General features: G+C 38.0%; 4 protein-coding genes across 21 annotated transcripts; 3 read left to right on the plus strand and 1 right to left on the minus strand.

Annotated features, from left to right (window-relative positions):
* Window positions 1–1,140: 1,140 nt before the first annotated feature.
* sh3glb1a (SH3-domain GRB2-like endophilin B1a) lies at window positions 1,141–9,535 on the minus strand. The gene is made up of 9 exons (XM_079602232.1): window positions 8,963–9,535; window positions 7,743–7,884; window positions 6,561–6,689; window positions 6,177–6,310; window positions 4,941–5,033; window positions 2,806–2,895; window positions 2,583–2,683; window positions 2,275–2,497; window positions 1,141–2,186 (listed from the first exon to the last, which is right to left on the minus strand). Exons 1-9 carry the CDS (start codon window positions 9,023–9,025, stop codon window positions 2,079–2,081), a joined length of 1,083 nt encoding a protein of 360 aa, XP_079458358.1. The 5' UTR covers window positions 9,026–9,535; the 3' UTR covers window positions 1,141–2,078.
* Window positions 9,536–10,691: 1,156 nt separating this feature from the next.
* prkag2a (protein kinase, AMP-activated, gamma 2 non-catalytic subunit a) lies at window positions 10,692–62,169 on the plus strand (the record flags this gene model as incomplete). Of its 16 annotated transcripts, none has more annotated exons than XM_079602385.1 (16): window positions 10,692–11,032; window positions 16,946–17,017; window positions 19,918–20,191; window positions 40,639–40,835; window positions 43,759–43,810; window positions 47,450–47,559; window positions 49,291–49,372; window positions 52,404–52,462; window positions 55,214–55,259; window positions 55,344–55,398; window positions 55,764–55,890; window positions 56,356–56,521; window positions 57,049–57,086; window positions 57,185–57,331; window positions 58,364–58,457; window positions 60,531–62,169. In XM_079602385.1, the coding sequence occupies 16 exons, from the start codon at window positions 10,952–10,954 to the stop codon at window positions 60,566–60,568; spliced, it is 1,638 nt and encodes a 545-aa protein (XP_079458511.1). In that variant the 3' UTR covers window positions 60,569–62,169. The 16 variants fall into 16 exon arrangements, 14 of the variants coding, with proteins under 14 accessions (XP_079458511.1, XP_079458503.1, XP_079458504.1 ...); XM_079602389.1 differs by lacking the exon at window positions 10,692–11,032 and adding an exon at window positions 15,752–16,130; XR_013796380.1 differs by having other exon boundaries at window positions 10,712–11,032; window positions 55,214–55,398; window positions 58,364–58,534; window positions 60,531–62,163.
* A 900-nt stretch (window positions 62,170–63,069) lies between these two features.
* On the plus strand, window positions 63,070–70,251 carry cox4i1l (cytochrome c oxidase subunit 4I1, like). Of its 3 annotated transcripts, none has more exons than XM_079601888.1 (6): window positions 63,129–63,183; window positions 63,855–63,953; window positions 64,981–65,074; window positions 65,260–65,421; window positions 66,985–67,116; window positions 69,966–70,236. In XM_079601888.1, exons 3-6 carry the CDS (start codon window positions 64,981–64,983, stop codon window positions 70,097–70,099), a joined length of 522 nt encoding a protein of 173 aa, XP_079458014.1. In that variant the 5' UTR covers window positions 63,129–63,183; window positions 63,855–63,953; the 3' UTR covers window positions 70,100–70,236. The 3 variants fall into 3 exon arrangements, with proteins under 3 accessions (XP_079458015.1, XP_079458014.1, XP_079458016.1); XM_079601890.1 differs by having other exon boundaries at window positions 63,134–63,183; window positions 63,855–63,945; XM_079601889.1 differs by lacking the exon at window positions 63,855–63,953 and having other exon boundaries at window positions 63,070–63,183; window positions 69,966–70,251.
* Window positions 70,252–71,182: 931 nt separating this feature from the next.
* bcl2a (BCL2 apoptosis regulator a) lies at window positions 71,183–121,298 on the plus strand. Its single transcript, XM_079602533.1, has 2 exons — window positions 71,183–72,435; window positions 116,061–121,298. Exons 1-2 carry the CDS (start codon window positions 71,902–71,904, stop codon window positions 116,190–116,192), a joined length of 666 nt encoding a protein of 221 aa, XP_079458659.1. The 5' UTR covers window positions 71,183–71,901; the 3' UTR covers window positions 116,193–121,298.
* Window positions 121,299–144,179: the final 22,881 nt, after the last annotated feature.

Below are 144,179 nucleotides of genomic sequence, written 5' to 3' on the forward strand. Positions count from 1 at the left end.
ATACAGAAAAATCCTATTGGATTTTTGTGCACTCCATTGATTGGATTGTTGGATTATTGTGGTTTGCTATTGGTCGATCAAATGTGAGTGACAGGTTGTTCCGCCCTCACGCCCACAAACACGTCAACAGAGAAGTTGCTGCAAGAGGGTGGGGGACGTTATTTTATTTAATAAGATATGATTGCGATAGCACATTCATTTAAAATAAGAAGCACAGAAAAATCATGTAGGTATCTAGCCTAACAAATACTGCAATATTCCATTAAAAAAGAAAAGAAAAAAGAAGTGTCGATTTTAATTGTATGGCTTGAGTTGTTTTATGCAGAAGCAGAAAGGAGCACTTCACAGGTCAGCTCTCACATTGCTGTTTTCGAGAAGGAACTGAACATGCTCTCTCGGCATGCGAGGCTGAGTAACGGACAGAAAAGTGTAAACGCCTGCTGAGCCACAACAGCACAGGAAGTCAACAGCCTGTTTAGCACAACTTCCTCTTAACCCTCCCCTCGCTGACCATCCACGCAGTGTTTACACAAGACAAGAGCAGCACTAACACATGAGCTGCTCTGTCATCCTCACCATACAGCAAGTCATAAACAACAGCATGTTATGTATAACGACACATGCTTTTATTGAACAACGAGGATCGAGTTACTTTTTGATTATTTTTTACTCTGTTCAATGAAGAAGTATTCAAAAAATAGGCTACCTATACAGGCAAACAGGTAACTTAACTGTTACATTTAAGAATATTTCTGTATAAATGAATGCATATAATAACTATATGTGTAACTTTAAGGCACTTTCCGATTCAAAAAGGTTCATTTAGAAACCTAAAACGATTACCGAGTGAAAAGCCTGACCTCTACTGACATTTGAGAGAACAGTCATTCATATTTCAACAATGTCAGAAAGTGGCGTCCAGTTGAAATCTTTGAAATAAAAACTGCTATTTTGCGCATTAAATCCATTTTTTGTTCCTTTCTTTATTGAATGTCTTAACAGTCTTATACGAAAATTAGCATGTCACCTATTATACTGTATACTGCAGAAATAGTTAAAATTAGTGTCCTATTCCAAACATGAAATGAACAGCAATAGCAAACATGAAACCGTGTGCACGAAATGAGACAATTCAGAATCAAAAGTCTACACAATTTTATTATGTAATGAAAACATTGTTTATAAATCTATTATAGTAATCAGAATTTAAGCAGTTAGATAACCTGTGCTTTTGTAGTTATAAATGTAAACAAAAGATGTGCTTTTATTAGACAGAGGATGGCATAAATGTGTAAAATTAGCACTCATTTTTTTTTTTGCTTTAAACAGTTTAAAAACATCAACCTCAAGACGATTGTAAGGCACATGGGTATAAAAAAAGTAGTTATCAGTAAAGAGATTTTGTTTGCATCATGAAATTAATAACTGGATCATAATTGGATGTATCCTTAACATGCGCTTTTTGAAAACTGCATGAATATAAAAAGGACAATTTCATAATTCATAACAGGAAAGGCTGTCTGCGTGCAAATAAAGCATTTTCTTTGTGTGCTCAAACTTTTAACACAATGAAGAGAAATGTAAACTGCAGAAGATAATTGAGACCCATGTCAGCTACGATTGGGCTGCATAACCCTGAAAATAAATTATGGCATATTCATATCTCCACTTCTACAGGAATTGCTTTGAAATGTTCTAGAACCCAATAAGAGTTCATGTACATAATGGAAGCCACTTAAAAAATTCATAAAAAAGACAAATCAGTCTTAATACTTTCTTGTTGTAAACATGTAAATACTCAAATAATAAGTCACTCTTGGAGTTTTTGTATAATAACAAGGCATGTTGGCAGTAAACATGTCACATCAAAAGCATTTAAAAAATAATTCTGCATTAATTCATTTGTAAACAGTCTTCCGGTTAGAAACTCTTCCAATACTGGGACTGCAAGACGTCACATCCAATGAAATACTGTTGCATGTGAGCAGCACAAGAAGTCTTGTTTGCATATACGGTACACAGCACAGCTGGATTACACTATACCGATCTGTTTTGGTTCCAACAACACTCGTTTTCTTTTAATTTAGCAGCTCCAAGTAGGTAATGGGCACTTTTCCCTTCTGAGTCCCACGTTCCCCCATCAGCCAATCAGAGTCCATGCCTGGAACACTGCTCACCATGATCACCTGAAAGAAAAAGGACATGCTATGCCACTAGGAATTCAAACCAAGAAAGTATTATTCAAAATCAGCGACACACAAGTGGGCCGCCTACCTCATCGGCCAATAAGGAGAGCTCGTTGCTGCCCGCGGCGTCGTAATCGTACAGCACTCGCGCTTTACGGCTCCCGCTGAAGTTTTGCAGCTCGGTGAAACCTGAAGACACATTGCCTGCGGTGGAAGGAAGAGGGCCTGACAGTGGCAGGATGGGTACGGAGACACTGGCCCCCCCGCTGGCCGTCGACTGGTTGTTGTTGGAAGAGAAAGCCGAAGGGAAGCTGGAGGGGGAAAAAAATTCCAGATGGGTTAAATAATCATTTAAATTATTCTTAAACAGAAAAAAATATACTGATTATGTCTTACTTTCCAAACTGCTTTTGGAGGTCCACCATGTACTGGTAACACTGGGCGTAATATGTCATCTGAGCCTCCACAAAGTCATTTAGACAGCGGAGATGATGGGCCTGGGGAAGAAAGAAGGTTGGGAGAGAGATGATATTGGGTTTTTCCAGTAAAACTGAGGGCTTGTGAGATGTGGACTGGCAGGCGGCCCCAGTGAGCGGCAGTTTTTCAGATGAGAGCTCACATGTGTACTGCTGATTCCTTCCAGAAGAAGCCTGGTGATTTCTGCCTGTCTGTCAAACTCACTCTGTGTCATCTTCAGATCCTGCTCGGCCTGAAAAGGAGTGAGAGAAATAGTCGAGGAATTTTTTACTGATTCAGCTTAAAGTCGGCATGAAACGGAAGTTGCGATAGTCTTTTCTTCCCTATTGTGACGTATTTCCAAGTGAAACGGCTTCTCGAACAAGGAAAAATGTAGGGCGGCAATTGATATTGAGTATATGAATATGCATTTTTTTTTTTTATACCTGGATGACATTCTGCTTCTGCTGAGATTATGAAGTGATTACAATATGAGGCAATAAGTGAATTTAGATGCAGTATTGCCCAGTGTTGTTAACTAAAACTGTTAAAAATTGTTTTTGGTAATTGTAATAAAGCTGATATTAAATAAAATAAAATATGAATATTAGTTTAAAACGTAAAACATTTCAACAAAACAACTGAAATAAATAAGTTGAAGTACTAAAATGACTGAAACGGAAATGGTAAATAAATAAATATGACAAAAGCACATAAAATTATCTTAAAATGAAATGATCTTAAAAGTAAAATAATAGTATGGGCATTATAATGATCAAAGTAAATAATAATAATAGTTTAGAAAAAACAAATCAATAGAGATATCAGATAAACTAGTCACCAGAAAGCAAGTTTCATGCAAGATCCTTTGAGTGGACCTTGAATCTGCTTTTTGTGTTCAGTTTGCAAGCTAACTAGCCTGCTAGCTTAGCCTCCTAGCTTAACACAAAGTTATTTTTTAAGAAACTGTTTTGATTAGCCATCAGGCATGAGGAATCTCGCATAACACCAGAAACATAAAATGTTTGAAATTACAGGCAAAGAAAAAGCCGTGTGAACACAGGCAATACTGCCTAACTAATCCGCAATTTCCAGTTTTTCACCGAAGAGAGAAACTCATCACGACACAGATTGCAGTTTTCACGTTAGCGCCAAAGATTCACAGATGATCCAAAATGGCAGAACATTCTCCTTACCTTTGTCACTTCCTCTGCCCACATCTGCACAGCATTTGAAAACAGCAATAATATATTTAGAGATAAAACTGAGGATTAACACTTAAACATCTACAGAGTGACTACAGCCACAACATTAGCAGCTAGCATCACTGAAGAAAATTTAGCATGGTAACTTCAAGTTTCTACCAAAATACCAGTTACTATAGTCGTTGTGACTAAAACAAATGTGATTTCTTTCAAACAGACACTTTCAGAGTCATTTTTATTTTTTATTTTGATTACAGTGATGCTATTACCAAGTTAACCGTTTTATTGTGCTAACAAGAATCATAATATGGTATTTTGTCAAAAACTATGGTAAGCATGATCACAAATCACTGCTTGTTGCAGGGAACATGATCTATTTGCAGCAATTGACTAAGAATTACTTGCTCACTTCACTGTATCGACGCAAACTAAACACTTCCCATTTTGGAAGAGGGCAGCTGTTTGTTTGGGTACTAATGTGTGTATGTGGGTGTATATATATATATGTGTGTAGGCTGAGTGCTGGACATGAGGACACAATCTTGAAGCACTTCTTTACTTCTCTTGTGAAACTGGGGCCAAGGGCACAGAACAGTTTTGAAATGTCATCACGATGTTGAGCAAACATGGATATCCTCTTTCCAAACTCTATATGCACAAAAAAAAGGAACCTGGAAACACACACACTGCTAATATCCGGGACAAAAGAGCTTAATCAACAACTTAAAGAGGAACTAGCATGTCTTAAAGGTGGCTCTTCTAAAGCAGAGTGGAACTTGGCACTGGAGAGAAACACACGTAGACCAACCTTCAGCCACTTTACATGGAGAAAATTCACCATGAAGGAGAAATTGGCAACATAGCCAGCGTCCCCTGGTGGAGGGGTAGATCCGAGAGGCTTTCGTGTGCCGACACAAAAACAAGAGACAGTACAGAGCCGCGTTTAGGAAAGATGGCAAGTGCCATCTCTGATTACTAGTTTCTGGGCTGTAGCTTATATTTCTAAAGAATTTCAGTAGGCAATTCTGTGACATTACATCATATTTAAGGGGAAAATGCCATTTGAACTCGTGTAGAAGCAATAATAACTCACCAGAGCTCTGGCATCAGCCATTTTGGCTTTCTTTAGCTTGGTCTTTGCGGCATCAAGGTCCAGTCTTTTGTTCTGAAGCAGTTTACGCTCTTTCTGTAAAGAAGCAGAAGAGTTTGTTTTGTTAAAGTTGCCATTAAATGATGCACGGATAAATAATTTATGGGTAACACTTTACAATAAGGTTCATTAGTTAACTACATTAGTTAACGTTAACTAATAATGAACTGCACTTATACAGCATTTATTCATCTTTGTTAATGTTAATTTCGACATTTACTAATACTTTATTAAAATCTTGTTAACATGAGTTAATGCACTGTGAACTAACATGAACAAACAATGAACAGCTTTATTCATATTAACTAACATTAACAAAGATTCATAAATACTGTAACAAATGTATTGTTCATGTTAGTTAATACATTAAATAATGTTTAATAAATGAACCTTATTGTAAAGTGTTACCAATTTATGTATTGCGAACACTGCAATATTCCATTTTAAAAAAAAGGAATTTTGCACCGTTAAAAACTCTCTGACATTCTTTAAGCTAGACCTGTTATATCTGTGTTTTTTTTATCATTTCATTTCAATGGTAAAAAAAAAAAAAAAACACAAATTAAACCCAATTGAGAAATATCATTAACTTCTATTTTCATATAGAAAAATGTATCAGTTTATCCATGTGATGCAAAGCAGATTTTTTCATGATCCTTCAAATTATGCTGATTTGCAGCTCAATAAACATTTATTATTATTATCAATGTTGAAAACAGTTGTGCTGCTTAATATTTTGATGGAAAAATCATCAGATTTTTTTTTTACTTTTGATCGGAGGTGTATATAGCTATGTTTCTAAATAATATCCACCTTATTTTTCAACACAGAAGTAAGCTATTTTCTGTGAATGTAGGAGACTTCCAATTCATTAGCCGCTATTGGGAAATAAGAATAAAAAAGTGCAGTAAATGGCAAACAAATTGTGCTACAGACCAGTGTGTTTATAATAATAATTATATAATAATTAATTATTTATAATAATAATTACAACAATACATTAAAATAACACTGTAAGAAATAACCGTTTGCAATATCAAGCAGAATAACAAAAATAACCGAAGCTGATTAGGCCGGACACATTCAATTTACAAATGGCCTCGGCCGCACTTACGTGAAAAATAAAGTGGGTATGTTTCAGAAATCAGTATTTGAGTTATTAGGGTTGCCTGATCTTACCAATATAGTCTTGAAGTCTCCTTCTAAAAAGTTGCGGAAAGGCGTGAGGAAATTGATGGCAGAGCTCTGAATGAACTCTCGCTCCGCTCCTCCGATCTGCTTCTCCGTCTCTCCACACTTAATCAGAGCATTTCCTGTAGACAAAAACGGACCAACTGCACATTATACTAATTCAATATCATCAAGATGATTTTAAAATTAGATTTTAATGTCTAGAGACCATTCTCAACTAGGCTAGCTAACAGTCTACTAGTGTTTTAGTAGGTGTTTACATTCAAGCAAGAAGAAATGGGGTACTGTCAATGGACTACTATTATTGAATGAGGTACTATGGGTACTAGGCTATGGGTTATCCACTATGCTGCCTGTGTGTTTGGTGCTTACCGTAGGCTGTTCCAGGCCCAGATTCATTCCCGGAGTCGATCATGGATTGCCCCAGAAGCTCATGGTTGTTCATCCGTGTTGGGGCCTTCTTGTCTAGTTTTTCATAGAAGAATTCTTCTATTCTGACATCTGAAAATGCAGGTAGTACGAATAACATTCAAAACCTATGTTACATATTAACTCTATACTATTGATCAATGCCACATAAATGTAATATTATATTCATTATACATATATATATAGACTAATTAATTTAAATATTTACGAGTAAAAAGGGTAAACATGTAAAAGGGTACTGTATTTACTGTTAAAAATGGTAAACTGTTACCTTATGGAGCTAGTTCTACTTGATCATATATAGAATGTTGGTAACCAGACCCCAACCCCAATGGACCCCACTGATTCCGTAGTATTTTTATTACTACTATGGAAGTCATTGGGGCCATCAACTGTTTAATTACCGACATTCTTCCAAATATCTTCTTTTGTGCTCAGCAGAATAAAGAAATTCATACAGGTTTGGAACAACTTGAGAGTGAGTAAATGATGACAGGATTTTCCTTTTTGGGTGAACTATCCCTTTAACTAATGTGGACCTTATTGTAATGTGTTACCATTTGTTCCCCTTCTTTCCAGACATGACTAATAACAATAATAATTATATTTAAAAAGTAAAAATAATTAAAAGAATTCACAAACAATTAAATACTACAGCACCATGGTTGCATCCTTAAAAAGCAATCTCTAAATACAAAAAAGAAGAGTAAAGGAATGTGATTTTCTAGATGTGATTGAGTAGACAGGTGTGCGTGCTAGATCTGTGTTTTGATCAGCTGTTTGTTCCCTCCTGCTGTGCGAGTGTTTTTCTGTCCTGCTGATATTTGAAAGTAGTGTGGCACCACCATAGTGAGGCTCTAACAGCTGCTGTAGTTTTAGTTACAGACTTTCTGACATTTCTGTGAGATTTGAACACGAGGAAAGAATAAATGTGGATGGGTTCCAGAGAAGAGGAACCTTCTAAGAGAAATATAATTAAATTGTACATGTAAAGGTCGAAACATATTACAAACACTAGTACTGGTAGTAGGTCCTCGAAATCTTTCCATGGGGTAAAATAATTAACCGCTGATTAGATGAAGATGTCAAAGCTAATGAATCATCTAATCACTGAAAGGATCTTACTTGGGTTTGGCTGCAGTAACACTTCTGTCTGCTTCAAAATCTTCTCTGTCCATTGTTTAGTGCATTCAGCTCTGGTGAGGAGATTCTCCAAATGTGCATCCAACTCTGTCTTCTCAGCCTGGCCAAATTTTTCTTCTGTGAACTGTATGTGAAGACAGCAGGCATTACAAGTTAGATTACAAAGTTAGCAGTAGCTATATAAAAATAATAATACTGCCACAAATATATTAAACAAGGTAAATTAAAGCAAATTTAAAGTGTTATCACATGTAATACCTTCTAATGTTCAACATTTTGATGTAGTTACACACACACACACACACACAACAATATATCTAAATACATCAAATGTGTGTGTGTGTCTGTCTATCTATCTATCTATAAAGTATACTTAAAATATACCTTTAAACACTAAAAAGTGAACACTTAGCCTACAACATTATAGCCCAGGCCTACTTCTAGTACATTGATAGTATTTTTTTTAAAGAATACTTAAAAATGTACTTGAACTTTACTTAAGTATAGGCTACTTATTAAAAAAATCTTAAAGTATTCTTATTTTTTGGTAAAGGCACCCAAAAAAAAAAGCCTAACGTTATGCTCAAACTAATGTATAAAACAAACTTAACCGCAGTTTTCACATCATAGTAGTTGCTAGTAAGTTAAGTCGACATAGGCAGTGTTTTGAGGCATCATTGACGTGTATTTTTTTTCAGCATCATCAGCACATATGACCATCTCTATGATGATGGATAAAAATACTCTCTGGCTAGACAGCTCAGTAGGTTTTAAGACACAACCTTTGTGTGTTTTTGTGCTGAGCTCTGCCGGATTAAACTCTAACGTTACTTTAGCCCGTTAGCGTTAGCCTCACAAACTGAATCTGGACTAAACTTAAAAAAGTCAGTGTGTATTTTGACCATATGACAAAGTACGCATGTCTAATCGGCACTACATAGCCTTTAATGTTTCTTTTGGCATAAAATCAAGAAATAATGACATTTCACTGCTAAATCGATTAACAAAACCGATTAGAGCACGAGAGAGAAAGAGAGGCCCTGAATAAGAGAGGAAGAGAAAGAAAGATACAGAACTACAACATTGGAAATCTCTTAGAGCGCATTAACGTCCAAAATGCCAGTGTTTAGGATAAAAGTGTTGAAATAAAAACTAAATAAAAACTTTACGCATCTTTACAGCGAATCTGAATCTTCACTTACTTGCACCGCCCGACTGAATAAAGTACCAGCGTCCGCTGCCAGTCTTTTCACGTTAAAATCCATCTTTAACTTTTCAATATAAAACTATTTATTAAAAGAGTCCGTACGTCAGGATTGTGTAAATAAACGTGTTGACATCAATGTTAGCCTTTATTACACCGGCCGGGTTTTTTTGTGTGAAAGTATGACTGAAGCAACAGCCGGAGAAGAGGAAGATCCACCCACGGATCTGATTACTGCGAGCACAGAATCGGACCTGGACCTCGAGAAGTGTCCGGTACAACCGAACGGGTCCAATTGTGGGCACCTTCATAATTATACACTCCGAAACGCTTTCGGGACTTCAAACAGAAGCATTTTCAGCAACATATTATGTAGCAGGGATCGTGATATTTTGTTGCAAGGCCCAGCCTCAGCCTGCTATATGAGTCAGGCTTGTTGCTTTAGGTTTGGAGGAAGTTTTGAGTCTTAGGTGTTTTCACATGATGTGAATGTGTCATGCTGTGCTTTTTACTATTTCAGTTAGCTAAACTTTAATCAGGTTGTGTGTGTAACTGTATGGTATTTATGTGTGCATAGCGCCCTCTGCGGGTCAAAAAAAGTTTAATCCAAGAGAATAGTGTTGTCTGTCTGTCTGTCTGTCTGTCTGTCTGTCTGTCTGTCTGTCTGTCTGTCTGTCTGTCTGTCTATCTATCTATCTATCTATCTATCTATCTATCTGTCTGTCTGTCTGTCTGTCTGTCTGTCTTTCTGGTGAAAAATGAGAGGCTATAATGTGCTAGTACTTGGTCTTTGTTAATTTTTCAGTGTGAATAGAAAAATTCATCTGTGGAATAATGTTCTGTCATTGCATATAGTTATCACCACTAGATGGCAGCATCAGTAGTGTTCTGGAATCTATGGGTTCTGTCCTATGTTCTGCCATAGACAGTAGGCTATAAGAAGGTTCTGCTCACCTGCCTGTTATAAGAATTTAATAGCAGATAAGAAATGGGTACATCAAGGAGGGTATTGACTTTTGGCATACTTCAAATATAATAAATCACGTCATATTAAATTTCAACTTTATTTATAGATGTTAATATTGAACCCAACATGTGTTGTTTAAATGGGTGTTTCTGAACTTTTATTATATAGGCCTATATTGATAAATATCTAGATATATAATTGTATTTTACTGGGGCTTGTTATCACACATGAAGGTACATTTTAACTGAACGGTTTTGTTCTCAGGACAAAGGACATTTTTCATCAAATTCAGGTCAGGCAAGCTATCACATAATTAATTTTTAAATGTTATTATTATTAGGCTAGCCAACTATTATTTGATAATTTATTAATTAGGCCTATTACAACAATATTAATTCAATAACTGTTCGTCAAAACAATTATTTTATATTTTATAAACTATATTTAGCTGTTTCATGAATTTTGCTACACAACTTTAATTGCAGGTTCTATTATTATAGTGTGAACAGGGACACAATGCCTCACTATTTATTTTTCCTGCTAATATGTTCAGTACCTTTTTTGTAGCCAAGACTTTCAAAATTAAACGTCTTATTTCTTCCTTGAAATAAACCTACTTTCTTCTCACTGCAACATCCGCGCTTGTAACCGTAGTAACTAATATGCATTGTAGCCCAGCCCCCTGCACACTACGTCACTTGACTGACAGGTAGATGCGGCGCTGTTTTCATCATGCTTGATAGTGAGACGCGCGCGCACTGATTCTTCCAGAGAGAACCGGAGAGCATCTTATCCTCGTCACCTTTTCTGATCTCTCACGTGCAAGTGTTTGTTTTCAGAAACCGAGAGAAATGAGCGCAGTATAATTTCGAACGAGAGGCTAATTAAATCGAAATTTTAATATTACTGATAATTAGCCTATTATTATGTTGCCCTCGTACAGGAGCGATTGATTTTACTCTCCTTGCCAGAGTTAAAGAAGCATCTGCCAAAAAAAAAAAAAAAACATTAATTTGGGAAATGGGCAGCACAGCAATGGATTCTAAGAAAGATGAGAAGAAAACTTCTAGAAAAAGAAGATCGCTTCGGATACACATGCCTGTAAGTTCATATCTGACGATAATGATTTTCTTCTTCCACAGATTCAAAGCCAAAAGTTGTGGACATGGACTGGAACATGATACAGATACAGACACATAGCTACAAATTTAATTCACATTTTCTCTGAAATGAGCTGCAAATAGATTAGACTTTTCAGAAGCTATTTCAAAAGGCAAGATAGTGTTTTTGTCTTGTGTTTACTGAATATATTCCTATTTAAACCGTCTGTGTGTCAAATCTGTCATATGTCATATCCCACTAAAAAGGTATTGAGATTTTATTTACATTTATTAAATAAAGTCCTAGGCATTTATTTATTTATTAATTAATTATTATTATTGCCACAGTCCCAAATATCTACTTTTACAGAAAAGTCGTAGGCCTACATGATGTCTTCCATATGGTTTTATGATAAGTGATGTTTTACTAAGAAATATGTCTCATATATTCATATAATTCTAAATTGTATTTTTGGTTTATATTAATTATTTTGAAATAACCATATATATATATATATATATATATATATAGACAGTATTTTAGTAGTCTGTTTTCATATTATTATTGTTATTAAGACAGATGCATGGCGGTCTCTGAGATGGCTAAACGTATACATTTCTGGTTCTCAGGATAATTAATGTCAGGCTATCTGTTCAAAATAGCACTACTCATTATATTCAAATGAAATCAACCACCTATTCACATAAAGAGCAATGAACATGTTTTGACCAGGTTGACCATATTTCAATTGGCCTCCAGTTGAACATGGAGCCATCAACTCTAATGGCTTAAAGAACCACAGATGACAATCAGTTAATGTGCGGTTTTCCTGAACAAATGCACGGAGGCTTTTTATGAATGAATGATCAGTGCTGATTCTGTATAAACAGATGACAGATGTGAAATTTTACACTACGTCAGAGTTCCATCTTATTATTTAGCAAATAAAAGAATAGCACAGCACAAGAAGTAAGTGTAATTATTAGATTAAAAAGAAATCCCTGCACAATGATCAGTGTTTTGGTTCAGTCAGCTCAAGCTGTGATGAAACGTCTGTGTGTTTCAGTGCTGGAGCCACTCAGTAATCACCTGCTAATTAGCTGTTTAGTGTCATTATCAGATCAGTGTAATTTCTGAGTAATCCATATAAACAATATTTATCAGTAGGGAACACAGGGTCTGTTATCGCTGCATAATTTGTTGCATCGTGGCATTTTTGGCAGTTTCCTGACATTGTAACAGGTATATGTGAAATATGTGCCATGGTTTCCTCTGCAGACGTAAACAATCTTGAACCATGTGATGTAGAGACAAACTCTTTTAAAATGTTCCCTGAATGCTGATAAACCTCTTTATAGTGACTTGATGGGCATGAATGCAGGTTTTAATGTTTTATGAATCTTGTATTGGAGGATTAATATGAAAATCAGGGCTGAGACTGTACTTATTATTACTCATAAAATGTCCAATATCAACTCTGGAATATTGACATAAGACATATATGGTCATTCAAGTTTGAATTGGTGAACTATTAGGCTATATTTAACCATATTTACTGCTCTTAATAAATGTTGGTAAATAAATGACTGACCTAAAGGTCACAAAGCCTGCATTGTTACACATACTTTTGGATGTAATCAACCCGGATAAACCCGCATGCACCTTTGTGTACATAAGAAATAGGTTCAGTGATTTCCCTACATTTTGAATAAACACAAAAACAGACGTGTATCTTTTTGATTGCTGTTTATATTTGCTTTTTCAGTGGACGCTTAATGTTTTGAATGTGGAAATCTTATTTCAATTATGACAACTCTCTGAATAGTTTTAACATGTTATTGAATATGGCGATGTATTTGGTCTTGATGAACTAGATATGCTTGATATGTTGATTATTGCTGATGCTGCAGAGCAATATGGACTTGCTACTGCTAATAGATACTAGTGATGATGTTCGATTATTAAAGGAACATGCTGACTTTTTGGGACTTTAGCTTATTCACCGTATCCCCCAGAGTTAGATAAGTCCATACATACCCTTTTCATCTCCGTGCGTGCCGTAACTCTGTCTGACGCACCCACCGCTAGCCTAGCTTAGCACAAAGACTGGAGGTAAACGGCTCCAGCTAGCATACTGCTCCGCAGTCACTCACTCCGAAAAGCAAATCACTCCGCCCAAATAGCAGTGCTTCACCTTCTGAGACTAGTTTCCAGTATGTATACGGTTAGAAGATGGCTGTGTCTCATGTGACCTTGTTATTTGTACACGCTGTAACTATACAAAGCACAACATGTAAATAGGAAAATGTTCGTGTTATTTTGTCACTTATTGGGAGCAGTATGCTATCTGGAGTCTTTGTGCTAAGCTAGGCTAGCTGTGGGTGCGTCGGACAGAGTTACGGCACACACCGAGATGAAAAGGGTATGTATGACTTATCTAACTCCGCTGCGCGTCGGACGGTTCACGCCTCGCCGTCGTCCATTAATACCTGACAAAGGACAGCTCGTCGGGCATTAACCCTTACATATATACACACAGATGACATTGAAGTATATCATAAATTCTTGTCAATATATTCCACAGTACACTTTGTTTCAAAAACAATAGAAGTAATTATGAAAATTCCTAAGTGGGTCAAAAAAGCCCTCATACGTTCTAATTGGATTTAATATAAATGACATAAACATACATAACATGCAATCAAGTGCCTGAAAACATTGCATTCCGTTTGCCCCTAAATATATTATTAAGCATATTATTTCAGTAATAAAGCTCCCTTTAAAGGTTTGCTAAAATATACTTCTTTTTCGGGGTTCCCATGTTTTTGATGTCTTCTGAGACCATTTGTGTCCTGTGGTTGAGTTATGATTTTTTTTTGCTGCGCCTTTTGACCTTTGCAGGGCCCCATATCTCGCTCTTCTGAACTTCAAAAAAGAAGTGTTCTCCGGGAAAAGTCAAGTCTCAAATATTATACTTTAATTGATCTGTACACAATCTGCTGTCAGTTCTGCATCACAAGCGCTTGCATTTTGAGCATTTCTAGATTCACAAATGCTGTTAGAGTTTGTCATTTGTGACTCATGCAGTGAGATGCTGAATGATTACCTTGGATTTGCCTGATGCATTTTTTATTTATTTATATCATTTTAAAATGGTTTGCAGACCCCCATCAGACTGAAGCTCTCCCTTAGTCAATGCCTGCGCTGTATTTTTCTCTGTTTATCCATACACAAACAGACTGAGTTGCAAGCCAGCCTTGTTACCTTCCTGTATTTAAGTGTATTTAGGTATAAACACACACATCGCCAGACCTGCCCCGCTGACCTCCGTGTTACTGAGGGGAGGTGCTGTATCATATCAGTGAGTTATGACTGTCCTTGCTCCTTGGAGTAACCCTGCATTCGTCTAATGGGATTTCCGAGTGCTTGCGTCTCAATACAAGAATCTGTGAATCTGAGGGGGGGGTTATTTATTTGATCACTCTCCAGTTCTTGTTTGCAGAGGTAATATATTGTCCTGATTTCTAGCATGCAAATATGGGCTTGTAATCGGGTCTTGGGCTCCAAGGATATGGAGGCGGGGTGCCTTGAGCTCCCCGTCTACAGGACAGATGGCTTTTCTACTTTGGCTGTGGTCCTTCTTTCCTAAAAGGAAACTGACTCGGATCTGTCTGTAAGAAGGACGATGCGCTTGCTTTTATTGTTGATTAGTTTGTACATTGGGAGATTAGGTATGTGTACCAGTACATTCGGCCAACTTCTTCAGAACATACTGTTGAAATCACACAATTTAATTGTTGATTGTCTAATGTTGCTTTTAATCAGCAACATGTTGGGAAACATTGTTAAGGACGTTTATTTGAATTTGAACAGAATTTTTTTCTTGGCTTTCACTCACATCAGCTGCAGAACTGCTGTCTCAGGCTTTGAAAGTCAATCCTGTTACCATGGATATGACTGACCCGTTGTGAGACAAGAGAATATTTGCATGTTGAGGAGAAACATGAGTCAATCCGTAATGATGGTTTTAATGAGGGAGACGGGAGAAGGATGTTTGAAGTGGCTATAGCCAGTTTTGACATTTTTAAAAATGTAAAGAAAAACCACACATACAAAGTAGCACCTATACTGAGAAACATAAATTATTCAAGGTGTCATTGGCTGAGGTTGACCTAAACTGTATGATTTACTTATTACATTCATTAAATGCTTAATAACTGTCATTATATTCAGCTCTGTTCCTATATTCAATGTATTTCGAACCATGAAATTAAATTGAAATGACCATATTTATTATTAGGGATGCACAGAGATTAATTTTCAGCTACACTGATACATTTTCTCATGTTATGGTATCAAAACTAAATGCTATTTTTGTCTAAAATTATCAATATTATTCAGCTTTATTTAATGGTGTTTTGCATAAAGGACATTTGTCATCTTAATGTGAAGCATGGTGTATTTGATATTACACTTATATGTAAATATTACGATAAGCCAATAATTATTTTCATGTTTTTGTCTGAATAAAAAATAAAATAAAATTAAAAACTGCATGTAAATGAGTTTAGGCATCAAAACATTATAATGTAGATTGTATTTAGGTGTTACTAAATTAGTAAATTATGTTTTGCCATTTCCACTTTTCTTTTTAGGTAATTAACCACAGAAAACACTACATCAGTAAGAAAAGTGCATTATGAAACTTTCACTAACAACAGTTGTGTGTGTGTGGGTGTGTGATTAGTTACAGTAATTTGTGTAGTGGGTAACAAGTCAGGCTAGCAAAGGGATTTTAAACCGGTAAAAATCACACTAATACTCAAATATATGGAGTGACTGCTAAACAATCGCGTCTTCTGTGTGGCTACAGTACAATAGCGGCTTGTGTAATGAGGATGAAGGTAATGCACTTCGGTGACTCTGTGGTTAGTGCAAAGCCTCTGCTGTTGTTTGAAATGTCACTGCGTTGCATTTACAGAGAATTCTGAGAATTCAATAGGCTTTATGTTACTGCCAAAGAGAGTTTAGGTACTAGGTGCAAGATTCTACATTAGCAAACGGCAGCGAAATGGACGAAGAGCTGAAGCACCTGTGTGTAAGTTTGCAAGCTGCTGTGCGCAATTTCTTCGTTTAGCTGTGCAAATGTTGTTGCTGTTGTTCTAGAGTTAGTTGAAGAAACTTATTTTAAACTTCATGCAGTTAGTTTTAAGATTTGTTCTTATAGCTGGCCTGGTAAAATGACTTGTTTCATAGAACAAACTCTTGTTGATCCCATTGGAGTTTCTTGGAAAACATTGTCCACTGCAGGGTTAAGGAATACATGATTTAATCTGTGCATTACTGTCCATTCACATAGATCGGGACAAAATTGCAGGGGCGGTCACATGAGATCATGTTACTTTAAAAACCGGTTTAAATGACAGAGACTGTGTGTAGATGTTTTCCACCACTGCTGTCATTGCATGGCGGTGATGATGTGTTCGAAACGCACAATGCTACAGTAATTGACGTTGGTTATAAAAGTCCGTGGATTTTTGAGAAGGAGGACAGTGGAGACGTTTTAGATCTGCTGTGAGTTCTTCTTCCACTTTGTTCTTGTGTTTCTGGGTGGGCATGTGAGGTTTTGCACAGGTTAGATGCATCACCCACCGAGTGTCCATCTGTCATATGTGATGTGCTTCTGTTAAACTGTCTAAACCGTTTATTCTCTTTCCTCTCGGCCTGTTATTTGTATAATTCCTTGTGATTTTTGGGTACTGCAGAGCTTAACCTTTGATCTGTTTAGTTGAAAGCCACTGTAGATCAGGGAATTGTTCATTATGTCTATTCTTATGGAGTGAATGAGAGGTGCCACAGTCATGAAAGTGATTTTTAAAGAGCTCAATCATTTTGTTTGTTTGTTCTCCGCAGGACTTGAGCTCCTTCGCCATGCCGTTCCTGGAAGGAGATGCGGAACATGTAAACAAGGACGGCGTGCTCAAGGTAACACAACCAAAACACGCACAATGTTGAGCCAACAGTAAACACAGTTTTGAAATCAATCACTGTTGTGAAAAAGGAATTTTCTGTCACTCTGATGGAATATGAGTCTACTTTAATAACCTGATTTGTAATCATATCTACTATGGTACTTTTTGACTGCACTGACCTCTCATTGGATTCACAATCCAGCAATGTACATGGAGAATTTACTGAATGCTGGTTGTGTATTTAATTGTGTAGTAGCCACACTGAAAGTTTACAGGCCCCAGAAAGTATTTGGATACCTCAATACAAATAAGAGACCTTTATTTTAAAATGATTTTCAAGCTAATATTTATGTTAAGTAAGTAATTTTTTTAATATATTTTGAAAGAAGTCGCTTGTGCTGTAAACAGTAAAATACAGTAAACATTTTTTTTTATTGTATTAATACAATTTAAAATAACTGTTTACTATTTTAATATATTTTTAAAATAATTAATTTATGTGATGCCAATGATGATTTTTTTTGTATCAGTCTTCAGAAATCATAAATATTCTGATTTGGTGCTCAAGAAACATTTGGTATTATCAATTTTTGAAAAAAAGTTTTTGTGAAAACTATGAATTACATTGTAAATGTGAACGTAAATGTCTTCTCTGTCACTTTTGATCAATGTAATGCATCTTTTCTGAATTAAAGTATTCATTTCTTAAAAATAAAATAAAATCTTACTCACCCCAAACTTTTGACCAGTAGTGTAAGTCTATAGGGTAATTGATTGCAGATGCCATATACATTTACATCTTGTTACATCATACAAAGGCATTCAGAAATTAATACTAGCTTACTGTCTGTAGCTTATGGACCAGATTTACTAACAGCCTGTCAGCACAAACCCTCTTTTAAACCTACAGTCAGGATTTACTAAAGACGTGCAGTGGAAAATTGCGCTGAAAAGACGTGGATAGGGTTATTTTTGCGGCTGACCTTATTGCATATGAATTTTTACACAAAATGTATGGGAGGAAAGTATTTAAATTAATCATGCAAGGTCATTTACTAAGGTTTGTGCTATAGTCAATTTACTGATATTTAACTTTCCACTCCGATCTGCGCTTTTTTGGAATTGCACTAAATCTGGCCCTATGTGTGTAGCTTATAATCCAAATACTTTTCGGTGTCACTGTAATTGTAGTCATTAAGCTTAACTCATATTGGCGAGTAACTCAGGATCTGCTCTTTAGTCTTTACCTTTGTAAAAAAAATTCCAAGAAATTCTGGGAAATCCTCATATCTGACAATCAATCGCACATAGAGGCCAGCGAGGCAAGGCTAGAGAGGAGATAAATCACCTGACACGTCTTTCGTTCAGTCCCTCCTCTCAGTTGTTGAAGGTGAGCTGGAGTCACTGAATCTGAAGGGCTCTTTTGAAGCTCTTTTGAGGGTTTGGAGGACACATTTTGTGATCAGATATAATCTGCTCCACTTCACTGCTTCACTAATGTTTTTTGTTGTAAGCACTCAGGATATTAGCTAATATTTCTCCTTGTTGAACAGATGTTTGATTAACCCTCGGCAAGGTCAATGCAGAATCACCGGTGTGGACGAACATTTGTGTGCAAATTAAATGCATAGTGTTGTTCAAACATTTGCCACAAGAATGCCTTAGATTCGGGATCAGAGCCAAAATAAGGGTAGTGTGAATTGAAAGGTTGTAAATTGCTGCGTCAGTATGTTTCATTTATCGCATGATCAAAGGTTCAGGAACAGGAAAACTCAATGTCAGTGAAGACTTTTTTTCCATCGGCTCTTTCCAGAAATAGTCAAATGTTTCCATGACCACGGAGGGTCTCAGAATAATAAAAAATGTCATCACTCCTTTTGTTAAGTGTACAAAGCAAAGTTTTTCTTTCATCTTACTCTTTCATGGTCACTGGTCACGTGACAGTAACAACATGGCAGATGTAGTACATTCGATCTTTTTGTGTTTTACTGAAGAAATAAAGTTTAATTAGCTTTTATTTTAATATTTTCAATTATAGTTCTTTTTTAGTTATTCAGTTGTTTTTGCAATGATTTTTATTACATTTTATTCAAATATATTTCTAAATGGTTTTAATTTCGCTTTACTTTTATTTTAGTTTGTAATTTTAGTTTCAGTTAGCTGCCAAGTTTTTCATCTACTATTTATATTATTAGTTTTTATTAATTTATTTAATATTTATTCAATAGCTTCAGGTAATGATAACAACACTGCATGAGTGCGAGCAAACGGTGACAGAATGTTCATTTTGAGTGAACTGTCCCTTTAACTTTGCAGTCGTTCACTACAAATCCCACTTTGTTGTATTCTGAGAGCGGAGCGGGGCGGGGGGGTAGTTATGTAGTGTGTTTAGGTATACAGTACTGTGAGGTATTTATGCCACTGTGTGAGCCACTATGATTTAACAAAAGCCTCTTGACAAAACAAGGCCATCTGTTCTTTTGGCTGTCTAAACAGTTTTCCGTGGCTTTGTCTGGCTGTTTTTGCCGAGTGAAATTCCCATGTGAATGAACGGTGGAAACATCAAGGACTCACAACGTATCTGAATGTTATGACGTCTCTTCATTTAGTATCTCAATGTCTGTCTGTCCTTCAAACATTCCCTCAATGGTCAGCATGCATAACGTCACAGTAATGACTTTACATACGCTCAATCTGTAAGAATGCCAATAGTTGACGATTTTGTGACTATCCTCGAATGCATAAAACCAACATATGTCATTGTTCTGTGATGTAAAATTGTGCATGGGACTTGTTTTATGGACGTATTTTCTTCAGGAAATGTAAAATCCCAACTAACTTTCTGAGAAACATTTCTACATTGACTGGATTATGCTGTCATAATATTGTGTGTGATTGTATTTTCATTTGCAGGGGGAGCCTAGCTGCCGTTCAGCCAGCCCGACCAAAACCTTCTTCAGCCGGGGTCCTTTTAGCCGTCCCTCGAGCCCTATGTCTGCTCCAGCCCGGTCCAGAAACAGCCCTGGATCTCCCAAATCCATCTTCCCCTACTCCCCCAACAACGACTCCCCGCCCAAGTGTTCACGTCGCCGCAGCTTCACCGGAATGTTCCGTTCGTCCTCCAAAGAGTCCACGAATCCCTCTACGTCTCCCGTCAGCATCAAACTCTTCTCTCGGGCCAGGAAAGGTAAGACACGTGTCGTCCGTCTTTCAAACAGCTGCCAGAATGCTTCAAATCTGAAAAATGCAACATTTAAAGTGGTCATATATGATGCCGAATCACATTTCCCTTCCCCTTTTGAAATACTTTTGTTGTAACATGTAAACATAGTCTGACTTTTGTACCTTAAAAATCCCTAGTTCACCAAGACCATATATTGAAACTGTTAAACACACACTAACGTTCAAAAATATTTTTTTGAAAGAAATGTATATTTTTATTCAGCAAGGGTGCATTAAATTGACCAAAAAAGCAAATCATAATTTTTGAATGATTTCTGGTGGATCATGTGACACTGACTGGAGTAATTATGATGTAAGTATAGTTCAGCTGTTATCATATAGGGATAAATTAAACTTTTAAATAAATAAAATAGAAAACAGCTATTTTTAATTGTAATAATATTTCACAATATTACAGTTTTTTTCTGTATTTTTAATCAAATTCAGCCTTGGTGAGCATAAGAGACTTCTTTCAAAACCATTAAATAGATTTACCATCTTTGGAACGGTAGTGCACGTAATACGTATAGCCTATACAATTTAGCGAAATTTTGTGATGCCACGTGTTTTTATATATATGTTTTAATGCAAGAAACTTGTAATACTTTATTGAGAATGTTTTTTTTTAATCTAAAGTATGTTTTATATGTAGTGCTCTACAATTATATGATTGGCACTGGGTTGTTGAGTTGGCGGTCTTCCATAAATGTAGTCAGTGTGAGAGTTTGTGATGTTAATTCTATGAGATTTAACTCGCACTTAACCCTTAATTTCATTTATGAAGTTAACATTCATCCAGATTGTTTAAAGTGAATTATTATACCAGGATCCAGATACCAGCATAAAATATCAAAATTGATATTAGCATTGGTGAGATGAGATGCTATGAATGCCATTATCACATCAGTGTGTGGCGTGAGTCAGCATTTAGTGAAACCTTTCACGGGTTGTCTGGGTCTGGCTCAGCCCGGGGTGTGTGTAATGTTGTGGATAATTGCGCTGTGTGCTGATTTAATGGAGGCGTGGGTGTTTCTTAATGCATAAGACCCTGATAATGAATTCAGCTTTCAGACATGTTATCCACGTGAGTCTGATTTAAAGATCCATATAAACTATTTACATTTATATCTTAATATTTTTTAATAGTTTAGTATTTTTGAGGTATTGTATTATGATATAAAGTTACTGTCCTTGATACTGTAGGTTTGTAGTCCGAGCTCTAGATTAAATGATGTGTTACTCAAATGCATGTGTGTGTGTTATCCTTGGTGACTAATGACTTTGTGCTTTCTGGGCTCCTGACAATATTTATTTTGTTGGTTGTGGTTTAAATGTCATCAAGAGTAGAAGATGTTGAAGTGAAGATAATTTAAACTATCCATGTGACGTGACATTTCAAATGACTGTTATTTAAAAGCACACAAAAACATTGTTGACACGTAGTACTTTGCTGTTGTCTCTGAGTCAGTTTAACAAGTTCCCACGAACTGAAAGTGTAATCAATAATTATAAAATTAAAGCTTGTCTTGGAATAAGTATAAGAATGGAATGACCTATAATTAGATGATTAAGAGTGATTAAGTTTGTCTGAGTTTGAATATCTGTAGTACCGCGGTAAAGTAGTGAAAGTAGGTTAGGTCATGGGTCTTATATTTACAAATAACAAGCAATTTTTATAATATAAACTAAATATACATTTACATATTTATAAATTTAATTTCAAAATAGTAACTTATTTTATAAATATCTAAATTTATATTTTTGTTCATATTATACATTTAATTTTATTTTTAATTGTTTAATTAAATTAAATGTAAAAATATCAGGTCACTATTTAATGTGTGTGTGTGTGTGTGTGTGTGTGTGTGTGTGTGTGTGTGTGTGTGTGTGTGTGTGTATATAGTATGTAAGTATAAATTATGTATAAAATTATATGTAAAATATATATATATATATTTATTTTTTTTATATATATATATATTCATGTTTAAATTGTTTTATTAATGTGTGTGTGTGTGTGTGTGTATATATATATATATATATATATATATATTGTTTAATATATATTTTTAATAATTATTTATTTTAGAAATAAACAAAAATGTATATTTCTGTTAATATTATAAAAATTCTATATTTTAATTTGTTCAATAAAAATAAAAATGTGATATATCAGAACTCTATTTAGTGCAGTTTTACTGTAACAAGTGATTTCAGATTGAATAAAAATTCAGATTGTAAATGAATATAGTGGAAACAAAAATGCAGTGTAAATGTGTATTTTTGCAGTGTGTGGGCGAGTGTGTGTGTAGTTGAACCACACGCAGGACACAATACACACAGTTGGGAATATTTGTCTTCATACACATACACACTTATATAACAACACTATGCTTCACTGACGAGCCAGTAGTTGCTTTGGCCGGGAGACGTTCCTGTCAGCCGAAAACAACAGTATTGATTTATTATTCAATACTGGAGTTGGAGCAAAGCTGGATTCCTCTGTCTGATTGTAAGGCAGAGCTGGTCCGATTAAAACACATCAAAGGAGACGATTAAAACATTAGAGGCACTCGAGAGAGAAAAGGAAGATGTGTTTCTGGACTACGTTTTTTTATTACTTGATTATATTGATCTGTATAATGAGGTTTTTATCTGCTAAGTGCATTTGGCTGGCACACCCACACCCACACACACACACACACACACACAGAGAGAGAGAGAGAGAGAGAGAGAGAGAGAGAGAGAGAGAGAGAGAGAGAGAGAGAGAGAGAGAGAGAGAGAGATATGGGATATGGATCCATTTCAGCATTGATAAGATCCTGGTTATCTCAGGGCTAGTTGTCTTTCTGGACAGGTGTGTTTTTGGCTGAGATGTGTTTGTGCCAGTGACTCTGAGCATAATGAACACTGATGGACAGAAGCTTCTGATCAAGCAGTGTTTGTCATTCAGGAAATGACACTCTTGCCAGAGAAATTCTAAATCCTTCTATATCCGGGAATTGGGCTGCACCCAGACAGTGACATCAGTGCAGAAAGCACATAATTCAATCACGGTTGCTTTCATTATATTAGCTGAAATTAATCCTCGACTCAAGACGTTCTCAGAGCTCCTTAGCACAGGCAGCTGGAGATGAGGATGGCCGTATGTCGTATGTCTCTAAAATTATAACAATTCAGTTTTTGCCTCAATAAGACGTGATTAGGAAGGAATGATGCTGTGTCATCCTCTATTCACTGATGCTTGTATGTGCCACAATATGATTGTTTGGTTTTATCTCCACCTAGTGGACAACATTTAAATGTTGCATTCGTGATATATTAATAGTCATGATTATATTATATATATATTTTTTTCAAAACAGTTTTTGTCAATAAAGCTCTTATGCTCACCAAGTCTGTAAACAGTAATATTCTGAAATATTATTGCAATTTACAATAACTATTTTCTACTTTAATAATGTAATTTGTTCCTGTGATGGCAAAGCTGATCCTTCAGAAATCACTCAAATATGCTGATCAGGTGCTCAAGTAACATTTCTTATTACTATGTTGAAAACAGTCGTGCTGCTTATTATTTTTTTGTGGAAACTGTGATACATGTTTTCTTTTATGAATTGAAAGTTCAAAAGAACAGTATGTATCTTTGGTAACATGATAAAAATGTCACTACTGTGGCTTTTGACCAATTTAACGCATAGTCTTCATTTCCTTAAATTAAAATTATTTTTGTCCCCTAGAGAGTCTAGACTTCTATAAACGAATAGAAAGGTTTAGTGGGTTTTCATGTCATGTTCCTGTGCGACCACTAGATGGAGGCAAAGTAGTCTAAACACAATTATTGCGAGGTCGTTTGAGGATCTTTCTCCAATGGTTTTCTATCAGATGGTGACCCAGGACAGTATTAGAAATGATTCACAAACAAAAGTAAACAGAAGCAATCTTAAAATCAACTATTGAAATTCACGAGTTTCATACTTCTGCCAGCCAAAAACTTAATTTGATATATAATTAAATATATAAAAAAATATTTATATTTCATTGATCATCACATATACAGTAGTCAAAACATTTCATCAAAGTTATACATTTTGAACAATACCAGTTCTTGTTACTTTGATTAACTTTTTTTGATCCACTTCAAATGTTGACTACTGTATTTGAATCATATAAATACAGTCATGTATAACTTGCACCAGCTCAGCATCAGGGCCACAGACACCCATGTGTTCCCAGGAGAGTGAGAGTGAGAAAGACAATGAGAGAGAGAGCGATATCGAGCATTCAAGCACTAAAGCGAGTCAGTGGGGTCTTTTCTACCTGTCTGTCACACATCCTCCCGCACTTCACCACAGGAGCTCTGAGACCCAGAGCGCTGATTCACAATGACTCACTCACAGCACTTGTCGCCAGGCAACGGTTAGATCAACAGCGTGTGCTCGGGGTCCAGCTGACAGATGCCTGCGATGAACCGAGTCGCAGAGCCTTATCTCAGCAGTGGACTGTCACACACTGTCCGAGTTCATCTGTGTGACACGATGCCCTCTATACTGACCAAAAAAGGCATTATTGCTCTTTTACCACCATCTATGGGTAAAGAGAAGAAGTAGCCTACATGTTATAATTATGGTTATAAAAGTTATAATTGTTTCAGTTGGTATACTAATAGGCCTACAACATAGACAGGATAATTATATGCCACCATGCCTCTTATAGTTAAAAAAAGTACCATGGTATTACTATGATATATATTTTTTTAGTACAGTGGAAGTGCTATTATTTTAATATGCTATTATAGCATTTATTCATATTTTAAATGATTTTATTTTTTCAGTTTTTATTTTTGTTTTAGTACTTTTATCTGCTTTTGTCATTTTAATTTCTTTGTATTTCTATGCATTTTATTTAGTAATTCTAGTACATCAGTATTGTAAATTGCTGGTCACTGTTTTGTAGGTTTGGTGTTTTTAATGTCCTTTAGACTATTCAGGATGATTTAAGGCCCACAAGAACGATAACTATAAGTAAACTATTAATTTAAAGTGACAGGAACTACAACAGTGTGGACGCTATATTGTGTACTGTAGTCTATAACAATATAGCGTCCACACTGTTGCAGTTCCTGTCACTTTAAATGCTTGAGCTCTTTAAAGTAGGATGTATTCTGATTGGCTGTCAATGTCCGCTGGAAAAAAAGTAGGCTAGTTCTGAAAGTGATTCCAACCATCGCTTGTCATTATACTTGTGTGTGGACTCTACTATTATTTTATATTTAGAACAATTTTTAGAACTATATCTTTATCATTATAGTTATCATCCTGGGTTTGAACGGGCCTTTAAGGAGTATAACCCAAAGATTTCAGCAGCACTGGTCCTATGATGATATGCTGTGAGCTGATGCCAGCGCTGCTGTTATGTAATCCAGACTGTGAGAGACAAGAGTTAATTTTAGGCCGGGATGTGTGGAGAGCAGGGGTTGGTTCTGTCAGCGCAGAGAGAGTGATAAGAACCCTTTAGGAATCATCTGACCCTGCTGAAATATTCAGGCTCCTGCCTCTGCGTCTCTTTTTTCCATCTACACACACAGAGACAATCTCACTGGGAAAATGCATGCTTGTTTTTCAGACGTCCGGCTGGCATTAGTGAGAGCTTCACCTGCCAATTGTCTCGTAGGTCTTATTTATATACAAAAAAAAAAAAACATTATTAATAATAATTATATTAAATAATATTATATATTTCTTTCTTGCCAAGTAAATGTGTCCTGAAATAAATAAAATAATTTAAATGACTTTTTTCACTTTTTTATTCAAATGCTAATTTATATAATTTAATTAAAACTTTAAACTGGATAATTTTATTTGTATTTATTTTTTATTTTAGAATTGTATATTTTATTTTATTTTGTTTGTTTCTCACTAAACACATTTTTTATGAAATAATAAAAGTAGGCCTAGTACATAAAAGTGAATCACTTTTTTCAATCTTTTTGAAAAATTTAAAATGAAAATGAATCAATTTAAAGCTTTAAACCAGATTTAATTAAATATAGTAGTACTATATTACAGAAATAATTTTAAATGAAAGGCTGGTGGTCAACATAACTAGAAAGTTTTCATCATTGTGCCATTTTCATCTTCTAACATGTAACCAAACATCTGGATAACATCTAGATAATGTTTGAGGAATGTCTCAGTGCTGTCGTTGTGCCAGTGGATTCCTCACCCTCATTCAGGCCTTATCTGGGAATACTGTTCATCCCTGGATCAGAGGATGCAAAGAGCACGGCCATGTTTGCACATCATTTCCTGTCAAAAGATGTAACATGGGCATATCTTTATTAGGAAAGAGTCTTCACGTGTCTTTTCTGTTGTGGCGATCTCAGAACATTTCTCACTGACAGAAACGTGCATCTCTGACCTCTGAGAACAGTTTCGTGTTAATTCTGCCGTCAACACCTCACTCACATGTCAGTCCAAACCTGTATGGCCTTCAAAAAGGACCCTAAAAGTGGTCTGTTTGTCCGTCCATTATGTGTTGCACTGATTTTCTATACCATTTCATAGGCTGCCACCTTCTTTTCTCTAAAGTCCTTGAGAAAATTGTTGAATTGGCATCCGTCGGCCTTTGCGTCGTTTGATCGCTTTGATTGGTTGTTCAGTTTAGCGAATGAGGAAAGCAAGCGCTGCTTTGTTTACATTTGTATATCTGCAATCCAAGTTTCGGTTTCCCTTTTTAAATGGCGAATATAGACTTGCTACTGCTAATATAGACAGTTATTTCCTTATACGCGCAGAACGCACATTCTAGTTAACAGTCGCCTTCAGTCCTTTTGGTGTGTTGAAGCACAGCTTTTTGGCTGAGACGCAGCTAGTTCTTTTATGTCGGCTTGGTGAGACTGACTGGAAAAGTTAATCTGGCTTGACTCCAGAAGTACAAGGTGACCTACAGTAGAAAAGCGCTCCATTCTTAGATGTCCAGTGACTTGGCATCGCTCGCTCTCACATGAAAGCTTATTAAATCAGGCAAATGGAATAGGAAAGCTTTTCCAGCACTGACACCATATAAGAGCAGGTCAGTTGGTTGTGGATGTCTGCTGCCTAGCCTGTGCCAACTGAAACAGAACCGCATAAGTGAATGATTTGGACCACTCTACATACTGGGCAGCAATCCACACCACACGAGAGATATAACTCACAATACTTTGATGTTAGCGTGTTGCTAAGCTACATGGGTTGGCCAGAGTTCCGAACTGAAGAACTGGCTCCCTTTCAGTTCATGAGTGTGAAATAGAATTAGCCACACTCCACAGGAACACTTTCAGAAAAAAAGGTACAAAGCTGTCACTAAGGCAGTACCCTAAGGTACAAAAGCAAAAAGTTACCCATATGTACATCTTAAAGTGCTAATATGTACCTTCCAGCTACTATTATGCACCTTTTAGGGGTTAATACAGTACAAAGATGTACCTTTTCAATCTTGTACCTTTTTCTGAGAGTGAAGTTGAATTGGAATGATAGGAAGAAGAGTTTACTGAATTGCAATTCAAATACATTCAATACAGGAAATGGATACTGGAAAACAAAAATGACCTTTCCTTAAAGTCCAGAAAAGTTCATTTATTAAATATAATGAAATATGTAAAGTAAAAAAAAAAGTTTTATACTGTAGGTTGGTTGACATGCCTGCATTACAGTTAAAAAACTTGGGAACGTTCTTTTTTTTTAGCAAGAACACGTTAAATTGAACAAAAGTAACAGTAAAGAAGACGTTTATAATGTTACAGATTTCTATTTCAAATAAATGCGGTTCTTTAGAACTTTCTACTCATCAAAGAATCCTGAAAACATGTATGGTTTCCACAACAATATTTAGAATTAACATTGATAATAAGAAGAAATGTTTCTTGGGCAGCAAATATAATACATTTTAAAATGTGTATTATATGTAGCCTATATTATATGCCACCCATGCCGGTGACTCTGTTTCGAATCCCGCTTGGCAAGGGCGAAATTGTCAATCACACATTGGGGGGGACAGCTGTGGGACTTTTTGTGTTGGCGCATGCACACATTTTTTTAATCAAAATAAAATAAACGTCAGAGTCCGAATGTTTGTAATTGTATAACACAACAAGGAATTTTATTACATCGGATCGCCAAACCAACGTATACTCACCCTGTAATGTTTACAGCATCGGCATCAATTACAAGCCTGAATTGACAACAAAGCGGCCATGATCTCTCTCTTATATTCTTCTATAAACATATAGTGGCTATAAACATTTTGATTACATTACTGTTACAGGATAACAATTTTCTAACATCAAGTCTTGAGCAATGATAGTAAAACAGTTATGTACTAATCAGGGTATCTGCAAATTTTTTTAAGTCAAATTTAAGGCTTTTTAAGACCTTTTTAAGACCTGAAGAAATCAAAATTAATACTGTACATTAGGGGTGTGCAATATTAACAAAAATATATCTCTATATTTTCAAAGTTTTGTTGATAATACCATTAGATGATATTTTACTGATTTTGTACTGGTACCCTGGCTGGTTTAGGCCTGTTGTTGATAGCAGACTCACGAAGATATTCATATTTAACATATTCTATGCAGTGGTCAGTTTACAGTAGTGACCGAAATTAACATTTTTATTAAGGGGCAATATTTTCCACCTTAAATTGATTTCCAGGGACATTTTCACCTAAATATGGAAATTATTTCTAAACGTATTTAGAGGTATGCATCACCTTTTATGTCAAATTCTAACATTCAAATTAAATTCTATTAGAATAACACAGCACCACTGACAAATTAAATAATTACATAAAAATCCATCCTTGCAGTGCAGAGGTGACACAGAAGCGGCATCCGAACTGGCATTACTATATATTTACACTTAATGTGCAATTGCATAAATAAAGCTATTCATTAAATATGAAACTAAACCCGCCAGTAGGTGGCAGTAAGTCACTGTCTTAATAAGCAAGTTGTTGGAGTCATTTATTCAACCGATTTGCCGATTCATTCATTCATTGAATCAAATGATTCCTTCAAAACGCGGATTTCAGTTTTTTTTAAAAAATCGCTGTCTGTTGGACTACAGTTTCATTATGAAATTCTCGTCGGCGAAATAAAGGTGGAAACAAACAATATTGTGTCTAAAAAGTAACACACAAATGTTAACTTTATTGTTAATTTAACCGTTGTATAAAATAAATACAGTTTGTAGGCCAATGTAGGCTCATACAGTAGCCTATGTCCTATTTTCAAAATGCTGTATTTAAAAAATAAAAAAATAGGAAGAATATGTTTGCATCACAATTAAATTCTTGACACATCTTGACAGGGCGCTTGACAGGGCAGAGAGAGAGAGAGAGAGAGAGAGAGAGAGAGAGAGAGAGAGAGAGAGAGAGAGAGAGAGAGAGAGAGAGAGAGAGAGAGAGCGAGCGAGCCCCGGCCGCGCGCGCGCACTCACCCGAGCGCTGTCTGCTCTCTCTCTCCCTCGCGCATATTAATCAAAATCAATTGATACGATGGTATCGAGAGAGAAAAAACGTACAGTTACGTTAGCTAGCTGTCGGCTATAGCTTGTCAATACAATAGTCCCTCCCATTCATACAAGCTGTGTATAGTAGGCCTATTACAGTCGAAATTCACAAATTCTACAATTCGAAATTCTAGTGAAATTCACCTGGTCGTTATCTAAGGGATTATGTCAGCCAAATACAGGATATTTACCATTCATAGATAGCCAAATGTCTGTCAGATTTGGCGCTCCTAGCTCTTCTTCTGTTTGGTTTCTCCTAACTCACTGACGGTGCACGAGCTGCTAATTGGTATAGGGAAAACATGACATGGATTTCAGGAGAAATAGGTTTTTGTTCATGTAGCCTACTATACATTAAAACAAAAACCTATTTCTCCTGAAATCCATGTCATGTTTTCCCTATACCTTTAGCAGCTCGTGCACCGTCAGTGAGTTAGGAGAAACCAAACAGAAGAAGAGCTAGGAGCGCCAAATCTGAAAGTAAGGCCAGTCGAATGGATTTGGGAAATAGACCGGCCGGGATTTTATATTTTCGGACATCGATATTGCCCGCATAATCAATCATACAGTATGATCAAATATTGGGGGGGGGGGCAAATTGTCCTTCTTTGAATATTGGGGGGGACGTGTCCCCCTGTCCCCCCATACAATTACGCCTATGCCGCTTGGAGTGATGTGAGTATAGGACCAGTCACATAGGCAGCTCGCGAGGTTAAAGAACAGATCTGCTGTAGTGGTCTAGAGTGCACAAGAGATGCAGCTTTTTAAAAAGCTGACTGCATTTTTGTCCTAAAAAACAACACCATGTTCTTTCCAGTGTCCTGTTGACCCTGGGACTTTAAAGACGTCAAAGCACAGGGGATTTTGAAGGAATTAGCTGCTCCCCTCTCACCAAAGGCACTTTCTGGGCCCAAAATGAGCGTCTTTAGAAGTGCTTAGCAGGACCCTAAGTGCCCCTGACAAGGAACGACAGCGGAGAGTTTGGAAAATGAGAGGTGATTACTCAAAGCCCATCTAATTCTGCTTACGCAAGTATCTCTTGGCATCAAGCCTGGCAGTGTGACTTTACCCACTATTAGGGTGATTAATTTGGTGCCTTGAGTGCACTGACAGAGAATGATTTGTTTATGATGGTACAGGAAGAAGGGGGCGATCAGATGTTGATGGCAATTATCACCAGGGACATGAATTCATTAGCTAAAGTGATTGTCACCGAGATTGTTTTTCTTCCTTGAATGGAAGACCCTTAATGACCTAGATATTGGGTTTCGCCAGGGCATTATTGAGAGTTCCAGATTTGCTCTGTTACAGGGAAAGATACAGATTTGCTCTGTTATTTTCTGCATCTATTTTAAGGAAAGGTAAGCTTACATTACAGCCAGAGTAGAGCAAACATGTACAGTACCAATAAATAATGCAGGAACACCTTTCAGAGCTTAATGAAGTTTCATTACTTGTCTGTCTGTCTGTCTGTCTGTCTGTGTATACATACAAAATTAACTTATTTTCTGCACAAATCTATGTATTACTCTTTAAACCGTTGGTTGCACCACTAATGAACCTATAGAAATAAGACTTCTTGCATTAAAAAGGAATGTTCTCCCACAGTGCTGAATTAATTTCAGTTTGGCAAAGTATTCGGAAAGGTTCAATCCTATTTTATGGTCCCCTGACTTTGTTTTCCACCTTAATGTGATTTTATTCAAATCAACTGACTCTAAATCAAAGGAAGTCAGAGACCACATGAAATTAGAAGATTTCATTTCAACAAAGTGAATTTGCCTCACTAGACAGTGATGAAAGTATATTGAATATTCATGAGTGGGCGTGGTTTACTGCACTTTGACCAATCACCAGCAATTCCTAACCAAGCATGGGTCGGTTTCACTGTACAGTCTCACTGTTACACATGCTGTTTTTAAGGCTTGCATTCACACACACACATACACATGCTGGCGTACACACCGCTGCACTTGACAATCTGCTGCCGGCCGACCACTGATTCAGAAGAAAGAAGCAAGAAAAAGAAGTTGAAGAACTCTGAAGGAAGGACTTTGAAGAGCATGAAATAATCCTTGAAGAGCACCTGTATCTGGCACAAAGATTGGGTGATACTGATCCAAGGCCCGGAGGTAACTGAAGAGATCCAGCACCGTCTATGGGTACGGCATTACCTATTGCACTGTCCACAGGCTCTCCACACGCCCTCGCCATCCATGAAACGATTTAGCAGCCTGAGAGGGATCAAAAAGCGCAAGGACCAAGAGGGGCGGACAGGGAGACGGCAGTCAGAGCCCCACGGCCTCCTGGGAACCAGTAAGATGGCAGTTAAGACTTATTTTGCAATTACATGTTTTTTTTTTTCATGCGATTTCATTTCATTCATTTTTTTCATTTCATATGTAAATAAAAATATTCAAATGGGCCTAAAACAAGACATACAAAATAGGTACAATTTTCAGATCGCAAATACAAGGTTGCAAATACCTTTTTTATACAGGTGGAAATGGGCTTCCATAGACTTTCCATCATATTCAATATTCACTTTAATGGGCTTCCGACTTCCAACCATATTCTATATTTAATTATTACATTTTGGATTTTTTTTTTGCTTTCTGTATTTTATGTTTAACATGTTCATAGTTGATATGATGAACTACACCTGTGTGAACTTGAGGAGAACTTAATGTTCACTAAAAATCACTACTAAAAAATAATTGCGGAAAGAGATGAGAAAATTGAATTTCTTTGCACAAGACTGTCCCACAGTTTCACAGACAAGGCTTAAGCCTATAGTCTGTTGTGGATATTATCAAATGAATCTTCAATGTTAATAAAAGTTGTACCCATCTAAAAGTAAAAGAACACATCTAAATGTAAAATTTCCATTACAAGTCCCACACTAAAATGCAAAAAAACTTGTACAGTCAGATCTTAAAATATGTCACTCCCATTGTTTTATCTCAAGATGCACATCAGTAATGCTTTTTTTTCTAAGGCACGTTTTTTCTAAAAGCTACTTAAATGGCCTAAATGAACTAATCTAAGCCCTGTCTGTAAAACCAGCCCTTGGTTTGATATTTTTAATCTAATGTAATGACATTCAGATGTTTATTGGTGTCTAAGGCATTTCAAATCTTTCTTTTTGACAACTGAAAAGTGAAACATCTTTATATGAAGTTACGTCATATCTTCTGAAAAAAACCTTGTATATTTCTTCAACTTTTAGTCTTATATTTGTCGATGCATTCAGATCTCAAACTTGAAAAGTCTCATTTCCCTTGTGTGTTGATGGATTTGTACAATAAGAGTGCAAGCAGAACCCTTTACTTGTGAATTTCATGACAAGAAGCCTCTAGAACTCATTTCTCAGTGCGATCTGTCAATTAAACCTCTTGCAATATGATTACCAGATCCGCTAGACTTTCTCGTGTTAAGATATGTATTTTGTAATGCTTTCCAAATCGGTGATTTTGTTCGGAATGTGCCAAGTTCCAACAATAAGCATGTCTGCAATGTGGATCAACAAAACCATTAAAGCTGTTATAAGATTTGTGTGACTTCTAAATCGGATGTTCTTTCTTCTTCGGGTTTATGAAGGGCTAATCCTGTGATATTAATAATGGGAGTTGTTATTTATAGTCTGCTGAGGGTGAGTTTCAGTGGGACTCATTAAAATATAAAAATGACATGGTGCCGGGAGGAAATATCAAGGGCTAACAGAGGTTTGCCGCTGCAAATTTGGTCTTACAAACAAAACATACTCATTAAATGACATTTTATTCTTTGTTTTCATGTTAACCTCTAACAGCCGGTCTAAACGGTGCATTCTGGAATGAACATCTGCCGTGTGATAATGTGTTTTGGTCACTTGGAAATGTTAGTGATGTCACTGCAGTATGTCACAGACCAGTTCTAAGCCTATTTCATCCTCTGGGGTAAAAAAAAGGTAATTGTGAGATTAAAATAAGAGAGTTTAAAATAAGAAACTATCCCTCGGTCTCACAGACAAGTCTTGAGCCTTTAGTCCCAGTTGAATGTTGATATAATGATATAATGTCGAACTTACATTTTTAAAGGCGAAATTGGCTTCCTTTGTTCTTTTCATCATATTAATTTGGTTTAATTTGGCTATTGGTGGGTGATATGACCACATTCTTATATTACAGTAAATCGTTTTATACAAATATAGCTACTGTATGAGTTGATTGACACACCTGTTCTGTCTCACAATACATTACCGTTTCAAGTTTAAATAAATATTTTTGTTTAAAGAAAGTATACTTTTATTTAGCAAGGTTGCATTAAACTGATGAAAAGTGTCAGTTAAAGACATTTATAATGTTAAAATAAAAGCTGTTCTTCTGAACTTTCAATTTATCAAATTATCCTGAAAAAAAATATCCACAAAGAAACAAAAATATTAAGCAGCACAACTGTTTTCATAATTGATAATTCCAAATCAGCATATTATAATGATTTCTGAAGGATCATGTGACTGAAGACTGGAGTACAATCATAAGAATAAACAAAATTAGAGAACAGCTATTTTAAATTGTAATAATATTTCACAATATTACTATTTTTACTGTACTGTTTTTTTTTTTTTATCGAATAAATGCAGCCTTGGTGAGCATAAGAGACCTATTTCATAAACATACCATCCCCAAACTTTTGAATGGCAGTGTATACATAGACATGCATCTTGTGCTTCGTATGAGGCAGATGCTCCTGTATCCGAGTGTATGCACTACAACCAGCCATTTACCTACATTAACCAACAGATCACGTTTTGCTCGGTATCTAACAGTCAGCGGATGGAAAAACGATTGACAGGAAGGAAAGGGAGAGAGCAAGAGAAGGGGAAATAGAGTGGATCATACTTGCCCTCTGTGAACAGTGATATTGAAAAGCTGACAGACTGATGGATGACAGAAAGACACAGATTAGCAGTTAGCGGCTGAAAATGTCAAGACAAAGTGCAAATGCCAGTTGGAGAATGTCCTGATCTGATGTCCTGATCCTGATCTCACTGATCTGAGACCTGTTACACGCCCATTCATTCTAATTCTTTCCTTTCGATGACCATAATAAAATAAACAAGACATTCACACATCACTTTACAGTGCAACAATATGGTGCACATTTAAGTATTACTGGGGCAAGCAGTAATATTTTTTTTATTTATTAATACTTTTATTCAGCAAGGATGTATTAAATGGATCAAAAGTGACAGAAAGCTTTTGCAACATTATAAAAGTCTTTACTATTTCAAATCATATCTATTCATACAAAAATCCTGAAAAACTGTATCGTCACAACAAAAATGGTAGGCCACTCAACTCTTTTCAACATTAATACAATTAAAAAATGTTTCTTGAGCACTAAATCAGCATAGTACTGTAGAATGATTTCTGAAGGATCATGTGACAATGAAGACTGGAGTAATGATGCTGAAAATTCAGCTTTGCATCACAGGAATAAATTACACTTTAAAATATATGAAAAATAGAATATATTTTATTATATTTAATATATTGCGATTGAAAAAATAAAATTTTAATGTCACAATATTACTCTTTTTGGATTTTTTTTAATCAAATAAATTCAGCCTCGGTGAGCATAAGAGACTTCTTTCACAAACATCTTTTCGACCCCAAACTTTTGAAAAATAGTAAGTAGCCTAATGTAGGCTTAGTAAAATAAGTGAATAAAAATTTAATAATGACATAGCAACCACACAGCAACATGGCAAATACTATCAGAACACCTGTAACACCCTGGCTGCAACCATATTTTATTTATGTCTTTCATTTATTCATTTTTCTTTTAACTTACATAGCAATGAGGGTTACAGTGCCAATACAAAAAACTGTCTCTTTGGACTAAAAGAGTCCTAGCGAGTGTGATGAAGGATCTGTGAATCGCCTCTGCACCCTTGAAATGGCAGATTCTGGACTAGAATGCAAATATAAAGACTAGCCTCTAAAAATAAACCTCGGATCAGATCAGAGTTTTGCTTGTGTGCTGAAAATGAGAGTATCAAGCGCTAACTCTCACGTGTTGTGAATTGTCACACACACTGCATGAGAAAATGCCATCCTATTGATTTTGACAGGCGTCACAATGACAATGTAGATGGTGCCTGCTGGGAGAACAGCCTGGACTTTGTGACACATGGATGAATGTCACCAGGCAAAGAGACAATCCAAAGCATCTAGCAGCTTCCGGTTGCATCTTCATCGTTGTGTTTCAACTCGGGAAAATGCTCTTTGATTTACAGGACACATTGGCGTTGTTCCAAAAGAAATACTACTGCGTACTGGATACTGCAGTATACAATCTATACTGCATCCTTTTTTTAAATAATATATTTTAATTCATAATCTTTGATAAAAATTTTTTTTTTAATTCAGTTACAAACAGCTATAAATTATCTCATTATGTATCACAAGTGATATTGATTATGGTAAAAATGAAAGAGAAAATCAAAATATGCATTTAATTATACATTTTCATGCAATATTCAGAGAAATAGCCTGATGGCTAGAAAAAATAATAACACAGCACTGAAAAAAAAAAAAAAACTTGATGGCTTGTAATTCAGCTGTCCCAGTTTTTACCATATGCAGTTCTGCATAAATATCTTTAGGGGGCGCTGCTCCGCTTACTGGCCTCAATTCGCTTATCCAGACCTGCCCTTGGAAATATGATAAGATCCACATCTCTGTCTGTATTATGTCTTTAAGACGACTTTGCTATCCTTTCTGCACAGCTATTTTTACCTTTAGAGAATGTGCTTGATCTCATGCATGTCTAATGATATCCTCACAATCTTTACCCACATGTGAACTTAACTGAAAATCCACAGCACTATGAAACATTTGATCTAGTTTAGCACATCAGTACCAAAAAGCACATAATGCATGCGTTTACTCAGCTAACATAGTGCATGTAAAAGACTGGCAGGCAGAAAAGGCAAATGAAGAGGTCAGTGCTGGTTGATTTGACCATGCTCAGGCCGCTGTGGAGTGTGTAGTTGGTGTTGTATTACTTTATGTATTACTTGTATTACTGTGTGAATTAACAAACATTAAAGGTGCTGTATGTCATTTTTTGACTGTACTAAAGCACCAAAAAACTATAGGGGTGCACCGATCCGAAAATTTTGGCTGATAGCCGATAATTTTTTATATTTAAAAGCCGATAACCGATAGATATATTGGCCGGTAAATCTAAATCTTTATATAATTTTTGAGAGCCTGATTACAAAAACTTAAGTCCATGTCCCAAGCACACAATTTTAAAGTTCTCATTATAATTTTATGTAGCATATGACAGACTTGTGCTGCACATGTTGCACTTAACGTTATTTTAATTTTCAAAGTGATTCCAATCATATTTCACAATTCAAAAACATCATGGTGAACTTCACATCTGAAGTGTCTCAGCTGGAGGAAATAATCCATTATTTATCGGCTTTAATGTATTGGCCAAATGTTCTTACCAGGCCGATAACGATACCATTAAAAACGAACATATATTGGCTGATACCGATATGGTGACCGATATATTGTGCATCCCTAAAAAATAACAAAATATGTTTGCAGATATTTAGTAAACATGCTAAGTTCACACTTGTGTCTCCGAAAAACAATGCTACAGCCAGTTATTCTACTTTGAAATGTTTTTGTTTTGGTCTGTGTGGTCCCGCCCACTGCCGGTTTACCCAATAGTATTTCGACACCCCAGGTTGCAATTTGTCGGAAAACACAGTGTACTGTTAGCCACGGAAGCTAACAAACAAACTATCAAAGATGGCAGATTCTACCGGACCTTCTAAGCCTCAGCATCCATCTAAAGCTCCATCAACTTGGTTCGTTGCCTTCCATTGTCAATTGCGCTCATCCCTGTTGCTCAATCTGGAGGAGAAACAACTCTTGGACTTTGGACTGCAGTACCCATTTCAACCACTAGCTGTCAATATCACATACTGCACCTATAAAATAATGTCAAGTGCAGTTTAAGATTTGTGTTTGGAATATTGGTTTACCTGTCATGGCTCACTTGATTAAGTTTTTGCCCTTGAGTAGGGTTATAAGTGTGCAACGCTGTGTTAACTTATCTGACCCTGGGTCAAGGGTCATCGGTCACTGAGGATGAATGTTGTTAACCTCTGTCTGCTGGGCAAACATCAAAGAAGTTCATGAGGACAGCAGAGGAAGGGCAGACAGCAGTGTGTGTGCAGGATTGTGCTATCTTTACAGAGTGAAGTTTACAGAGTCGAATTCTACAGTCAAAGCAAAATCAAAATGGACAGTGTTTACTTTCATTCATCAGTGCACATTATTCCAAAGAAAAGAAATCTTAAAAAATAAAAAAGGTCTTTTTTTTGCGCGAGGAAATACCTTTGGTGTCTATGTATCTAAAAGTTTCTCCCAACATCTGCATGGAATCGTACCTTTTTCTTCATACTTGTCTCTGTGGACTCATAGCATAATGTCATATTTGATAAGATGAAACATAAACATGTTTTGTAGGATGATAAATGCTTGATATTCCTGCTAAATAAGCTAAAAGACAGACATTTCTCAAGATGAATTTCTTTCCTCAGCCGGTAAATCGGCCTCAGTGGCTTTAAATGTGATTCACAGTCCTGGTCATTTATGAAAAGCGCATGTCATCTTAATGATGCAATGGAGACAACGCTTCTAAAATGAGCAATTACGTTTGAGGTAAATCACCTTGGTATTTATCTGCTTAAAATGTTTCGAACATAACAAGGTTTTGGATATAATCCAATAAGGATGCATGAAGCCTCTGGACCAAGCCTGTCTCCTAGCCTTATTATGATTTGATTATTATCCATAATTATATTAAAATGATTTGATAGCAATATGGCTTCATAAATATGCCACTTGTCTTGCTCACGAGGACAGTTTAATTTTATTAGGCCTGTAAGTATGGCCTTTGGGTGTGTTCTGCTCGTCTAGGAACCGTATGGAACTACGTTGGCTGTGCAAAACCCATCATTCACATCCAGCACACTTTCTGCTGCAGCTGCAGTGATCATGTGACTCATGTGGTCCTGACGGTAAATGATCTCTGTGATTTGTGCAGAAAATGGGAATATAAAGTCCCTTTGGATGCATAGGGTGTGGGGCTATTGCTATCCTGATTACATCATCGCGGAGCCCTTCTTTTTCAGCTCCCTCTTCGTTCCCCCACCCCTTCCGTCTATTTCCTATTATGTGCTGTGTTTACTGGGCTGATGCCTGACTGCTATAAAATAAGCTCTTTACTCATTCAACAGCAATGGGCATGCCCATGTGGTCTCGACTGAGGGAAGATAATGGCTTGGTGCAGTGACTTGAGGTAGTCAGGATGGCTTGTTAATCGTTTCTCATTGCACATCTATAATGGATTCCTTGATCGTTCTTTCACGCTTGATAAACGCTTATCTTTTTTTCCAAATATGCTCATCAATCAAATTCACTTGGCAGTTTTGCACCTACAATAGATAGATAGATAGATAGATAGATAGATAGATAGATAGATAGATAGATAGATAGATAGATAGATAGATGGGAAATATATTCTTACCCCATTGGCTTCGCTGATGGTATCTTGAACTCTGCAGGCAGTGCTACATTTCACTCTCTTATCAACTCATCAAAGCAGAAACTCAATAAGTTTCCTCTACACACCTCTCCGTGAGAAGGCCCTGCAACCGAATCCAGCCATGGGAGAGGATGGCATGCAGATCTGGGTCACACTCAAACAACAGGGAGCTGAGGCAATCACAAAAATGCTATTAGAGGGCCCACAATGAGATTGATTTGATCATTTAACAGCCAATGAACGTGCAGCATGTATCCAAAACAGACAAGCCAATTACAAACACTTGAGGGAAATTTGACAAATGTGTCATGTTTGGGAAGTTGCCATGTTGGAATGATTCTAGCCTCAGTGACCGAGTAAACACATCCAGACTCGCTACAGTGGTGTTGTTTATTTCGGTCATTTCTTTGAGAAGCATTTTCTGTGATCTGAATGCAGTATGGAGCGCCGAGCCTGAGGAATCACAGCGTGAAATCTACAACAGCAGATGAAGTGTAAAATGAGGTGATAAAACTCTGCTCTCCACGCTGCCTGCGGTCTTAGCCCGTTCTATTCCGCAGTATTTACGACAGGTACTGGGATCTTAATCATCCTACGTACAGTAGGCAGGGAATGGGATACAGTGAAACACTGTAGCAGAGTGCACAGTATCAGCCATAATAGCTTAAAGGTGCTGTATGGAGTTTTTCTACTAAAATTATTATTTTTGTATTACCTGTGTGTGAAGGGGTTGTAATCTCACAATAAAATGATCCACTTGGCGGGTTTTGCTATTACCTCTGAAAGCAAGTATTCCTATTTCTATGTGATGCTCCGGGTCGGATTTGCCGCGAAATCCAGTGACGTGACTGAGACCTGCATGCGCGCTCCCGAGCGTCTCGCCTCTCGCCTCGTCTACTGACTTTGCACTCAACAGCGACGACACTGCAACTTTATGACATGGAGTCTGCTAATACTAGGAAACGACTAGCACAACACAGACTCCAACACAAACTCCACATAATAAAACAAAACAAAAGAAAGCATGCGCACGAGCACATGCTTGTAAACGTATTGGTTGCAATCTGAAACATCACCGCTAGATGCCGCTGAAAACTCCATACAGCACCTTTAAAGGTGCAGTGTGTAATTTCTTTGATATTATAGCAACATCAAATTGAATTCCAACATGGATGGATGGATAGATAGACAGACAAATGGATATCTGATGTGTCTTCTCTTCTCTCTGTTCGTACAGCCTCTGGGATCTCCTCATCACCCACCACTCCAACACAACTGTCCAAGCAGAGTTCTGCGTTTCTTCAGGAAGTCAGTCGGAATGACACCGTGCAGCGTTCCTCGTCCTCCCCCCTCGACACTGGACAGCACCACAGCCCGCCTACTGCAAAACCACCGCACAGTCCGTACTCAGCACATTTATCTACCTCACGCGCGGTGAGTGATCTGACATGGATGCTGAGCAATTTTCAGCATCATTCATTTTATGAACGTGGAGTGATTCATGTTAAGTTGTAATTACCAAATACAAGCACAAATAACATTAAAGACAAAGACTAACACTGACAGCCTGGCAGAAATGATTAAGGCTTAAAGTCCCCCTGTGGTGAAAATCAAGCTTTTGATGTTGTTTATGTGCCTATGTGGTGTTTTTAATATGCTTTAAGACAAACCGTGTGCACATTCATAAGTCAACACCATTGCTGAGTATCTTCTCCGAAAAACTGCAGTGAGCCAAAGACAGTCTCAGAAAGGTGGTTTGAAATTGCTGGTGTTTCTGACGTCACAAACTACCTTGTAAATCATGTCAACGTGTGATCGTCAACACGCTGATCTCTGAGCTGGTGCGAGTGAGTGGAGGCGGGGCTAATTTGAATATTCATAGAACCGCGTATAGTAAATGAGGCAAGGGTGTAGTTACAGTACATTCAAACTATTTTAAGGCATGAAGGAAACAACGTATAAATATGTAATTATGTAAGTTTTAAGGGATACAATTATTGACTACATGTGGACTTTAAGAATTTTGTTTTTGTACAAGAAAAGGATCAGCTCTTGCTCTTTGAGGAGTGTTTTTTTTAAAGCAAGATTTTTGCCATTTAAAAGAATGCATGCAGATTATGCAAATTAATGAACTGTAAAACCTGAATAATCTTTAATGTTATTAGACATTACATTTATTATTTTTAAAAAATGGTCAAATAATACCTTGACACTAAATTATAGTAATATTATTATAATATATTCTATCTATCTATCTATCTATCTATCTATCTATCTATCTATCTATCTATCTATCTATCTATCTATCTTTATAAATCTGGAAGATTCCTTACAGCAGCTTTCACAACTCGCCAGTTCCTGTCGATGGATCTAATCTGATTTTTACGACTCAACCCACTGACCGTTTATCACGTTCACAAGCCAAAATCAATACAGCAGTCACCATCTGCAATGCTGTTGTCCTTGCCTCCTGCCCGCTGATCTAAGCAGAGGTCCAAGGCTGCACTCTGCAGATGTTTAATCAACTGTATCTTTACTCCTTCTCTCACACTTCGGGTCTCATTCGCTTACTGTACGTACATGTGTATCAGTGTGTAAAACATTGCCATTATTTTGAATTCCCCAGATTTGTGAACTGACATTTTTTCTCACGGCTGTTATGTGTTTGTTTACTTCTGTTGTATATTCATGGGGAGATTGTTTGTCTTACAAGAGCTCCAGTTTTATTCAGACTGCCACACCCACTGATTCATCAGGCAGGAATTTGGGCACAGTTCATTTTAATTACCCTCCATGCCAGATGTTGCTCTGGGAAAGGCCAAATCCAGTTGTGTGAAATATCTAGTAGCCTAATGGAGCTGGACCTCTTCTATAGGTGTATACTGTAGCATGTATGTTAAATTGGTTCCATTCTAGATCTAAGAGGGCCGTTAAGGGGACAGAGAGATGGAAAAAGACACAAGCGGCCAAGAAAGAGTGTCACGGCCAGATGTGGCACACGTTGTGCTGCTCTAAAGACATTATTTGCATGGACAAGCGTTCTGTGCGTTGCAGAGTAAATTTGGACACAAAGACGTGGAAATACATTTTAGACAAGATTAAGAGAATTTAATCTTTAAAAACCACTCAAAAAATAAATACCATAAGCACAATAAGGGGGGTCACTTTTCTAACTTTAGTCAGTGTGTAATATTGCTGTTTGAGCATCAACAACATCTGCAAAGTTACAACGCTCAAAGTTCAAAGCAAAGGGAGATATTTTCTTTTAAAGAAATTGCTTTTTAAGATCTACAACAAATGGCTGGTATAGGGACTACACGACATTCCTGGAACCCTACAATTTACATAAACCCCACCCTGGGAATGCGATTTATAGATTATCAAGACAAAATATGCTAGAACGACTAGAAGATAACTACACATAAGCTACATGAATTCATCAACTAACCATTCAGTGTTGTCTACATGTTGTCACTTATTCTTGAGTCTCTCCATCTTTATGACTCCGGTTTAAACATAAATAAACATAAAAGTAAAAGGCTAAACGTTTTTGAAAATTTCCTGCTAAGAACGAGCTGTTGAAGCTCCGCCCTCTGTGCCGGGAGCAGCAGCTCATTTGCATTTAAAGGGACACAAAAACTGTGCGTTTTTGCTCACCCTCAAAAAGTGACAACTTTAACATGCTATATAAACATATCTGTGGAGTATTTTGAGCTAAAACTTCACATACACACTCTGGGGACATCAGATATTTATTTTACATCTTGTGAAAAGGGCATTATACCACCCCTTTAATTAACAGATTCGAAAGATTTAATTCACTCGGATGAATCAAAATCCCCACCCACCACCACCACCAGCCAGTTTGGACAGCCTGTCTCCACTCGCTTTTATATTCGCACACTGTCTACTACAAATAACACAAGAAATGAGTAAGCGGAATAGTTGATTTACCACACTCTCTGTCAGGCCGTCGGCGGCTCGCGACTGCAGCAAACTGGAACAGTCCATTTGCAAAAAGCCGGAGGGGGAGGGTCTCTCATCACTGACTTCACATTGGATGTACATGTACGGGTACACAATCGGAGCACGCCTGCAAACACCGACTGTCCCTACAAGGACCGATGGACCCGAAAACATGAGCACTTAGTATATTCCCCCCCGAAACAGTTCAGTGTGCGTTGCTTCCGTTTATTGTCTACTGTATCTTTATTAAACTCTGACAGCCAACTTCCGATCTCAGCGCTCTCCTCACCGTCTGTCTGCCGGTGTGTGTGTGTGTGTGTGTGTACGGCGCGACGGGAGGGCAGCCTGAGATCGCCTCGACTGTTCTTGACTCTTGTCACTCTGTCTCCAGGTCCACGGTTTATCTGAAGACATGCTGGAGAAACTCGATCTCGAGGATGAAGGTAAGCCTCTTTAGGAAATATGTCGTGATTGTTGCGACCTTCGTTTCCTGAACCAGCTGGCTCAGCAGCTTCGATGTCTTGACATTATCATATCCTTTGCTGATTTATTTATTCATCCTCGCACTTGAGGGGTAGTCTATTTTAATCTCGTTCATAATCTAACCCGCGTATAATCACGCGATGCTGATTTTCCTCTCGTCACCTGGTCATTTCTGGCGCATCAGTGTGGCATGGCGTTTTATACAGTGTATCGATTTCAAAATCCGGCTGTTTGGTAGGAATCACTGGACATCCCAGTAATGTGTCGGGATCCCCATTCGTCATTTCTAACCTGTTGGGTGTAGATGCGTCAGATGCTGCTATTGGCTGGAGACGCCTCACCCACGCCAAGGAGTCCCTCAGGGGTGAGGGTAATGTCCAACTATTTGTATTCCTTTTTCAGCTACAGATTTTGATCTCTTAAATAATGAGACTGTTTGTGGGGAAACCCAGTCAGTCTTTAATAATGCACAACATATTTTAATATATTTTAAAATTCTGATTTGCTGCTCAAGAAACGTTTATTATGTTAAAAACAGTTGTGTTGCTTATTCTCATGGAAACTGTCTGTGATACTTTTTTTCAGAATTCTTTTATGAATTGAATATATCAATTATTTTTGATGCTGCTCAGTCATTTCAAGCATTTATGAAGAATGTTTTTCATTAATGTGATAAGATTTTTTTTTTTAAAGAAGCTTATGGCTGCAGTTTTATTAAGGAATCAGTCCCATAATCATAACTTGACTTAACAAGGAATGGTGTGCGAAGGCTATGAACCAGCCCTGAAGCTGTTTTCAGAGCGGACGTTTTCCTGTGAAGTGCTTTTGCCTCCGGCAAGGTTTTCCCAGCAATATGAGGCGAGCATACCACACTGATCTGGCATTGGCAGTGCAAGTCTTACCATTATATACAAAGACTTTTGCTGCTGTTCTTTCGACTGTTGTACCCATACCTTTTTGTGGAAACAGAGCGGACACCCTCCAGAAAAGCAGGTCGTGCAGACTTCCGATCTAACTCTCATGCTGAGGTTGAGGGTTTTCCCCTCTAAACCTTCTCCCACACTTCACATCAAAAAGTAAAGACTTTAAAAAAAGTTACATTTTTCACAAAAAGAACAGACTGCATTTTAAGGTATTATTCCCATTCACGAGGAGCACCAATGTCTGATTTTTGAATTAATCTTTTTTTTTTGAGTATACAAATACTTTATTTGAATATTTCTTTTCAGCTGTATTTTTTTCTTTCAGTTTTATTTTTTATTAATTTTTAGCACTTTAGCTTAAACTTATTTATTTTAGTCAGTTGCCAAATCAGCATTTCTATTCAGCATTTTTTTTTTTCGTTTTAAGTTGTGCAAAAGTTTTAAGTTTTTTTTGTGTTAAGTTATAATTTATATTTTATTTCAGCTTTATTTCAAATACCGAAGATGATTTTAAACAGTTTTAGTTTCAGTTTACTGACAAAAAAAAACTATTGAATACTTCTAGTGCACGACTGTGGTATTGTCATCACTAAAGCAGTTTTCTTGTACCTTGGTATTTTTTTCAGATTTTTCAGGGAGATACTTTTTGCTTTAAATCAAAGTTTGTAATGCTAAGATTCACCTCGTACCTTGTTGGCTTGGTTCATGGCTTATAACATTTACAAAGACTTAAAAAAAAATCTATATGGTAGAAATGAATGGAAAAAATGACCTCAGGAACCAACGCTGCTAAAAAAGTACACTGTATTGCACAATAAAAGCGCAATTTTTGAGTGACCAAATCATTTAAAATCATATTTTAAAACCCTGCTTTGCAGGCTAATGGAATATAATAAATAATATCTTAGAATTTGCAGCCTATCTAATGCCTTGTTGAAGACATGCAAAGGGCAGTGTGCTTTTTGAAGTATTAATAGCATGTGCTAGTTTTTGAAGCGCCTTCATTAAATGATGTCTTGAAGGCATTGGTTTGGAGTATGCGGTTCCGGAGCGTTCCAGCGTGGCCTGGCGTGTGGCTCGAATAGCATGTGAAAACTAGAATTTTTTCAACAAACAAAAGATTCATTCTGCAGTAATTCAGTTCTTTGAATAGCCAAGTGGACATCGGCCAAAGTGTCATGCCTCTGGTTGTGTTAGATCCAAACACAGACTTTCTGAGGAGCTTTTCTTTTGTCATTTGTTTGGGCTTATTTGTGGATAATACTTTTTTTTTGGTAGCTATAAATTATGATTATCACAAATCCTGCACTAAAATGGGTGTATTGTTGTTCTCGTAATGAATTATGAAGAAAAATAATGCCTGACACCCCAAACTCCCTTCATTGGTTGAGCCTGTTGCCATATCAGATTGGTCTGGATTTCTTTTTTTAAATCGCCACATTAAGTTTTTTTTTCACTCTTTGCAGGCTTGTCTTTTCATGTACACTCCATGTTTTCTTAGCATGTCAAAAGTAGCATATACGTATCAAAAAGTACACATTCTCTCAGCTGCAAGCTTTTCTGCTTTTATTTTTCACATCCACTCAGTACTGAGCAGCAGCAGCAGCTGGACTGTCCTATTTTAAATCGTTTCCATGAGCTAATGCTAGCTTCTTTGACAATAGCAATAGTGTTAAACTGCGCTGAGCTGAAGCGATGGTGAGAAATACTTCGAACCTTTTATTAACCTCACCACACTGTGTCTGTCAACACGCATTGTACTGTCTGCTTTTTGTGGCCCAACATAGTGAAATAACTATTGAGGTCGATCGCTTACTGAAATTACACCGTAGCTGAGGATCAGATGTTAACCTTCTCAAAGCAGTGGTTAAAAACAGATTCTAGGTGGAAACTGTCAATCAAGTGTTTACGAACACAACTCTGCAGACTTTACTGTTAATAAGAGCTGCTTTCTCCATAGGCTTGTTGATCAATGTTTGTTGAAACGTCCTGAGAAATCCTAGACTGCACCTACAGTCTTGACAAAAAAAGCTCTCACTTCAGTGTTGTTTTTAGTCTAGACAACTGCAGAAGAATCAGTTCAGTGTCTAAGAATACTACTGTAAGAATTACCATGGCAACTGGAGACATTAGGCCGGATGCTGCTGAAAGGAACAACAAGAGAGAGACATCAGAGTCCACAGTTCAGTGGATTCATGTCACACATTTGTGTCATGCCCGCCAGATCTACTCGTGTGTGTGTGTGTGTGTGTGTGTGTGTTTTCTTTTCAGCATAAGCTTTTCTGAGCCAGTACATCTAGCTTGGCTTGTTTTGCGAAGTGTATTGTGTAAATGCAGTTATTGGATATATGGATCACTTTTAAAAGAACATGGTCATAAAAAAACGGATATAGTCAACAACAAATCAGAATTGGGCATCAAGATCTTGCAGCCAAATGATAAACCTTTGAATGTGAGATATGTGTGTAGGAAAACGTTGTTTAATTTTATCACAACAGCTATTTTCATCCATCTGTACACCGAGTAAGGAATATTGGTATTTCGAAGCTTGTGCAGCTTAATGTTTATTAATTGATTTGCATCAGTTCTTCAGCCTTTTAGTGCTTAACAACAACTTATTGACATACTTACTTGCTCTCTGAGTGACTGTGTTTTCTTTTATTGGTGTCTTTACAGCTGTTGAACAATCCGAGAGCGACATTTACATGCGTTTTATGAAGTTACATAAGTGCTACGACATCGTCCCTACCAGCTCCAAGCTAGTGGTCTTTGACACAACGCTGCAGGTAAGTGCTCTAGAATCTAGATGTTTCTGTTACAAATAAGACATCTGTCAGACATGTTATCCATGACTTAAAAAATTATGCATTTCTCAAAGTCAGTTAATGAAAAAAGTACAAAATAATCTTCCACCATTTTCCCCCCTCGTCTCACTATTCTTGTTAAAAACACATTCTCATTAGAATCATGTCAAATAATTCTTTAGTCAATCAAAATGCGGCAGCTTCTAGAAAGGAGTCAGTTTCATGTCTATAATCCTGCTTCTTTTCACCCTGTTTGACTCTGTCTTGATATGTCTCGTTTCTTTTCCCAGTGGTTTGTTACACCATATATTGACGTTTTTGTCTCCTGTTCTCCCGGTAGAGTCCACACAGCGCTTTACACATATCACATACTGTGAGATCAGCACATATGTTTCCAGTATTGCACGTGCTGTCATAAACCCCTCCATCAGCATCTGTGCGGTCTGCTTGTAATGTTCAATAGTGGTGCAGGGACCCACGGGGTCAATACGTCGATATGTGTAAATATTTGATGATAAATTCTAGATGAATGGCCTCAGGGCTGCTGGCTGCAGTGGGATTGTTTTGGACAGAAGATCCAAGTCTATGTTCTTGATCACTGACTCATAGCATTGATATAGTAGCTGTCAACCCCTGCCACCCAGTTCAGAACAGTTTCCATACATCAGAAGTGCCAGCCTTGGGGAACGTCTCATTATGTTCCATGCCATGACTCGATTAAAGTTTAATAATCTCCGATTGGGCTGGAACATCACCCAAGGAGGCAGAAAAGAGGCTCACATGATTTATTTAAGAATGCCTGTGAGACGCCATGATTAATGCTTTGTTTAGCTCCATGGCAGTATCGACAGTGTTTGAAAGGATCGGCCCGCCCAAATCCTTCTTGGTGGAATTTATTCCTATGCAAGAAAGGCTTTGCAGATGCCTTTAGCTAGTATTAATGATTACAACATTTTTTGATAGAAGAATTCCACAGGATTACATGTGGTTTCCGGTCATTTAGGATTTGGATGTATGCCTGTTGTAAACAATGCCAGCCAAAGTGTATAACAGAGTTTTGTTAAGGGCTTGGAATTAAATATTCACAGACTCTACAGGTTCATACAGGCCTGGTCGCTCACCTCAGGTTATGTTCATGCGTTGAGCAAGTTATCATACCATGCAATGGAGTGTCTATGGCGAGGAGATAGTTATGCTTGAAGATAAGAATTCCTGCATGAAAGCGTGGCCCCAGCTTTGCGTGTCAAGACTTGTGTATATCATTATTTGTAGTATTTTTATGTGTACTTTTTCGGATTTAACACTATTGTTAAACTATCCACAATGCATATTGTTATCGTGTCTAAAAGTAGAAGTGTTTATTGGACACTTGTCTTGGAAATTTGAAATAATCTGTATTGCTGGATAAAAAAGCAATACCTGTCGATTTTCCATATGAAATTTCTCATGAATTCTACCTTAAATGTATTATGTCTGTGGCTGAATGCTTAGACGGGAATGAACATGGTTTGGTGGAAGGTCTTCAAAGGTGTAATTAGTCTCCATACTTGAGTGCATACTGTGTACTTGGACACACCTTTGGAGGCAAATAATTTCTTTTCCCATTTAATCTGAGATGCTTGGAGTAAACAGCGCCCTCTGCTTGTCACTGCTTATTGGTGTGGAAAAATAGATTTTTAGATGTAACGTATGTTTTTGTCCTTTTCTGTTTAGGTTAAAAAGGCATTTTTTGCCTTGGTGGCCAATGGGGTCCGAGCAGCCCCTCTGTGGGAGACCAAGAAACAAAGTTTTGTGGGTAAGTATCAAGTATGGTATGATAATGAGTACAAAAACCACCACATTTTGATACGGGTGACAGGAATCCCTTTTGTAAGAACAACAGCCTGATCTTTGATGGTAAAAACTCTTAAAGGTATTAAAATTCGTAGTACCCTTTGGTTACCATCGTCTTATCGGTTTCCAACAGCGTTTTCCTTATCTACGGCTTTTTAAACCGAGGGTTGTAAGTGGAGCTGCTCTTTGGCAGACTCTCTAAGGGAGTGTAACATATACATCCAGATCTCTGTGGCCCTAGAAGAGATTCAGACTGGAGATGATCCTCCCTGTCACCCTCCACTGTACTCAGCGGTCCTCTGATTTAGAGTCTTATCTGTTACCATGACAAAACCTGCTCGAAATAGAAGCGTGTGCTGACCAGAGTCTCAGCATTTGCCTCTGGCTCCACTAGAAGTGAAATAATGGTTTCTATTAGTTAGCAGATTAGAAAGCAGAATTAGGAAACCTTCAGAGCTTTCTGAAATAGTGTGGTGGAAATGACACTTTCGCTATTTACTTATATTTAAAATACCGTTCGGCAAATGTTGGGGTTGGTAGTTAAAAAAAAGTATTTTTTTTTAAAGATGTCTCTTATGCTCACTAAGGCTGCATTTATTTGATAAAAAATACAGTAAAAACAGTGATATTATGAAGAATTATTACAATATAAACAATGGCTACAATATAAAATGGCTATTTTAAACTGTAATTTATTCTGTGATAAAGCTTTTCAGCATGATTACTTCAGTCTTAAGTGTAACATGATCCTTCAGAAATCTTTCAAATATGCTGTTTTGTTGCTCAAGAAAAAAAAATCATTCTTTTTCTATTTTCTTTTTTTTATTCTATTTTTGGGCGAACTGTTCCTTTTAAGTGACTAAAAAAATAAATAAAAAAGAGAGACAAGTCCTAAATTACATCAGCACGGGTGGTAAAAACATTTAGTCCTGATCTAAAAAAAATCTCTATAACCCAATTTAAGTGCCTTCATCTTATAAACCTTGTCCTTTCATTATGAAGGAGTCATGCTGGGATAACCTCTCAACACCAACCCCAGAGAATGAATGAGTCACCGGGAGAGGAAACTCATGAGTGACTCAGACTGATCCACAACACACCATGCAATGTGACTGTCTCCACTAAATATCAAATATCTAACTGTAAATAGTCGTCCTCTGAGGTATCCAGGGACAGTATCTGTCCTCTCTAAAGAGATAACACAATCACAACAGCCTGCAGGATACAGCTCACCAAAACACAATACTACAGTCTTTATCAAGCCTCTGTAAAGACTGTGTCAGATATCTGATAAATATGATGCATTTATAAATGTAATCTCAACCTCATAAAGCCTCACATTTCCTGCTTTATGTGGCCAGCTGTTGCTGTTTCGGTAGATTTGCTGCTTCTCCCGAGGCTGCTGATCTGTGCTGGTCTACCATAAGCCTCTCAGTGTTGATAAAGGGCCGTTTGAGTGTGTCTGAAGTGCTGAGTCACTTACCTTCCTGCAGGCTCAGGCACAAACACAGTTATTATTAAAGAGATATTCACATAAAAATTCAATTCTGTCATCGTCTACTCACCGTGATATTAATTAGCAGGGTTTTGAAACCTCTCACCTCTGAGAGCTCTTTTAGGAGTCTCTGTCAGCTTAATTCAATCACCACGACGGCTCCAGCACATGCTTATAGAAACCTCTTCAGCTGAAAAATTCATAATTTGCATGGTGATCAGGAAAATATGATGCTGTTCTGTAAATCCACACTGTCAGTTGAGTACAGCGCACTTCCTTTATGAAGCTTCATGAACTAGTGATGTCAGATGTGTGTGCTGACGGTTTACACACACCAGTGTACACATATGAAATCAGACTTACCAACTCTAGGGCTTACAATATGAAGTAAGTTTTTTTAAGACCAACACCATCCGCCCACCAGCGCTGCGTCCAAAATGTAATACTTCCCTGCTATATAGTTTGCAAAATCAGTATGCCAAAAGAATAGCATGTCCGAATACATAGTATTTGAAAATCAGTAAGAGAAAAGTCCCCGATTTACCTACTACTTTCTCAGAGATTCTGAAGTGCGCATTCGATGGACACTTTACAATCCCGTGAGGCCACGGGAGGGTCTCTGCCACTGCTCAAGTCCTGAAGCCCCACAATCCCTCATTTCTTCTCTTGCTGATTAAGACTGAGGCCACAATGTGGGCCGGCTTGACAGGAGCAGATAAAAATACACCTGCACCCTTCATCGCCTTTTAATCAAGAGAGTGATTACACTGTGCTGGTGTGAGCGTCTCAGAAACTCTCTTTCTTCCGGCACTGATTTAGCCACAGAGTCCAGAAGTCGGCTGCCAGGGTTTATGTAATGTTGTAAATACTGCCCTCTCAGTTAACAGTAATCACTCATATGTGACTCTTCTCTAGGACACAGAACATTGCTGTTGACCGACCTACTGTCTCCTCCGGTATCATGTTTATATGTGTGGATGAATTGTGTTAAGGTGCTATGTTTTAGCTCATGGCTGGCATAACGCCACACCTCACGGAGAACCTCCGTTCTGAATGAGCTCCACTGTACTTGGTGAAGGGAAACCCATGCCATCTCTTTTTACTGTTTATGAGTGGTTCAAATGAAGACTAGAGAGTTTACCTTTACCATCACTGTTCCCTGCTGGTGGAAGGATCTGCCTAACTCAACCAGAGCTGCTGAGTCCGTAGCCATTTTCAAGAAACTGCTGAAGACGTATCTTTTTCAGCAGCACTTGATCCAGTAATACTAACACGTTCTCCTCTATTCTATCTTTAAAAAAAGATTGCGTTAGATTGAACTGTGAAGGGTCATAGCACTTACATACTGTTGTCCTACTGCTACTTTAATTGCTTCTATTGTTCTCATTTGTAAGTCACTTTGGATAAAAGCGTCTGCTAAATGAATAAATGTAAATGAGTTCAGAGTTACTTCCCTTTCACACTTGAGTCTTAATATATCTTTCTTGTTTCTCTACAGGCATGCTAACCATCACAGACTTCATCAACATACTTCACAGATACTACAAATCACCTATGGTATGTAATGCACTCATCCTTGTGTTATTTCTTCTTCTTCTAGTTTTCAGCAGAAAAACTGAATTCTTAGGCCCTGAACACTGACAATTTCATATTCAATTGTATAAAAAAAAATTATTTGTATTTATTTATTTGTATGTATGCACTTATTTATTCATTCATATATATATACACTTTTACTTCAATGAAAGGTTTGATTTTTGCAAATTAAAAATTTTAAATTAAAAATCAAAAGGAAAAACCATGCAGATTTATTTTGTATAGTCATCTTTGATCATATTTACCAGGGGTGCCAAAAATTCGGACCACAACTGTGTGTGTGTGTATGTGTATATATATATTTTTATATATATGTATACCGGTATATGTGGCCTTTCTTATGTTTGTTTGTTTTATTTATTTATATAGCACGCTTAATACAACAGACGTTGCCTAAGGTGCTTCACAAACAATAGAAGATATATGTGGCCTTTCTTATGTTATTTTTTTCTCTTGGGCCACTTAAGTGACATTTTATTTTATTCTATTTATTTTATTGCCTGGGTTCTTAGTACTTCACTGACATCAAGTGTACACGTGTACAGTAAAAGGCGCTGTATTTACCTTTGCTGGCTGGCAAATGGGCCTTTGATAGCCATGAGCATTTTGTGAACCTCACACCATTTAAAATAACTTGCACTGCTCTGGCTGTGCTCAGTGTGATCCTGAACACAGACATGGCAGAGTCGAACATTCCAGAAACACAAAAAGTTGCTTACTATATAATTCACAACCTCAAATCCGCTGTATAACTTCTCTTCCTACTCATCAGTATTCCTATTAGAGTCTTGTGAATTTATTCAAGAACAAAGAAAATCACTTTGAATAAAAGCAACATCAAACATTCTCTCCCATTTATTTGGAAACGAAACGCCCCATCAGTTCTATTCTGCAGAGACAGGAAGTAGTTGAGAATGCTGAAAGCTTCTTCCTCCGCTTACAGGGAAAGCACAGCTGTGGCTTAATTATTTATCTTTGTGTGCGTATGTTACATACTGACGATGATCTCAAATAGACACTAACAATTCCACACATGTCCATGTGTTTCTCAATTGGCAGGATGTGTTTTGATTGAAGAATGCGCTGTTTGTAGGGACATACCATGATTTTGACCATTTACTGATTTATACTTTATCGTTCAAAAGTTTTCCAAAAAGTCTCTTTTGCTCACCAAGACTGGCTTTATTTGATCAAAAATACAGTAAAAAACGTCATATTGTGCGATTATTACAATTTAAAATAAGTGTTTTATATTTTAATATATTTAAAAATCTAATTTATTTCTGACTCAACGCTGAATTTTCAGCATCATTATTCCAGTCTTCAGTGTCACATGATCCAGACTGATATGCTGATTTGCTGCTCATGAAACATTTTTTATTATTATCAATGTTGACAACAGAACAGCATTTTATTTGAAATAGAAAACTTTTGTAACATTATAAATGTCTTTACTTTTGATATAATGCACCATTGCTGAATAAAATAATTTCTTTAAAAAAATCTTACTGACCCCAAACATTTGAAAGGCAGTGTATATTATTAATGAATGCAACATTGCATTTTAAATTTGACATTATATTTTACTTGAAGTGAACTGGAAGAACGGGTAATTCAAAACACAGCAATATTTATATAAACATCCATTCAGTATTTAGCAATTTAACCTGACCTAATACACAATGCATAGAACTGTGAAACTATCCAAAGAGTTTAGCCAATCATGACAGAGATAATTTATGCAGAAGTCTTAAAGGTAAAACATCTTTATAAGTGGACTTTATATCTAATGGTAGAATATGTCCCCTTTAAGTACAGGCACACACTCGCTATCACTCTCTTCCCAGCATTTCTCCCCACAGCCTCCAAGAAATCGTGAGCTTCAGCATTAACCCATTTTCATCTCCCATCGGTCATTATCACGCACTGAAAGGTGCACACACGCATGCACACGGTAATCATTAGCTAACATATGGAACAGGAGCCTGTGCATCCTCTGATCAGCCGTGCTTTTATGATTAGTCATGCGGGTTTAGACGTTACCCTACATCAGCAGTGTGGTGCGGAGCTTTAATTGGTGCTCCTGTGGGAAGCCTGCTGTTTCTGTGTCTCACTTTCACTCAGTCTGTGTTTTTGCTCTTAAGGGGCAGGACTACACTCCTATATCTCCTTTTCCCAGTTTCAGGAATCAGGCTTTTGGGGTTTCCCAAACTTGGACCTCGTCTGTGTTTCTCATTGGTCTTGTTGGTCAGCAGATGCTTATGTCAGATTGTGTTGCAGGAAAAAAAAATAAGGTTTATACGTTAATGTACTGTGAACAAACAATGAACAACTGTATTTTTTAGTAACTAACATTAACAAAGATGAATAAATACTGATTGCTCATTGTTAGCTCATGTTAGTTAATACATTAACTAATGTTAACAAATGAGACCTTATTGTAAAGTGTTACCATTATTTATTATAAAATATGCTCATCTACAACCTACAGTTACATATCGTTGTTATATGTAACCTATAATTTAGATATTTAAATGCACTTTAATAATTGTATACTAATTATTTATACAAATTTTATGCAATACAATTTAAATATAATAATAATATACATTTTTCAATTGATACATTTATTATTATTATTATTATACAATGAGAATATCAGTATAATGTGAATGTTTGTAATTTGAGTAATAGTCTCTTGTTTTTGTTCAGGTACAAATCTATGAGCTTGAGGAGCATAAAATTGAGACGTGGAGAGGTAATACATTTTCACAGGTGTTTACTGGTTTGTTTTCTAGATGTTTTGTTTATTTATTTATTTATTCATTTATTTTTATAACAGAGCTCTATCTACAAGAAACATTCAAGCCTTTAGTGAACATATCTCCAGATGCAAGGTAAGAGCAGTTCATTTCTGCTAACATGCATGTTATTCTTGGCCTTACAATGAAAAGTCTGTAGGGTAATCTTATATATTGAAGAGGACTTGTGTCTTTCCCCTGCAGCTTTTGACAGTACATTAGTGTAGTGAACCGCTAGAGTTCCTTTAATAAACCACAAACCCTTTTCCTCTCATATATTGCCCTTTCATTTAAGTATTGTGCTGTTTGCGCATATTTAGCAGTGTGTTCAATTATTCAGTGCACGTCGTCTTGGAAGAGCAAAACTCTGAATTTCATCAGGGTCTTCTGAAGTTGCCAGTGTTCCTCGGGTCACTGCAGTGAAATTGACTTTCTCTGTCTCTATATCATGTGTGTTTCAGCATATTTGATGCTGTGTATTCACTGATCAAAAACAAGATCCACCGGTTGCCCGTCATCGACCCTGTCAGTGGAAATGCACTTTACATTTTGACGCACAAAAGGATCCTGAAATTCCTGCAGCTCTTTGTAAGTTCATCTATATATTTATTCTGTGTATACATTTTGGGCTTGGATGTTGTTTTTTTGACAGGGGTTTGGGGTTTAACCGATGCTGTAACAAAGTGCACAGTCATTTCCTCTAGAGTGAATGAGGAAGGAACAGAATGAATCGGATGAAAAAGTGCAGAGAAAGGGAGGGATTAAACAGATGAAGAGGCAAAGAACCGTCCCTAGATTTATGTAATCTATCTGATCACAATTCCATGGCCTTATATATGCTTCAACGGTGTAAACTGCTTGCATCTCTCAGGAGAATGTCAATGTCATATAAAGACTTTGAAAGAGAGATGTTGATGTCTGAGCAATACAGCTTTTACGTTGCACTGCAAGGGAAAATAAAATGTCTTTTATGTACTAAGCCAATGTAATTCCTATAATTACTATGTTTTTATGTAGCGTGAATTGTGAAATGCTTGTGTTTGTGTGTCTCAGGTCTGTGAGATGCCAAAGCCTGCCTTTATGAAGCAGACACTGGAGGAGCTGAGCATCGGGACCTACAGCAACATCGCCTTCATTCACCCCGACACGCCAATCATCAAAGCACTCAGCATCTTTGTGGAGAGGAGAGTGTCAGCACTGCCTGTGGTGGATGAGTCGGGTATGATTCGAGAGAGAAAAAACTAGATATTGTGAATTCCAATAGAGTGCAACAGTGTGTCCACCCACTTTTTTCAGCAGCGTTGGTTCCTGAAGTATTTTTTCCATTCATTTCTCCCATAGAGATTTTTAAAAAGTCTTTGTCTAAGCGTTATGAGCCATGAACCAAGTCAATCAGCTACGAGGTGAATCATAACGTTACAAACTTTGATTTGAAGCAAAAAATTATTTGAAAATCGGACAAAAAAGACTGTACTTAATGTCTTTAGTGAGGGAAAGAACTACAATCCCATGAAGCATTGCTAACAGCCTGATCAAATTAAAAACGGAGGAATATATAACTACTCCTACAACCTCATAACTCACAGTAAGGCTGTCTTTAAAGGTTTATAAGTTAAAAATGTATTTCCCTATGGAGAAAATGAATCAGGTTTTTACTTCAGGAACCCAACTCTTACACTCTATACAGTCAGGAAATTTACTTATTTCAAATCTAATGACTTTTTTCTTTGTATTTTCCACTTTCAGGAAAAGTTGTAGATATTTATTCCAAATTTGATGTCATTGTAAGTATATTATGTATTTATTTTATTGTTAATTGAGCAAAAAACGATTGGCCTATACACCAGACATACATTATCTTCGTGTGTGTGTGTGTTTGTAGAATCTTGCTGCTGAAAAGACGTACAACAACCTGGACATTAGCGTGACACAGGCGCTGATGCACAGGTCACAGTACTTTGAAGGGGTCATGAAATGCAACAGATTAGAGATCCTGGAAACAATAGTAGATCGGATAGTCAAGGCTGAGGTGAGCCGAGTGTGTTCCTTTGTGTCTTCATTTTTCTGCAACATTGATATTATGACCAAAAAAACGTGCTCAGTTTTAGGTATTCTAGAGCTGTGCTAGTTGCTCTTGGTTAATATTAAATAGCTTCTTTTGGAAACAGGAATTCAACTGTTGCCCTTGCTCTTGGTAATGTATTCTAGAGCAGATCTTGGTAATGGATATGCAGGAGCTCTAGTTTTTGCAGATTTTCAAAAGTTCCTCCAGCTCTTCATAGATAAAATATTTTACAGTTGCTCTTGGTAATATGCACTAGAGCAGCTCTTGGCAATTGATATCATATAGTTACTTTAGATTACTGTAGATTAGATATTCTCTTGAGCTCTCAGTGATAGATATTCTACATCTGATTCTGATCTGGTTACATTCAACAGTCAGTCTAGCTCTTTTTCGAGGGAATACTTTAGAGTCACTCTTGGTAATATATATTCTAGAGCAGATCTTCAAGAGTTGCTCTAGCTCTTCATAATGGTGATATTCTAGTGTTGCTCTTTTCTATTCTATAGCTGCTTTTGTTCACTATAGATATTCTAGATAGATATATTCTACAGCTAGTCTTTGTCTTTATAGAGGTAAATGTTGAGTTGTTCGTGATAATGTATTCTAGAGCAGCTCTTTGTAATAGATATTATACATCTTGCTCTAACTCCTTTATAGAGGAAATATTTTTAAGTGGCTCTTGGTAATACGTATATTATACAGCTGCTCTTGGAAACATATATTGGTGCTCGGGCCTCTTGGAATTGCTCCGTTTATTATTATTAGCACTTGTTCTTTTTAGAGGAAATATTTTACAGTCGCTCTTGGCAATAAGAGCATATTTTGGCTTATTTCACTATAGAAAAGAGATTCTAGAGCAACTGGGTAATAGATACCCTAGATTTTCTATAGCTGCTCTAATTCAGTATAGAGGAGATATTATATCTTGGTCCTCCCTCTTGTTTCTCAGTATTTTAGAGCTCCTCTAGAAGCTGATGTCTCTCTGTTCTCAATCAGGTGCACAGGCTGGTGGTGGTGGATGAGAACGGCAGCATCGTGGGCATCGTCTCTCTGTCGGACATCCTCCAGGCGCTCGTTCTTAACCCCGCAGGTATAAATGCTCAGCATTCCTAAAGCTCATTTCCAGCAGGACCCTCCTCCTCCCAACCTCTCTCGCCCAAACCACAGGTACTACATACACAGGTTGCCTGACACACCGCCGCTGCTGGGGTCACCGAGACTATGCATGACCACTGCCTGGCTCATGATGTGTGCGCCGATGGCATGTGCTAACTTGCACTTTCTGTTTCCACCACAGAACCAAACATGACTTTGATTGGCTTTGATTCCAGAGGGCAGTTGACAAAGGATGGTGTGTGTGTGTGTGTGTGTGTGTGCGTGCGTGTGTGTCCACATTTCACCGCATATGATTTTGATTAATGAATGACACTTGCAGTACATCAGAGCCACTGCAGGGCTGCCCATCTGCTGATGGAGTGTCCTGCAGTATTTCAACTCAACCACTCATTCTGTCCTCTCAACAGATGCACACAACACACACATAATGTCCTAGGTTTTTTTTCACAGAAGAATCATTATATAGTTGTGCTTATAAGTTTGCATACAATTTGCAGAATATGCAAGATGTTAAAGGGATAGTTCACCAAAAAATGTAAATTCTGTCATAATTTACTCACCCTCACCTATTTTTTCATGAGAGATTTTAAGAGAGGTTTCTGTCTCTCCATTGAAAGTCTATTCACTTAAAATGTTTCAAAATGTTCATAAAAACATTGTAAAAGAAATCCATAGAAATCGAGCAGTTTAATCCAAGTCTTCCTAAAAGACATGATCACTTTATATGATGAACAGATTTAATTTAGGATTTTATTTGCATATAAACATTGATCAGCTAATGTACACAGAGCACTCAAATATAGTCAACGGAAGTTTAACCATACTTGCATACTTGCATGTGAGAAAAACCCCCCACATTGGTTCCTTAAATCAGTGTTTAAATTTAACAATTTTATATTCTGCAAGGGGTGTATAAACTTATGACAAAAAAAGACATGAGCAGAACTGTATAACCGATGGAATATGTTGCACATCTTGGTATGACCGACATCTAAATCCAAATCAGATGGTGGGATATAATACACTTCTCTCTATTTTGTCAGAAAACTCGAACTTTCTGAATTTGCCTCTGAGAGGTCGCTGTGTGCCGGGTGCCCGTCTTGTTGTCTGTGAATTTATAACACTGAATATTAATTGCTGCTGTGAAGAGTGTTATGAATCCTAAGTAGCAGATGTGATGCTGCTAATATTGCAAATAGTATGCATGGATCAAAAGATATTCTGCCCTGGTGTACAGTCCTGCTCCTAGAGAGGGACCTTCCTGCAGAGCAGGGTCAGAAATGAACGGAAGCTTGAGGCAAAAATGACACCAAAATTAACAATAATACCCCTCAAATTCAAGATAAGGGGGCAAAAAATGCCCCATTACAATTCAACTACATTTATTACAACTGTAGTAATAGACATACAGCCCTCAAATTTGTAAAACGGAGACTCATGTGCTTGCTTGATGCACGAGAACCAATGAGGTTCATTCTTGTCACCCCAGCATGTTTAGGCTTCTGCAAGAACCAATGAGGTTTGTTCTCGAATGTTAAGCAAGTACGATTGAGCTTCCATTTGCTATATTTGAGTGCATTTTGTGAATAAAAGCCTATATTAAATCTGTTCATCATATAAAGTCACTTTAGAAGACTTAGAGTGTACGACTCATATGGATTTCTTTTTCCGTCAGTGTTTTTGGGTCAATAGTCTTTCAGTCGAGGGGTAGAATACTCATCTAAAATATCTTCATTTGGGTTTTTGAAGATGAATGAAAGACCTATGGGTTTGAAACGACATGAGAGTGAGTAATTGATGACAGGGTGAACTAACCCTTTAATGGAAAAGTTCTGACCCTGCTGCAGAGTCAAGTTTCAATTTAGATAAAACACTCTGAACCTCCAAATCAAGGACGTAGGAACTAAATTTGGCAGGAGGGCCGATTTCAGAGCAGCTCTGGTTGAAAATGCATGTTCATGAGCTGCCTACTAGTGGTTATACGCAGTACTGCAACTTGAAAAAGAGACCTCTCGTTTATATGTTGTCTGCTGTTTTACCATTGCAGGTATGACCAAGAAGGACAGCGAAGCTGAGACGGAGTGATGCGTGCTGAGATTGCTGGGCCATGTGACGTTGCTGGCAGAGACTGGAGACAATAAGTTTGAGCCACATCTCTGAATGAAAGAGAAACCAAGAAACTTGACCTAGATGTGTGCTATTAGACGGCAAAAGAAGGGGTTTAAGGGTACACAGACTGGTTAATTGGTCTATCATTTAATATATGGATGAACGTAGTGGCCGCATGAGGCGATTAAGGTGGATCATCTCTTATTCAGAAGGATACTGTGAACTTTGCCTATTATATCACACTAAGCTTCTGCACGCACACTATGATATCTATACTTTTAGCTAGACCTAAAACTACGCCATCTGGTTTCTGAACAGTGGTCTGCGCACAGACTATGGACTGTACCATGATCGCCTCTTTTGGGAGGGGGGTGTCTGTGCGTTTGCAGGGCATTCAGTAATAATCTCAGTATTCAATGCATGTTAGGACTGTTTGCTCCTTGTGTATAAACGATTTTCAGCTTGTGCCGTATGAGCCCAGCTCGCATATTTCTACTTTTGACTACACCTCCTGAATTAGGAACTGTTGTTTATTTCATTTGGTCTCCCCTTTGTAAATACAGACAGAATTGGTTTCCTCTCTATCTGTCTATGGTGCCTTCTGTCCAGCAGTTATCGCCCACTACTGGTTGCCAACAGAACAAGATTAATTGAATGTTTAAATGTATCAAAGCGAATGTCACAGTTGTTACAAAAACCAAAAGCCCCTTTTTGCTGTTTTAGTGTGTCACTAAATGTATTTACTGAAGAGCTCTACATTTCCTCACTTTGGGTGTTCATTATTTTCTTGATGTTTTTAAAATGATGCTGTAAATGATAATTAAAATGTTTATTTATTTATATTTAACACTTTTGTATTCTTGAAAGTGATATCTAAGTGTGAGATGGAAAGAACTATTAAGCCCCTATGCAGTATAACTTGATGTTGAAAAGTGATTCAACCTTAAAATCCCACTTTTTTTTCCTGCCCATGAGGCGACTGATTCTAGTTTGTATCAATTGTACTGTACACGCACACAGAGCTTCTGTCTGAAGAATCTACAAGTGCCAGAGAAAGGTATATTTTTCTGTGTATTCAGTGTTGTTTGTAATACTTCACATTATCATTTTAAGTTCTCGTTATTTGTTTTGCAGATATGTAAGTGCTGTTGTCATGAGAGTAATGTCCAGAGATAAATGCACATCACTAGCATGAGAATGCTAATGGTTATTAATACTTTAGATTCATTTTTATTTTACAGTTAAATAATAAAAAAGAAAAACAATGTCTTTTGAAACTTTTCTTGTATTAAGATGATTCATAAAAATTTGTAAAAATAAAAAATAAGAGGGAGAAGCTGCTCATGTAGCCTACAACATGTGTTTTGGTGTTTACTATATACTGGGAAAATATGTAAGAATTTGCCTATTTTAGTTTTCCTATATATCTGTTCAATCATATCTTTCATGAACCTGACATATTTTGCCGACCTAGGCTATACCTCAAGTGGCAGTAGGCTAAAATGTCAAGAGTTTGTCACAAAGTACTGTTTGCTTATAAATATAAATAAAATGTTAATAAAGTACAATTACAATTCAAAAAATTATGAGTAATTTTGAACTGAGAAAAGCAGCAGTTGCGGGTGGTATGTGGATTTTTTTTCTGGATTAAACAGTTGCTGCCAGCCAGGTGTGGCAGGTCACATGACCTGCTAGTAGTCGCGCCTAAAACCCGACTAAGAAAATTGGCAGTAGCCTACCTTGTGGCTCCTGGATGTTGTTTCAGTAGGCCTATATATATATATATTTTTTTTTTATGGAACAATTGATTTAACATTTAGAAGAAGAAAAAAAAGTAATCTTAAAAAGAAAAGTTTGCAAATGTATTTTAGGTTTTGTATCATATTTGATACACCATGCTCATGGCTCATATAGTATGATATGAATATGGAGCTCACTCACACACAAAAAAAACATTTTTATAGACGAAAGACGATGGCCCAAACTGAGCAAAAATATACTGTTATTTTATATGGCCAAAAGGTAAGATGAAATTCTGATACGTAGCTAATGTAAATAAATGAGACCATGAACCGAGGGTGGACGTTTTTAATGTAAAAAAAAAATCAAAAGAAATAGAGGGATAGAGGGAAGTAGATTGTGTAGGGCATGCATATCATCATCATGTCGATCATTTGGCTTATAATTCACGTTTCCAACATGTACTGTCTGCTTCAGGCTATGCTTAAGGTTAAATGTCTTCCCCTGTAAAACGCAACATAAACAGAAGTCAAAAGCATATACTAATATGCTGGACAAAATGATGTGCCACATTACTTGATGGGAATTCTAGTCCGAGATAAAATACAAGTCTCTCTACGAAAAAAAAAACAAAAAAAAATCGTGTCAGTCAGAATCAACCTGTAGCAATGGCTTGGTGCGCGCGCTCTCCGTGCGCCTCTGAAGAGCCTGTTCCTGACTCGCGCTCATTGGTTCATTTGGCTGATAGCACCTGACTCGCAATCCACCCGTTTCTAACTGATCCATGAAACCATAAAGACATAGCACGTAGGCAACTTCTTGTCGACAAGCTCAGATCTTCATATCTCAAGGTAAATGTATGCATTTAGTTTTTAGTACTAAATAGAGTAAATATAAATAACTGATGCTGCAAACGCTTTATCCCAGATGTGCATGTGAGATTAACTACACAATTAGAGTTAAAAAGTTCCTCTCGAATGAGGGTAAATCATACAAATGATTTCCTTAACTGGAACTACGCAATGTTTAGGATATACAGCTAAAGCCTATATTTATTTTATTTATTTTTTTAACTTGAAATGACCTGTTGTGTTGTACGAATAATGATTGTAATCGCATTTAATACTATATAATATTATATATAAAAACCTACCTCAGAATGTTTGCATTAGCCTACAACAATAAGTGTCTTTTGCAGATATTGAAAGAATGCGTGCGTGATGATTTTATATTTAGATTTGTATTGTTTCACTTTGCTCGATATTGATGTCACGCCCTTCGTGAAGTAATTTAGCGGCTGCAGAATATTCCACTCTACGTGACAGACAGCACATAGTCCAAATCTCCGACTCTAGCTGGATACCTAGTTTATATTTGAAACAGGCATTTGTGGCAGGTGCATTGATATGAAATGTGATCATTTACAATCATAAGCATTTCGCTGCCCCTTTTAATCTTTGTGTCGGACGCCAATATCATGAGTAACGGCATTTCACATTCACATTTGCATTTAACCTTGCAGACTCTCGCAAAAGCTCCATTCAAGATCATTGGCTGTCTCAGTGAACTGACTCCAGAAGCCTTGACTGCATATCTAGGCATCACAAGTGAAGGTTGAGCGGTCAGTCACATGTGGTCATTTAGGATTGTCTTAAGGCATCCCTAACTTCAAAATTACGGCTACTATATTACGGTGGCATTCTGTGAACAGGGTTCCTTCCCACTGTCATGGAAAATCTTGAAAATGTGGACTTTTAAAAGTGAGATTTTGGCACATCATAGAATCGAATAAAATCTAAAATCTTAAAAAGTCAAGGAAATGCCATTGACACTTCTATTACGTTTCAAAGGTTTTGGGTCAGTAAGATAGAATGCAGTCTTACTGACCCCAAACTTTTAACAAACAAACAGTACATTATTTATTATTAGAAGCAATAAAGACTTTGATTTCTATCTCACATAAATGCTGAACTTTCTATAGCTACATAAAAAAAAAATATAAAAACAAACCTAATACAAATGTAGCCTATCATTATGTACACTTTTTTTTTCAACTGTAATAATATAATAATAAGAAATGCTAGGCTACTTAAGTACCACATAGGCATATTAGAAATTATGATTTCTAAAGGATCATGTGACACTGAAAATTCAGCTTTGCCATCACAATTAAAATAGAAAATAATTATTATAAATTGTAATAATATTTCATAATATTACTGTTTTACTGCATTTATGATCAAATAAATGCAGCCTGAGTGAGCGAGACAAAAATAAGTCTTACCAGCCACAAACTTTTTAATAATAGCATTTCATCGAAACAGCTATTTCTGAGCAATCTCTATAAATGTGTAACCTATATATATATATATATATATATTTTTTTTTTTTATTATTATTATTTTTTTTATTATTATTATTATATACATTCAGTTAGTAGTATCAGCATTAAGTTAATTCTAAATTAATACACAACGAATTGTGATCATTAGTGTGTTGCATCAATACTTTTGGACTTGGTGGAAACTGGTAAAAGAGCAGAAAGTCAGCTCCTACTCAACCATTGTCAAGCTGATCCCTGTGTGACTTTCCTGAAAGCTTTTTGAGTTGTCCATGAGTCAAACAATTCATGTGCACATTGTTTTTAGATGCTGGCTTCTCGTTCACTGGTGCGGGGACTGCAGTCTGGATTCTGGAGGAGGGTGTCAACTTCATCTGGTGCCTGGGCTGCACATCCTCACGGTGATCTATCTATCTATCTATCTATCTATCTATCTATCTATCTATCTATCTATCTATCTATCTATCTATCTATCTATCTATCTATCTATCTATCTATCTATCTATCTATCTATCTATCTATCTATCTATCTATCTATCTATCTATCTTTCTTTGACTGTTCTTGTTCTTGTGTGTTTGTCCTCAGATGTTGATGTGCTTGATTACTCCGCTCCTCAGTACAACAACCGTCCGGACACTCCATGGCCAGATGTTCCATTTGTCAGAAATCTGAGTGCCGAACAGATGAAACTCAAGGAAAAAGAGAAGGGGCCGTGGACCCAGCTCACCAAGGAGGAGAAACTAGCCAGTAAATCTGCAGGGCTAAGGCTAACCTTTTGCTTTTTTTAATCTACCAACAACCGTAACAAGTGGAGGCTAGACTTTGAACCTGGGTGTGGAGGAAACTGTTACTCACCTGAAAGAACACATTTGTCTTTACAGTAGCTGTATAAACATGCTCATATGTCGTCTCCAGCAGTTTTACTGTAAGTAGAAGTAGGTACTGTAAGGAAAACATTATATACAAATTATAAAAAAACTTTTTTAAATGCGCATCAGAGAATGAATCCACGAATGACAGTTTTCACAAAAATATTACGAACCACAACTGTTTTCAACATTGACTATACTTATACTTATATTCATCCTTATATTATTATTATTATTATAAAATATGAATGGTATTTTAGACAATAAACCGGCATATGATTTCTGAAGGATCATGTGACACTGAAGACCCCAAACTTTTGAACAATATAGAATATTACTATTATTCTATTTGATATTTGATTAATATGATCATATTATCACATTTTATTATCTATTTTACAAGTATTATATCCTTTTTTATTATATTATATTGTCTTCTATTTCATTTATGCATTTGGCAGAGGCTTTTATCCAAAGCGACTTACATTGCATTTCAAGGTACACATTTTACATTCTTATCAGTTCTTGATTTCCCTGGGAATCGAACCCATTACCTTGCACGCACGCACGCATGCACGCACGCATGCACGCACGCACGCACGCACGCACGCACGCACGCACGCACGCACGCACGCACGCACGCACGCACGCACGCACGCACGCACGCACTTGATTAGGTATGAAGAGTTACTTGCTTTTATATCAGCAAGTTTATTTTATATTTTATATAATTTACCCCATAACAGTCTGTTTGGCATAAATATAGTGAATCTTTTTTAAATATTCTTAATATTTATTTTATATTTATTTATTTTTCTATTAGATTTTTGTACATTTTGTATATTTAATTATTTTCATATTAAATAAATGTACACTGTAAAAAAAAAATTACATCCCCAAGTCAAAATTTTCTAGTGACTGATAACATCTAAATTTTTCACTTAGTCTGACATATTATTTCTCATTGAGCCAATGTTAACAGACTATTTCAACAATTAATTCAATTTATTTTACAGAATTTCACTTGGGCCAATTTAAAAATTTAGATGTGACCAGTCACTAGAATATTTTTACTTGGATAGGTTACATTTTTTTTACAGTGTATCTATTTATATAATTCATATAATATTTATTTGCAGTTTTATATCCCTTTGTGATGTATAATAGATTATTTTTACCTGGGTAAAATCCCTCAAGGCTAAATTATTAATATAGTAAATGGGTCATGGGTCTTGGGAATTATAATGCTAATGCCGGATATGCTAATGACACTCATTTAGCCTCAGGTATATAAAGTTCTTTACCACCAGATGGCAGCGTTGTCCAGCGGTTTGAGTTGAATAGTGGCAAACCTTGCCCTCCAAGTGTGCATGCAAGCAGGGCAAACTACTAAATCCAACTATTAAGATTCAGTCTGTGTGTGGTGTCTCTTTCTTTGCAGTATACAGACTCACACACGAGCTGTCGTTTCCAGAGATGAATAAAGGCTCCAAAGAGTGGATGACTGTCCTCGGGGGCATCTTCTACTTCCTTGGCTTCACAGCGCTGCTGGTCTGGTGGCAGCGTGTCTATGGTGGGTTTATATATGAACATATTTATACATATACATCCTCTAGTCTAAATGATGCTTAAAGTCATATTAGATTAAAGAATATTGCAGTGTTTATCCACACACTTTTTTTTAAAGTCCATGTGCCCTCGTAATCTTTAATCAAAATAACTTCCCCTCCCTCTTGCAACAACATCTCTTCTCTGGTGTTTACTGGCGTGAGGGCGGGGCAACCTGTCAATCACATGACATCAGCATTAGCAAACGACAACGAACCAACAACCAATACATTCTCAATGGATAAAATCAAGTCCCGTCTTACATTTTTTCTTGTTTGAAAAGATGTTTGGCTCAATATACATCACAATAGGGAAGAAAAGACTATCACAACTTCCGTTTTATGGAGACTTTAAATGTTTTTGATTGCCAGAATATGGCGGGAAAGCTTTAAATGCTTGAATTTCAGGCATTTCATCATTACTGATACGCTCTTTTGCTTTGATGTGAGATCCGTGTGGATTTAATTGTGTTGATGATTTATTTATTCATCCACTCAGAGTCAGAGTCAGTCATTGAATTCAAAATCAACCTAAACTATTGGCTTCTGCTAAATTAAGGCTCAAAACCTCACTTAGCATTCCCTGTCAGTGATTTCCACTTGGATTTTGTTCTTTTTGCCTTTTAATTTGTATCCCTTTCCTCTAATGTGACCATCCGATAGATCTCAGAGTACAGATCGCTCTTGATTTTAACACGTCAGATGGAGGAATCAGCTCTGCCTTTTTACCTGCAGCACACACTCCCACTGCATTCCCTCGGCTGAAATAATTGGACTTGGTTGCGTTTTGCAGTCAGCAGTTTAAAGGAGCAGAAAAGAGGGGAAAGATTTACGTGTTTGAGCCTCGGCTGCAGTTCAGGAATCCCTTTAGACCCAGCTGAACTTCTTCACAAATAGGAAGAATTCCAAGGCTGTGTGTCTAAGACAGATGGAGAACAGTTGACATGTTTAAAACAGAATGAGTGTGCATTGTGTGGTTGTGTGTGTGTGTTTGTATAAGTGTGTGAGCGAGTTCTTGTCGGAAGCAGACGAGTCTCCTCAATCTCGGTCTCAGAAGCCCCAGTTCTTTGAGGAAGGAAGTCAATCCTACATCACCTCAGGAGAGACACAGTAGAGGAAAATAATGCAAGAAGGGAAGAAAACAGAAACTGTGAGAACAAAAGTTTGGTGAGGATCCTTGGGGGGATGGGGGGGGGGGGGGGGGGGAGAAGTAGTCAAAGTGGGAAAGGTATACAGAAGTCCAAAAGTCAGTTGTCGGTTGAGCGCTGGGTATTTCCCACATTGTCTGGCTCATGTTGTGACTCGAACAACTCTGCTCTTGGGCGCTGTTCTTCAAACTCATTAAGACTCGTCTGAGGTTGACTTCGCCAATTGTCGGGATTTAAAGAGGAAATTAATTGGGACACATGCTGCAAGAAATTTATGTTCTTGCAGGCACGACTGCCCAAAAAACTGAAAAGAAGTTCCTTCACATACCTCAGGGCAGGTGCACAGACTCCACCTGGCAAAAAAAATGAACTGTTTTCCATAATCTTTTTGATGTGTTCATGTGGTAGAAAATATACCGTCTGCCTTAAGGAGGGTGGAGATGCCCTTGGAAAAATGACATAATATAAACCAAATACCAGATATACAGAGTCCACATCCAAAATTTGAAACTGGAGACAGACAGAAAGTTTTACAATTTAGAAAAATGTACATCAAAGAAGTATTATTATAGCAAAGTAAGAAATTTGCCTAGTTTTAACTCGCATGGAGTGAGAAAGATAAATCACATCAACACTTTTGCATGTTTAATGTAAAAATGACAATGAAAACCAAAGTGACATTTCAGAGAAAATTATGAAAATATATAAATATTTTATATAAAAAAAATATGTGTATATATATATATAAATGAACAATAGATGCATTTTTTGGACTTTTGAACTCTACTGTATACCAATTTTCAATGCATCATTCTTATGATTTAGTTATGAAATAATATAGCCTCCACCACTGCAACCTTTTTTTGACCGAGGTTATTTGCATATTTATTTGCTCCATTTTTACATGAACCAGGTTTGTGATATTAGCAGATGTGTTTGTGCATGGTGTGCAGACACAATTGTTTTCTTTAATTTGCTTATTATTTTTTTGGCCTGGAGGATAAAACCCCAGCAGAAGAGTCTGAGCTGGCAGGTGCTGCCCTAGGACACTTAATTGCTGACTATCTGGGTTTTTTTCTGCTGACAGGTCTACAGTTCCACTGAGGGGATTTTGCACAATAACCGTGTCTTCCACAGCGACATCTTTTCCGCTTTTTTCATTTAATGATTTACCATTTAATGAAACCAGAGTTTTATCTTAAGCCTTTAGAACTTTTGATAAATTCCATGTTTTGTTTGGTTATTCTGGGAAATATATTAATACCGCTAATACATTAAGGGCATTTCTGAATAGTTTGTTGTCCCTTAAAGGGATAGTTCACCGCAAAAATGAAAATTTTGTCATAATTTACTCACCCTCAATTTGTTCTGTTGAACACAAAAGAAGATATTTTGAAGAATGTTGATAACCTAGACAGTTGATGGTAGCCATTGACTTAGTAAGAAAAAAAAAATACTGTGGAAGTCAATGGCTACCATCAACTGCCTGGTTACAGACATTCTTCAAAATATCTTCTTCTGTGTTCAACAGAACAAAGAAACTAATTTTATACTCACAGACTTGTTTTGTTTTTTTCAATTTATTTTTGGATGAACAATATATTTAATCTAGAATTTCTCTAAATTCTTTCTTCATGTCACCAATTATGTTTTTCTCTGTTCGGCAGTGTATGGTGATGTTCCGCACACTTTCTCTCAAGAGTGGGTCGAAAAGCAGACGCAGATGATGATAGATATGAGAGTGAACCCCATCCAAGGATTCTCTAATAAGTGGGACTATGAAAAGAAACAGTGGAAATAAATGCATTCTGATGTAATAATAACTGAGAATGTATCAAGTTTGCATTAATGAGATGTTCCAAACTCAATAATGCTGTGCAACCGGCAGCCTTAAAATGTATACCTGTGTGAATCCAAATAAATGCGCTGAATTAAACTCAGAGCTGCTTCAGTATTCTGGCTTTGTACTGTTTGTACTGAGAACAAAGCATGTGTGTTGGTCCATTTAACCTGATACCTGATTTAATATGCGTTAACATGATTGGCTGGGGCAGGAGTGAGAGAGTGTGTTATTGGCTGAGGAGTTAATCCAATCACTTTTCAAGTGCCTAAAATGACAAGTTCATTATAGAAGTACAAATATTAAATGTACTATAGTTCCACAGTGCTTAAAATAGTTTTAGATGAAGTCACACTGCTGTCACTACTTGAAATGTCATGTCAATACCCAATAGACACATAGCACTGCTAATTGCGTTCAACAAGTAGATAGGCAATTTAAAGGGTTAGTCACCCAAAAATGAAAATTACCCCATAATTTACTCACCCTGAAGCCATCCTAGGTGTATGACTTTTTTCTTTTAGCCAAACACAATCATTGTTATATTTAAAACATATCCTGGCTTTTCAGTTTTTGAAGCTCCAAAAAGCACACCCATCCATCAAAAATATAATATCTATCTATCTATCTATCTATCTATCTATCTATCTATCTATCTATCTATCTATCTATCTATCTATCTATCTATCTATCTATCTATCTATCTATCTATCTATCTATCTATCTATCTTTTATACCAAGCCACATTGATTCATTGCACTGAACAAAAATAAAATACAATAGGCCTACTGAGTTCCCCAAATAAAATGTGTTACGCTTCTTAGTTCCCCTATTGAAAATGTAGCCTATTTGTCAAAATGTGAGAAGCTTGTACTTAAAGACATGCCTGAAGTATGGAGTCCTGAGGGATTAATGAAAAGAAGCTTTGACAAAGCTGAAAAGAATGCACTTCAAACACAAACCCAGACACCATAAATACTCTGCATCTGGAGAGGCATAGTACTACGGCAAAATAAATGAATGGTGTGACGTAGGAAGTGCCGCCCCCGAAGAGAAGAGATCTTCAAACAGTATTCAGTTTCAACAACAGTCCTAGCGTTGCTTCAATGAACGCGCGCCTGTCTCGATGTCATTCGTTGGCGGTGACAGAGCACGCTTAATTTCTGCACGATCCGTGCCGCGCGTTGGAAAAACTGAATCTTGCCAAAAAGCGTGGAGATATACTTGTACATTTTACAAACAGCAAAAGTGCTTCTTCGCGCGCTGACTTGGTTGCTATTTTCTCTTCCGTCTTTTCTGGGACATCGAATGTCAGTGGAATAATTAGAAACACAGCGCTAGCTTTAACTCTCTTCTTCGGTCTCGTAACGTCAACGACGTCGCAGGGTTTTTTTTCTCTCGCGATTGGCTGGTGGTTCACTGGAATATAAGCGCAGTGAGTCTGAGCTGTGAAGGGGCATTCCTCGCGCCGCGCTTGGATCTTGACCGCGCGCGCTGCAGCAACGGCCACTCTATCCATCAACGGCGCGCGCTGGACGTTTGCAGACAGTCATGGCTATAAAGTTATAACCAATGAATGTGATACTCAGTTATATTATTTTCCTCAAAAATACCATTCCAATGAGAGAAATCACGTCAGCGTGATGTGAATTTGAATTTTTTTCCGAGCCCTTCTCTGTTGGAGACCGTTTTCCCTTACGATGTACTACTTCGAATAACCGACTCTTTACCGCTCGCGCTCGTTTTTATCCTGTTTAATAACGATGGCTAACGAAATTCGCTATGACAATCGGAATATTGTGGAGAAATATCTCAATCACAAACTTTTAAAGAGGGGATATGTATGGAAACTTCCATCTTCTGGGGAAGAAGATGACTCCTCTCCAAACTCGGACAGGAGGAGGCTTCAGGCTCCCTCGGCCGGCGGGGGTAACAACTCTGAATGCCTGATAGCCCACCGGCTCACCCGTTCAGACTCTCATTTGAGGCTCTACCGGGTGTTACGCGAGGCTGGAGACGAGATAGAAAGGATGTACCAGCGTGAATTTGAGGAGATGTCCCACCAGATGGTATTTAGTCCCAATGCAGCGCAACGCAGCTTCATAACCGTGGCTGAAGAGCTCTTTAGAGACGAAGTGAACTGGGGGCGGATCGTGGCATTCTTCGAGTTTGGCGGGACCATGTGCGTGGAGAGCGTCAACCGGGAGATGGCGTCCCAGGTAGATAGTATTGCACACTGGATGACAGACTACCTGAACGGGCCACTGGAAAACTGGATCGAGGAAAATGGAGGTTGGGTAAGTTTATGGTCAAATGATCGTGACCTTTGCCCAGTCATTCATTACTTCATCTCTGCAGCTGAAGCTTAACATCATATAAAACACAGGCCTATCAAACACCGAAGACCCATGCAATGTTGTTTACTATCACCTTTTACCAATCAAATTATTACTTTCTTGGTAAGGTTTGATTCTACTAAGGAGGGTCACAGCAGATTTTTAAAAACCCCATGACAGCAAAATTTTTGTGCCTTTTTGCTTTGTGGCTTCTATATCCAAGTGGACTCCTAAACACTGACAAAATCGAAAAATATAGAAAGGGACTAAAATATTGATGATTTATCATGTAGGCCTACTACAGATTTGTGTCCAATCAAATTCTCTCTAGTAAGAGAAAGTCCTTCCGCCATATCACCCAGCACTTAGCAATTCATGTTTAGGGCTGTGATCTAGCACAAGGCTATTGGATATTTAAAATATGTTTTGTCCAAACTTCCTGTTTCAGTATGTTGTCACTAGGAAAAAAAACTACACAACTGTAAAGGGATTCATGGGGTCATTACGGCGTGCAAGTTGCGTAGTAAGACTTTTACATAGTTTCAGGCACTAGTCTAAGGCAATGAAATGAGTTTAATTCATTGTGTCTGCAGCGCTATTTAGTAGAATGGGTTAGTTCAGTTGTTTGAGTGGTACTGGTCTGGTTTGAGTTGAGTAAGCTTGGTTTTTGACAGTTCAATCAAGGTGAAAGTGACACTTCAATCATTAAGCCACGCCCCTTTTTTCAGAGTGAAGTAGGCATCCTTCTTCTCAAGGACATATATTACTTTTTTGCATGCTATAGGTCATATGAATTCTTAATGATTGTTTGGTTGTACTTGTAATTGTAAATAATTCCAGCAAACGTGGGGGGGAAAATGAAACACTGTGAGGTAAAGACGATTTTTTAAAGAGATAGCCTAAAGAAAGATGTTTTTGCACGAGGTGAAGCCTCAGAGAGTTCATGCTGTGATTTACCAGTGGGACAGTTTAAAGAACATGCTATTTTCTGTGCCTGAAGACACCTAGGTAGGGTTGTGGCAGCTGCTCGAAAGCCTCATCCGCTTGCACTATTTGTTTTGAAGACTTATTCAACTAATTAAATGTATAATATGATAACAATTAAATTATTATAATTATTATAATAATTATATATATAATTTTTTATTATAATAAAATATATTTTTACTATCAAAAATATATACAAAATTATCATTCTAATAATATAAATAATAATCATTCCTGGTTGGGGACTTTGAAAAAATAATTTTATGTAAATTCACGAGTCATTCAAGGTCAATGGTGCAACACTCAGATACTGTATAGTGCATGTTTCTTTAATGCTACCACTACACTATAATACACTAAATTGTTACTTGCACATGGCTGGCACAACTGGCCCCTGGTGGCTTGTCTCTGAAAAGAAAGGAAATCTGGCACGTGTAAAAACCAAGCCTATATCCATGAACATCCAACTCCCTAGTCAAAACAAGTAAACATTTTTATTCCTTCTTTTTTCCTAAAGAGCCCTTGCTTTAACACTATCCTTCACTCTGACTGCAGTGCTTCTGTGCTGAATTATTTACGGTATGAATTGATGCAGCCCATCATGGTTGTGTTGATCCTTTATGGTTGGACTGACTCCACCCTATTCATCTCAGAACCTCAGTCTAAGATGAGGGCTGTAGACAGTACTGTCCTTCAAATCATGAACTGAACTATTATGCGTGTTATAATGTTAGACAAAAATGGTTAAATGGTGTTAAATTGCAGTTTGGGAATCTTTTCTCGTTTTCTTCAAATAATCAACCATTTGAGTATGGTAAATATGGTAAGCACAGCCCATGTGAACGCTCCACTCATGTACCGCTCATGCTCATCGGAAAAGCAAAGTACACCCAAATAATGCGCCACAATTTCTACTTGTTTCTGTTTACAATAGCCTAATACTGTGCTGCAACATGATGTGGTATAACCGCGCTGCAGCGCTGGTAAAACGACGCTACCCTGTCATTCACTGATCCGCTCCTCACGCTCTGCTCACATGTTCTGATATAGGACTATACATTATTTGGATAATTGGTCCAAAAAAATGGTTAAATATAATTCTGCTGCATAGAATCATTCAAATGATTGAATTTCATTAAAAAGTATATTATTAATACAATTAATGCAAAAAAGCTCATATAAAATTAGAAATATATATATTTTTAAAAGCATTTTGAGTTTCGGTTTTCGGCCAAGTGCATCCAGAATTTTCGGTTTCGGTTTCGGCCCACAATTGTAATTTCGGTGCATTCCTACAGTCTTCTTCTGACTGCAGACTAGAGGATAGCCTAGTTTCTCCACTGTCTGGTACAGCTGTGCAGGTGGCCCCGCGGAGCCAGAGCCATTATTCCTGTCTGGACGAAAGGTGTGCTGGGGCTGAATTAATGATGGTCATTACTCACCACATCTGCTGTAGGTTAGACTGACTCAAATGGCCTGTGATAAAGGGAGGTATGGGGAGAGCTTTTCAGAGCGACCACCGTACACAAACACTCTTCAAGACGGAAACCCGCTTTCCCATTATTTCATTCTCTGTCTGTTATTTTAAAGGTCAGTTGTAATGAATAGATGTTGAACTATTTTATTATATCTATATAGTGATGTATCAACTCTGTCATTCCTTTAGTGAAGAGATGCGGTGCAATTAGGACACAATTAGCAGAGAAGCATTTTAATAAGCCTTTACATGTGCCTGCATTATTCACAAAGCTCAGCACTTTTGTCCAGAGGCAATGAATGATTTATTTATTTCATTTTGTCATGAAAAGCACATCTAGAGTTTGCATTAAGACTGTTATTGCTGAGAGAATTGGCTCACTCATGAGAGTTATATATTACACTGAGTCTGTCATTAACAGCTTCTTTAAACGTAGGAATTGTTTTGAAGTGCTGAGAGCATTTGACATTGATAAATACTCGCACAGGGGATGCTTCCCGCTTGATTTCCTCTGTAGTTAGTTATTTTAGGGGAATCTTTATTAAGTTACTGATAGTGTCCCAATAGCTTACCATCAGAGCGCTGGTGCTGTCTAGGCCTGTTCATTTGCTTATGCCTCATATGAAGAATGCATTTAAAACTTGCTATTTGGTGATTTATAAGGACTTTTATCTCAAGAACGGAAGCATCAATGCGGATGCAGCGAGTCAAAACACTACTATAAGCCTTATTTTAATGTAGTTTTGATCTGTTACTCTGTATAAAGTTCAAGTGACTCGGGTAATGGAAGAAGAACAATTCTGCCTTTGCTAAGCGTATCACACAATTAAGAACGTCAAGTGTTGTGTGATATTCATTTCCCCCATTAGAAGGTCCTCAATGTGTCAGAAGGGCTTCCCATTTGCCCTAAATTGGTCAGATGGCTTCACTTCTCTGGCTGAAAAAAATGTTCTCTCCACCCATGGTTAATCCCGACTTATTATCCTCCTTTTGAATTAATGTGATTCATTAATCCTTGGATAAAGCCTGTCTGTGAAGAATATATGATTCAGCTGTACCACAGCGCTCTGTCTTATTACTATTTTTCCAGGCCCCCAGCAGGGATACCCCGTTTACCCAGCATGCCTTGGAGACCATTGTCTTACTTCAGCCACTATCACAGGTTGAAATGGACTCAAAAGTCTTTTAAATGCATGTTCTGTTCATGTAGATGGTCTTTTGTTTACAATGATACAATTATACTAGACATAATTAAATTGGTTCTGTTAGCCATTTTAATGTAGGCTAGTTCTTCTTAATGATGAAAGTAAAACAAAAAATAATTATTGTTGCCGCTATTTTAACAACGGCTTGCATGAGTCTGGAAAACTGAATAATCGTAGTTTTATGCTGCTTGGAAAGTTTTCCATCCATTTTGGCCTTTCTTGTGACCCTTTAACTAAAAAATGCCTGTAGAAGTGTTTTATAGGTGACTGCAAAAAATAGACTCAACCACTTTATCTGCCTTTCTTTTTTCAGAAAAGAAGAAAAGAACATCCTATACATGTTACTCAGGTTTCCTTTGTATGTAAACACATTTACCATAGCATTGGAGGCTTATCCAAAGTGCACGCATGCCTGTTAGCGTTTATGTCAAAACCAGAGAAACAACAGGTCATTTCTTTCCTTTTTCTGAGTTGAGAAAATCAGATTTCTTTCAGTATTTTGTTCTGCATGTAAATTTATACTAAAATGATGATACTGCCCCACAAGGGGAAAACGCTCTGTTATGTCATATTTTATTAAAATATGTTCTCATCTTCTCATGCATTAAAATAACTTTTTTAAATGGTTTAATTGCTTTTTTTAATGTGTTTAACAGAAGCTGTAGGAGTAGAGTAGGTCTGTTGCCTCCCAATATTTGACAGCACTGCACATGGCAAAATAGAGCAGATGCTCAGACATTTAGGACTTCTGGTTTGCAAAATGCTTAATGAGCTTTCTCATTACTGTGTAACCGCTTTGAGCTAGCTCATTTAGCATGCTCTTTTTTCCCCCACCCCCTCTCTCAACAAATTGATGTTTACTATTGTCGTAATTGCCATGTTACTGTTGAGGTGTAGGTAAATATGGAGCTTTGTTGGTTTGGTGAACTGAGATCAAGTGCAATGCTTATGTGGGGCGTTTGCACATAGGCACACTAGTTATCCCAATGCACAAAATTTGCTTAATAATCCCCCACTTATTGTTGAGATTGAGTGAAGCTATTATAATTAAGTCAGTCAGCAGTTTAGGTTCAGCTTAAACCTTAATATTTTACTATAGTTTTACTATCCTTGTGACTTCCGGAGGCAGCCTAGCATGTGGCATGTATTGTTTAACTCCAGCCCCGATTCAGATAATGAAATCAGTCCACGTGTAAGTTTGTTTAGACAGACTACAATTGCGCAGGTGCTCACCCACACACCACATACCTGCGGTTCATTACAGGTTTCTTGCTGTGTACAGTACACTGCTGATTCTGATACCTTAAAGGCATTTTGACCCCACCTGGGTCTTTTGTTAGTGGGTGTTGCGTTTTGGGGCGTTTTACAGTTTGAGTCAAAGAACTTCAAAAGCTCTAGCATTGCTCTTGTATTCATTTGTCCCGAACATGTGCCTCCTACAGCCCTTTCAAGTGACACTGTTTATGAAAGTGATATTGACAAGAAAGACAAACCATAGGAAAAAAACAGTCAACAAATGAGTGCAGAGAAAATAATAGAGTGTCTCTTTTTTGACATTCAGTGATAATGGCTTCAAACAAACATGCTGTGTATTTTACCGTTGCAGTGTACATCTGTGCCTGTGAAGGTGCCAAGAAAGGTTGCGGAAGAAAAGAAACGTGAGATTAAAAAAGAGGAAATGGAGGAGGCAGATAATAAGAGCAATAAAAGAAATCAGGAAGGATGAAGAACTGTAGAATAGGCGACTGTGTAAAGAGTATGTTTTGTTATTGTACCTTCCTGCCCAGCTGCTATCAGGTGGGAAAGGTTGTGGCTCCTGCTCCTGGGGGGCAAATTATGGCTCCAAGGGTTTTTCTGATTGGCTGCCGGAGTGCTGCATGGTGCCTTTGACCTCAAGGCGAAACCCTCTGCTGGGTGTGTCTGGAAAAGAAGTCTGATGTTTGGTGGAGATGCAGGGTTTTATTATAGGTCTGGCAGTTGTGAGAAAATAAGGATTCCCCAGCTGGTGTGGTCTCCTTGGTTTGAGAAACTAGATTCTATACAGAGGAACAAAAGTAAGGGTAAACGTTCAAATAAATAAAGAGAGTCTGCGGACAAAATTATTAATCATAACCCCCCCCCCCCCCCCCCCCCCCCAAGCATATTTCTATCCTCTGAGGATTACAGAAAATAGAACAAATTGGATGTGAAAGGTGAGTTCAGCAAGGGGTAAGCACCGAGAGAATCTTTATTTTTGAAGAAAGCCAAAACATTATCTGTTGTCCCTCATCTATTTCTCGTTTTTATTCACTGAAAGTCGCAGTGAGTCATTAAAAGAACACCTTGGCGAAGCTGAAATGCCTCAGCCTCATTTATGTAGTTATTGGTTTCCTTGAGGAGGTGAGAGACTTGCAGAGAAAGTTATAGGGACATTCCCTTCATATACACAATGTACTTTTTCTTTTTTAGAAATGCTTGTTGTAGATCTATGTGAATGATTCATCCAGATTCCAGGTATTCATTTTTTCAATTTTGCTTGACGTCAGACTCTCTGTGGATGAATGTCAGACTTCTCCAATCATTTCATCTGCTTAAACTCTGCCCCTCCACAAACATACATTTTAAGTGCAATGACCACATCTCAAAATCCAATCAACAACCGATGGATAGAACCAAGTCCCTTCACAGTTTTCTTTTCTTTTCAGATAATTTGTCGGATACATTTTTCCACAGTAGAAGAAAAGTTCTGTTCCTACTTCTGTTTCATTGTGACTTTAAAGAGATTCTTATTATTGAATAGCACAATACATAGATCATATTTATCCATTATTAAGGCTGAATTATAAATCAGAGATAGGCCTAATTGATTTCCATGTCTGTAACTGGCTTCCTTTCTTCCTAGTTTTGGATGCACTTGGACGACGACTGTTTGTGGACGTGTAGTTATTTGGATAAGTTGACTTGTGATTGATCAAAGTGACGGTTCTTGCTGATCAGACAGCCTTTGTATTGGTTTTGAGTTTTGTCTGCCTTTGATGCTGCAATTTTGATTTTGACTTTCCCTTACCCTTTGATATTTTCCTTGTGATTTAAGAATTTCTTTTCTTTCCACAGACCTTTTTTTCTTTGCACCTGGGTACTGTGGAATATAGAAACAAAGACAAAGGATGAAGGCAACAAATGCTCATGAATGTTTGCCAGCATATATGGTCCTAATTCCTGGGTTAGGGCATCTGTCTAGCTTAGTGGACTCAATGCACCCTCATCCCCGACCCCAATACATTAGATGAATGACAGGATCATTATCTCCTCAGAGTTCTATATGTACATCGTTCATGTACATCAACAAATACTCACTGTTTGGTGTGCGGGTTGCACTCATTGATTGGTGAAAATGTAGAACTTTGTGAGTTTACTTGCGGTTTCGCTGTCAGGACCTGTGGTGCCTCCTCTTGCTATCAGATCGGGGGTAAACATTGTCACTTGCTTGCCTAAAGCTTTCGATTTGGAATCATCCACTAGGCACACAAACCGGATTTATTTTTCAGAGGAAAACAACTCATTCCCCTCTTGATCGCAACTGATTCCACCTCCCACACAAAAGTTGTCAGCTATGACAGTTGGCTCATAGAAGCCCTTTGCAGTAAATCCACATCTGTGTGTGTCTGCCCCCTGAAAGAAGCCATACACTCTCACAAACATGTGACATACGATGTGCAATAAAACACTGACAAAGGATCAAGAATGATTAACAAAATGGACCGCTCGCAATGAGTTGTAGATGCTGCAAATACAGATTGGAATCTTAGCAATGAGACAGGCTCGTTTACTACTGAGCTTTTGCTGCTGGGGACTTTAGAGTTTATGTACTGTATGCAGGTTAGAGTTTTTTAATGGAATTATAGCAAGCGTAGAGTATGTTAAGGGTTTCTTTCATTCGGTCTGTTATGCCTCTGGTGATTTCGGTTTTCTGTAATTTGGTTTTCGAGTTGACTTTAGAGGGTCTCCATCGTTAGAACAAAACTTTATTTATTTATTTATTTATTTATCACATTTTTTTAGATTCACCCTCTCCTCAGGCTGCAGTTTTGAAGAAATTACCCTGATCTTCCTCACTGAACTGCAGGAGTTTTTTTTAACTCAAGGACTCGATGTTGGACTAAATACTTTGTTGGGGCGCTACTCTGTGGTCTGTGCTTGTTTGGCATAAGCGTGGCTCAGCATGTCCAACAATGCACTGCTCTTGTCTCTTCTTTTGTCTGGAGAGAACAAGATTCTTGGTGGCTTTTAAGCTGTTCAGGGTTGAAGCCAAGTATTTCCCCCTCTTGGTACCTCGGGGTCAGCCCTGTCCGTCGCTTGCCATCTGCTTCTCGGTTTGCTCCAGGCATCGCAGGCCCTGTTGATCTCCTCCTAATCCCCCGAAAACCATTCCTACCATTCATCCAGCACGAGCCATCATAAGTTTCCAAAAACCTCCTTTTTTTGTATACTGTAGCTTCATGTGTCCCTAAAAAAACGGCTCTCCCAGGGCATTAAAATGAAAACATGGTCCCTGTATCTGTAACACTTGTTTTTCTCTCCTGTCAATCAAAATGTCATAACTCGATCTTCCAGAGAAAAGTCAGACTTCTCTCTGGTTAAATGAAAGACACACTTACACAATGTGTAAGAAAGTATCTGTTGCCACTTCCGTTTCATTGTGACTTTTTTCATAAATGTCCTTATATTTCTGGTTTACAGAATTGGGAGCCATTCGCTCAATGATTTCTAAGGAAACCCCTGCTGAATGCTAATAAGATGTTATTTCAAGATAGCCCAAAGTTTGAGCAGTGTTGGGTCCAGATATGGCAAAATCAAAGCTAAGATAAGTCAAACAGTAATTATGTATTTTAGGTTCATCCGACGCAGCTTGAATTATTCATGTACAATGGGAAAGAGGCAGTCTCTGCCTGTTAACGTTATACATAGCCTGCCTTTAAGTTTAAGACTCTCATTAAGGCATGTTGAACTAGATATAGCTTGGTAAATGCAGAGAATTCCTTGTCCAGTGAGACTTTTCCCCCTGAGTTTGACTTTCTGTAAACCTGGTTTGAAAATCCCTTTCTTATCTCATTCAGCAGAATGGAAGTGAGGTCCACATGTAGTGCATCCCTGTTATTGCTTGAAAATGTGACTGTGAGCTGCTGCTCTGAAAGGCATTAGCATTGCCTCTCTCCGTACTTGTCAACAGAGACGCTGCATTAATTCATTTTTGATAGGACGGGTAACCTCAACACTAAATGTTCTCCCCTCACAACAGACCCTAACATAAATGAATTATGGTCCAATCAGATGTCACCTCCTTAGTCATGCAATGACAGAACAGACTTGCTGGGAAAACATTGTTGTTCTGCTGGCCTGCATGATTTATCTAGCCAGCGGCTAGATAATATTTAATGCTGATATCTAAAATTAAATATTAATTTATGAACTGTGAATTCAGAAACTTTTCAGAAACTAAGTTTTGGATTGTTCTTTTTTTTAAATGTTGTTTCAGGCCCATTTTGTTTACATTTCTAATCGCCAATGAGTATTATGATGTGATGTCATACATATATACTGACCCCAAACCTTTAAACAGTACTGTACTTTTGATCCTTAGTATCATCATAGTTTTATTACAGTAGTGAAAATTACACTGTGAGTAGTCAATGGTAATTTAATACACTATATAGTGAATAACAACACTGATACATCCTCTTTCCTTTCACACTCTTTTTACTGTCCCATCTGTTCCATTGACTCAGACTGTAGCCTGCTGCTGGGGGAATTTCCTTGCTGACAGAGCGGTGTTCATTAGGATTTGAGATAGAACCGATACAAAAAGACATCAGTTGTCCTCTTTGTCTTGCACACAACATCAGTCCAGCCATTCAAAAACTGTTCTGTTAGTGGCAAAGATCAGAACAGGAAGTGTGGGATACAACCCTCTGGCTTGGATGAGGATTGGGTGCGTGGGTTAGTTATGAGGAAGCCAAAAGCACATTCCCAGCAGGCTGAACACAGCTGGGGAGCTGAATGCTTGAACAGCAGAGCTTTGAGAGCCAACAAGCCATCATAGTGTTGTAATTCCAGCCTTGTGATTTCCCTGCACGTTGACCACATGTGGCTACATTTCAATATGAGTTACATCACCTTAACGATTACTGGAATTGATTCCAAAGTCTGCGTGTGTTTATTGTCAGCAACAGTGCACAAATGAATCTACAAGTTTAAAATTATCTTTTTGTGGCTAAGTTAGGGAAGAAGACCCATGAAGTCAAAATAAAACAAGTAGCCTGAACATCTAAATCTGACTGTTATAGTTTTGAGATGAGAAAGCTTGAGTAAACTTTTTTTACTCAAGCTATTCTCAGGTGGAAGTATCAGAAGGGCTTTCAGAGTATGTTCAGGTCTTGCTAAATGAATGAAGCAAGCCTTATGGACCGTACAAGTTACGTTGGAAAGATCGTATTTATGAGTTGAATGCACAATCGTCATAACAAAGTCATAATTATTCATAATTAGTCATAATTGAGTGGGAAACTCAGGATTTTCCTTAAGCCCTAAGGTTTCTGATGTAGGGGCACTCGGAAACAGTAAATCTGTATTAATGGTAAATTTGTTAAAATGAATGGAAATATTTCTAAGTTGCATGCACAATAAACCATCATGTTGTACAATTTGCAGCACATTCATAAATTAAATAAAAACATAATGCAAAAACACACCCGATGCTCATTCTTTATTAATCATTTTGTAGATCAGAGTTGAAAAATCTTGTTGAAATGTATGTAGAAAAGGTATCACCATCATGCCAGATAAACGTTTAGAATGTAGAATAGGTGACACTGGTAATGCTAGAGGCAGATAGTTTGGTTTTAGGGCGGAGGGTGATTCTAGCTTCTCTCATGGGTTGGCTCGGTCCTTTGATGATGGCAGATGGGGACTGAAGCACCTTTCTGATGGCGTAGATGAAAGCAAGCAGCTCTGTCACTTTCCAGTGTAATGGGGTGTGGTGGGAAGTCATGTGGAAAACTCTCACACTCTCTATGCAGACTCTCACGTGGCTCGCACACTCTTCTCATGTTTTGTCCAAATGGGAACATGTGCACGTGTGTGCCGTTTAACTAGGGTTGAATGCATTGTATCTACACAGGCATTAGGTATCAAGTATGCCAAAATATATGTAGGTGAAGGCTCTTAAGCTCAACTGTGCCAGATTTATTGGCACCAGTGTGTTTCGAAAGGGTGTTTGGTGGCGGCGCACAGTCAATACCGAAGCAATTTTCCCAATTTCACTCACTGATGGGAGAAATTAGATGTCTAGACATGGTTCATGGCTGCAATAATCAACTTGAGCAAACAGTGCAGGAAATCCACCAAGCGGCTACATCTAGTCACCGTCTGCTGAAACTGAATGGTTCTCATGCTTGTGCAATTTCTGAAATTTTTTAGGGTTATTAAAATCTGCTTGAAAAAGAAGAAAAGACAAGCATGTTGTTGGTTGCTAGGTAACATAACAGCATTGACTACAACGTGTGTGGTAGATTTATTTATAGCAGTTGTGTGGACTTCTTTGGTTGGTTCTTCCACTGTTGGCCCAAAGGCAGGACTCCAATTTATACTTCAGTGATTTTACTGGTTCAATGGTGAGTGCAAACAGTACTTTTGTTTTAAATACCGTGTGACATAGAAATTCACATGATCTATTTATAATGCATGTTATTAATCGTCTTGTGAATAATTAATCCATGCATGTTTCAGTGTTAAAAAATTTTGACCTCTTAATTGTTATATAAAAGTCATAAAACTTTCAGTAAATAATTTTATATTTTTCAATAATCTGTTGCACTCGGATGTGCGTCACAATATGGAAGAAATGATCTGTCAGTTCTTCCATTACATAGTGACTTTAATAATAGTTTTTGTCTTTTGATGAAAATATGTTTTAAATGTAGTCTTTTTCATAGATTTTAGTCAATTTTACTGACTAAAATGGTATCTAATTTCAGTCTGTAAAATAATATTTTAGTTGAGAGTGCAAAGTGAAACTGAATTCAAACTTTTTTATATTCGTTTAAACATCAACATTTAACAAAAGCTAAGTTTAGTGTGTATTCACAACATAACTTGTACTTGTGACTTAGTTCATGTTTACTTCTGCAATCTTTTTTTTTTTTTTTTTTGCAAATTGAAGTTGTAATATGTTTATGTTGTGTAAATATCTGATTACTCTCATGTGTATGATGCATTAGATAAGATACTGTACACTGTTCAGCTTCAGCTCTCGTAGCTCCAGTGGGTCAGTCACCAACATTATTGATTGGATTATTTGAAACATTGATGTTCTGTATAGATTTGTCCTCTATACTAAAACATTGTTTGTTCTTTGTTAAAGACAACATAGTAAAGCATCATATCAAAGAGCTGTCTGGAAGACCACACAGATACACAGAGCAGTAAAGTCATTCACACACGCACAAACAGCGCTCCGATGGAAGAATGGGGGTTGGCACCAGGGACAGAGGTGGCAGATGGGTGATTTAGCATGCAGGCAGCCTGCAGGGGGACCCTCCATCTCCCCTTCTTCTGCATGCTGATCAGGAGGAGGAGCAGGAGGGCGAAGACTTGGGAACAGAGAGAGACGCATAGCAACACACTCAAAGGCTCGACTGCCCCATATGACTGTTTGCCTACTAACTCCTTTCTTCCTTCAGTCTTCTCGGAGGCTTGCGCTGTTGTTTGCTTTCTCACACAGCTGTTTGATATTTGGGGTGAGAGACCCTGCGGGCCCGATCTGTCGTGGCGCTGTGCATAACTCCAGCGTGGTTTTCATTCTCTTGGGTTTTTTCAGAGACAGTTACAAAGTGTTAACAGAGATGGCTAATTGATGACTGAAGTTCAGTGTTTCTCAGTGTGTTTATATGCCTATGACTAATGATCTTGTGTCCTGTAAACAGTGATGTCCTGCAGGCTGACTAGACAAAAGAACGATGCTCGCTCACTAACTAGGGATCCATGACAAGACATGAGGCTTCTAAAGCGGGTGCTTGTGATGCCGAAAGAGGAAACCACAGAGCCATGGAATCTTGACCTCCATCATGTGGCTTCCATTTTTAGACAGGATTCACACTCCCGCCTGACCGATGCTGTATTTCCTTCCATTCAACTCAATAGTGGGATCGTTGTCCCCGACTGTGGGACTTTTGCCAGCTGATTCAGTTTGGCCTCTGTCACGTTCTTAAGCACAATGCCCTGGGCATATCCGAGACTCACTCCAGTTCCTGTTCTGAATAGGTCTTGTATGATGTAATGCATGTAGCAGGGCTGAGATGTGTCGGTGGTGGGAAAGGAAGTTACTTCGGCTAATGTAATGATTAACGGTATGCTATTTTAAAGTGACACTTTTGGCGCTTTTCCACTGCATGGTACGGCTCGGCTCGGTTCGGTACGGTTCAACACTGCGCGGAGCGGTTCGGCTCGCTTTGCTTTTCCACTGCGTGGTACGACTCAACTCGGTACGGCACGGTTCGGTTCGCTTTAGCTCGGTTGCTTTTCCACTGCAGTAGTACCGCTTCAAAGTGGGTGGGACTGATCGTTAAGTTGTATGTCCGGTGGTAGCCGTGTGCGGCTAAGAGCTGTGCTACTTCCACTCCTCGGCAACCAACGAGAGGAACGTCTGCACCTCGTCCACTGACCACGATTCAGCCATTTCTTGTTTGATTTTTTTATTACTTTTTTTTGTCAAGTAAAAACTCTAAAAACAGGTGCTACCGCGTTGGCTGTTGTCTGGCTATTTAAATATAGCGGGTTTAGTGTCTCGTGTAGCAAATATACAATGACGCTGAAGTGACGATTTTGTCTGACCAATCAGTGATCTGCAGTGTTTTCACGTCACATTTAGTATCGGTACGGTACGCTTGGAACCTCAACAGAGGTGGTACCATTTAAAGCGAGCCGAAGCGAGCCGTACCGTACCGTACTATGCAGTGGAAATGCGCCATAAGTGAGCCGTACCGAACCGAGCCGTACCGTACCATGCAGTGGAAAAGCGCCAAAGCGTGCCGTGCCGAACCGTACCGTACCGTACCATGCAGTGGAAAAGCGCCATTTGTTAAGGTTAACCTGAATGTAACGCTAGTCCTGTTTAACGATGGAAAAGCTTTTTTATCATTAACCACAAGAAGTTGTTGTGATCAAAGTTTTAGCCTTTTTTCCTTTCGAATTTTTTTGCTGTGCTCATCACTCATTATGAAAGCAAGAGCAAACTCCCACAGCGTCTGTTCGGCAATTTCAATGGTTTCAAAACTCGATTTTTTTGCCAAATGAAAAAAGGACCAACATACTGTTTTGACGCGAATGCAAATGAATGCAAAAGTACAAAATCCCCCTTTATGCTGAGCTCTCTCTGTTCTGTTTACCAACTAGCTGAACATTGAGAGATTGAAAGTCCCCTTTTGGTATTCCCCTGCAAAAAGAGAACAAAATCAGATATCCAAACTTACTGTCAGGGTCTCAGCGGGGCACATTTGAGCGCTAAAAACAACAACACTCATTTCTACAGATTAACAGCAAATGAACGACTTCAGTCACGTTCAGTTGGTTAACCTGCTTTTGTGTTGGAGGAAAAGTAATGCTTTTAATCTGAAAATATCCACTGAATGATCATGTTTTGACTTACTCATGATAAAAACAAAGTTTGGTTTTAATAAATGTTAATAAATGTTAAATTAACAACACAGTTTCACCAAAAAACAGACAGTAAAGACTCAAGAGTGATAAATTATGAGTTAGGAATGTGGAAAGTTTGCCTGTATAAATACGACCCAGCTTGTTAAAGAAAATAGTTTGTTCCGTACCTTTATCTTTGATGTGGTCGCCAGGCTCTTTGTGTTGGCGTGAACAAATCTTTATCAAGGATCACACTCACCATCTCTCTTCGCACAACACCCTGAAACCGGGACTTTGTGTAGGATAGTGTAAGTAAACACCTCCTTGTTAGGCTTGAACTGAGACCTTACTTGCTAATTAGCCTTTCTGGCACCTGGATATCTCCAGAGAGAGACCTCTAGATAATTGTATCAAAGTTAGGGTGACACAATTTTGTCAATGTTTTTATACAGTCCACAGGTGGCCCACGGTGGCCTGATTCTGCTAGGTTCAGAACTGTATCAATGTATTGACCTTGAAGTGACTTTAACTTTGTTTTATAGTTGTACAGTCTAAATGTCTCATTCTGTTTCTCAGGAGTATTTTCAAGCTCCTCTGCCCCTAAAATGTTCCCCTACGCGGTTCCCACAATAACAAAGCCAGATTGTCTTTACACCCACATCAATGCATTCCTGTCATTCTTCTCTTGGAGGCCAGGCTAAGATCAGCTGATAGACGGAAACTGAACGAGAGAAAAAGAGAGGTCGTTGAACCTTTCCAACAGAGGACTAGGGGAAAAAGGGGTGGGAGGCGTACACGTGGGTGGTAGATCTGTGTTGGAGGGGGTGTGGGTGTCGAGGGAAGCGGGTGGCGGAGGAAGAGAGAGCTGATTAGAGAGCAACTGGGGTAGAAGAAAGGGGGAGACGGAAAAGCACTTCCAGAAGGCCTCCAGCCCATGAGCTAATGCTGTAAAAATCTTTCCTTTTCTTTTGCTGTTTGTAGGACTGAGGTTGGGGGCTGTCTTTGCATCTGAACCTCCCACGGTCATCACCCACACTGTCTCTGTGGGCAGATGTTTGACTTTCTCTGGTGTATTGCTTCTCATTCTTTAACAGTATTTCTTGTTTACTGACTGTCTATCCCAGAAGAACATTTTATTGGTTAATAAGGCTATCATTTAATATTTGTTTGAAAAATATAAAACATTTTTACAGATGTAAAGTTTCTTAACAAAGACATTTTGTAATAGTTGGAAACTATTTTACTGTAAATAATGGCATAATAAGTTACCCTCCAAAAGTTTGGGGTAAAAACATTTTTCTTAAAGAGCTTTTGTTAATGCATTTAATTGATCAAAAGTGACAGTAAAGACTGTTTTCAACATTGATTAGAATAAGAAATGTTTCTTAAGCACCAAATCACCATATTTAGAATGATTTCTGAAGGATCATGTGACACTGAAGACTGGAGTAATGATGCTGAAAAATCTGCTTTGCCATCACAGAAAAAAATTACATTTGAAAGTATATTAAAATAAAACAAATTAAATAATAATAATAGTTCACAATACAACTGTTTTTACAGTGTTGTTGATAAAATTAAAGGAGCCTTGGTGAGACGTTCAGAAACATTTAAAAATCGTCCCGACCCTACATTTTTGACTTAGTGTATTTCTTGAAAAGTTTTTTCATTAAGATATGTTTTACAGCCTCAGATAACGCCTCAGAGAAGGCCTCAGGTAACATAGTTCACATGTCTCACTTCAGCACAGCTTCAGCACAGCTGTACCAACCACTGTGGAACATCAGATGTTTTAATATGAAGCTCCATATATCAAGCACAATGATGCTAATGACAGTTTTTTTATATGCTGCTTTGATGATAAACCAGGTGACAGCTTTCCAATATGGAGACAAGAGTCGATAAAGTCTTTTTTTTTGGCCACCTGGAACTCGTTATTTGAGTGATTTCTTACAAAAATGAGAATACTTTTTTTTATCTCCAAAATAAATGCTAATTTTCTAATATTTTTTGTTGTAAATTTTAACCCATTCTTAATGATGCCACCAAGACTATAACAAGTAATTCTTGCAATTATCAACAGAATCAATGTCATCTGTATTAGCCAGTTATATAATTTTACCTATCTGGCAAGTAAAATAAAAAAGTTAAATATATAAAATTGTTGTGCCCTGCTGAATGTATTTCTTATTTTAGTAGTACCATTGTGTCAGGTTTCTCCTAAACTTCTTTTGAATAAAGAAAGAATAAATTGGATAAATTAGACAATTTCTGGCTAAATTTGACGAGAAATGTTCATATTGTTTATATTGAAATCTCTTACTTATGCAGATATCAGACATGAGTGCAGTTTAACTTTGTAGCATACAGATCTCTTCTGAAACTCTAGAATAGACACAGATTACTGGGGTCTTTTTTAAGAGAACGATCTGAAAAACAGTAGACCTATAAGCAGAAGTCTCCATTTGTCTCGATTTAACCTCATTGCGGTCTATGAAAAACAATCTCTATTAAATTGAGATCTTTTTTATTTTCTTGCATATGGAAAGTTTCTGTATTTTTCTCTTTTTTTTTGCCTCTTACAGAGATTATGTCTGTGGAGCAGTCAGATGGCCTTTTTCCTGTACGCTCCTTTCTGGAAGTGTGTCGGTGAGCTCAGATGAAAGAATGTAACCCTGCCGGGGTTGGCGGTTGGAGGGGGGGGGGAGTCTCCCTTCGACTACAGCAGAGGCCTGCACTTTCTCTGAACTTTCCCTCTATTTTCATGCCACTGTCCTTTGTGACGCTGAGCAGAAATTTTTAGAAATGTCTACTCCTGGGTTTTATCACCTTCATTTCATCTCTCACAGTGGTTCCTGTACAAACAATGATTAACACTGCTGTTGCTGAGCAGAATTCAAATTATGCCCATACACTAATGCACCATCCAGTGGCAAACATGTGGCAGACTTGTTAAGGTCTTCGTACCTTCCTGTTGAAGCTAAAGGGCCTCAGCTTACACGCTTTGCTCAGCTGCATGTCTACTCGTCAGATCATATCCAAACCATTTGTATAATCCCCTTTTCCAGACAAAAGGAGGCTGAATTGCATTGGTTAATCAGAGTTCATGGAGGTCATTGCACTTATATAAATCTCTAGGAAATTAAAAAGGCACAGTTAAAACATACTAAGCTGTCTAGGACGCAAATTATGTAATGCTCTTGTAGAATTTGTGTGCGTGAAGGATGTATTTCTGCACACACTTGTTTGCATCATGGCAACTGCACAAAAAAGGTCTGTTTTTGATTCACTGCTCACGTGCACTCTTAAAAATTATGGTTCTTTATTGACCGCTATATGATTCCTCGAAGAACCATCCAAGAAACAAAATGTTCTTTAGGTTATTAATGTTCTTCACATTGGGAAAAACATGGTTCTAAAGAACTGTTCAGTGAAAGGTTCTTTTTGGAACCAGAATTTTTTTTTTATATAGCATCTCTGAAGAAAAAAAAAACTATTTGGGTCCTTTATTTTTAAGCATGTTTGACCTCAGGGTTTTCGCGAAAAAAGCAGAAAGGGTTAACCTATTTAAAAAGCATGGCCGATGATTCATTTGTCATACAAAAGTAACACAAGCCTTTTCAAAAAAATGTTTCCCTCTGCACTGAGGCTACGGAGGGACGTTTCCCTCATTTGCACAGGCTGACTCATACGGATGTATGGGGCCAAACCATGGGCGCTGCAGGTCCTGTTTGAAGCATTGTTTAAATGAGGACAGAAAAAAAACAGATGTTTTGTTTTCAGCACGAGCCACTGTTTCGTTCTGTGCGGTCGTATGGTATCTGCACACAGGCATCCGAATTACTCACTTCTGTCTACTGTCAATGTGATACACCTATAGAGTTCAACATTCTGTGGTCTACATGCCAACATGCTGATGTTTGATCAGTTTCCCCTTGCTGGGTGTTACTTGCTTATTTAAATATGAAATGATGCATTCAAAGGCTGTACTGATGATATCAAAAGCAGAAGTGCAGACAAATTTACCTCTGGAAATACAAAGACGAGTTTGATGTCATCATCACAGAGTGATGGTCATTAAGAGAGCGCACGATTTTGTTTCATTCCTGAAACCAATTTTTTCTTCTTCCTGGTTTTGTCCCTGTTGGATAAAGTTTTTATTAATTGTAGTTGTGTGGGGAAATATGTACAACTTTTGTAGTATATTCTTGCTCGGAAATCTATTGTTTTATCATTGTGACTGGGACATGCACATCTAATAATAACAATTTCTTTATGATCCAATGCATGGGTTTTAAGGGTGATTTTTATATATTATGCATACAATTTAATTTACATAATTAAAGGAACACTCCACCGTTTTTTGAAATGGGGCTTATTCACCGTCTTTCCTACATTTAGATAGGTGGGCAAATGCATTTTTGTCTCGGTGCATGCATTGTTTTAGTTTGGCGGGGTCGCCGCTAGCTTAGCTTAGCATAATGAAAGGAATCCTTTGTTGCCAGCTAGCATGTCCTGAGTAAAAGTGATAAAAACAAAACAAAACAAAAAACACCTAATTACTTATTGTGGCCTGCGTATTCATCACAACGAGTACAAATAGCGACGCAGATTAAGACTAGGCGATTGGGGTTTTTTTTTAGGTGGGGTTTTTTGGTTTGTTTTTTTTAATCACTTTTACTCAGGACATGCTAGCTGGCAACAAAGGATTCCATTCATTATGCTAAGATAAGCTAGCGGCGACCCTGCCAAACTAAAACAATGCATGCACCGAGACAAAAATGCATTTGCCCACCTATCTAAATGTAGGAAAGAAGGTGAATAAGCCCCATTTCAAAAAACGGTGGAGTGTTCCTTTAAGAGATGAGATAATGATCTATAATAACTATACTCAATGCGATTAAATGGAGAGCAAATAGAGACTTGTATTATTACACTCTAAAAAATGCTGGGTTGTTTCAACCCAATTTTGGGTAAAATATGGACAAACCCAGCCATTGGGTTACATTTTTCAATTACATTTTTAACCCAACATTTGGGTTTGTCCATATTTTACCCAAAATTGGGTTTAAACAACCCAGCATTTTTTAGAGTGTAAAAATAAAAGTATATATTTTTAGCATTTTCATTTGAAAATTTTAGCAGTTTTGTTGCGATTCGAATCTATTATTATTAGTGGTTCAAACATGAAGCTTTAATATTTTAATATTTGTATAATTTTTATATTTGAGAATTGATCCTTGAAAACTACCGGTAGTTGAAATAAAATAATTTTAAAATGTTTATATTTAATTTTATTTCAGTTAACGTTTATTCTTCCTGAGCTTTGGAATTAAAAAAATATCAACTTATAAAAAAATATAAGTTTTGTTGCTGAGCTGAGAAAGTGTACTGCATTGATTTAGCTCTGTTGTTCTATGAAGGTTTTAAAGCAGTTAAATAAAATAGAAAAATTGATTTAACCTGTATGATAGTACCTTTGATCTCATGATATATTGTGTACTGTGCTGCTATATATTACATAGAATGAATCAGTAAAGTCATATATGGCATGCATCTAAATATACACGCTCGGTACTCTATAGATCTGATATGTCAGGCAACTTTTGCTTTCATTCTTTTTTTGGGTTTAGCGGTTCAGCATCCCTTTTATCTGGCATTTAATTAGAACTGTAGGCTGTTGTACGAAGAAAAGCCTTTCCAAGTACTAGCTGAGGTCGGCTTCCTGCCCAAGTCAGCTGATTCGAGATGTCTCTTTAAACCTTCGATCACTTTTCTTTCAAGCCACAGTAAAGCAGTTCTTGAGAAGCTTAAATATAAACTTATTTCGCTCAACAGGAAATCATTACCTCAGCTGTGCAATTCAGTTTTGCCCAATGACTAAGACAACATGCGTTTTGCATCAGAGGTCTAATTGCTGTTTATTGAAAGGCCATTTGAATGAAACTACTCTCCATTGATGAAGTTTGAGCATGCAGAAGTAAGAATGCCTGTGTCAGCTTAGTGAAAACGGAATTTGGGACATAGGGAAGTTAGAGGTGGGTGTGTGCGTGAGGGGGTGTGTGCACAAGCGCAAACTCGCATATGACATCATGCACAGATTTTAAAAAATGGAACTCGACAGTGTGAAGGTTAACTTGGAGATGTAATGATGATTTGAAATGTGGAGTTGTGTTTGTTTGTGTGTGTGTGTGTGTGTGTGTGTGTGTGTGTGTGTGTGTGTGTGTGTGTGTGTGTGTGTGTGTGTGCGCACGTGTAAGTTCTTCGGAATGTGCTTGTACACTTGTGATAAAGTCTTCCATTGTAACAGTGTTAAACCAAACCCTGAAGACATTCATCAGATGTTCTTCAGAAATGATTACGCCATACCACCAGTTCTCTCACTAATGTTTTAACCCTTTTAGCTATACAATTTTTGACTCTATGCATGATTTGTTTTTGTTTTTGCTTCAGAGAGAGCTAGAACCACTTAGATATTTTGCATTTGGTTCGTTTTCAAATCGATATTAGACCCGTCAGAACAGAAATATGCATTATTTTATCATAGGAATTTCAAAACAAAGTTTTTTATCACCTTGTCAGGTTATAGCTTATTGCATGTCTCAAATCTAAATTAAACTGATATATAATGTAAAGGAAAGTGTGAAAGGTCTTGAAATGTCAGTTTGCACTTGGTCTTTTTAGTGAGAATATTTTAAACAACCCTGACAAGTCCTTGACTCTAAGAATACCGGTTGTGGTGAGAGACACATTCTAAGAACTAGGCTCAGAGGTTTCCAGTGATACAACATTCAGTAGATTGAAAAGAAATCAAAAGCAAACCCATAGAGCATATTATCATAGTGGAGCAAAGGAGAAGCCGGTGTAAAATCAACCTCAGACTCTAAAACAAACCCAGGAGCGTTAAAGAAAGGGCTTGTGCATTATTGTTCATTATTTGCCTTTGTTAATGTTAGAATCTTATTGAATACTCAACAATGTAGAATTGTTATTATCAATAGCCAAGTTAAAGTGTTTTGAATATCTTTTGAAAGCTTAGGCTCTACTTGGGTTTGGTTGTCATCTTTCAGGTGTGCAGTGTGTGTGCTTGGAAATGTACGGCATTCGTCTTTGGGACTAGACCGCTGAGTGGAGAATGGGTACTTCTGTGTGCCCACATGTGACCTTGTTTTCCTCTGCTTAGAGTTATGTGCAGGACTATTACTTTTGCAATAATTGTGTCGCAATGCAGGTCCACAGGGACATGGATGCTGACGCCTCACAGTTTTCTTTACGGTAGTAAGCACTGTGTTTACATAAATAATGCAGCCTGACTAGTTTATGATAAACTTTAATCATAGCACAAATATCACATTCTTTCTTCAGTCTTCACAGCTTTCTTATCAGATGTAATGTTTAAGAATGTTTTGTCACATTTTGTGTTCAAAAGTCTCCAGTCTTTTCATTGTAATTTGATACATTCTCTTTTTCTTCCACAGAATTATGAGTATTAACCCACACGGAATCCGCACCTTTAGAATTCCACAGAAAGCACTGCAGATTCTCTAAAATTCGGAACGCCCATAATTCAGAAGTTCTTCTCATTTTCCGCCCCTTGCATCTTCGTGCATTAAGTAATTTAGCATAATAAAAGCGTAATTTCCTTGTGCTTTCAGTTACTAATAAAATCTGCCCTCAGCTCCGATTTAACATGTTCAAAATATGTTCCACAGATATTCTTCTCAAAATCAACGAAGAAAATGTCTGCAGGTTCTGTCTGGGCCAACAGGTCAAAAACTCTTAGATCTAAGACAACACACAGGAAGTGTCAGGTAATAGCAGTATTGCAGAGTCTCCCTGCACAGATCCACCTCTGCTTTCATATTATATTGTTGTTACATAGTTTTTCTATGTTTTCATTAGTACATGAATAACAACGTTAATTTATTTTTCCATTGGCTTGTTTTTCCATGCTTTTTGTAGTTTTTTTTAGTTTTTGTTACAGTTAGTCTGGGGACTTAGACATGGGGAACCACCTAAAAACATCCTGACAATACTGCAATTACCACTATGTGATATAAGCTTTCCAACACCTCAGTCTTTCAGAAATGCCGAAAAACACAACAGAAATGTGCACCAACTCATTTGTAGGGTTTATGGAGATGAAATAGTGCTTAACGCAGGTTTACATGAAAAGGCAAACTCTAAATGGGGCTGGGGAACACTATGGGCACTATTTTAACGATCTGAAACACAAGTATCAAACGCAAAACGCAATTAACTTTGTGGGTGGATCCCGGCCGCTGTTGCTATTATACCGGCGGGATAACTGACTCTTGCGCCCGACACAAATCTAAAATGGGTTGGTCTGAAGTAGCTTCATTATTCATAGGTGTGGTTTGAGCATAACGTGAAATAAACCAATCAGAGCGTTATCTCACATTCCCTTTAAGAGCAGACGCGCTTGTTCCATGGCGGATTGCTATTATAACGGCGGATTTGCCAGGATACCATAAAAGACAGAAAAGTGACATTGTATGGGGATGGGAGAAACCCACAAATTAGCTTTGGTTAAATAGGCGTATAATAATTTGGGTAAATGTGTAAGCTAGATTAATTTTTTCACATCTTCATGGACACAACAATGATTTCCCTTGTATGTTAATATTTTCCCTTGTAATACTGTATGATTTGCAAAAATGAAAACTGTTGTTTTTGTGTTGATGAGAGAATCAAAGTGTATGCGCGTTGTGCACGCGCTACATTATGGCCAAGCAAGCATGCGCCCTTAAAATACCATATGAATAACACGCACAACACGCGACTTTAGACTAGGTTTTTCCTGGTCAGTGGCGAAATTGTTTTCTGGAACTGCAAAATAGCACCAGGGAACGTTTGCGCCGGAACACGCCTCCTCTTTTCGTTGCACTGCCCCGGGAGCGCAAGTTCATTCACTTATTTACCGAAGTGCGTCTGTGGAGGGAAAAGTCCGCTGTGCGCGGGTGCAAAATAGGAATGATACATGCGTCGGTGTACAAAGTCAATTGCGCTGGGTGCAAGATAGGGCCCAAGGTATGTATCTACATATTTATCTACACTTTATAAGTTTCAGGTCTTTTCTAGTGAACTTAACCCACTGAGACAAAACAGCTCCTAGATGCTTGCCATTGCACTAAGAATCATTATATTGATTCAGTGGAATAGACTGGAAAAAAAAAAAATTGCTCTCCAGATCACATAAATGGTGGAAAATGGCTAACTAAAGCCAGTGATAACTGGTGCACATGGTGCTGACCCACACAGCAAGTGGCTGGAATCTAATGAGCTCTTTCTGAAGACATGGCTCAGATGGAAATGTTTTGATCTGTGGCTATGTGTGGGCCTGTGCCTTATTCTGCCCATGACATCTTTAATGTGGAACCAAAAGGAATGGCGCATGAGATCAGTGTATTGGTTATTAACCATGAAGCCATTAGACAGTTTGACTTCTGTTGAAGACACTTTGATTTGAACGTTTTTCAAATGGAAATTGTTTTTCAGTAAAGATGGTTGGATATTTTAGACTATTTGTGGATTTACAGTTAATAGCTTACAATGTTGAACATCCGTTTTAGACTGCAGATGATTCAGAGCAGAGGTCAGATCCCCACCCAATCCCAACATGGCCACAGGGCAAGCTCCATTTGCTGTTTCCACAGCTGCAAGAACATCTCAACAAAGAGGCCTGGAAAAGGGACGCCAACCAGGCCTCCTGAGCTCTTTCAGGTGAAAAACACCTAATCGAATCCCCCTAAACAAAGCCTGAAGATATCCTTCAGAGTACATTTTTGAATGAAGACCAATAGCGCTTTGTAAAACAGTTGTTCTTTTGCTTCTCTTCGCCATAGATTATCCTTAGGGCTTGTGATACTTGGAAATTTGCTCAACCCACAGCAACACTTTGCAACCATGTTGCAATTGCTCACTCCCTTTAGAAATATGCAAGAATTTTGCTCTTTTTCAAACCTCAGTTCGTTTGGATTTGGTCTACTTTGCCACTATTTGCAATTTTAAAAATGTTTTAGCCTAGGCTATATTTAATAAATTATTAATTGAATGAATGTTCTCATATCATATTTAATGTCAGTAAATACAGGTTGTTAATTAAATAATTATAATATTCTTTAACTTTTGCCCCAATGTTTAATGTTTAATGTGTGTTTATAAAGATAAATTCTTTGGCAAAATGATATGACAATGATGTGAGTGAGGTGAGGTGGACTTGACCTGAAATATAAGATCAGTGGCGTCACTCTAATACGCCATTTCATGACACTTTTAGTTATCAGACAGTTTATGACCTTGCTGGCGAGTTGATCAAAAAGCTGCGTAAATCGAAATAGTTAGACTGTCTCATTTTCTCCCATCACTACAAGACAAGTCTTCAGAAGCTACATGCACAAAGACCTTTTTCCTAACAGAAGCGTAGGAATAGGTTGGAATTTCATTAAACAAGAAAGAATGAGCGCAGACATGGTGACTTATCTGTGATCCTGTTGGGGGGAGGGATGTGTTTGACAGGGTGCGTGGTGTCTATCGTGGGAAGCAGCGCCGTAAGCTCTTTGATGCCTCAATGTACAAGATCTGTAAGGGGGCCAATCCTATTCTCCGTCCCTGCAGCACCTAAGCCAAGTTCGCCCCCTCTCTCTTCCCACAGTCGTCTAGAGCATCACATTCTCTCCCACCACACACTCCTCTCCAAAAACACACACACTTGCGAATGCCATTCTTGAGGTGTCCCACTGTTTTGCACAAACCCAGGAATTGAGCCATAGTTCGCCAATGCTGTAAATACTCTGTTGCTGTTGGATTCCTTTTTGATGGCATGTCAGAATTCAACTGAGGCCATTTGTTGGATTATGTACCCGGTTGAAATGTAAGATGTGTAACGAGAAACATAAGCAGAGGATAAGACAAACAAAAATCAGCGGAGCAGCATACATCAATCACCAGGCGACTGTTGGTGTCACGTAAGTTGAGATACAAAATGGATCTGGGAGGAGTGCTGTTTCCCTTTGTACATAGATGATTTAGACTACCAAAAGCACAGTGTGAGATCAACTTTGAGAACGATTGAACTTGAGCATGGATTGCACAACAGTAGACTGGGAAAACAACATGAAATATACACATTACATTATTTTCCTGAAAAAGAGCACCAGCTCTGCGGGTCTGTTCCAGGATTGTGTGTCATGTACACCAGCTGCTGCTGTTTTTCAGTGTGTGTTCTTGTCCGTTTGGTGTGTACGAGAGAGAGAGAGAGAGGTCAATCATGGGCAACAGGCCACTGTGAAGTGATCAGTGTCTGTGTGTATGTGTGTGTGTGTGTTTACGGTCAGCTTGTTTTTCCAGTAATACACACTCTGAACCCCTTGTCCTCCTCCCATTTCTGGGTAGTCTACAAAATGCTGTCATGATCATCATTACACTGAGTCATCAGTTTGGACCCTAAATACATTGTACCATAATCTGCAAATGATGGACAACCTAATAAATATTTCCTTGGCAGTAAGGACAAACAACTTACTAAATCTGCTTCTTCTGTTAGCAAACCTTATTACAAGCTTCTAAATTCCTCCAAAAGCAAACATATTAGAGTTATATAGCAATTAATGATGATGGAAAAGCTCAAGTCAATATTCAAGATTGATAAAATCAGTCAATTTAGGTGTTTCTAATAAAATAAACGTGTGTTTTTTTAAATGAATTATTTTTTGTTGTTGATTAATTAATAATTAGATTAATTAAATGAATTTCATGTCCTCATATCCTATAAAGACAAGGCACTCTTATATTACAATATATATATTTTTTAAATTATTCAATATACAACAGATCATTAGTCAATGTATATTTAAATAGTTAGAAATTACAAAGAAGAAATTTGACTTTTACACTTTACACAACTAAATCAATAGTCTGAATAGATTTTATTGGGCAATCCCTTCTTGTCTTTTATAATTTAACATGTTTAGACTGTACATTAAAATATTAAGACGAAATGCTAAGGCCACATCAGTCTTGAGGCAACATCTCTGTCATCATTTATGGAAGCATACACAAGCCCTTATCTCCACACTCAGGGTATCCACCTGAACAATACGTGCCGAGACTATTAAGCTGACATTTGCTAATGGCACACTGATGCAATTGGCCCTTTGCCTTGAGCAGGTTGATCCAGCCAGGTCTCTGTGTTTAGTACCTAGTTCTTTCTGGAACCGATGACTTTGTGAGATTGCTTGTTGTTCTCTTCCTCGTGAGCCTGTCTGTATACTCTCATCCTTTTGAGTTTTGACTTTTGAGATGAATATGTCCAGCTCAGAGTGGCATTTTGAGACGTCTCATGTTCTGAAGCATCCTAAATTCAGGAAGTGAGTTCCTCTGTTTACAGGAAGCTTGGCCCTGAGGTGGTCAACTTAGACACATTTGATGTATTGTATGTAACACCATCTTAATCCCCGGCTAGATAAATATTTAATGCACTGGTTTTAGCAGTAAGGGAGGATGTATTTACAACAGCCATGGAGCTATTAAATTATGCATAATCGGCACTGATAAACATCAGTTTTTGTTACATGAATGGGCCATCATCTCATTTCATGGTCCAAAACAGCAGGAAATTTCAAGCAGCATCAATTCATTTTAACTAAGCCATTTTGGCATTCAGAGAGCAAGTGAACTAGACTCTTAGAATGCAGATAGAAATTGAAAGTCCTTCATTTGTAGTTATGTATATTACTTTGCGAATATGCCTCATGAGTCCCCTCTTAAAGCTTCCTATTAGATGCTGTTGCTGCAGTGGAACTGCTCTCTAGACTGCCAGTTAATGAATCCTGTTGGTAAGGGTAACAGGATAATGGAAACTGGAAAAAAGAAGAATCAATAAATTGCACAAAGCAGGATATTGAATAATTGAATCGTTCAATCATGCTATAAAGGCCTCAGTACAAAAGACTGAATGGGTATTCAATTTCAAAGGGTCCATTATGGCTGTGTTAGGAAATGAGCACTGCTGATCCCTCACCCATTCATACAACTAACAACCAAATATGCTTATAGAGAAGTAACCAGTAAGTTGGACTAGGCATAGATGGCTTGTGAAATTTTAGTTTTGATTGTTTGCGCAGACATTTGAACAGTTATTCTATAATTGTTTAATGCATGCATACGTTCTGAACCCTTTCTCGGTTTCTCTCCCTGAGGTTTAAGGAACCCAAGTTAGGCTCCACTGCTGCTGGGAATGAAACCAGCGAGGCGTAGGCTCACGAAACTCCAAAATTCCCCTTCTGACTTTACAGTGACGTTGAGCCTCAGCTATTTGACCAGCCATTGTGTGTGTCTGCTTTCTGACAGCATACTGAAAATATTTCTATTCCGTTCAGTTACTTTGGCCCTTTCTTTCCAACTCTTTCTGCCTTGGGGGAGGGATTGAGTTGCTAATTTCTTGAGTTTGGAACCTGAGGGGTGCCGGTAACTCCAATGTGGTGTAAAGCCAAGACACAGAATCTGCGGTTCAGACTTCAAACAAGACTCTGCGCTATTGTGTCTATCTATCCCTTTCTCCATCTAACCAGGCAACCCTCCCTTCTGTGTTCCCATTGCACCGAAATATGACACCAAATACTCCTCCTTTTCAAAGCCCAGCTGCATGCGACTGACATAATAGGTAGTGTGTGAGAAAAGGGCTGATGAAGAGAGGCTCATGGATATTGCACTGCATAAACTCTATACAGCGAGAGACTGTTTGAGAGAGACGGCAAGACAAAGCGAGGAGAAGAGGAGTTGTTAGGGGTTTCTTCATTGATTTGTTTGTGAAGTCAAATTTGAAAGATCGGGTAGCTAGAGAAGAAATATGATTCATGCATCTGACAATTTTTCGCCTCCATCAGCTGCACCCGACAGATGAGGGCGAACATTGGCTTGCTTCATTAGGACGAGCAGACGGTTCAGAACTGCGCTTCGGCTGTCAGCGTTTAACACCTCGCCCAGATGAGCACCATCAACCCGTCTGCTCGCTTGCTGGGTGCTGCTGGTGAGGAGTAGTTTGAATGTTCTCCCCGTTCTGCTGCATCTGTCAGCATATCGCTGCCTGCTCAGGGATTTCACCTCATGCAAATGAACAGACGTCCATCGCATGACTCAGAGTCTCCACTTAAACCCCCACACCCAAACACACACAAATAAACCTACTGAAAGCACTGACTTGCACACTTCAAACCACCGGCGTACACGCTTATGTAAACTCCAGTGTCGCTTGTAGGATGCCATACTTACAGTTAAGCTCTTCACATGGCTGGTAAAAAAGAAAATCTGGGGGAAAGTATTTTTCCATTTGAGATTTCCCCTACGATTTCTTATAAATTATTTATGAGTGAAGGTTTAAGAAGTCATTTTGAGTTACCGTTATTGTTTCTGTCCAGTTTATTGCAATTAAAAGGCTTTATACTTTTTTAAAAGTCATTTTATTGTTTACTGTTTTTTTTTTTTGCTTAACAGTATTTAATGCTTTCTGGACAATTTGGCCAAACAAACTCATATTGTTATAAATAAATATTTTTTATTAATTAATAGCAATATGACGTCTGGCCACATTGTTTATCATATTGCAGTTCAAATTGCAATTACATATACATAAATATGTATGTATTTGCTTATTTTTGTGCAATTGCATTTTTAACTGCTTTAGGATAAACATTTAATTTCACATAGTGCTGCTGCTTAGATGTTTAAGGAAAACAACAACAAATGACTTTATCTATTTTTATTAAATTATTTATTTTTTCTAGTTGCATTTTGAACTGCAATATGACAAACAATTTGGTCAGAGAAAATCATAATGCTATTAGTTAATTTAAAGAAATATTTATTTAATTAATAATTATTTATTTTTATTGGTTTTATGCCATTGACATTTGAACTGCATTTAACTAAAGCAAAATACCTTTTAATTGTAATTTTTCAATTTTAGCTTTATTTCTCCACTTTCACCACATTTACACATTAAACACTAGGCTTTTATTTTGTCAGTAATCTAAAGGAAGGCCTTTAAGTTTGTTTAGCTCACAACAGTTTTTAATGCTCCACTCTCAAGCACACGGCACATGTAGGCTATACTTATTTATTTTAACTATCCATATCGTAATTTAGATTTTATTATGATTATTTGTGCAGCTCTTCTTCCAGGTTTATACTTAGCGTGATTTACATGTTCTCGGATCAACATCGTTGTTGGTCCAGGAACAACATTCCTGTTAACCAGTCAAATTTTAGACGTATGGGTTAGGGTTAAGCAAAGGGCTTGTTTAATAGAAATATTGTTCCAGGACCAACCACGGGTGTTGATCCAGGACAAACATGTTCTACTTGGCTGAATCATGGGCATGGTTTGGGTTTAGCAAGTATTTGTACTGATTTCCACAAGCTCATGGATGCAACCCTAGCTGATGCGTAGCAAGTTCTGACTCCCATCACATTAACAAATAATGGCTCGATCAGATCATTAATCCAAACGGATTTACCAAATGGATGGGATTTAATTAATTTGCACAGGATTCTGATTACTTCTAAGTGGGAAAAAGACTTCATCAGGGAATTTTCAGCCTTGTGTCTGCACAATAACCCAGACTGAATGTCTCTATAAGCACACCTCTGTTGTTCTTTATCACCTATTCTCCCTTTCTCATTTGAAACAAAACATCATAGATGTGATTCTCCTCTTTTCTTTGTGCTCTTTCATGCATGATCCTCCAGTAGTCATATCATTTCCCTGTTGGAGACTATTGGTTTTCCTGTTGATTTGTTTGTACATCAAAATGCCATATCTCTATCATGACCTACCCAGCACCATCATTTGATTTAGTACCTGCTTCTTTGTGTTTACAAAACACTTGGAAATCCCCCTCCATAACTGCTGGGTGTCATCGAGTTTTTTCAGTGGTGAGGGTAAAAGTTTTAATTATAAGCTAAACATGTTTACTTTCCAGTGTTTTGGTGCATCATACCCGGCTTTCTCAAGACTTCACCCTTACATCACCTGCTGTTTTTTTCCGTACCGTCATAGATGACATTTGATCAATGTTCTAGTCCACTGGAGTCTGTGAATAGCCCTGCTGTGTAATATTTCTTTGTGTGTGTAGAAAGAGTAAGGCCGATATGGATGGGAGAAGAAATTAAATATGTTTTACAGTGGGAAGCAGCTGACCTCTACCTCATATGGAATCATGTGTTATGATTGCCAACTGCCAACATTGTACGTTAAAGAAGGAAATGACCCACTGTTGAGTTTGGGTGGGTGTAAGGAGGAGGAAGCTATGGAGTGGGCGAGGAAAGGGGCGCACACCTGTCACATGTTGGCAACGTTTGGTGCCCATCCTAATCGGTGGTCTGTTTCCACATCCCCCAACACCCACTACCCCGCATGTTTTTCAACTGAACATGGAAACAAAACTCAATGACTTTTTTGTTGCTGAACATTTTCTTTCTGCACGAGTAAGGTGTTTTGCAATAGAACATGAGTGTGGGGATCCCTCACTTATTCTTCTGTGTTGGCCACCCACACTGTTGGACTATGTCTGAGCTAACTCAATTCTTTGGGTTTTCTTTTCATTGATAAGTTTTGCTTAAGAATTAATATAATGTTTTTTTATAGCCTTTTTGGCACTTTTATAGGGATAGAAGGTATAGTGGAGGAGAAATTGAAGACAGAATGAGGAAGTGTTACATGTACATTTAGATTTATGCATTTAGTGACATACAATAGAGGAAACAATATTCATAGTATTCAATGTCAGGTGTGTAAGTGCCTTGGTCCGTTAGTTCACCCCAAAATGAAAATTCTGCCATTTAATGAGAAGAAATGTTGATTTTGAAAAAAAAATTTCAACATGCATGCATGTTGATTTTGAAAGTATTTTGGTCCCTTAAAAAAAACACAACAAGATTGAACCACTATACACTCTAAAAAATCCTGGGTTGTTTTAACCCAATTTTGGGTCAAATATGGACAAACCCAGCCATTGAGTTAAATTTTTAAATTGCATTTTTGATCCAACATTTGGGTTTGTCCATATTTGACCCAAAATTGGGTTAAAACAACCCAGCATTTTTTAGAGTGTAGTCACACGGACTATTTTAATTATATCTTTACTATATTTCTGGGCCTTGTTGAAAGTGATGATTACATTGCAGTCTCTCTGGAGTCAGAAAGCACTCGAATTTCATCAAATATATTTTAATTTGTGTTCCGAAGATGAACGAAGATCTTGGGTTTTGAGCGACATGAGGGTAATTAATTACAGAATTTTCCTTTTTGGGTGAACTAATCCTTTAAGGTTGCAAGCAAGATTCAAACTATCATGGCTCACATGAGCACTACTACTCAATTTTGATGCATACTTGCACAAAGCACAAGTTCATATCTATAACATGTAATATGTTAATGAAATGCTGCGTTTGTCAGATTTATCATAGCATGTAAAAGAGTCATGTTTTTGCATATGTTGAGTAATTTCAGAAACATGATCATTGCATTATAAGCGGCCTTTAGTATTTTTACCCATGAGAAAAACATGTTCTCATTGAATACTTCTGTAAAACTGACCGCTTACTTACATTCACGTTCCCTCCATGCTTTTCCCCCAACATTTTACAACATGCTTGGTTACGTAGAAAATATATTAACTTGATTTTACAATTGAAGTGTTTATATATTGTTTATATCCGATCTGGTAGTAGTCTCAGAAACAGCCTTTAGGTGCAACATTGCACCAAAATAAAGAAGATTCTTTGCAATGTGACATCTGTCTCTGATCTTTACTGTTGCCACATTTTCTTGAAGTGACACAATTACAATTACCCTTATGCAACATCATGTCTGACTTCTATCCTCTCATAAGATCATTTTCTTTTCTTTTTTTCTCATGAAGCATGAGAGTGGATGAATTAGCAGGCTTTAGCCTGGGAAAATGAAGATCACTCCGTTCACAGAGTGGCTGTTTATGATAGGAGAATGCCAGAAAACACCACACAGCTAAATGAGGCAAGTGAAACAAACCCTTCTGAGGGATCACAGATGACTTGCGTTTGCTACATGCTAAATTACACTTTTATCTGAAGAGATAAGAAATGATTTACAGCAACTGGACCGAAATGAACGTCACTCCTAGAATCAAGTTGATAAAATTCGTCAGATCATATATATCATTGTAATTTAGTAATCATTAATCTTTCAATTTCATTGTTTAATTTCAACTGTAGTAATTAAACAAAGACATAACTGAAGTCATTGCGTTTGGTAACAAAGATGAAGCTCTCAAGGTGAACGCATACCTTGACACTGGATTCAAATAATAAACAAAAAATCAAAAAAAGTCAGGAATCTCGGTGTGATTCTGGAGTCAGACTTTAGTTTCATTCATTAGTCATGTCAAAGCAAAAACTAAATTAGCATTAAGGATGAGTCGTGATCGAACTGCGTGCGAAATTCGATCATATAATTTTTCGAATATCGTTATATTTTTGTGCAATTCCAATGTGTTCTACATAATTGACGCCGCGTCTACTGTCACCGATCGCGCAGCAGGGTATTTTCCTGTCGGGGACACAAGGTGTCGCTAACATGAATGAAACCCCCTACTGCGTGACCTAGGCTACCTGTGTTGTGTACATAGTAAACAAACAACAGGAGAGCATTGTCGTGACCTCGTGACCGTTAACTCTGCGACCAACCATGCAACAACAACCAAGAAGCTCCATGTGGGACTCGTTTAAGAAAATTAACAATGATAAAGTTGAGTGTAAAGTATGCCGTGCCTGGCATAGTTAGAAATCTCCTACTTGAGTGTGCCTGCGACTTCTGTGCCATCCGAGCGGGTGTTCTCCGCTGCTGGACATTACACTCGCGTCTCCTCCCACAACACTAATTTTGTGAACAAGAATATGACATATGCCTATTAAGCGTTAGGCTATGAATAGTTTGATTGAAACTAATTTGTTTAAAAAGTAGGTTATTGCCGGTAACAAGGCAGGTTCGCATAAAATCTTTAGCCTATGACATATCTTATATCGCATTTATTTTATTTTTTTATCTAACGAGCATCTGGTTTGGCGATGCACAAACGGACTGTCGTGCTTATTGTTTTTTCTTCTTCCAATTAGCCTACTATAGGCCTTCTAAGTAAAAATAAATAAATAAAAAATGAGAAAATGTTACTTGGTCAATTAATAAACAGTTTGTTTGATGACAAATCGCCAAAGATGAAATTGGCCTCCCTTTCTGTCATTGTGAGAATGTGGTTTTTTTTGTGACCTTTGTGAATGTGACCTTTCCTCCTTGATTGTCGAATGGCATTTTTGGCAGAAATTCACATCCCTAATTAGCATACTATCATCTCAAAAAATTTGTAAGAATTAGATGCTTAGGTTTCAGCAGGGTGGATTATAGTAATGGACTCCTCACTGGCATTCCCAAAAAGACCATAAGACAGTTGCAGCTCATACAGAACGCTGCTGCCAGAATTCTGAGCAGAACCAGAAAATATGAACATATCACAGCAGTCCTCAGGTCTTTACATTGGCTCCCAGTTACATTTAGGATTGATTTTAAAGTATTACTGGTATATAAATAACTCAATGGCCTAGGACCTCAATACATTGCAGATATGCTCACTAAATATAAGCCTTAGCCACTCAGATCATTAGGACCACAATACCAAGAAAGAAGAAGGTAGAAATACCAAGGGTTCACTCTAAGCATGGTGAGTCCGCTTTTAGCTACTATGCCAGCCGAAGCTAAAACCACCTTCCAGAAGAGACCAGATGTGCTCAGTCACATTCAAATCCAGACTCAGAGCACATCTGTTAACCTGTGCATTTACTGAATGAGTACTGTGCCACTGTATATCCGACTGATTACACTATTTTATTTTGCATCCTCCTTTTTATTCTAAACTGAACTCAAATGGCACTGAGAATTGGGGAACTTGAGAGATGAAGTAGTGAGTTTGACGTAATTAAACACAAGGTTCTGTGGGGTGTGGACTGGATTGATTCCATTCCTAGAGCTTCCGAACAAATGGGTTTTTGGGGTGCGGACTGATGAGGCGGTGAACCCGAGGTTACCCCGTGAGTCAGTCCTAGAGCTCCTCCTGTCCGGTCCATTGGTGAAATCAGGTCTATTGGTGACGTTCAATAGATTTTTTTGGGCGCGTCGAAATAACACCACAGACACAGTACAATCCACATGGGAAAATCTCACAGTAAAACAAGCAGCTGTGCAAAATATGATATACCAGTGTTTTGCCTGATGAGAAGTTTATTTATGTATAATCTTATTACTCTTTTAATTCTTTTTATAGCTGTATCCACGGTATGTCTGACTGATTCCACTGTATTCCTCTTTTTGATTCTAAACTGAACTCAAATGGCACTAAGAATTAGGTAAGAGACAAACATAAATTACTTAATTGGGGAACTTGAGAGATGAAACCATGCTGATGACCTGGGTCTGTGGTGGTGTAGTGAGTTTGATGTGTAATTAAACACAAGGTTCTGTGGGGTGCGGACTGAATTGATTCCATTTCTAGAGCTTCCGAACAAATGGGTTTTTGGAGTGCGGACTGATGGGGCAGTGAACCTGAGGTTACCCTGTGAGTCAGTCCTAGAGCTCCTCCTGTCCGATTTTAGGGGAAAATCAAGTCCATCGGAGACGTCCAATAGATTTCTTAGGCGCGTCAAAAGAACACCACAGACACAGTGTAATCACCATGGGAAAATCTCACAGTAAAACTGGGAGTTGTGAAAAATATGATACACCGGTGTGTTTTACCAGAGAAGTTTATCTATGTATCATCTTTTTACTCTTTTAATTCATTTTATAACTGTATCATATATCTCTTTTAATTTATTTTATAACTGTTTTCATTTTCCTTGCTTTTATTTTGTTTTCATTTTCATTCCTTTCTGTAAAGCACTTTGAATTGCCATAGTGTATGAAAATAAATAAACTTGCCTTGCCTTGCCTTGCCTTGCCTAATGTACGATATTAAATTAAGTACAATACTGTACCACTAAAACAGAACAGGGCCCCCCAATTTCCCACCAAACCTGAGCTAAAAAGAGAAATGGGTTCTATCTAATTAGTTACGATAGGGCTGTCTTTAGAAAGTAATATGCAGTCATTAGGTGAACAGAGAATAGGTGAGTATCACCACTCGACACAGTTGGGTTGGACTAGCAGTGACTGCAGGGGCCCCTGTGGTCCTATTCAGTGGTCGAGTCCTCAGGGTGCCACATCACACAGACAGAATCAGACAGTGAATTAGGGAACGCAGAACCACTAGCGTACGTTTGTGTAGACCAGAGGCTTCACTTTGATGTGGAAGCCATGGGGCCTGTGATCTGAATCCCAGCGTACCTCACTCTTCATAAACCCCCCGCTGGCCCTGAAGAGTACTGGGAAAAAAAGAGGAAATGTTTTGTCCTGGATAAGCAGTTTGAAGCGGATAGAGCGTATTCACTAGTGTTTTGTCGCAACGGAACAGGTTTTCATCAACATTTGGAAAGCATCTATGCTGGGAGGAACTAGCAACCCATTCTCCCCCCCCCCCCCCCCCCCCCCCCCAACGAATGCAAAAAGTAGATCTGTAAATCAATAAAGGCAGCACTTTTACTGCTGCTGGCAAATGTATTTATGAACAGCAATTAACCAGAATATATGTGAAGTGAATAACGGATGTGCATGTGTTTGAGTAAAGAGATAGTTAAGTCGGTGACTTCTGTGGAAGACAAATGTGGATTTTTAACATTTGTACACTCTTTTCATTTTCAATAAAAGCTTCTAAACACATAGAAGTGGTCCATATGTTTTTGGAGATTTATTAGAATATTCCAATTTCCAAGTCATATTATAGCTGTTTTAGGTACAGATCAGAATTTAGATCATTATTCACACACACACAAAACTATTTCATTGGCACATTCATGAGACGAAGAGTAATATCCAATTGATCAAATAATTTTTAAAGTCTTATCTTTTCAATGACTCATTTGAATCGTTTGAAAAATTTGATTCATTCTCAGTTTGAGTCTGAGCTCAGTCTGTCTTTGTTAATTCTAAAAGGATGTAGCAATTCAAGTCTTCAAAAAATCTCCATTTGTGTTCCACAGAAGAATTAAAGTTAAGTTAAACGGGTTTGACATGAGGGTGTGTAAATAATTACATCATTTTCAGTTTTGGGTGAACTAATCATGAGCACATTACGTTGTACAGTTATTGCAACACATTTTCTTTAAAATAACCATAGTTGTAAACTTTTCTATTTATCAGGTGTATTTATTATATATCAGTATCAGTGATTGTTATACCCTACTTTGTCTGGCTGTTTACTTTGCCATTGTTCTTGATTCCAAAAATCAATATTCTCTTTTTGGTGGCAATGATTTAACCTGATAAGATTTAGAAAGTGAATGATGAAACCTGCTCCAGGCACTTTATACAGTATAAAATAATTTGATAGCAAATGTCTGGTAGAGAGAGAATATGTAAACGAGAGAGAGAGAGGGGGAGAAAGATGCATGAAAGAGGGCGGCATGAATAATGCTGTTAAATATAGGAGACCCAGAGCCTGGAGACATAGCCTTGTCTCTTTCCGTGCAATGTCAGTTTAATGGAGAGCTTTACCTTTTTTCGGATGCATCAGATTACAAGGTCAAGGTGCAATCTTCCTCTTCGGCTCCACTTTAGCACCATTTCTCAGACCTGATGGTTTTCATTTGCTGAGCACTGGAGGATGGCCACACACTGGCATCTGGGCTTTGGTCAGGGTCAGATGCCATTTCAGCACTGACCGCCATGTCTAATAAGGAACTGAGCTTGCAGAGAGTCCCATCATCTTATCTGTGTCTCAACTAGGTTTCGTGGTAAAAATGTTTCCTTCTCTTACTGCTAAGCTCTGCAATTTCAGCCGCTTATGGCTGCTTGATCCTGTTATTGAACACGAAACAGCCACGCTCTGTTCGTGAGGGATGAGATGCTCTTTGGGCGTTGCTGTTGATCATTCATAACCACGGTCTCATTTATAATGAATATAAAAATGTGTGGGTCTGTTCACAATCTGTGGCAGACGGCAGGTTCTTCCCTCTAGTTATGCAGGATTTGTTTTTCTAGTCTGATGATTTATTAAGTCGGTGGTGTTCTGATTGAAAAGTCTGACAAACATGGCTGATTCACATTCACGGGTCAGTTCCGCTGCGCGTGTTTAATATGCATTTAAATTAAACAAATCCCTGTTGTGTTTCCTCTGTGTGTGCGCGTATGTGTGAGCGAAAAAAGGCAAAAATATTCCTCGCTGCTGAAATATGCTGCTGGAAAATCAGCTTTGCCATAACAGGAAGAAATGACAGCTATCATAAACATTACTGTTTTTGCTGTAGTTTTGATCAAATAGATATTGCCTTGGTGAGCATAAGTTATGTCTTTTTTTAAAGCGGCAATAAATCCTACCGACACCAAACTTTGGAATGGTTGTGTATAGTAAAGAAAATATATATTTTTCAAAGATATTTTTATCAAACCTAAAAGCCACAAAACTCCAAATTGACTCTATTTGACCCCTACTGAAGTTTAATATCTGCTAAAATTCCTATTTATTTCTTATTTACAGTTTAATCCACAAAAGTTGTATTACTATTACTATATAATTTGGTTTTAAACTGAACTATATACAGTACATAATAATAGGCATACTCTATGAATTATGTCTTGAATAAAAAGCAGATATGTTTAATTTCAGTTGTCATTCTGCTGTCCATCATGGAAAGTTGCTGGAGGATCCCTCTTATGATCTCATTTGTCCTGTGGTTTATGGCATTACCAGCACGACAGCCGCAGACACTTGTGTCACTGAATGATGTATGAGGAAGGAATCATTGGTGCTTTGCTGACTGAAGAAGCTCCATTTGAAAAATCATGAGATCGGATGTTTATTGTGATCACAGAAGTCATAGCAAAGTTCCTTAATGATAAGACACTTGGCGGAATAACTCTATATGTATGCATGCTTTCTTAAAAGGAGAAGTAATGTAACTATCTCTTCCTTCTTCAAGCTGAAGAGGGTCAGCTGTTTCGGCATTAGCTCATCTCTTGGACTCATTCTCAATCTGAGGATGTGATGACACTGGCGCACTTGACGCGGAACTTAGTCCTGGGCAACTGGCGATTACCTTACAAGGCTGTAAATGCTGCCTGTCTACAAACCTCCATTTATGCATTCAGCTAGGAAGTCTTCTTGACACTTACCGTATTTTCCAGACTATAAGTCACACTTTTTTTCATAGTTTGGCTGGTCCTGCGACTTATAGTCAGGTGCGACTTATATATCAAAATTATTGGATTCAGTGATGTGGAATGAGATCGCGGGAGCTTGGTGAACTTGCTTACCGGTAACTTGCTTGACGGACTTGCTGGCTTATGTTAATTAAGCCTATTCAGCCTCCCAGGTATATGTTCTTTATGCTATTGTGCAGCTGAATAACTGTTAATGTGTTACATTAACATACCGGACACCTATTCAGCCTGTTGTTCTGTGTGCTATTGTGTAGTTGAATAACTTGCCTTTCCAGATTAAATGTCTGTTCTCTGGATTTTGTGAAATCAATTTCTAAATTAATTTCGCGACTTATCGTCCAGTGCGACTTATATATGTTTTTTCCTCTTCATGACTCATTTTTTGACTGATGCGACTTATAGGATTTTTACAAATTTAGGAGCACATTAGAAAACTTTAGGAGCGCAATGAAAAAGTTTGTTATACCATTTAAGATATGTAAGACTTTTTATGACCTTAAATTTCATAAAAGAATTATGACCCGTGTGGACTTTTTTTGTTCGCACACATCCTCCTAAATACATTTTACAGTTTGTAGTCATACACATCTTTACAGTTTGCACACATCTTTTTAGTGGCAAATCCGAGTGAAGCACTCGCTCGTCAATTCCTGCCAGGCCTCTTTGTCCATGTTTTTCATATTTGAATTTGATCTCATTAACCGACTTTCATTTCCATCCTACAATTGCAACACACCACTCCAAACCTCCTCCACCACAGGAAGTCCTGCAGGGTTCTGTTAGACCGTTGGCACCCACTGCTTAGTGCCTTTCCGTGGGCATTAGGGGCCACAAAGGTGCTTTGGTTTTAAACAGAGTGCCAAGACACTGTTGCGTCTGACCGACACTCCACAGGAAGGACAGAAATAGAGATGCAGGAAGAGGCGGACTCAGAGAAAAAACTTAATTTCACAGCCGTTTGTAGATGTGAGCCGTTGGACATCGTTCGTGCGTTTGCTGCACTTTGATCGTATGATTACCGAGTTAGAATACAACAGCGATAATCACCTTGCATCTGCGCGCGCCTGCCAGTACCTGTGTATATAAGGGGCTGCTTTTTGGAGGCCATTAACAAAGGCCTTAGGCAAACAGAAAGAGTCTGTTCAAACACAGGGCGGAAGCTCCCCTAATGAGGATGTTTACCAATGCGGGAGAAAAAACGAGAGCAAACAGGGATGTGTACACGTGGCCGTCAACACCTCCCAGCCTGGTCCTGTCACCTCCGCCGCTGATGGGGCAGCCAGGGCTTTCGTTTATGCCCTCATCACATCGGCAGCAGCCAGACATGCCCCAAGATGACATCTCATCCTGAGCAGGCTGCCCGGGTTTGACATCTCCACTGGCACTAATTCCTGTGGCTCCTATTAGGATGTATTGTGAGCTCATTTTGTGCTATTGTTACAGCCCTCTTTTAGTCATATCTGTCACCTCCATTCCTCCCTCCCTCCCTCCTTTCCTCTCATCGTTGCTCTGTGCCAGGTGCTCTTATAGCCTGCACAGACAGACAGACAGAAACAGAAAAAAAGCGAGAGAGGCGGATAAGATGGATAGATAAATACAGAGAGAGAGAGAGAGAACGAGAGAGAGAGAGAACGAGAGCAGCGGAAATGTCTTAAGAGATAGTGAGGACTTTTCCTCCTGATAATAAGGCTGGCAGCCATTGTTAGTGGTGCAAACAAATGTTAAGCCTGGTTTTTGTGTCATGTTTAAATATACTTATAAAAATATAAATATACTCGCTACAAAAGGGGAATAAACCGTGACATCAGTGCAGCAAGAAAAGAAGAAAAGAACTAGTCACTTCTCCACCAGTCAATAGACCATAGCAGATTGATCATTTTTGGAATGCGATTTGTGATTTGCTCAGATTGCTTGTTGTTAGAGGATGTGCACACCTGCAGTTCTGTACCTCCCTTGTAGACGCAGATGGCATCAGGTTTGATTGCTTGGTCCAAACCCAAGTTTGATTCCATCTTTTTCTCCTCCTCATGTCGCTTCACATTGTATTGTTTGGTCACACACACACACACACACACACACACACACACACACACACACACACACACACACACACACACACACACACACACACACACACACACACACACACACACACACACACACACACACACACACACACACACACACACAGAGTTTGGGGAAATTTTCAGTGACTCTTTCTGCAGGTTACATCTTATGCCAGTAGGTGGCAACAAGTGAGTGTCTCTATGGGTGAGTCATTAAAACATTTACATCCAATTTTGAGAGAGAGTCATTGAATTATTATTTCAACCGATTCTTTAAAAAACACGGATTAATTCAGAAACAAAACATCACTGGTAATTTAAAAACAATTGGGGTAAAATGAAATTTTTGAAATGACGTTTATTTTCATAACTCAAATCAATGGACTTTTACACAGTTAGTGCTTTGTGTTGCATCAGCAAATTTTTATTTGAAATGCCTGAGAGAAAGCTGCTCACCATGTCTTTCTCTATGCCTGTATACCCGTCAAGTCACGGTTAGTTTTATCTGACGTTTCTGGATTCAAATGCTCTGTGTCTCAGCATGTGCTGGTTATTCACAATAGGCTGTGTTGCACTGCTTTCTCACTCTCTTTTCAACTGTAGATCTCTTGCCCGTAACACAGAATAATGTAATTCAAACAGTTGGGCATAGGGCGGCCCCCTCGCTGGGCCAGCCCGGACCCAAGCAGCGCCTGCAGGACGATCATGCACCGCTGTCAGCCACAATAAAACCACAGCTTTACTTATTGAGTAGGGAACTGCTCGCTGCATGGGGATCTGGAGATCAAGAATGAGAAGAGATACACACTCATGTTTCAGCTGAGGATGGAAATCAAAAGGAATTTTTACGATTCTGGATCCGATTCCTCTTAGCGATTCCGGATTCTTAACAGTTCCAGTAATGATTTTTGGAGAAGAAATATTTGGAAATAGGCATGCAATTCTTATTGTATTGATTGCACTCAGCAGTCTGTTGCCAAATTATTGCAGACTTCAGTGGACCAGATAAGTAACAAAACTTGATTAACTAAAAAGAACCGGCTAAGAGTCATTCGTTCTGGAAACAGGACAAGCTATAGGTAATCCACTAACATGACCATCTCATGAGAGACATCTGTTTGAGAATCAGACTACATCGGTCAAGCGTTTGATTCACTAAAACAAACTGGCTCATAAGTATGTTTCAGTAGGATTTATTAAATTCAGTGAACAGTAGTGCAGTAAACACGATTAGTGTTTTAGTTATTTTTGTTATTAACTGTGGACTGTCTGGTAAACTCTGTTCCCGGTTGTAGTTTTAGCACACATTTTCTTGCTCACATTCCTCGCAAACACACGCAGAGGGTTTCAAACAGGAGTGCATGGGTGGATGCTGCCGGGGGTCTTGTGATTAAACCCAAAAACACCAACTGAGACACCCTCACACCTACGTACACGTAAATGCAAACACACATTCACACGTTCACAAACACCTTCTTGTTTACTCGGGGGGCCAATAGCTCACGCAGCTTCGCCAACAGCCTGAAGATGGAGAAAAATCAATGGTATCATTCGATTGCATCAGCAATGTTTTGTCGCGTTCATGACCTACGGCTTTGAATTCTCCTGGAAGTTTATTCGAAAGGGGCTGTCCCTCATTTTGTCTGTACACTATTCATTTACACCGCCTGCTCTGGGAAAGAACCTAATTATTTCCTTATAAACAGGAGGGGGATGAACTCTGTCATTTCCTTGTGCCAAATGCAGATAAGTATTTATGTTTGAGTGTAGGATTCCAGCTCTCCAAATGCGTGAAAGGCGCTTTAGTTAGTCTGCAGTGAGTCTGGCTGGAGAAGGAAACGCAGTTGTGCGTAGGTGTGATGAGACAGTGGAAGCCCTGGCACAGAGACCCTGTCTTATACGCTCTTCTTCCTTTATTTCCCTATTTCCTCCTTCTCTTCCTCTGTGAGTGGGCTCACAGGGAGCCGGGCTCAATGTTATGGATTTGAGCTGTCTTCTTTGTGCCTGCCCCCTCTTTCTCTCTATCTTTCAACGGGTTTCTCTCTCTGGGCTGGACGGTGTCCCGAAGGAATTTGGCTACACAGATGTGGAGTGTCTGTTAAGGAGGAGGGTTGCGCTCGTTTCAAACCCCCCTGCGAAAACACATCATTTCCCTATACATGGCAATTAGACACGTTACACATTACAGACCTTCTATCAGACACTGAATGTGTGACATTATGTTGAGTGCTTTAGGTTTGTTGCCACATTGTCTTTTGCCAGAATTAGGGCTGGAACTAATGATTAATTTGCTAACTGATAATCCAATGATTACCCAGTAATTTTATTTAAATATATACACATGCATAAAACATCTAGGGTTTATGTGTTTATTTTATTTTCAATATTTGATATCTTACTGTTGGTATATGTTTAAAAACTTTGGGGTCAATAAGATTGACTTTTTCTTTATTTTAATTTACTTTTATTCAGGATGCATTAGGTTGATCAAAAGTGTTTACATTGTTACAAAACAAAATCAATTTCAGATGAATGCTCTTTTTTAATTATCATAGTTAATACAGTGAAAATACAGGTCATTCCACAAAAAAAAAATTTGACTGCAAAATGCTGCAATTGAGTCAAATATTCTAAAGTCAAGTGTTTCCAATCTTTACAGTCTAGCTGTTGCCCTTTTTTGTCCATGTTTTTTGCATTTTCCCTTTTGCAGGGGAGCAATGGAGAATGTGATCTTAATTTGACATGCTTTTAATTTAGCATGTTTATAATAATTTCAGCCCTATCTCTGTTCCTAATGTTCTGCTTTCTTTTTCTTTCAGGATGCCTTTGTGGAGTTGTACGGTCAGCAGAGAGACTCTATGTTCCATCCATTGTCGTATCTAACGAAAGTGCTTGGATTGGCGGCGCTGGGCTTGGCAGGAGTGACCATCGCCTTTTTCGCTCAGAAGTGACAGCCCTGCGGGTCTCTCCGCCAATCCATCTCACTTTCTCTGCCTGTCTCTCCTCTTCAGCTTATCAAAGCATCTCTCAGCGCCACACTGCCCCGCTAAGCCCGGCACCAGTGCCCTTCAAAGGCCGCCGCTGATCCGATGCCCCTCCAGCCATGGGAGCTACGGCGCTCACGCTCTTTCACCCTCTCTGGAGTGAAGAAAACATAAAGAAAAAGAATACAGAATGAGGACTCGCAGGAGCGCTCCCACACTTTAACTATGATGCTCGTCACTGCCATGTACAGTTGCGCTCACACAGAGATTGACACACAAAACACGTGCACACACAAACACATGCTCACAAACTTCATATGGACGTTTTATCTTTAAAGTTTGTTTCTTGTGTATGAAACAAGTACAAAGAGATTTTTAAACTTAAGATTGTGCTTTTTTGACATTTTGATATCAGGTTTTTTGGCATTTTGTAGCATGAATCAAAAAAAGAGAGAGGAAAATAAGAAAGTTTGCCGGCGTGAATGTAAATAACTTCTCCACTTTTTGCATGTGTGGAGAAAGAGACTCTTTCAGCTGTTTTATTGCATGATGGCATTTTGAACTCGGCCACCCACCTCTACTTTGTTGATTCAGGGTGTTTTTTTATGTTTTTGTTTATTTCTGTCTCTCACTCCATTGGATGGACCTCTTGAGATCTCCCGTCAAACCAACAGATGTTGAGTATTCCTCATTAAAAAGTTCCTCTTTGATTTGCTCCGTGTCTTACTGTTTGGTGAGCACAAAGAACATGCCAACAACCAAACCGAAGCGGATATCATGATGTAATCTCACCCAGCATGGGTCGTGGAGATGTCTGACCCAAATCGCCCCCTCTTGAATGTAAAGACTGGAAGTTTTACTTCTGTTTTTTGTTTTGGTTTGATTGGTGCAAAATGCGTTAAAAGAGCAATTCTGATGGTATTCAAATTCCATTTTCGAGGGTATTGTGTATGTGTAAAGTCTGTGTACATGTAGTGTAAGTGTGTGTGTAGTGTACGTCTGTAAATAGATTGTGTTGAGAGAGCTGGACTTGGCTGTGTTCTGGTGGAGAACGCGGGCGACCCGCCAGTTGTGTCCAGCCCAGCCAGGTGTGTATGTTTGTCTGCAGATGAAACGGACAGGTGGCAGCTGGGAACAGAAGTTCATTCAGGCTGGCATGATAGGCATGCAGGCCAGCGGGGCTTTGAAAAGACTCTGAACACAACGGACTATGTAATTCACGGCCTAGGTGTATCACTTTTCTCTCCTCGCCGCCCCTCCAATGTTATCTTTCTTGCATGGTAGATTACATGCACCTTGTGAGCTGTAGATTTTTGGATGCCCCAACAACCAAAGAAATCCGATCCGTCTTCTGTAACTTCCGCCCCAGAGAGAATCTCATCTAGTGATATACCACAAGTCCCCAGTGTTTTCACTGGGAGGGTTGATTTCTCATTCACAGGAAGATACTGAGACACCAGCTTTTCCTAATGTCTTTTCCCCCTCAGATGTCCATTTAAGTCACTGGTGTAGATTTAGTACGCTCTGTCTCTGTGTCAGGGAGAGAATTATTTACATATAAAGCACAAGGTTGAGCAAAAAATCATCCTTTGGGCATCCTTTCAATTTATAAGTTTGAATCTGAATTCGAATTGAGTTAGCTATGCCCCACGGAATTTGAATATTACTTAGAATAACAGAAATTAATATACTAAATTGCAATTCAGCAAATAATCGCATTACTTTCAAACAATGCTGTCAAGCCAACATTCAAAGTTTGTCCTAACATACTTTTCTTAGTTAAAGGACAAGTTCGGTATTTTACACTTAAAGCCCTGTATTTAGATCGTTTTTTATGAAATAGAATGGTTAAGATTGAAATTTGGACACATGCTGCTGGCCCGAGAATTTCCGGTTTCTGTGGTAGCATCACCAGAAACCTCCAGCCCCCCCTTTAAGTGTAAAATTCCAAACTTGTCCTTTAATGATTAAACTTAAGAATTTTTATTTAAAATTCATTTAATTCTTACTTTATTCTTTATTCAAATTCAGAAATTGAATTTAAAAGCGTTCTCAATTCAATTCCAAATGGAGCACAACTCTCATACTGTGTCTACAGACTTCAGTCAGAGTGAACAGTCAATGTGGCGTGAACGAAAAAGAGGCTGTGACGGATGAACGTAAATGTTTATAGTATATCTAATTTAAGTTGTCTGGATTTTCTTTTGTTTCTTTTTTTACTGGAAATTTTCAGAAAGACATTTCAGTATTTTGTCGGCTAAACAGCCTATGCAAGAGTATAACATAAACAAACTGTACTTCTTTCCCTCACAGTCTCATTTTCATTCTAGTCAATACTCTAAGGATCCATGTCAGGATCGGCTTTATCTAGCCTATCAACACAGCTCTCTCGAGTGTGTAATGGTACAGATTAAACATTCGCTATCTAATAGTGTACTATATTGATGCACCCTTTATCGGGCGGTGCAGGACTGTATCAGAATATGTTAAAGCGAGTTTTTAGGACTCACACTGTAAGATCATTTTACTTTAGCTGCTAAAGATCTAGCAATGTAAGACAACAGGGTGTGGAGTTGAGCTTCTCCCTGTTGCTGCACCATATGAAGCTGCTCGTGGATGAACCAGCGTATAACTGCCACTGCTGGAGCGGAACTAGTCCATCCACTCCTTAAGTCTCACTTACCCTCTGGTTAGGAGAAGCTGAGAAGTCTATTACAATCAGACTCTAGATGCACCGATTCGAGTCTAAGAAGATGCCTTGAGTGTTTGATTAAATAGCATCGATTTCTATTCACAAGCGATGTTCAAATACAGCTTGTGTCAATTTCCTCCGCACCTTTTATAAAGCAATGCCTCAAGTGTAATCAAGCAGTGATTGTCAGGGAAATTTGACTTTGACAAAAAAGAGACTAGATGAAAAGAAAGGTTAAGGATGCAGGAAATGCGCAGTCTAGTTGGTAAAGGTGTGCAGGTAAATGTACAAATCATAAGGTTCTTATGTAGCATGTGTGTATACATCAAAATAATTTGCATTGTAAGGGGCCATACACACAGAATGCATTTTTTGACTTTAAAAAAGTCAGCGGCAGGGCAATGGAATGGGAAAAAAACACAAGCTCTAAAATTGTACCTTGAGTGCTGTTTTTATAACACCATATCATGTGTGAGACACTGCAAAAGGCGTTTGACGCAACCGCAACCATCTAATGCACAATGGAAAAACAGCGCAGTGGAATGCATAAGCGTGTTTTATGTGAATGGCCCCCAAAACTGTGTCCTAATCATGATGAACCAAAATCCCACTTTATATAGCTTGCATATTAAAGCTGAAGTGTGTAATTTCTGCATCTCTAGACTGAATTTGACTGTTTTTAAACAGGTTTCCCAAACACTCCGCCTGGAGACAAAATCGACAGCCCCGCCCCATTGGCTGAACCAGTGTTGCTGTTGTCGGGCAGGTTGGGATGTTCAAACAACAGATCAATATTTTGAAAACACCACAGAGTTGCAGTGTTTAATTTTTTAGGCCACTCAACATATAACCGTCGTACTAACAAGTTTTAACATAAAAATGACATTTCAGGTTTAAACATGAAATATGTTCTGATTGGCTGTTATCATTTCTCATTACACAAAACTTTCCCTTTCTCTGTTAAGAGACAAATAAAATGATGCTCGGAGGCTACATTTGGTTAGGACACCGTGTGAGAGTGGGCATGGAAAGAAGGTGTAACTTGGTTCATCTCCAGGGTGAATATTATATTTTATTTAAAATATTCTGTATTTCTTTTTTTATATGTAAATTATCTTTTACCTCCTTACAGAAAAAAAATCTGAATTCTGATTGTAAAAATAGGATCAGCTCTGATCAGCTAAAGCACTCGCTTTCAAAGTTGTGTGGCTTATACTTCTGCAAAAGAAATCTCCATCTGTCAGTTCATTCCTCATTCTTTCATACATTCTTTCATTCTCGTCATACAGATGGAAAGAGGATGGGCTTTTGTTTTAGCTCACGTCCTGTCTGATAAATATGGAAGTGAGATTTAAACTGCAGCGAAAGGGGTTTTCCCTCCTTCCATCTGGATGGTGGAGTTCCGGTGATCTGCTAAAAAGAAAAATATCAATTACAGTCACCATGGTTGCACTGGTTTGGTGTTTAACTATGTTATTTACATTTTGCATGAGTGCATTCTTTCATCTCCAGCTATACAGCTTCATTTTACTCGAGTTTCAGTGCGATTTTCACATTGTGTTCAGTATAAATGACTAAGTTTGTGTGTCTATTCTAAAATATACCCTCACGCCCCATCAGATCAAATGGAAAAGAGTATAAATATGTTCTTTTTTTCCTTCGGCAGCTACTATAATGCATTCGTTTTACAATACCACTTTCCTTTGAGGAAAAAAGAAATTGATTTTCTACTCTGATTTCTTTGCTTTCTTTCTTTTTTAATGACTTTGCTGCCATACCTTCCCTCATATATCACATATCCATTAAAATGTAGCAAAATATCTGGAGGATTTTAATATAGAGACAGGAGTTTATATTTGATTTCCAAATTCTCATTTTTCCACCATTATCCTGTTTGTCTTCTCGTCTTGTATGCCCTCAGCATGTAGCATTCAAAAGCAATTGTTCATGTTTTTTTTTCTTTCTTTTTTGTTTGTTTAATTTATCCTCTTAGCACTTGTGAGTTTTAAATATGTCAATATCATTTTGTGTACGTATCCATGTCATAAGCTAACAGTTATGTGTCCTAATTAAATAAACCCTGCCTTATCATCTGAGAAGAGCTGTCACGGTTTGCATCACTGAGTCAGAAACTCCAATATGCCGCTTTGGATTCTGTCATGTTTTGCTGTACTCTAAATTGAAGGCAGCTAGGGAATCGTTTTAACAGGCCAGCTGTATATCAGGAGTGTTTAAAGCAAGAACAGGAGAAGGTTGGCAACGGTGTCTCACGGGAGATGAGGATTTAACCAATCAAAATGGGCCATGTGTACATCCTTCTGTTTAACCTGGGGGTCTTTCTTGAGACATACTTTTACACATGCTCAGAATAAAGGAATACGCATGTTTACCGTTTACAGCAGTCATTTGCAAATTGCACCATCTCTCGCAAAAACATACCATGATGGTATCGGGTGGTAATTGGACACACATGGAATTTGGAGAATTGGTCTGCACTGATTTTGGGAAAATATGCATTTTTACATGGTAAAATATGTTAAACAGTGCTCATAGTCCTTTTGATAGCTGAAAAGCACAATAATAGTAACAAGTAAAATAAAAAGAAACGTAGCCTTTTAAGTCACTATTTTAAAGGGCACCTATTATGACATTTAAAATGTTCCTAATGTTGTTTAGGGAGTCCCCAACAACAGTTTTACATGCATGCAATGACAAAAAACACTTTTGTTGTCGTATAATATGCATTTATTTTTACCTGATTTGCTCACCGACTCCCAAATGATTCGTTCAACGACTCATTTTTCAAACCCCTCCTTTGCGCGACGCTAATCTGCATTGATTGGTCAGATGACCCAGCAGTGTTTACAGAGATAATACTTATTGTTTAACACGGAGTACAATGATGCTTTTATCAATTAAATTGTGTTATAATAATTATTATAGTCCACTGCTTTGTAGTTTGTAGTAAAAAACTAAAAATAAGATGAAGAATGTAATGTTATGTTAGCGAGCATAGCCCAGAGTTCATATTGTAAAAGCACAATCAGTCTTTGTTTGCATTAGCCCGATCCATAAACATAACGTTTTTACAAAAAAAATTAAAAATAAAATGTAGAACGTTACTACGAGGTATTACTCTATTCTTTAAGACAACTCCGAAAACAACGACAAACACTTCACATATCTCAATTGCCATTGAAGACCTAGAAGCTAAACGGTGCTTACACAACAAACAAAATAATTAAGCATGATACATAAAACATAAAAGCAACAATTATTAATAACACTTACAGGTTGTGATACGGAGGAGGAAGCTGATGCAAATACACTTGGAACTGAACCTTCCTTCAATATCAGCCAGCTCGCGAATCCCAGTTTGATTGCATTTAAGTTGGTAAAGCAATCGTCTTCAAAATGGCGCGAACAAAGCACAAGGCTCGGACTATACTTCTGTGGTATAGTTGTATATATGAATTGTAGCCACTTAGTCTTCAAATGCTCCTCCTTGGGCAGATGAGAAAGGTTTGCTTTTGAGCCGCACTTCAGAACACAGCCTCTCGTCGCCATGATGTTTTCCCTGGCCTTGGAGCGCAATAAGTGGGCGTATCGTATTCAAATAACTTGACAAGTTGACGTCATCTAGTCAGAGAAAAAGCTTCGGTCTTCTAACGATTCATAAAAATGACTCAGAGTCGACTCTTACTTTTGAAAGACAATAACTTTATATACGGTGCACTTTCATATTTCAAACTTTGCAGGATGTTTTTGTTCACTTAGATCTATGTTACACACTACATGAAAGGTACATTTCAAAATTCCATAATAGGTGCCCTTTAAGTCATGCCAAATAAACTCGCATGTCAATTCAATCGATGACCACCTTCAGTAAAAACACGAATTTTGCGATTTATCGGCATCTTCATTTCAATGGGTTGCATGGCAAAAATAAACATACAACTCGACCGGTGTAGTCTGATTACTCTTATTAGCTAATGATTTTGTTGGATTAATAACATACAGCGTGACCAGTCCAGCACGATTCACAAACAAATGACTCTTATGAGCTGGATCTTTTTAGCAAATCAAGCACAACGAAACCAGTGTAGACAGATTCATGAACAAATAATTCTTATGAGCCAGTTCTTTTAGTAAATCAAAAACATGCACGTTGTGTCCCAAATGACACCCTATACACTATCCCCTATCCACGAGTATGACATTTATTTCGTCATTCAACATCGGAGTCTGATTGTCCCGGATAATTTTATTTTCTATGTGAGAAACAGGCATTCCTATAATTCCTTCCACTTGAATGGGGAAACATTTTCAAAACTCTTTGTCAAAATTTTGTTTCAGTAACATTTCAAATCACAAATGCTATAAAACATTTTACTGCATTAGCTCTAATCGGCTAAATGCTAGAAGTCATGGAGATATTCAGATATTATAAACATAACATCATGTTTTGCTGTAAAGCCACTTTGAAACAATGTGCATTGTGAAATACATTTGACTTGACATAGGGTATGTTTACACGACAACGGTGTACTTAAAATGGAAAAGTTTTTCCTTTGCGCTATTTGCGTACAACTTTGTCAAAATGTTCCCCCGTTTGAACGACTCAAAGCGCTGTATTATGCTGCCGATGTCACTTTGTAAAGAAACACTACGCGCCCGACTGAACACGTAATACACATAATAACATCACCGTTTTCACAAATTACGTTTTTGTAGTTTACATGGAGACATGTATTCAAAAACTTGCCATTTGAAACCCGTTTTCAAATGTTTGCATTTTCAGACCCCCAAAACGGCGTTGTCGTGTAAATGAACGCCTAAAATTTCTAAAAAGTTTTCAGTTTTTAGTTGAGAACAGTGTGGTGAAAACGCCCCGTCAGTGTTCGGGCCTACAATTTCTCCCGTTCTAATTTTCTTCAACAAGATGTCCATCTCCTTCAACTAAAAGTGTCTTTTGTAAGAGTATACTGAACCATCTGTCAGGTCTTGAACCTCAAATGCAAGGACACACGTGCATACACTCTAAAACAGTAGCTGCACCGTATGATTCTCAAGGGTTCATGTTACATTGCAAAAGCTGCCTATGAAAAAGAACACACACCAAGAACGAGAAAGAAAGTAAAGCTGTATGGATCCGTCAGCCACAAGAGGCCGCCATTGATCTGTGGTTCAAACGCTAACCTCTACTGTTGGCCAGGGGGATTTGATTGATGGAGTAAACCTTGATGACAATGATGATGATGCCGATGATGAATGTTACGATTACTCTACCGACAAAGATGATGAGCACCATGAGCTGTAATCTGGGACTTATTTTGCGTGTTTTGTGTGCCGCGGGGTGTAAATATAACGCCATTTCCTCTGAGATTTCGCTCATGTGATATTAGATTAACCTCCTACAGCATCTAAAGCCCTACAGTCACATCTCAAACCTCCACCCGCACAAAACTAGACGTCGGAGAGAAAGAGAGCCGGGCCTCAGAGGGACGCGCCCGGGGGAAGAGGAAGGTTAAATTAACTTGAGCCTGTTCTTTGTGCAAAAACTACTCTCTCAGCGGATGAAATATTCCACATATGTGGAAGAAGGAGAATTTTAAATGATATCAGTTTTAGTTGGTAGAGCTCGTACATGCTCGGAGTTCTCATAATTGCTGGCAATTGAGGGTGTTCTTGTAACTTCTTCGGGATATGAACCTGATGATGATGGCAAAAATCACACCAGCTTCAGATTTCTAAGTGCAGAACGGCGGAAAGTATGCATGATATGTCCAAGATCAAAGCCAACACACTGGGTCCAAAGGGATGCATAATAACATCTGAGGCTAAAGTAATGGAACTAAATCTTTAATATCGTAAGTGCATAACAATGGTTGCCTATAGATTTATCTTTGTTTTTAATAGGAAATGACAACACATTGTTTGTCCTTGCTCACTTTGTGTGAGATAAGGCAGCATAAAGAAAATCAGTAGAAAAAAGGAAAAGGTGCTGGTAATTTTCTGCCAGAACATTATCCGTTAAATACAAAGTTCTGTCATGAAACTCAATCTGCTTGCAATCATGAATCATGACATTCTCTATAGGACACAGCTGATTGGTTCTTGTATCAGTTGCTCAACCTTCAAATACTTGGTCAGCATTTGCTGTAGCTGTTGCAGCACGCTTTCAGAAACCCTCCACCTTCCCCAGCTCCACCTGTATAGATCTTCTACGGGTAATTAATGTATGCTATTGTACAGTAGCATGTCTGTGTATGTGTCAAGTCCCATTGCTCTGCAACAGCAGCAATAACAGCAGCATAGCAGATTTATTCCACCAAGACCAAACACACATACATTTTCATATCCATAATCATGCCAAACTCTCAGAGAGTTGTCATGGCAAAAATGGGGGTTGTGCACAGCAAACTTCTGTATTCTGTAAAACAGGTTGCATCACTTCCGGTTCAGGAATTTAGTATGTGCTTTGTTGAAAATATAGCAGTTTTACTCAGGATACAAGGAATGAACAAAGATAAGCAACTGATGTCCATCACATATGCAGATTGATATCTAAAAGTTTTTTTATTTTTTATTCTTCTCACTAACATTTAGATATTTAAAATGAATAAAACGGCAACAATTTATGTTAGCTGATTACCTTAAAAGTCTATAGATATCGCCGGCGTTAACACTTTCTCTGTCAAAGCGGATGCAATGAGGCCTGTTTTCCTGTTTGTCCATGAGATGTTCGGCATAAAGCCTATTTACGGACATAATCCTAAACACAACACACTGATTCAAAATACAGGTAAAATACCTGTGAATCTCTATATGGAAAATTACTTCATATTAACTTTTTCTAGGTAAATAAATAAATAATGATTTAAAAAAAACATTTAGTCTTTACTAAATTGCTAAATATTTTAATCAAATGTCAATTCATTAATTTAGCTAGTAGGTTAGTTATTCAGTAATGCAGCCAGTAATGCATTTTCATTATATGGAAATTTGCACCATTGAGATTTTAATTAGGGTACTCCTGTGTTCCACATGATAAACATTTATGCCAATAATCCGAGAAAGGTGCAACTTGATTGGACTGACCAAATTTATGTAAATTGATGATTTCTGTCACTTTATTTTGATTTTCAAAGATATTTTGTATATCAGTTTGAAAAACAGTTTTATCAGTATTATACTTCTTTAAGAATTGAATTCTAGCAAACAGACAATATATGTTTTAGAGAACATAATTAGTGCTTCACTTGGCCAAAAGCAAAATTCCAAATAACTTTGATGAATTTTTGAATAATGTTTGAATTCCATAAAACCATTTAAAAAAAGAACTCCAATCCTCTGCCTTCCTTTTTTAGGTTGGTCTGGCTTCTCTCATTTCTCCGATCCCTGACACACATCACTCATTTCTATCCTCCACTGGCTCTGCTTTTCTGAGCTTCGGACTGAAATTCTTGACATGAAAGTTTAGTCTCTCAAACTGAATTTTTATACGCTGCAACACACATCTCATACAGTTCTTATTTGGAACCAGACTGGATAGTAATTAGGCATCTTTATCAAGAAGGCATACCCAATTAGAAGTGTTTGTATTCATTTAAGTTTATTATGGGTTCTTATGCAAACCTTGTCACCATATTTAGGTTGTTGTGGATGGGTTGCTAAAGTGTTGGCTACTGGCCAAAGCAAAAGAGTCCATATTCTGGTCATAGAAATTTAAGTTGGGAACTACGGAATAAGGAAACTGTAGGCTATATGTTAAAATTAGATTTGATTGTTTTAGTGAGACTCTAACTTGCTTTAATTTAATTTTACAGCTAATTTTTGAGGGTGAAATCCAGTCATTTCACTAGGAACTCACACGATCTAGAATTTCATGTAAGGGTGAAATATTTCTCCATGCAAATTTTGCAATGTGCTCTACGGAAATCTGCTTGGTTAATCACTAAATTAAATAGACAATAGTACTTTTATTGCACACAAAATTCGCTAATGTGACCTCACCAACGTCGGCATGAAACGTAAGTTGCAATCGTATTTTCTTTCCTATAGACCTTATGTCGCCCCGCCCCCCTTTTCAGCGCTGCGCTCGTTGTCTTTTGTCTTCAGGTCTGTATTTTCACAGCGAGCTTGTAGGCTATTTATGAATGAAAGGCTCTTTTTTAAATCTTTCCGGTCGACTGACATTTGTTAAGACAATCTACTTTAAACATTACAATCCTCATGATAACTTTCGTTAACTTTACATTAAAGTCCGTGTGAACCGGAAGTTGCAACCGACTTTATCTCAGTGTTGTGACGTATTTCTGAGAGAAACGGAATACTAGGCTAAATGAGGAAAAATAGTGGCCGTGGCTTTTTTTCCAACTAGCACCTGATTGGATCTAGAAAAGTAGGTGTTTCATTCAACCTGTCTACTGTCAGTTGGAGGGGCCTGGTTACGAATGTTAAGCAGACACCAAAACCGTCAAACCTACGTCACCAGGGAAGGTCCTCCAATGCAGAGGGGAGGGGCATTTTCAGATTTTGATTAAAGATTACGAAGCCAAAAAATTTTTTTTGTGTGGATTGACTTGCATGGATGAATTGTTCACCACAAAACTATCAATTTAGGCAAACAAAGTAAATATGGACAATTTTGATATCATGTGGACTTTAAGTAAATCCACTGCAGAAGCAAATTACTCCTGGACAGCAAAGCCATAGAAATAATTCAGAGCAACTGCAAAAATGGAAGTTCAAAGACAATATTCTAAAGATGGCTACCCTTGTTTCTCTGGTGCATAAGGTCTAGCCTGTATCTTAATATGACTTCTTGATCAAGAAATTTGTTAGGGCGTACGTTCATTGTGTCAATTGGGAATTGATTGGACCGTTGGATCATTGTGGTTTGTTATTTCTTTGATCTAGTGTGATTGACAGGTTGTTCCGCCCTCACGCCAGGAAACAGGTCATCAGAGAAGAGATGTCTCTGCAAGATGGTTTGGAAATTATTTTGATTAAAGATTATGAGGGTATAAGAATAAAAAAATGATGTGCATGCATAAATTATTTATAATAAATACTGCAATATTCCATAAAAATAATAATTTTGATTTGATTTCATGAGGTGCTTTAACATGTTGGGGGGGGGGGGGGGGGGGGGGGGGAGGTACTCTTGGTGTTTAATGAATGTGTGTATAGAGACTGTGGGCCCCTTTCTACCACTCTGACACAATGAGCACAAGTCTGGCCGGCTGTGAGTTTTACTAGGTCACCAACAGACACATTTATCCTTGAAGTGCTCCGGGGAGGGCAAAAACAATGGTGATCTTGTCAGCGCAGAGCTGGAAAGAAATGCATGGTGTTTGACCAGAGAACTAGAAACAGTGGACGTGTGGGAATAGGGAGCCTCACCAAATGTTTACAAAGGCTGTCGGTGCACTTCCACAAACCTGCTGCCACAGCGAAACGACCCTGGCTGAAGGAATAGTTCATATTTGGGACTTTGGATGACCGGTGTTGCAAACACACTTGATGTGAAGAGACTCAAAGGAGACAGTCAGGAGAAGTAAACCTATTTAAATCTGTTACGGCCACACACACACACACACACACACACACACACACACACACACACACACACACACACACACACACACACACACACACACACACACACACACATCCTCAAAGGGATAGTTCACCCAAAAATTCAAATTCTGTGATTAATTACTTACCCTTATGTCGTTCCAAACCCGTAAGATTTTCGTTAATCTTCAGAACACAAATGAAAAAAAAAAACACGAATGAGCTTTCTGTCCCTCAGTTGACAGCTACGCAAGTACCACTTTGGCACTTTAAAAAGTTAATAAAGAGATCATAATGTAAAGAATCACAGTAGCCTACTGATTGCCTACCAAACACAGATCCCTAAAACCCGTCACTGTAACCTTAACCAATGAAATTAGCTACAGGGTGGGATTTCTTAGCTTGGGAAAACCCAGACCACTCTCAGTTGTAACTGAGTTAGGGTCTGGCAAAGCTCCATAGACAATTCATTTCCACAGGGGCGTCACCAACGGACGTCGGATAGATCTAAAACCAATCAGAGCGATGAATGACATGACGTATGCAGAGCGACGGAGAAACATCTCGAGACTCTCAGCAATTCTCTGTGTTAACGAAAATGACAATTTTTAAATCGCTTGAAACAGACGAAATAGCTGATTCGAACGAGTGATGTTGTGATGTTCCACGGCGGCATCCATCTTTGTAATGTACAAAATCTGCGTCATCTCTGCTCTGTCGTCATCGTGTAAAGCCCCGACATGAGGGTAATTCATTACAGAATTCGATTTTTTGAGTGACCTATATGACTTAAATATCATTTAGGTATGATAATATTCTGGCTGAAATAAAATTGAAAGATCTAAAAAAAAAAGGGAAAAAAAAGGAATTAAGAAAATTATGAAAAAACGACAGGCAACTATAAAATCATAAAACAAAATGACTGATAATATGAGACACCCCCCCCCCCAAACAATAAAGAGAACAGCAATAAATTTAAAGAAAAATCAACATTAAAACAAAACCTTATTTACACCTGCAAAACACGTTATTACTAATGCTATTTGAAAGCGTAATAAAATATAATATATCAATATATAAAATTGTTTCATTGAAATTAGAAAAATTTACAATAAAGCAAATTCTTATTTTTTTGGACGTTCACCTACTGCCCTCTGGTGGACAGTCATTAAGACACCTTATTCTTCAACATTTGTTGAGAAACAAAACGAAATGGAAGCAACCTTTATATATCTGTTTTAAAATGAGATCCTATAGGTTTATAAAACATATAAACTTACTTTGCTTATGTAAATACATTTTCAATACTCAAATTTATTAGCAGCACACCACATTCAAGGACCGGTTCTATATCCTAGCAACAATGAAACAAACAAAGAGATATTGAAAGAGAAGAGAAACAACATTTTTATTCATTACTTTATTTGTTGAATATTTATATGAGAACACCAATGAAGAAAACTTGATCTCTATTAATAACACAAGCAACGAAAAGATTGTGTCAGATGAAAAGACAAGCGGCAAATAATGAAATGTCTGAAACAATGCTGTAACAATAAACAGAAGCTGTCAGAACCTCGTCTACATGAAACATTTATCTGTGGAGTGGCATGGACATGTGACAGCACATCAGTCGGGCTTCATCCATCATGTTCAGACAGCCAGTAGTGGAGGTCCACAGGCATCAGTACTGAGCCGTGTGAAGTCTCGTGTGAAGAAGAAGAATCAGGCAGAGCTGATTAACATTCAGGTGTTGGTTCTCTCTTGCATATTGAGCACTGCAGCTCAGAAAGAGATTTAGCAATGACCCAGTCAAGGACACAAGCGTGAACATGGGTTTGAGTGGATAAATGAGCACGTGTAAGAATATTTTGGAGACCTCGATTGAAATTCATACTGTAAGATTTCTTCCTGGATGCATTTTGCAAGATCTTTTTATTTTATTTTTTATCTCAGGCTCGCTTTGTCAGTATTACAGGACAGCTGACAAACAGAATAGTTTAACTTGGAACAGGAACCTGAGGCCACAATTCTCACGGGCTCACCGAAATTGGACAATATAAGATTGGAGAAATGTTGCTGATAAGTCTTGATTTCTGCTGCAACATTCTGATGGTAGGGTCAGAATTTGGCATAAACAACATGAAAGCATGGATCCATCCTGCCTTGTACCAACGGTTCAGATGGTGGTTTAATGGTGTGGAGGGTATTTCTTGGCACATTTTGGATCCCTTAATACCAATTGCACATCTTTTAAATGCCACCGCCTACCTGATAATTGTTGCTGGCCATAACCCTTTATGAACACAGTGTACACATCTTCTGATGGCAGATAAAGTAAAAAAGAATAGCCTAATATAAATAGTATGAATGAATGAATGAATGAATGATTTATATAGCCTACTATGTTCCTATTTAGGTATGGCTACTGATTTTTTATACTTGAAATATAGGATAGGCTACCTTTAACTGTAGGCTACTTAAAAATGTATTCTAGCTTCATGCATCCTTTTTTATCAACACTTGAACGCGAGCAATCATTAAAAAAGCCAAATTTTAAAGAAAAAGCTGATAAAATTGCATTTTTGTCAAAGTCTACGTCTGTAGGGTTCAGAACGACGATCAAAACAACACAGATGGAGTAGATCGAGTCCATCAATACCCCCAAAGTTTCACAGTCGTTTCCTCTTCATGGGCTCAACTTTTCTTTTTCTTTGACGTAACGTTAGGCATTTTCGAAATGCTGTTTAATGTTTGATTAGGCTACGTTTGGTGAGGCAGGGAATCGGACTAAACATCCAGACACGTTGGTAGCCTATAGTGTAGGCTATAAAATTAAAAAAGAAATCGAATATAGCTACATGAGTAAAACAGTATACGGATACAAATAAACAATTAAAACAAACAATAGCCTAACTAATAAAAATAGCCAACCTAAACATAATCATCATGAAAAAAGTACGCTACTACTTACAAATTAAGTTCCACATATTCTGCGACGAGTCAGAACGCTTTATTTAAAGGTGTAATTACCGCAAGTACCGCAATTACTGCCAGTTATTTCCAAAGCATTGTGTTGTTGTAGCAGTGGTGTCTCGAGCATTGCATTTACTCGAGTCTGACCAGCAGAGGTCATCGGCGTGCGGTGTGTCGTGCGTTTTGAAACAGTGAATCATTTTAGAATTATGATTCGAATCTTCGGCTAAATCCGAAACCTTCTAATGCTTAGGAATCGAAAATTGATTCTTTTTGGAATAGACTTTCAGCTCCACCACGACCACTTAGGGGGAAAACGGTTTATCTGAGCAGGTTGAGGTGACTGCAAACCAAAAAGATCTCAGGCCATTACAAACCCTCATCAGTGACAAGTAGTAGGATAGCTGTCTGTATAAATCAACATAGCATAGCTTTTAAGTTCAGGAAGGAACGTTGTCAAGTGTAATTGCAATGTTTGGTCAGTAGATGACACTGTTTCATCTCTTCTGGTTCATCAATCGAAGCAGACAGTTAATGATGAGAGAAACGGCAAAATAGATTCTAATGTATACTATATTGGGTATCATGAAATTACAATGAACACTACTTTTACAGCATTTACATCACCTGTCTTTCTTTCCTTAATGAGAAATCAAGATCTATTTTTTGCAGAGGTGATTGTAATAGGCCTATTTAAGGCTGATTCAAGCCTTCTCTGTTCAGAGCTGAGGTTGAAAAAATGACAATATAGGCTAGTTTAATTGACAAAGAAAGAAAAAAAGTAGTAATCTCTTTCAGAACACTGAGTGTCAGATAGTGTAAAAGGAAACTTTGGCAACATCATTTACTTGAAAATGTTTATTGAGATGCATATTCTGAATATTAACACTTATTTATGCTATGCATGCTATACTGATGTCTACTGGAAAGAGGAGGCAATTGACCTATCAGAGAGAAAAGGGAGCTCATTATTCGTTTTATGAAGCTTTCTTTAGTATCTGGGCTTGGTTTTATGATCTTTTTGATGAAGTTCTGATTAATGACACTTATCAGTTTGGCAGAACATGCTGTCTGGTTAATGACACAACCTACACACAGCCGAGTTCAGCTCACTGCTCTGATTGGTTGCATTCCATACGCTATTTTTTAACCATTAGTTAAAGATTAGTTTAAAGATTTTTGCCTTTTATTTGGATAGAACGTTATGGGATAAAGAAAAGTCCCAACTAACCATAATCAGTTTGATAAATATTAGAACCTAATTTTGTAAGAACCATTACAAATACGACGACAAACAAACCAGCTGTCGAGCTGTTTTTTATTATTCTTTAAATTAACATTAGTTTAAAGAATAATTTTTGTCTAATTTTGCTTTCTAATATGATAGGACAGTATGCGATCCAGAAAAGTCCATGAGCCTGGACTTGAACTCAAATCGCCAATAAACCAAAAGCATTAATTGTCAGTGTACTGACCAATAGGCGATCAACAGCACTGAATCGGTCTCAGTTTGATGAATATTAGAACCTCATTTTGTAAGAACCATGGGGGGGAAAGAATCCGACGGCAAACAATCCAGCTGCCAAAATCCGTTCCCCCACCCCCAATATGAGATAATTGATGTAGTGGCTTAAAAGATGCTTATTCCAATTTGTGTGTGGATTGAGCCTAACCGGCTTCAGTTTAAAGAATAATTTTTGTCAACTTTGCTTTTTATATGACAGTATGGGATCCAGAAAAGTCCACGAGAGTCAGGAGTTAAACTTGGGTTGGGTCGCCAAAAACCAAATGCACCAAATGTCAGTGTACTGACCAGACCACTAGGCTATCAACAGCTCTTAATCTGCCACAGTTTGATAAATATTAGAACCTAATTTTGTAAGAACCATGGGGGGAACTGAATCGGAGTTTTTGCCTTTTATTTAAAAAAAGTATGTGACCCAGGACTTGAACTTGTGTCACCTAAAATCAACAGGTTTTCATATCAGAGTGCACTGACCACTAGGCTGTGGTGGTTTGAGAATTAACAGCACTTTGATAGATATTAGAAGATCCTACTGGTGTGAGAAATACAGGGGGAACGGATTTCGACGGCTGTTTTTTGCAGTCGGATTCTGTTCCCCCCCCTAAAAAACAAAACAGCTGTCGCCTGTCGGAATCCGTTCCCCCACTCCCATTATGAGGTGTTTTAGTGGCTTAAAAAAATCTGATTTTATTTTGTGTGGGGATGGAGCTTACCTGGCACCAGTTTAAAGAAATATATTTTCGAGTTTTTACCTTTTATTGTGAAAGGAAAATATTGGATAAAAAAAAGCCAGCGAGCCGGGACTTGAACTTGGGTCACCTAAACATCGTTGGCTCTAAATTTCAGTGCCTGGAGCACTAGGCTGTGGCAACCTTGGAAATAAGGCACTTTGATAGATATTAGAAGATCCTCCTTGGGTAATAAATACAGGGGGAACGGATTTCGACGGCTGATTTTTGGCCGTCGGATTCTGTTCCCCTGTAAAATAAACAGCTGTCGGAATCCGTTCCCCCACTCCCATTATGAGGTGTTGTAGTTAATTAAAAAAATCTTATTTTATTTTGTGTGGGGATGGAGCTTACCTGGCACCAGTTTAAAGAAATATATTTTCGAGTTTTTACCTTTTATTGTGAAAGGAAAATATCGGATTAAAAAAAAGCCAGCGAGCCGGGACTTGAACTTGGGTCACCTAAAAATAGTTGGCTCTAAATGTCTGGACCACTAGGCTGTGGCAACCTTGGAAATAAAGCACTTTGATAGATATTAGAAGATCCTCCTTGTGTAAGAAATACAGGGGGAACGGATTTCGACGGCTGTTTTTTGGCCGTCGGATTCTGTTCCCCCTGTAAAATAAACAGCTGTTGGAATCCGTTCCCCCACTCCCATTATGAGGTGTTTTAGTGGCTTAAAAAAATCTTATTTTATTTTGTGTGGGGATGGAGCTTACCTGGCACCAGTTTAAAGAAATATATTTTCGAATAAGAGCCGCGAAAGAGAGCTTTATTCGGTATGTTTTTCTGTGCGAACACAGACACACACACACACACACACACGACCCGAAGCGTGCGCAGCCCTGCACATAGACCGCTGTATACAGCGCGCTGCGCGCAAGGACTGAATTGAGCTCTCTTTCGCGCCTGAATGGACAAATACACACAACGTTATATCTAAATGTCCGTTTTGGAGAGTATTCGCGTAAACACAGTTGGTTATGTCTTTACAGAACGTACAGTTGTGAGAATATCGGATGTGCTTCAGCAGTGCAATTGGATCTGCACACACGGTCTTAAAGTGACAGTGCGTAATAAACCTAATGTCTTCTGTACACTTAATATTGATCAAACAACAAAATAAAAAGAGAAAAACATTCACTGCTGTTTAATAGCTTTAATAAGGATTAATTCTATTTAATTTATACAAATAAATAATTATATCTGCTTGAAAGAATAAAGAATGATGTAGCCTATGTAAGTTAAAGACTGCATAATCATTCATTGGAGGAAAAAAAAGACTGTTCTTTTAGAAGTTTAAGATATTATTTTGTGTCACAGTGCTAAATCTGTGTCTGTGTTGCAAGTTCAAACTTTAAAAATGATTTATATTAACAAGTTAATAGATGTTTTCTACTGGAATATAATGGGTTTGGAAATTTTAGAGAAATTCGAAATTAAAGCATAACAATTGAACTAAACCCATTCTATTTTAGTCGACTAAATCTACTGTAGATTTAGTCGACTAAAATCTTATTGTATTTAGTCGACTAAAACTAGACTAAAACTAAAACAATTCAGATGACTAAAATATGACTAAAACTAAAATGGCATTTTAGTCAAAAGACTATGACTAAAACTAAATCAAAATTTGCTGTTAAAATTAACACTGGTGTGGGGATGGAGCTTACCTGGCACCAGTTTAAAGAAATATATTTTCGAGTTTTTGCCTTTTATTGTGATAGGAAAATATGTGATCAAAAAAAGTAATCGAGCCGGGACTTGAACTTGTTTCACCTAAAAATCATCATCTCTCAAAGTCAGTGCATTGACCACTAGGCTGTGGAGGCCTAATTATTTTCAGCACTTTGATAGATATTTGAAGATCCTCCTTGTGTAAAAAATACAGGGGGATCGGATTTCGACGGCTGTTTTTTGGCCGTCGGATTCTGTTCCCCCTGTAAAATAAACAGCTGTCGGAATCCGTTCCCCCACTCCCATTATGAGAGGCGATGTAGTGGCTTAAAAAAATCTTATTTTATTTTGTGTGGGGATGGAGCTTACCTTGCACCAGTTTAAAGAAATATATTTTCGATTTTTTTACCTTTTATTGTGAAAGGAAAATATTGGATAAAAAAAAGCCAGCGAGCCGGGACTTGAACTTGGGTCACCTAAAAATCTTTACCTCTAAATGTTAGTGCCTGGACCACTAGGCTGTGGCAACCTTGGAATTCAAAGCACTTTGATAGATATTAGAAGATCCTCCTTGTGTAAAAAATACAGGGGGAACGGATTTCGACGGCTGTTTTTTGGCCGTCGGATTCTGTTCCCCCTGTAAAATAAACAGCTGTCGGAATCCGTTCCCCCACTCCCATTATGAGAGGCGATGTAGTGGCTTAAAAAAATCTTATTTTATTTTGTGTGGGGATGGAGCTTACCTGGCACCAGTTTCAAGAAATATATTTTCGAGTTTTTACCTTTTATTGTGAAAGGAAAATATTGGATTTAAAAAAAGCCAGCGAGCCGGGATTTGAACTTGTGTCTCCTAAAAATCTTCAGCTCTTAATGTCTGGACCACTAGGCTGTGGCAACCTTGGATTTCAAAGCACTTTGATAGATATTACAAGATCCTCCTTGTGTAAAAAATGCAGGGGGAACGGATTTCGACGGCTGTTTTTTGGCCGTCGGATTCTGTTCCCCCTGTAAAATAAACAGCTGTCGGAATCCGTTCCCCCACTCCCATTATGAGGTGTTTTAGTGGCTTAAAAAAATCTTATTTTATTTTGTGTGGGGATGGAGCTTACCTTGCACCAGTTTAAAGAAATATATTTTCGATTTTTTTTACCTTTTATTGTGAAAGGAAAATATTGGATAAAAAAAAGCCAGCAAGCCGGGACTTGAACTTGGGTCACCTAAAAATCTTTACCTCTAAATGTCAGTGCCTGGACCACTAGGCTGTGGCAACCTTGGATTTCAAAGCACTTTGATAGATATTAGAAGATCCTCCTTGTGTAAAAAATGCAGGGGGAACGGATTTCGACGGCTGTTTTTTGGCCGTCGGATTCTGTTCCCCCTGTAAAATAAACAGCTGTCGGAATCCGTTCCCCCACTCCCATTATGAGAGGCGATGTAGTGGCTTAAAAAAATCTTATTTTATTTTGTGTGGGGATGGAGCTTACCTGGCACCAGTTTCAAGAAATATATTTTCGATTTTTTTACCTTTTATTGTGAAAGGAAAATATTGGATAAAAAAAAGCCAGCGAGCCGGGACTTGAACTTGGGTCACCTAAAAATCTTTGGTTCTAAATGTCAGTGCCTGGACCACTAGGCTGTGGCAACCTTGTAAATAAAGCACTTTGATAGATATTAGAAGATCCTCCTTGTGTAAGAAATACAGGGGAACGGATTTCGACGGCTGTTTTTTGGCCGTCGGATTCTGTTCCCCCTGTAAAATAAACAGCTGTCGGAATCCGTTCCCCCACTCCCATTATAAGAGGCGATGTAGTAGCTTAAAAAAATCTTATTTTATTTTGTGTGGGGATGGAGCTTACCTGGCACCAGTTTCAAGAAATATATTTTCGAGTTTTTACCTTTTATTGTGAAAGGAAAATATTGGATAAAAAAAAGCCAGCGAGCCGGGACTTGAACTTGGGTCACCTAAAAAGCTGTACCTCTGAATGTCAGTGCCTGGACCACTAGGCTGTGGCAACCTTGGAATTCAAAGCACTTTGATAGATATTCGATGATCCTCCTTGTGTAAAAAATGCAGGGGGAACGGATTTCGACGGCTGTTTTTTGGCCGTCGGATTCTGTTCCCCCTGTAAAATAAACAGCTGTCGGAATCCGTTCCCCCACTCCCATTATGAGGTGTTTTAGTGGCTTAAAAAAATCTTATTTTATTTTGTGTGGGGATGGAGCTTACCTTGCACCAGTTTAAAGAAATATATTTTCGATTTTTTTTACCTTTTATTGTGAAAGGAAAATATTGGATAAAAAAAAGCCAGCAAGCCGGGACTTGAACTTGGGTCACCTAAAAATCTTTACCTCTAAATGTCAGTGCCTGGACCACTAGGCTGTGGCAACCTTGGATTTCAAAGCACTTTGATAGATATTAGAAGATCCTCCTTGTGTAAAAAATGCAGGGGGAACGGATTTCGACGGCTGTTTTTTGGCCCTCGGATTCTGTTCCCCCTGTAAAATAAACAGCTGTCGGAATCCGTTCCCCCACTCCCATTATGAGAGGCGATGTAGTGGCTTAAAAAAATCTTATTTTATTTTGTGTGGGGATGGAGCTTACCTGGCACCAGTTTCAAGAAATATATTTTCGATTTTTTTACCTTTTATTGTGAAAGGAAAATATTGGATAAAAAAAAGCCAGCGAGCCGGGACTTGAACTTGGGTCACCTAAAAATCTTTGGTTCTAAATGTCAGTGCCTGGACCACTAGGCTGTGGCAACCTTGTAAATAAAGCACTTTGATAGATATTAGAAGATCCTCCTTGTGTAAGAAATACAGGGGAACGGATTTCGACGGCTGTTTTTTGGCCGTCGGATTCTGTTCCCCCTGTAAAATAAACAGCTGTCGGAATCCGTTCCCCCACTCCCATTATAAGAGGCGATGTAGTGGCTTAAAAAAATCTTATTTTATTTTGTGTGGGGATGGAGCTTACCTGGCACCAGTTTCAAGAAATATATTTTCGAGTTTTTACCTTTTATTGTGAAAGGAAAATATTGGATAAAAAAAAGCCAGCGAGCCGGGACTTGAACTTGGGTCACCTAAAAAGCTTTACCTCTGAATGTCAGTGCCTGGACCACTAGGCTGTGGCAACCTTGGAATTCAAAGCACTTTGATAGATATTCGAAGATCCTCCTTGTGTAAAAAATGCAGGGGGAACGGATTTCGACGGCTGTTTTTTGGCCGTCGGATTCTGTTCCCCCTGTAAAAACCCACTCCCATTATGAGAGGCGTTGTAGTGGCTTAAAAAAATCTTATTTTATTTTGTGTGGGGATGGAGCTTACCTTGCACCAGTTTAAAGAAATATATTTTCGATTTTTTTACCTTTTATTGTGAAAGGAAAATATTGGATAAAAAAAAGCCAGCGAGCCGGGACTTGAACTTAGGTCACCTAAAAATCTTTACCTCTAAATGTCAGTGCCTGGACCACTAGGCTGTGGCAACCTTGGAAATAAACCACTTTGATAGATATTAGAAGATCCTCCTTGTGTAAGAAATATACAGGGGGAACGGATTTCGACGGCTGTTTTTTGGCCGTCGGATTCTGTTCCCCCTGTAAAATAAACAGCTGTCTGAATCCGTTCCCCCACTCCCATTATGAGAGGCGTTGTAGTGGCTTAAAAAAATCTTATTTTATTTTGTGTGGGGATGGAGCTTACCTTGCACCAGTTTAAAGAAATATATTTTCGATTTTTTTACCTTTTATTGTGAAAGGAAAATATTGGATAAAAAAAAGCCAGCGAGCCGGGACTTGAACTTGGGTCACCTAAAAATCTTTACCTCTAAATGTTAGTGCCTGGACCACTAGGCTGTGGCAACCTTGGAATTCAAAGCACTTTGATAGATATTAGAAGATCCTCCTTGTGTAAAAAATACAGGGGGAACGGATTTCGACGGCTGTTTTTTGGCCGTCGGATTCTGTTCCCCCTGTAAAATAAACAGCTGTCGGAATCCGTTCCCCCACTCCCATTATGAGAGGCGATGTAGTGGCTTAAAAAAATCTTATTTTATTTTGTGTGGGGATGGAGCTTACCTGGCACCAGTTTCAAGAAATATATTTTCGAGTTTTTACCTTTTATTGTGAAAGGAAAATATTGGATTTAAAAAAAGCCAGCGAGCCGGGATTTGAACTTGTGTCTCCTAAAAATCTTCAGCTCTTAATGTCTGGACCACTAGGCTGTGGCAACCTTGGATTTCAAAGCACTTTGATAGATATTACAAGATCCTCCTTGTGTAAAAAATGCAGGGGGAACGGATTTCGACGGCTGTTTTTTGGCCGTCGGATTCTGTTCCCCCTGTAAAATAAACAGCTGTCGGAATCCGTTCCCCCACTCCCATTATGAGGTGTTTTAGTGGCTTAAAAAAATCTTATTTTATTTTGTGTGGGGATGGAGCTTACCTTGCACCAGTTTAAAGAAATATATTTTCGATTTTTTTTACCTTTTATTGTGAAAGGAAAATATTGGATAAAAAAAAGCCAGCAAGCCGGGACTTGAACTTGGGTCACCTAAAAATCTTTACCTCTAAATGTCAGTGCCTGGACCACTAGGCTGTGGCAACCTTGGATTTCAAAGCACTTTGATAGATATTAGAAGATCCTCCTTGTGTAAAAAATGCAGGGGGAACGGATTTCGACGGCTGTTTTTTGGCCGTCGGATTCTGTTCCCCCTGTAAAATAAACAGCTGTCGGAATCCGTTCCCCCACTCCCATTATGAGAGGCGATGTAGTGGCTTAAAAAAATCTTATTTTATTTTGTGTGGGGATGGAGCTTACCTGGCACCAGTTTCAAGAAATATATTTTCGATTTTTTTACCTTTTATTGTGAAAGGAAAATATTGGATAAAAAAAAGCCAGCGAGCCGGGACTTGAACTTGGGTCACCTAAAAATCTTTGGTTCTAAATGTCAGTGCCTGGACCACTAGGCTGTGGCAACCTTGTAAATAAAGCACTTTGATAGATATTAGAAGATCCTCCTTGTGTAAGAAATACAGGGGAACGGATTTCGACGGCTGTTTTTTGGCCGTCGGATTCTGTTCCCCCTGTAAAATAAACAGCTGTCGGAATCCGTTCCCCCACTCCCATTATAAGAGGCGATGTAGTAGCTTAAAAAAATCTTATTTTATTTTGTGTGGGGATGGAGCTTACCTGGCACCAGTTTCAAGAAATATATTTTCGAGTTTTTACCTTTTATTGTGAAAGGAAAATATTGGATAAAAAAAAGCCAGCGAGCCGGGACTTGAACTTGGGTCACCTAAAAAGCTTTACCTCTGAATGTCAGTGCCTGGACCACTAGGCTGTGGCAACCTTGGAATTCAAAGCACTTTGATAGATATTCGATGATCCTCCTTGTGTAAAAAATGCAGGGGGAACGGATTTCGACGGCTGTTTTTTGGCCGTCGGATTCTGTTCCCCCTGTAAAATAAACAGCTGTCGGAATCCGTTCCCCCACTCCCATTATGAGGTGTTTTAGTGGCTTAAAAAAATCTTATTTTATTTTGTGTGGGGATGGAGCTTACCTTGCACCAGTTTAAAGAAATATATTTTCGATTTTTTTTACCTTTTATTGTGAAAGGAAAATATTGGATAAAAAAAAGCCAGCAAGCCGGGACTTGAACTTGGGTCACCTAAAAATCTGTACCTCTAAATGTCAGTGCCTGGACCACTAGGCTGTGGCAACCTTGGATTTCAAAGCACTTTGATAGATATTAGAAGATCCTCCTTGTGTAAAAAATGCAGGGGGAACGGATTTCGACGGCTGTTTTTTGGCCGTCGGATTCTGTTCCCCCTGTAAAATAAACAGCTGTCGGAATCCGTTCCCCCACTCCCATTATGAGAGGCGATGTAGTGGCTTAAAAAAATCTTATTTTATTTTGTGTGGGGATGGAGCTTACCTGGCACCAGTTTCAAGAAATATATTTTCGATTTTTTTACCTTTTATTGTGAAAGGAAAATATTGGATAAAAAAAAGCCAGCGAGCCGGGACTTGAACTTGGGTCACCTAAAAAGCTTTACCTCTGAATGTCAGTGCCTGGACCACTAGGCTGTGGCAACCTTGGAATTCAAAGCACTTTGATAGATATTCGAAGATCCTCCTTGTGTAAAAAATGCAGGGGGAACGGATTTCGACGGCTGTTTTTTGGCCGTCGGATTCTGTTCCCCCTGTAAAATAAACAGCTGTCGGAATCCGTTCCCCCACTCCCATTATGAGGTGTTTTAGTGGCTTAAAAAAATCTTATTTTATTTTGTGTGGGGATGGAGCTTACCTTGCACCAGTTTAAAGAAATATATTTTCGATTTTTTTTACCTTTTATTGTGAAAGGAAAATATTGGATAAAAAAAAGCCAGCAAGCCGGGACTTGAACTTGGGTCACCTAAAAATCTTTACCTCTAAATGTCAGTGCCTGGACCACTAGGCTGTGGCAACCTTGGATTTCAAAGCACTTTGATAGATATTAGAAGATCCTCCTTGTGTAAAAAATGCAGGGGGAACGGATTTCGACGGCTGTTTTTTGGCCGTCGGATTCTGTTCCCCCTGTAAAATAAACAGCTGTCGGAATCCGTTCCCCCACTCCCATTATGAGAGGCGATGTGGCTTAAAAAAATCTTATTTTATTTTGTGTGGGGATGGAGCTTACCTGGCACCAGTTTCAAGAAATATATTTTCGATTTTTTTACCTTTTATTGTGAAAGGAAAATATTGGATAAAAAAAAGCCAGCGAGCCGGGACTTGAACTTGGGTCACCTAAAAATCTTTGGTTCTAAATGTCAGTGCCTGGACCACTAGGCTGTGGCAACCTTGTAAATAAAGCACTTTGATAGATATTAGAAGATCCTCCTTGTGTAAGAAATACAGGGGAACGGATTTCGACGGCTGTTTTTTGGCCGTCGGATTCTGTTCCCCCTGTAAAATAAACAGCTGTCGGAATCCGTTCCCCCACTCCCATTATAAGAGGCGATGTAGTGGCTTAAAAAAATCTTATTTTATTTTGTGTGGGGATGGAGCTTACCTTGCACCAGTTTAAAGAAATATATTTTCGATTTTTTTACCTTTTATTGTGAAAAGAAAATATTGGATAAAAAAAAGCCAGCAAGCCGGGACTTGAACTTGGGTCACCTAAAAAGCTTTACCTCTGAATGTCAGTGCCTGGACCACTAGGCTGTGGCAACCTTGTAATTCAAAGCACTTTGATAGATATTAGAAGATCCTCCTTGTGTAAAAAATACAGGGGGAACGGATTTCGACGGCTGTTTTTTGGCCGTCGGATTCTGTTCCCCCTGTAAAATAAACAGCTGTCGGAATCCGTTCCCCCACTCCCATTATGAGGTGTTTTAGTGGCTTAAAAAAATCTTATTTTATTTTGTGTGGGGATGGAGCTTACCTTGCACCAGTTTAAAGAAATATATTTTCGATTTTTTTACCTTTTATTGTGAAAAGAAAATATTGGATAAAAAAAAGCCAGCAAGCCGGGACTTGAACTTGGGTCACCTAAAAATCTTTACCTCTAAATGTCAGTGCCTGGATCACTAGGCTGTGGAAACATTGGAAATAAACTACTTTGATAGATATTAGAAGATCCTCCTTGTGTAAGAAATATACAGGGGGAACGGATTTCGACGGCTGTTTTTTGGCCGTCGGATTCTGTTCCCCCTGTAAAATAAACAGCTGTCGGAATCCGTTCCCCCACTCCCATTATGAGAGGCGTTGTAGTGGCTTAAAAAAATCTTATTTTATTTTGTGTGGGGATGGAGCTTACCTTGCACCAGTTTAAAGAAATATATTTTCGATTTTTTTACCTTTTATTGTGAAAGGAAAATATTGGATAAAAAAAAGCCAGCAAGCCGGGACTTGAACTTGGGTCACCTAAAAATCTTTACCTCTAAATGTCAGTGCCTGGACCACTAGGCTGTGGCAACCTTGGAATTCAAAGCACTTTGATAGATATTAGAAGATCCTCCTTGTGTGAAAAATACAGGGGGAACGGATTTCGACGGCTGTTTTTTGGCCGTCGGATTCTGTTCCCCCTGTAAAATAAACAGCTGTCTGAATCCGTTCCCCCACTCCCATTATGAGAGGCGATGTAGTGGCTTAAAAAAATCTTATTTTATTTTGTGTGGGGATGGAGTTTACCTGGCACCAGTTTCAAGAAATATATTTTCGAGTTTTTACCTTTTATTGTGAAAGGAAAATATTGGATTTAAAAAAAGCCAGCTAGCCTGGATTTGAACTTGTGTCTCCAAAAAATCTTCAGCTCTTAATGTCTGGACCACTAGGCTGTGGCAACCTTGGATTTCAAAGCACTTTGATAGATATTAGAAGATCCTCCTTGTGTAAAAAATGCAGGGGGAACGGATTTCGACGGCTGTTTTTTGGCCGTCGGATTCTGTTCCCCCTGTAAAATAAACAGCTGTCGGAATCCGTTCCCCCACTCCCATTATGAGGTGTTTTAGTGGCTAAAATAAATCTTATTTTATTTTGTGTGGGGATGGAGCTTACCTGGCACCAGTTTAAAGAAATATATTTTCGAGTTTTTACCTTTTATTGTGAAAGGAAAATATTGGATAAAAAAAAGCCAGCGAGCCGGGACTTGAACTTGGGTCACCTAAAAATCTTTGGTTCTAAATGTCAGTGCCTGGACCACTAGGCTGTGGCAACCTTGTAAATAAAGCACTTTGATAGATATTAGAAGATCCTCCTTGTGTAAGAAATACAGGGGAACGGATTTCGACGGCTGT

Source organism: Phoxinus phoxinus, assembly GCF_949152265.1.
Source record: "Phoxinus phoxinus genome assembly, chromosome: 24".
NCBI classification, from domain to species: Eukaryota; Metazoa; Chordata; class Actinopteri; order Cypriniformes; family Leuciscidae; genus Phoxinus; species Phoxinus phoxinus.

What these genes read in the sequence shown, in the direction of transcription:
- sh3glb1a (XM_079602232.1), bottom strand. Translation starts at nt 9,025, where the DNA reads ATGGATTTTAACGTGAAAAGACTGGCAGCGGACGCTGGTACTTTATTC. An exon ending in GAGACTTCAAGACTATATTG is followed by an intron (nt 5,034 to 6,176) that starts GTAAGATCAGGC and finishes GCTTCTTTACAG; the next exon opens with AAAGAGCGTAAACTGCTTCA. An exon ending in TGGCTGATGCCAGAGCTCTG is followed by an intron (nt 2,896 to 4,940) that starts GTGAGTTATTAT and finishes ACTCCTTTTCAG; the next exon opens with GCCGAGCAGGATCTGAAGAT.
- cox4i1l (XM_079601889.1), top strand. Translation starts at nt 64,981, where the DNA reads ATGCTGGCTTCTCGTTCACTGGTGCGGGGACTGCAGTCTGGATTCTGG. An exon ending in CTGGGCTGCACATCCTCACG is followed by an intron (nt 65,075 to 65,259) that starts GTGATCTATCTA and finishes GTTTGTCCTCAG; the next exon opens with ATGTTGATGTGCTTGATTAC. An exon ending in CTGGTGGCAGCGTGTCTATG is followed by an intron (nt 67,117 to 69,965) that starts GTGGGTTTATAT and finishes TCTGTTCGGCAG; the next exon opens with TGTATGGTGATGTTCCGCAC.
- bcl2a (XM_079602533.1), top strand. Translation starts at nt 71,902, where the DNA reads ATGGCTAACGAAATTCGCTATGACAATCGGAATATTGTGGAGAAATAT. An exon ending in TCGAGGAAAATGGAGGTTGG is followed by an intron (nt 72,436 to 116,060) that starts GTAAGTTTATGG and finishes TTTTTCTTTCAG; the next exon opens with GATGCCTTTGTGGAGTTGTA.